Source organism: Neolamprologus brichardi, chromosome 7 (genome assembly GCF_056152115.1).
Source record: "Neolamprologus brichardi isolate AB-2024 chromosome 7, ASM5615211v1, whole genome shotgun sequence".
In the NCBI taxonomy this organism is placed as follows: Eukaryota; Metazoa; Chordata; class Actinopteri; order Cichliformes; family Cichlidae; genus Neolamprologus; species Neolamprologus brichardi.
Window position 1 is genome coordinate 26,662,714 of NC_142110.1, and position 127,273 is coordinate 26,789,986.

The following is a 127,273-nucleotide window of genomic DNA, read 5'->3' on the forward strand; positions in this document are numbered from 1 at the left end:
AGGCTTAGTTATAGGTGAGCTCTTATGTCAAACACTGTGTCTAATTGTAGGAGGGCCTTTGGGAATTTAGATTAAAACCTTTTTGAGTTTAACTAGGTCTAAGGACAGAGACATATTTTAGTTGGCTATACATTGTTTGAAAATTAATATCCAAAGGATTATTAAAATTATATTTCCCAATACTAAATATTATATATAAACACATTTAAGGAGTAAAAAAAACAACAACTTTTTTTATTTGGTATAAGGTACCAATCAGTGTAAACGAAATGAATGAGTAAATAAATAACATTACCATTAAAAAATAAAATGTAAAGAAAATGGCACATGTCTCAACAATCTTGAGCAAAATCAAAATCTAAGCAAAATATATATCCATGTTTGCAATGTGCTATAGTTTTAGTGCTGGAATGGTTTCCAAAATTAAACGGTGGGGCCCAAGGTGATATTTGTTTTCACGGGTCCCCAAATCCCTGCAGGCACCCGTGCTGGTCTGTATCAGAAAGGCGACACAACCCCTCACCGATGCTGCCTGCATCTGCAGCTTCAACCAAGTACAAGTCTCTAGTTTTGTAATTCATGTTCACGATTTCAATTCTGTCCAACCAGCAAACCGACACAACCTAACCTATAGCCATGCCCACAGAACAGGCCACGCCCCTGAGTGTCAGTTTTCGTTTGACAGTGAGTAAAGTTTGTTGGGAGTCGTTGAGTTGTCAGTGATTTTAACCTTTTTGCTTAATTTCGCCTGTTTTTTTTTTTTTTTCTTTTGGATTTTACTATAACGATGGAATAACAAATAAGAATGGTGGTGAATTCAGTCCACTGGTTTCGTAAATGTCTGCGGTTGCACGATAATCCTGCGCTGCAGGAGGCCCTGAATGGAGCGGACGCAGTGCGCTGTGTTTATATTCTAGACCCCTTTTTTGCTGGAGCTGCTAACGTGGGAATCAACCGATGGAGGTTTGTGACTTCATATTGTGAACGTTTGTGGTTATTAAAGGCTAACTTAACCCAGTGAAATACAGGAAGAGCATTCACTAGGTCAATATTTACACGATCCATTACTCTTGGGCCTCTGCTCCACGTCATTTAGCTAATGCTAGCATAGAATGGAAACCGATTAATGCTGAGCGCCATTGAAGAAATACATAACTTTAACTTATCGTCGTATATCAGCCAAATATGTCCACTTAAAAGGCGAAGTGTTTAACGTAAATTAAATACTGTACATTCTTGTTCGGCTTACACTCAAAATTACATAAAAAAAAAAAAACACTGGAGCTAATTCTTGATGGTGTCTGAAAGGCTTCTGCTAACCAAGTTAACTTACAACAGTTTGGTACAGAAACTATGGAGACAACGATGTCCATTTAACACGAGTAAAGAAAGGTTCGCATGAAATGGCAAAGCCCGGTTAATCACGCAAGCGGAGAGAGGTGCACTATGGCAGTTGGATGTCAATTTCGATTTGCTTAGTGAGTAGCTATGCGAAAATTATTACAAAATAATTCATTGTCACGCCTGCCAAGGAAACATAGAGGTTGCTATAGTAAATTAATTGATAATGACGCTCCAACACGGCATAGCTGGAATAACTGCATAAACGTCAACACTCCACCACGTTTCAGAAGAGAACGCTGTACTTTCTGTTTACTACAGGTATTTGGCAATATATAAACACATTTATCCAAAATTCCTCAAATGTCAGTGCTTCTCAAGCGCAACGGTTTGATACGTTATGTTAAAATTTATACCACTATAAAGTGTATTTTAAAATTCTATATATTTTCATAATTTTTGGTTATCGGTAATAATATTAAGGTTGTTGCATATTCATCAATTAAATTTTTTCTAGTTATAATATACTAGTGGCTTGGATATGGGTATTTGGTAATACAAATGTATTACTTATTACTTGGTTACTTGAGTATTTGGTAAATATTAAAAGGTAAAAGACAAAAAACTCCACAGGTCTTTTAAAACGAACTGCTCATTGGATTGGAATATAGAATTTATAAGGTTTTTAAGTTTAACTGCATAAATTTCTTATATGCAAAAAGTAAAACAATCTCAGGTACAGTCAAAGGTCAGTCAAATAAAATAAGGTACACACGCTAATTAAATTTTGCTTTATTAGGCTTTCTTACATTAATAGAAGGCAAAAATCATTCTGACGGTATTATATCACCTGGATGAGGTAGATTTTGTGTCTGTTTATATGTATGTGTTTGTGTGTGTGTGTGTGTGTGTGTGTTTAAGTCAATTAGTGTATATTTTGTGTCTGTAAGCCTTTAAAGGAGTATGTTGTGGCTGCAATAAACAAAAGCAACAAAATCAGCATTGGGAAGTTTGCCTTTTGTGTTGATGCAAAAGTTTGTGCTGCTGAAAACAGCAAGTTATAATGCTGTACATGTTAGTATGTAATTATTAAGAATTATCAATACTTATGGCAACTAATTTCCCAGTCTACTAAAAAAAAAGTTTCGTTTAGAGAAAAAAAATTGAATAACCAACTTGTCTAAAACTAAGAAACACTCAGATATTACGTTAAATTTGAGAACTGTTTAATGGACAGTGTCAAAACCAACAACAAAGATATTTGAACCCATTAATCCCATTCTTCAGTAATGAATCATGGAGCACCTCGCATCGTTTAGAGCAGGTCCCCTACTGATCGGAGGGTTAGTGGTTCAATCCTAGGCTCCTCCAGTCTGCATGCCAAGTATCCTTGGGCAAGATACTAACCCCAAGTTGCTCTCCGATGCATCCATCGGAATCTGAATGTGTATGAATGAAGTTAGGAAGCACTAAGTATAAAAAGAAAGTGCTTGTGTGAATGGGTGTGATTGGGTGAATGGGGCATGTTGTAGAAAAGTAGTTTGAAAAGAATCAGTCCATTAACCATTTACCATCCCACACACTGCTAATGCAACATTAACTCCCGGCCTCCCAACTGGAAAATCTTCTACCCGGCACGCTGTGCTGAGCATGTCTGTTTATATACTACTAGATAGGGGAAAAATATGGCGACAGCGGGAGTTTCAGATAAGTGAGAGAATGACACTTGCTGTCGTTTGGATTTCACTAGGAGGATGTTGAACAAAATGTGATAATTACCAGAACATGCCTTAAAGACATTGCTGCAAAAAGTAGCAGTAACACTAATTTATCCAACAAGCTGAAAAGTCATCCACTGCAAAATGAAGCCTGTTTTAAACACGGCATATCAATGTCTTCCCACACAGCAAAGAAAACGTTAAATAAACCAGCTCTGATATCTGCCACTGTTGTTTCTGAATGTTTCTGTAATTTGAGGTCAGCACATTTTTATTTTATGGTTTTTGTTATAAGCACAAGAGTACCTTTTTAAGGTCATTTAATTTTTATCTTATGTATTTTTTCTTGATGTAGTTTTTTGTTGTTGTTGTTGTTATGATATTTTGTTTGGTAAAGGTTTAGTGTTGACCACTGAAAGAGACTTTCTGTGGCAGTATTGTCATTTGTGAAAAACATCTGTGTGCAAATATTGAATGGTCGATTTGAATGAGTATACCAGTGCAATTTTAGGCACTATATGATTGATTTTTTTAGGATGCTATTGAAACGTATCACCCACAAAAAATTGCAAAATTTGATTTTCCTCATATCACCCAGCCCTAACTCCAAACAGACAAGAAGAAAAACACTTAAAATAAACTGATCTCAATTATGATATTTAAAAAAAAAATCTCTTACTATAAAAGATGTTCACATTTTAATATAATATGACAAATTAGCATCCAAAAAACTAAAAAGCTGCGACTGAAATGTGTGGCACGTTGTGCTGTGGATTATGAATGATCCACACTGTTCAAAGCTGATTGACAGCTACTTTAATAAAAGTTAAAACCTAAAATAATTGAACAATTGGGGGAAACCTCGAGCCTTTCCCTGCCCAGCCAATAGTAAGTAATCTCTCCAGTGTGTCCCGGGTCTACATCTGGACCTCCTCTCGGTAGGACATTATCAGCTGCAACACCTTAGCTGGCTCATTTCAATGTGGAGGAGTAGCGCCTCTACTCTCAGCCCCTCCCATATGACTAAACCCCCGGCCTATCGTCCACCTTGAACTTAAATGTCTCTAGGGCCAGATATCAGTACGTCCCACTGCAGCGGCGCATGGTCTGAGCACAGGGTGAACGGGTGTCTCAGGAGGTAATAAAAAAGGGTGTCTACCACTCACTGGATTACCAGACACTTTCTCTCCACTGTACTGTATCTGACCTCTCTCAGACAGTCTCCGGCTGACCTGCTGGGACAAAACGGTCGGAGTAGCCTACTACGCACAGTTTCTGTTGCCTAAACAGATAAGCAGCTACAGCTGTGGTTTGTATATTTTAGGCTCACTGTAGATTTCCTTGCTGTAAAACAAACAGTGCTGGATTGAAGCTGCTACAAAGTTCGTTTTTCTTCAAGTCAGACTTTGTTGATCAGCTGGTTTGATGAAGGATTCCCACCAGCTGATTCTAAGTAAAGGTTTTAATGGTGATTATAGAAACAGAATTGCTGTTTTGGATGCTAGGAAAAACAGTCTTCTCTGTAATGGCTCTGCTGCTTTGCTCTTCTGTGTGTGTGTGTGTGTGTGTGTGTGTGTGTGGATGGAATCCACTCCATATTAAACACAGTGTCTTCATCATCAGTCTTTTTGTTGAAAAATTGGGAGCTGTGTAATGTAGTCATACTTTTCATTCACAGGCATGCTCCCAAGTATGTTTCTATTGCAGATCTTTTTTTTCTTTTTTTTAAATCACAAATGTGGATAAAGCTCTCACGTCAACATGGTAAATGGACTGGTTCTTATATAGCACTTTTCTACTCTGAGCACTCAAAGCTCTTTATACAACTTGTTCATTCACACAAGCACTTTTCTAGGTTTTCAGTGCTACCTAACTAACATTCATACACATTCACACTCCGATGAATGCATCGGAGAGCAACCTGGAGTTAGTATCTTGCCCAAGGATATTTGGCATGCAGACTAGAGCAAACTGGGATCGCACCAGCAACCTTCCAGTTAGTAGGTGACCCGATTTACTACCTGAGCTCAGTCATCACATGATGATGACTGAGCATTAAATATTTTAAGTAAAGCATTGACCCCAAAAAATTGCTCAGGGTTTTTTATGTCATGTTATTTAATTTCAAATTCAAATTCAATGAATAGTTGCAGCCCGACTGAATAAGCTGCATTCCTCACTCTGAAAAAGAGTCTGAGAATCTTTCTTTTATGTTTAAGAAAAACATTGCTTTCTTGACTTTGTAAATAAAGACCACAATCACAAGAGCCAACCTTCACTCTCTACCTGCACAATGAGCCTGGGCCACCTTTTTTACTGGTTCATCGCTGTTCTTTCCTTGGACCGCTTTTCATAGATACGAACCATAGGTGCTGATCACTGCAAACTGGGAACACCCCACAAGGGAGTTTATGTTCACGTTTATGTCTGTGCAGGTTTCTCTTGGAAGCTCTGGAGGACCTGGACAGCAGTCTCAAGAAGCTCAACTCCAGGCTTTTTGTAGTCAGAGGGCAGCCTACAGATGTGTTCCCCAGGCTTTTCAAGGTCTGTATTCCTGTCAGTTGCCTCTCCTCTGTTATTCCTCATCTGCAAAGAATGTTCGGACAGTACAGATGCAGAATTTGCATGTGGGATATATTTATTTTTACATTTTTCTCACTGAAATTGCTGTTCTAATATTTTTCTGCTTCTAAAACTAGATTAAAGATCTAGAACTGAACAAGGTCACATTCATATGTCTATCATTTGCATACAAAAACCAAACCTTTCATCTATGTTTTCAATGCTTTTAGCTAATGCATTACAATTAATTTAGCTCTCTGTTAACCATTTATCTAGTTATAAGGTAGCATTTTATGCTACCTTATAACAAACCAAATCAGATAATTTTTCTTTTAAGCTAGCCATGTGTTTCACTGCTACCATCAGTGTGAACAGGAAACACAACAGATGAAGTGGCTGTCAAATACATTTCATTTTCTTTACTTCTTATTTCTGTTCAAACTGACCCATTTGGAGCAATCCAGTTTGGCATTATAAACCGAAGCTTGAATGCACAACTTGAATACAAAAGTTTGACTTGGTGGTCTGGGTTATAAGTAGGCACATGGTAGATCTATACAAGACTTACAAACTGTTAAAGCCAAAGATTTAATTAGTTCTTTGATCATTGTTACTATTTAACATCCTTTTTCGAATTCTTTTATTCTTTGCTGCAGGAGTGGAACGTGACCAGGCTGACCTTTGAATATGACCCAGAGCCTTACGGGAAAGAGAGGGATGGCGCAATCATTAAGTTGGCCCAAGAATTTGGAGTGGAGACCATTGTCAGAAACTCTCATACCCTCTACAACCTAGATAGGTTTGTGTTTTCCACACAATTAGTCTATTTCTAGTGGTATCCCCACCACAAACTATTATTATTATTATTATGCAACTCCATTTAGTCTCTTCCTTCCTGTATCAGCAGTCCATTCTTGTATAACGACAGGAGCTCTTTATTGACAAGTGTTTGAGAAGTCATTTTAAAAAGTAATTCTTTTACCTTAACAAAAGGTAATGAATAAGTCTTCATAGTCTGCTGTAACCAGTATTTGATAGCAAGCTTATGGACTTAGGTATCATTTTCCTTTTGTTTGTTTGTTTTTTTAACTTGTTAATCCAATTCTCAGTTACGTATAGTCAAGCTCATTTGGAAAATGACAATTTTGACCTCATACAACAACAACAGTGGCTTTAAAATTAAGCAGTTGTGAATTAAAGTGTCGACCTGCACCTTTAATACTGAAACTGATGACTGGGTTTCCTGCCTTGAGGTGATGTCCTAGATTTAGCTTCTGCTGTCTTTGGTTGATACTTGAATACCTTCCTTAGTTTTGTATTCAGGAAGTGAATCACATGCTCAGTCAAACTGAACTCAAGTGACTGACTAATCCTATAACAAATATGTGAAATTAATCAGCTAGCTGATTAAACACAGATGCTCTTGCAAACTTACATCTTAAGAACAGTTCATTAATAGTTTTGTGTATTAACTGTTGTAACATTACTCAGTGTTTTCCTTGGTTAATATCACTGCGTGGTTCACCTGAAAATAATTTCCTGATGGCTTTTTGGTACCAACAACTGGCAACTCACTTAATACAGTCTGTCCCTAATCATTAAAAAATGTGGTAATGTCAGTGTTACATCAGGGCGCACCAATTGACCATTGCTTTTAATCACTTGTTCAAAGGCTGAGCATAGTGTTGTCACGCCGTGTGGAGCCCCTTTACATATTGCCGACACACTGTATTTCCCAGACTTCTCTGCCAGAGAGGCCACTGGTAAACTGATACAGATATGTTGCTGTGTGTTACTCAAATTTTCTTCCTTTTCTGTTTTGCTACAGGATAATAGAGATGAACAACAACAGTCCTCCTCTGACGTTTAAGCGTTTTCAGACTATTGTGAGCAGACTGGAGTTGCCTAGGAGACCTCTGCCTCCCATCACTCAGCAACAAATGGACAAATGTCACACCAAAATAGGAGACAACCATGACCAGCTATACAGTATCCCTTCTTTAGAAGAATTAGGTATGCATAATTTATGTTTTCACGTAAAGTTTTTCTATAACATTTATGTTTTTAATCTGATTTTAAGAAAAATAATTAATGGTTTGCACACTACACAACTCTACTTTCCTTATTTATTGAATCTAAAGTTAACACATTGATCTGTATTTGTACTTATTTTGATGTGCCCAGGTTTCAGGACAGAGGGTTTACCTCCAGCTGTGTGGCATGGAGGAGAGTCTCAGGCATTGGACAGACTCGGTAAACATCTGGACAAAAAGGTAAAGCTAAAGTCAAAGTGCTTTAATTGGTCTAATCCAGAATCCAGGAGTTTATTTTGAATGCTAAGTTGCATTGGCTGATTTTTTTGTTTCTTTGTTTGTTTGTTTACTTTTGTCCTCCTTGTTCGTAAACTTTCAGTAAATTTCCACAGAATAGGGATAAATTAGTAATTTGACAGTGTTGCCTCCTTGCTCTGCTATTCATACCTACTTACCTGGTAATCTCCGGATGTAATGCAAGTTTTTCCGTGTACGATGGTTAAAATGGTTTTATCGTAACAATCGAGTATACAAGATGGCTGCTGTGTTTGCTTCGGATTACTCCTCACCCCCTACCCACCCCTGTTGCTTGTCACGTGCTCCATAATGTTGTGCTGTGGACATTTATGTGCTTTCTGTGTAGAGGAGGTTTTTTGTTTTCTGTTCTCATGCTGTCCTCCCATAGGAGCCCAGCATGAGTAGAGGTCTCTTTTTTTCCCTCTTGGACTTTCCCATTGTTGTGTATATTTCAGTGTTTTTCCGTAATACTACCGATCTCCGACCTGTCTCCTCATGTGATGTCTGTGTTGTGTATGTAAGGCCCCGCAGTGCCATTTCACTGCAGGGCAACTTGCATGTGACAAATAAAGTTTTCTCGAATCTTGAATCTTGTATAAGTTGCCATGGCAATGTTAAGCCTGTTTGCATGTAATTCACTGAGTTTTTTTTTCTTCTCACACGCACTGCGAATGCATCAAACATTTTTAAGTTCATTTGTTTAACTTTTGTCTCATGAATTCTTGCTTGATGTAGTTTTTTTTTGCTATGATCTTTTGTTTATTAAAGGTCTAGTGTTGACCACAGGAAGAGACTTACTGTGGCAGTATTGTCATTTATGAGAAACTTGTGTGTGCAACTGATGGTTTTTGTATTCAAAGTAGAAAAAAAACATTGAATGGTTGATTTGAATGAGTATGCCAGTGCAATTTCAGCCACTATATGGTTGAAAATAACATTTGTTTTTGTAGTTTATTTAAACATATGGTGATATATATCGTATATTGTGATATAGCCAAATAATATCATGATTGTGACTCCATGAGGCTTTCATTGATATACTTTTTTTTCCATTGTAATTTTGCGTTTGTGAATCACTCCCTACTTTCACTCCTTGAAAGCCTTAGTGTCTTTATTCGCTCTGTTTGTATCCAGTCATGCTGTTTACCTGTAGCAATTAATTTAGAGTTACTACACATATTTCTGTAAGCATTACACAGCTAGTCTTGTCTTGCTTCTTTTCAGTTTTTACCCCTCACACGTAAAAGGCTGATGAAATATTTGCGTGACCCCACTTGGGTTGGAGAGAATATATCATAAAATATAAAGTACTTTTTGGCATAGTGGTTGGACAGTCATAATTTAAGTGTTGTGGACAGCATGGATAGCTAAGTTTGTAAATGTGATAACTCAAGAATGAGGTGCAGTAGGAGCTTCAAATTCATATCATAGGTGTATCTGCTAGGAGGCTGAGGGGTCACACTGGTGGGGTCAAGCTTTTTTTTTTTTCTTTTTTTTTTTTCTTTCACATGATACAGCCACAGCTTGAAGATGATGATTCCTGATTGTGTCTGTCTCTTTAGGTGTGGGTAACCAGCTTGGAGCACTCCCGTGTTAACACCTGCTCTCTGTATGCCAGTCCTACCGGTCTCAGCCCCTACCTGCGTTTCGGGTGTCTGTCCTGCAGAGTTTTGTACTACAACCTGAGAGAGCTCTACATGAAGGTACTGTCACAGATAAAATGACTCAAAACAACCAAAGGGTGGTTTAAAATGTCTTCAATTAATATTCATCTAAAAAAGGCCTTAAAAATGTTACATTGACCTAAATCTGTATTGGATAGTTATTGCATGTTTCTCTTGACTACATCAGAACTTCCAGCAGACAGTGATTCAGTTTATTTTTTAAGGTATTTATTAGTTTAAAAAAAAATTATTTAATTTTTTTTAAATTACTTTTGCCAAGGAGTTCCCCTGTTTAAGAAGAGGCTCTGAGGGGTGTGCTCCTACAGCAGGGGGATTACACTCTCTCAGCCTCTGGGAAAGTCTATGCAAGGGTATTGGAGTGGAGAGTCCATCTGTTTGTAGATTCTTGGATTCTGGGGGAATAATCTGGATTTTGTCCTCCTTGCGGACCTCTGGACCAGCTCTAAATCCTTTCGAAGATATTCGAGGGTGTCTGGGAGTTTGTCCAACCAGTTAAAGAAATGATTTGTTGACATGGAAAAGACATTTGACTGAGTCCTTTGACGTATCCAGTGGGGGGTGCTTCGCAAGTATGGGATCTCTGGCCCATTGTTACTGTCCATTCGTTCCCTGTAAACAAGAGCTTTATTCCTATTGATGGTAGTAACTTTTCACTACTGATATACAGCAGTGACAGTGGAGTGTCATTCGGACTGGAGAGGTGTCGTCTGATGGTAACAAAGAGAGGGAAGGTAGTCAGAACTGAGGGGATTGAACTACCACAAGGCAACATTGCAGACAATGAGGACAGCTACAAGTACATGGGAATCCCGCAGGCAAATGGGAACCACGAAGAGGTCGCTAGGAAACGCGCAACCACTAAATACCTGTAGAGAATCAGGCAAGTCCTAAAAAGTCCGCTGAATGGGAAGTACAAGAGCTGGGTTATCAACACTTACACCATGCCTGTGGTCAAGTAATCAAGGAGGAGATGGAAGCCAGTGGTGTCAAGACAAGGAAGCTACTCACCATGCATGGAGGGTTTCACCCCTAATCCAGCACCCTGAAACTGTACACCAAGCGGAAGGAAGGAGGCCAGACACTAGTAAGTGTTAGTACCACGATCAAGGATGACACAACGAACATCCATAAGTACATCAGGAAGATGTCCATGTCCAACCGCATGCTTAATGAATACTTGAGGAAGCAGAAACCCAAAAAAGAGGAGCAAGAGGAAGAATCATCATGGAAGAACAGGCCCCTGCACGGTATGTACCACCGGCAGATAGGATTTCTGGATGTCAGCCACTTCCTCTATCAGTCGCTGGACAAAGCTGGACTGATAGACAGCACGGAGGCACTAATCATGGCAGCACAGGAACAAGCACTGAGCACAAGATCCATAGAGGCTGGGGTCTATTACACCAGGCAAGACCCCATGACAAAATGATAGTGGCTAACTAACCGGACATAGTGCTGGTAGACAAGTAGATGTAGTGATTCCGAATGACTGCAACATCAGGAAAAAGGAAAACGAGAAGTGCCAACTGCTCACAGAAGAGCTCAAGAAGATGTGGAAGGTGAAGGTAACAGTGGTCCCAGTGGTAGTTGGAGCACTTGGTGTGGTGACTCCCAAACTAGGTGAGTGGCTCCAGCAGATCCCAGGAACAACATTGGAGATCTCTGTCCAGAAGAGCGCAGTGCTAGAAACAGCTAAGAAACTGTGCAGAACCCTCAAGTTTCCAGGCTTCTGGTAGAGGACCCGACCTGGAGGATAGACCGCCCGCTGGGGCAAGAGGGGAATTTTTAAAAAAATAATGTTATGTATTAGATTTATCATCTTTTTTTTTTTTTATTATTATGTTTGTCTCCTTCTCCATGGCTCTGTACTTGCTCTTCAGCCTCTTTCCACTCAACTCAAGTCTTTCTACTGAAATCCTGGTCACTGTTGAAAGCATGGATGAACTGACAGCTCCCCAAAAACGAAGCCAAAATGTCTCTATCACCCTGTGGTGTCTGGCTGCAGATTAGGTCATAAACGCTGTCTCCTCGATGTTATCTGATGGGAGTGGGGTCAGCCTAAAAATTTTTTTTAAAAAGTTCTCCTCAGATAAATTTTTCACAAAGATGCTTTCTGCAACAGGCTGGGCTCTTCTTCAGATCGTTTCCAGGGCTGATTTTTAAATATGTGCAAACAGTAACATTCTGCTGTCTCTCTCCTCACATGTAAGGACAGTAACACGAATTGAGAAAAGCTTGCACTTCAATAACCCCTCATTAATGGAGTTTTAACACAGTGTTAACTGAAGATGAATTACTTTCTCATCCCAGTTTTTCTGTTCTTCCATCAGGTCCGCAAACGCTGTACTCCTCCTCTGTCCCTGTTCGGCCAGCTCTTATGGAGGGAATTCTTTTACACTGCAGCCACCAACAACCCAAACTTTGACCGTATGGATGGAAACCCCATCTGTGTCCAGGTGAACCTTTGCAGGGAGTGGATGTGTAAATAAGCATTACTGTAGGTAAAAGAGTTATTAGCACCTGTCTCTAGATAAAGTGGCACAAACTGACATTTTATAATAAGCCCCCCCCCCCCCCCCCCCCCCCCCCCCCCAAAAAAAATAAGATAAACAGCTGCATTATCAATTTTGGAACCAGGTGAGAGTGACTGAAAAGTTGATTTCTCAGCTTATAAGTACAGGTAACATGTTTATCAGCCTAAATATATGTCTAAACACAGTTACTTACTATGTAACATGTTTGTTTCCAGATCCCATGGGACCAGAACCCAGAAGCACTGGCCAAGTGGGCTGAGGGTCGGACTGGTTTCCCCTGGATCGACGCCATTATGACCCAGTTGAGACAAGAGGGCTGGATCCACCACCTGGCGCGGCACGCTGTGGCCTGCTTTCTCACCAGGGGAGACTTGTGGATCAGCTGGGAGAGCGGCATGAAAGTAGGACTGTCTGTTTTTTCATTCAATCTGAAACCTGTTGTCTCTCAGGTGATGAACAGGTAAATTGACCTTATAAGACACGGTAACAGTGCTCCCTGCAATCTGGTTCTGTGTTCCTGCAGGTGTTTGAGGAACTGCTGCTGGATGCAGACTGGAGTGTGAATGCTGGTAGCTGGATGTGGTTGTCCTGTAGTGCTTTCTTTCAGCAGTTCTTCCACTGCTACTGTCCTGTTGGCTTCGGAAGGAGAACTGACCCGACGGGAGACTACATCAGGTATCTCGTACCATCACATTCTGAACACATCATTACCTCTGAAGGGAGGTAGCATGTAATCAATTCTGTTTACTTGTTAGTCTGTTTTATGACAGTCTAGCATCCAAAGTTTTCAGGATATAATTTCCAAATTTTGTGTTATATTTTATACCAATAACAGCTCAAAACATTGTGCACATGAGGACCAAATTGCTTCTTTTTTTGTCCAATATAAGCTTGACGTCAGGGGCTTTTGAGCATGTAGATAACTGATGTCGTAATGCACTCATGTGAAAAGGGTTAAAATGTCTATAAATTCTGGAATGGATGATTAAGCTCTGCTATAGGCTGACTTAAAGTAATTTGAAGTGAAACACATGCCATATCAGATCAGTTCAGATTATATTCTTTTGAAATCTCTGCAGGCATTACATCCCCATTCTTAAGGACTACCCGAACCGGTATATCTATGAGCCATGGAACGCCCCTGAGTCACTACAGAAAGCAGCCAACTGTGTGGTGGGAGTGGATTACCCCAAACCTATGATCAACCATGCAGAGAGTAGTAGGCTCAACATTGAGAGGATGAAACAAGTTTACCAGCAGCTTTCCCACTACAGAGGACTCAGTAAGTCATCATACCAAAGGGCAAAGTGTGCCACTCCCTTCATGCTGAGATTGGTTTGGATTAGGGCAGTGCAATATGAGTAGAATCTCACTGGTCCTGGTATAAGAATTTGTTTCCCTGGATTACGACATATATCACATCACAGTGCATTTTCTGTACATATATTACATAGTTAATGTAATTATTACATCGAAAGCACTATTTCTGTTTTACATTTAAATAAATCAAAAATGAAATGAACTTGGGGGCTTATGTGGCGTTATCCCGTAGTGATACATGCTACATGACCCTATGCAGTCACGCAATTACTTCCCTGAGGTCTCTGCCTTTCATTACTGCTCCTGTATGTTTGTCAGGAATCTAGCTTGTGTACAAACACTGACTGCAGAGTGTCCAGTCTCGGTTGAAGTGCACCATTAAGCTAATACAGGGATGTGTTGGGTGTACAGACCATTCCACTCTAAAAACTGCACAATAATGCAACACAACAAAAATGTCCATTATGAAAACTCAAAATGGCATTATAACAGTTGCTCTCCTACTGCTATAAGAAGAATAGCACCTCAAGATCTTTTTAGGTGTGGGCCTAAACCCGCTGCAGGACATTGTTTCTTGAAAATTCCATCAGTAATTCATTGTAGGAATGTGCAATTCAAATAAGAGAGAGGCTTCTGTGGATTGACTTCTATTAATTATTCACTCACTATTCACTATAATCACTATTCTATATAATTTGTTTTTGCATTCATGCACCTCACAGATGGTAACAGTAGCAGCATGACATGACAGTTGTCTGTCGATAACCTGAACAGACTGACAAAACACAGACACCCCAAGTCAAAATATACAGACACCCCAGGCCCGATTTAACAATCCAAGAAGGCGTCAGTTAAACAGAAGAATCTGTACTGATACTGTTGTGTGCCTGTGACTTGCTAAATAAGCCATATGCAGAGCTGAATCCGATTGAGATGCTGTGGCATGACCTTAAAAAGGTGGTTCATGCTCGAAAAACCTCTAGTGTGGCTGAATTAAAACAATTCTCTAAAGATGAGTGGACCAAAATCTCTCCACAGTGCTGTGAATGACTACCAGTTATCACAAACGCTTGATTGCAGTTGCTGCTGTTAAGTGTGGCGCAACTAGTTATTAGGTTTAGGGGGCAATCACTTCACACAGGGCCATTTAAGTTTGGATTTTTTTCCCCTTAATAATAAACACCTTTGTGCATGGAGGGAGTGTCATGTCATTATCTACCAATGACAGTGCTACCACAGTATATCTCGGCATAACAAATAATTGGGACAATATAAGAAGATTTATCACTTTATCATTAGATAGGACATTAAATCAACATTGCACTTATAAAGTATGTATGTGTGTATGTTAGGTCTGCTAGCATCTGTACCAACAATCCAGGAAGAAGCAGAGCCACCGATGACTGATGAGTCCCAGACCAGCAGTGGCCCAGGTCGGAAGAAACAAAGAACCAAGATTAATTTTCTCCCTAAAAAGAATGTTCACAAATAAACTGTACGCAATTTGCTCATTATTGTTTTCTGTTTTCTTAGATTCTCCTCAAAGAGTTCCTGCAAACACAGAGGGAGCTGGCTGCTATGAAGCTCCTGATTCTTCGACAGTCTGTCCATCCTCCACATCAGCCCCACATCCAGACCAGGAGTACCAGGCTCCTTGCATCTCCTCAGGTTGCCACACTGATACCAGTCATCCTCCTTCCCTTTCCTCAATACAGGGACACAGCCCACCGTTAAAGTCCAAACCGTGCTCCCCTTCATCTTCTTGTTCATCTCAGTCATCCTCATTGGGAACAAAGAGAAAAGGCCTTAGCCGCAAGGTGCGACGTGGCCAGAGGCAGCGAGGGCGACAGTACTGCACTCTAACAGCTCGCGAGGAGGCTACAGGACAAGAGGAGACGATGGAGGAGGACATGGAGCAGGATGAGGAAAGAATGGAGGAGGAAGAGGAGACTTGTGCAGAAACTGCAGGACAGCTAGAGTGATAAAAGGTGAAACATTTGGTGTCTGCGTTTGTATTCAATACATAGAAACAAATAATTATTTACAAAATGTGGATTTTGTTGCCAGTGACTGATATTCAAGCTCAGCAAAGTCACCAAAAGAAATGAGAACAATCCTGAAAAGTTGAAGTTAAGATATCTGCTAAAAAAAAATCATGTCACACATTCTAATATGGCATTGCAGCACCTTTAGCTTTTATGTTGTATGCTATTGCATCACTTCAATAAGCTTGTGCATTGTCACATTTCTGGAGGGGAGTCAAGAACCGGTTGTCCCATTCCTTAGAAAATTGTTAGTCTGCTTGTTTGTCGATCTCACGTATCAATTCTAGTTGCACTTGCACTACAATCGGGTGATTTCAGTTTGTGTGTTGGAGGAGGATATTACCAGTGCAGTGAATATGGATATAACATTAAATTTTTATTGCACAAAAAGACAAGAGCACAGGGTAAGTTTAACCTGATCCAGGACAGAAACTGCTGCATTATACTGCTTCAGAATATCACGTTGCATAATCTACCAGACCTAATAGAAAACAATATCCCTGTGTGCTCTGGTGAAATGGCCTGATGAGGTTCGGGCCAGTCACTCAAACAGGACCTTAAGGTAGAAGGTCATTATTATATTCCATATGCCCTGTCATCGGGTTATAGTGAGCTGCCTGGAGCAGCTCCATCAGTGGGATGTGTCCCAAACTCCTGGCTTCCAACCCTTTCAACACTCCTGCCCCTACGTTCATGTTGCTCTCAGTGGGTGGGGCACAGTGTCCTTAGCTGCCAGGTCCTGGGGAAAAACAGCAAATGTGGCACTACATACAATATATTGTTTAGCTTGTGTTTGGGGCCTCTGAAGCAGCCGGTCATGATGGAGATGGACCCTAGAGCCTCCTCCTCTTGGCTGGGACTGACTGACTGCCTGCCACTGGTTGCGGCAGTCCCACTGGCCCTATGTGTATGCGTAGTGCTCTCTCGGCTGGGTGTTCCTCTGCCAGCGTCCCCACTGGGTCCAAGCCAGCTGGGCATTGGCAGTGGACCCATTCAGTGCCTGGTAGAAGTCCCTCCACGAACTGCTCCAACACAATCAAGTGAAACAGGTTATTTGTTATAGTTATTTATTATATACACGAGTAGTCAACTGACCTCATTTTTTGGGGCATATAATGACTTGAAGCTCAAAATAATCAAAATATTTGGTAATACAAATGCAAAACGGAAACACTTAGGCATCATCCTGAGAAGTTTTACTTACTGTACAAACATTAACATAAACAAGGTATCAATGCGACGCACTAACTTAACTGTCAAAAACTGGCCTGTTCAGAGTGGACGTTACAGCTCCAGGGTGCTGGCATTTTAAATGCTGACGCACTGCAATAGTGCTGTCATGGAGGGAAACCTTAGATTTGATTTCAGGAGATGACCTGACCTCTCCTTTTATTTTTCAGGGTATTTATCCTGGACTTTTTGTCTTTTATTACATGGATTATTTACCTAATAAATCCTAATAGTTCAGTACATGTATATTCTTTATGTATGAGCTGTTCAACTTGAGCCTGACTTTTCTTGTGCGTAAAATAACTGAGTCTCTTTCTCACAAAGAGGGTTATAGGTTATTAATTCTCTTTAGATTCTGCGTATCAAAATGCTCTTACCTTTACTACGCGGCAAAGACGTGAATTCTATTGCTGATTATTATTTTATTACTTTTTATAATTGTTTTTGTTTTACAATTTTAAAATCTTTCCTGCTGTTTTTTCTTCAGGTGGAATGTAAAAGAAGAATGAGGGAAGAAATGAATCCCGCACACCGGGACACGTAAAGACACACAAAGAACAATCTTCTGGACATGTGGATAAATACAAACAGAAGCATGTATACAACACTAGTGAAAGATGTACAAAAGCATTTAGATCCTACTTCAGTCAAGAGAAATGCTAAAAAGCTGTCTAGATGAGCATTTTAATAATATCATTAAAAGTAACTTGACTGAAACTGATTCCAGCATGTGGACGTTCATTTCCCTCAGAAATTCTTAAGTATGAGTAAACGTTTGTAGAATTCCACCTCTGAAGCACACGGTGAATAAGAAGCAATGTCAACTTCTTCACACTGAAGCCATACAACACACAGTGGCACTTGTTCTTCCCTTAGCACTCAATGTGTCTGTCATATTTCTGCACTCGACAATCTCTAAGGTGAAATGACGATTTTACATACAGTGACTTGTTACTATGCTTTACGAGGTTTAACGAGTGTTGATCTGAATCGCAAACTAAATGAAGATGAACAAGTAAAGCTAAGTATGCCGGAAACCATCTTGTGCTCTTTGATAGAAGAACTTCAACGTCACTTCAAGTTCAACCTGACATAGGCCGGCCATCTTGCGAGTTCACAATTATAATTTGTACAAGGAAGATTAGCAGTAGACAACTGTGCACTTGTCGTAGCATGGAGAACCGTTCCAGTTAAGAACTAGTACCACAGTCTTCGTCTTTAACTACAGCTGCAGGTATCAGCCCACCAAAAGCTTCCGGCAACTTTTACTGGGTTATACGCTAGGTTCAGATTTTGCAGCATCCCGATATTCCTTTTAATGGAAAGACCAAGGGTAGATTGGCTTTATTTTGTGCACTGTATAAGGCTGTATCTTCAACTTTTTGCCATCTTTTCTTAGCAAAGACTGAGCATTAGCCCATGTAACATGGATTTTCTTGTCAAAGAAACAGATTATAAAAAAGCGGGTGCTCTCGCCCAAGTTAAGTCTAGTTGTTAAAGCTCAAACACCTTAAGAACTGAAGTTGCTGTAACACATACAGCCAAATTCAAAAAAGTTTCGGGGGCTTTTTGGTTTTTGTAAATAGTTTTGATGAAGAAAAGCACCAAGACTTCTTTTTTTCTACACAGACGTGAAATGGTTTTATGCTCATGTTGAGCATTAAATCAGCTGGGTTTTTTTTCTTCTTCTCAGTCTGAATCTTGCATGTGGCTTCAGTGTGAAGACAGTTTTTAGGAGGCACTTGTTTACACAGTTGCTCCAAGCTCCAACTGTTTGTAAATACTGTAAATCCCCAATTTTGAATATATCTGATATTTTTTGTTACTAACTATGGTAACTAGGGAATTGGCTAATATTTGATTGTCTATGAATCCTTCGTGTATTTGGTGGTTTGTGGAAAAAATGGCAAATGGCTGACTGAATATGACAGTGGATCCTGTAGATATGGTGCAGGGGGATGGAAGGCATGAAAGAGGGTCATTTTCCTCTGTGGCAACTTAAGATCCTGCTTGTGTCACCTGAATATAGCAGAAACAAGTGTTGTGCTTTTCTTCTCACATTTATCTGTTTGTATATAAAATTAAATATCATAACCTGTCTATTTTGCTAGAAATAGTATGGAGGGGTTTTCATAAAGGCTCATGGCTGCCCAGAGTGTCCACTAGAGGGCAACACCAGATCCAGCAGTGAGTGTACTACAGTGATTCCACACCTTGTTTTTTCTCTTAGCCTGCAGGAATAATAATAATAACGATAATAATAATAATAAAGTTAAACTGACTATCATTCTCTTGTTTCCTTCAACCAACAATTTTAAAAAGAAAGTGTTTTACTTTTTGAATAAATAGGATTAGCCTAATCGCTTTCTTTCACCAGCAAAGTTCAAAGATCTTCAGGATCATGGCTCAACAGCTATGAATAAGTAAAGTGACACACATCGGTACAGCCTGAAATAATTTTGCACTTGATATATTATCTGCTGATTATTAGTAATTAAAAAAAATTCTAGGTGACAACTTTATATATCATTTTACAACTTTAGCATAAAATATTTTTAGGAATAATTAGTCACTTTGCCAAAACAAATTGCAGTAAATTGTATTTTTTTTTTTTAAGTCAGCTATCATAGACATCTCCAACTTATACTGATAGACAGAAATAAAAGACTACTTCAATAAAAGATGTACTTTTCCTTTGTGTCAAACAAATCTCCGTAAATATAATTATGAAGTCTATTTATATGCACATGTTTGTGTAAAACAAAAGAGGTAAATTTGACAACCATGCATAAGTGAAATTTGCCTGCAGGAGACTGGGCTGGAGAAAAAACAAGTGGAAACTGTACGCTGGCCAGAAAAGTTCAGTTCCAACTTTTCCTAGAAGCAACAGCAGTGCTGACATGCTGGTGTGCTCCTTCACATTCTACTTGCTGACAGCATAATGTGTTGCCTGAGTCCAGCATGAAATACTTGGATATTTATTTGTTTTGTATTCTAAACATAATGTTTATTTTCATTAAAACTGATGAAAAGTTGCCACTGGAATGTGTGTGGGTTTTTCTTTGTTTGTTTTTAATAATGTGCTCTCAGCTTGGTCCATAAAAGGATTCCTTGCTACAGAGAAATGCCTTTTCCAAGTCCAAAAAACACGTGTGGACTGCTTGGGTAAAATCGCATGCACCCAAAATATCCTTGAGACGATAAAAAGCTGGTCCAGATTGAGGAGTGTTCCTCTGCTGTGTCTGTAGAAAGCTCTGTATAAATAAACTTCAACTCAGTTTACTTACCCATTTGAAATCAGCAGCATCCCACCACCACTGTAAACAGTGTTCAGAATAACGCTTCTCCCTTTGTATGAATCACTGCCAGAGCCACAATCTGTTCCAATCCCAAGTTAACCCAACACTTACTGATGTCATTTGCTCTTACACTGTGTTTTGTAGAGACATGATTAGTCTTTCTATGCAAGTTTTTTCCTTTTTCTTTTTAATAAAAGACCCTAGTAATTAACCATTGGTGACTAAATCTGTGAAGTCCATCATACAGAAAAGGAATCTTGGTTTTAAACATAGTACTGTGGTGGTTTGCTTACCAAGGAGGCTCAACAATGAGTCGTCTCTTCCAGGGTGCCAGTCAGGTTTCTCTCCCTGACATATAAACCTAGTTTGTTTTGCAAACCATACACAAAGGAAGCTCGAGCACTTTAAGACCTGACACCTTAAACATCAAAAGAAAACCAGCCCAGTATACTTTGTGAACACCAAGCAATATATTAAACGCTGCAATTGCACATAACAATTCCCAAAACACCCATCTACCAAAATATGTAGTTAGTAATTCTTCTTCCAATTGATTAAACTCTTCATAATGATAACCTTTTTAATTTACCAGGTTTAGCTATAGGGAAGCCTTACAGGACCGAGCTGCAGACCATCTTCCTGGACTGTGCCTGGAAAATAATCCTGAAAACCGCAGCGGTTTTCTCCTTGGTGTTTTACAAACACAAGGTAAGCTAGCACGGGAACTCACTGAACGAGGTGGCCAAGTGTTGACCGTGATGCGTTGCAACAAACTGACCATTTCTACTCTGATCTCTCTCGCACTTCATTCTGTGTGTTGGTCCATATGAAAAGGAGTGATTGGCTGGTTTCATTTTTTGGGGGTTGGGCAGTTCAGACTCCTTGAATAGTGAATGTAAAAGAACACAGTTTTTAAAATCAGCTTTTTTCACTAGCCATCACTCAACAAATTATAGCTTTGTTACTTTGTGGGTTACATGATGCTCAAAATTATTATTAGTTCTTGTTTTTAGTACTTTGTACTATGTTTATTTGTTGTGTGTTGTGTCTGTATGGAGAGTGTGCATGTAAGGATGCATAACTCATGCCTGCAGAACAGGTGCAAATAGAGTAACCTGAACATGAACCAAATCTCCTTGTCCTCTTTTTCTCGTCCCGAACATGCACCAAACGCCTTCTTGGCACTTTCCCTCAGCACTATAGCTATATTTTCCCAGTCATCTGGTAATACTTCCTTACCACTGAGAATCTGGCTCAACTTCTGGAATTCTGTGTTACATTCGTCCCTCTTCATCTTCAACCATTCATTGCTGCCTAGTTATATTCTTCCCTGCCACCACCTTACAGCCTCCTGTTTCTTTTGCACCATCAGCATTAGATGTAGTTCACCTGTGTGCTCCTTCCTCTACTCTTATATTCTGTTTCCCCATCTGTTTGAAGTATGTGTTCACCTCAGCTTTAACACCATACCACTCGGTTTCCTTCACCTACATGTTAACCCCAATCACGCCAGGGGACACAATCTACCACTTCATCCAGCTTACTCCAGAATTCCTTTTTCATATCTGGCATCCAATCTATTAGGCATACTTATTGATAACAATTAACAATATCTCTTTTCCAGCTTCAAATTCATGATCCTGTCAGACACAACACTATTTAGATACTTCTTTTTCAAGAATACCCCTACTCCTTTTCTCTTCATAGAACAGTTGAATCCACCTCCAATGTTTCCAGCCTTGCTTTTCTTTCAACTGGTCTTCTGCACACACAGTATATCTACCTTGTGTCTACATTTAGAGTCCCTACTCTCACATCCACAATCTCACACCCCTCCTTCTCTCTTGCTGCCTCCTCCTTCCCTCTTCTTTTCCTTTGCTCCAGCCAACAGTACATGATTGGGCAAAATGGTAAATAAAACTTATTTGTCTAAGGATTAACATTCATCTGTCAATTTTTTTGGATCAGCATATGGGGTTGATGTGGATTATGGTAAAATCACCAAAAAGTAGTTATGGAGATGACTTTCCAAGTGTTTTATAATGAAATGAATGATCTGTATACTGTTATTTACATGATCCTTGCTCTGGCCTTGGTTTTAGTCACTGACTACTGTGAATAATGTGAAAAGGCTTGTTCGCGATGTTCACTGAATAACTAACTGATTTGTGGACTGTTGTTTTATTTAAAAAATTTATTTATTTTTTTAAATCTGTGTGTTTCACTAACTGGTTCTCAGTTTACTGGCTGATCTTTTCTTCAGCTGTGTTGTAGGCTGACTGTCTGGTTTGCTGACTGGGCTATTTCCTTTGTTTGAATTTTCATATTACTGTCTAATCTTATTTTACTGGGTCACAAGCACATATGCATGCTCACAACATCACAATGTCTATTAGCCTCAAATCAGAAAGCACCACAGGCAGATCAGTTGATGATGTCATGCTTTTCCCTGATTGGCTGGTACAGAACTCCCCCTCCTCCTTGCATCTCTGTTCTTTTCCTCCTCCTCTTTCAGTCCTCATTCACTCCATCACTACCCAACACCACCCACTTCTCTTTCTCCTTCTGTCTCCTCTCGTCTCCATTTCCACATCATCAGGAAGATAACTGTGATGATGATGATTATGATAATCTGACGCTGTGGATGCCGAATGATCACGCAAGAAAGGACTGAAAGAGATGTGCCCTGAGGCTGAGCTCAGCGCTGATCGATGCTGAGAAGACAAAAGGAAAATAACGGAAAGAGAGGGAGGTAGAGGTGGTTGGAGGGTGGGGTGGGGGGTGGGGGGTCTGTCTGAACAGCAGTGCGAACATTGGCTTAATAAAAGAGAAGAGGAGGGGGAGGGAGGGAGAAAGGAAGCTGTCATTTGTCAAGGGGGGATCCGTCTATGCTGTCATGGACAAATATCGACCAAAGAGACCAACTACCTTGGCCCTGTTCCCACAGCTGCCACAAGCCGGCACCCAGGTAGGAGGCCTGTTTTTAAAAGGAGCTGTGGGATGCTGTGGAAAGTGTGTGTCATGGTTGGATTGTGTATTTGGAATGAGACATCTGAGGCATCCAGCTGAATAACCGTATTTCTGTGCGTTTCCGGGGAGGATCCAGTCCTGAGGATGAGACAGCACTGGCTTGTTGTGTATCTGTGTATATTTTGTGTTTTTGCGTGTGCTGGCACATAGTCAAATGCTGTAGATTCCTGTTTATTTATTGTTGTTGTTTTTTTCACAAATCCTCCACAAATGCTTTTATTTAGACAGGCGGTCCTGATAAATCAATCTGTATCATGGCAGCTGAACGGCTAGGGGTTGGGTTAGCTGGGGGATTTGCTCAAGGACACTTGGAAAAGCAGTTTTGTTGTTGTTGTTTTTTTACCATCCTATTAAATATATACTTAATATAGGTCTACTGCACTGCCTTGCCAACCTTGAATACCTTAACTAACTTCTGGACATTTGATTAAAATTACACCAGAATAGTCTAGTCTATAGGATGGTAGCTAACACCCCTTCAGTGTTATCCCTTCTTTCTGTCATTGCATCTTCCTTAGCTTTGTTGAGTTACTTATGAGTCAACACATTCATATAGGTTATTTAAATTATATATATATAATGTCATGTACAATCAAGTAAATTTACAGGGGCTGCTTTCTCACTCTCCTTGTGTTTTTCTGAGCAAACTCTTTACAGTAGTGACCTGAGATTTTACACAATTCCTTTTGAAAAACATACCTTTACCTTCTCAGGTAAATCTGAAATGGTCTGGTGGAAAGTATTTAATAAATCGGTATAAAGTAATTCTTATGTGCTTAGATTGCCTTTAAATTGCATGCTTTCAGAAGTTATTAAACTATAGATACGTATATTTTGCTTGTAAACACTAACTTTCAGACAGCTTGTCTATTTGTAAGATTTCAAATTGTAAAATAAAACAGTTAAAAGCTAAATCAAGCTAAAACCACCTAACTAACATTTAACTAGTATGCTTTTTTTGTGTTCAACTAATACATTTTTACATTTTCCATTATTTTTTACATCTCCTGTGGGCTCACCACCCACAAAATGTGCCATAAGTGTCCAGTGCCAGTGAGTATGTCAGCAGTCAAAAATGTCCCTGGCAGTCCAATTCCTGACTACTAAAACTAGCTCTTGGTACATGAAACATCACCTCTTTGGTGGAAAAGAAGCCCCAGCTAGTGCCTGACATTGAGGAGATGGACCTCAATGCCTGGCATAAGCTCTGGAACCAGTCTTGCTGAGAGGAACTGAACTCTGTTCCAATCTGGAGTTACCCTCAGTGAATGGCGGTATGAAGGGGTAGGACAAGCAAGACAAGTTCTAGAAATTCTGTATATAAAAACTGTAAAAAGAATTAGTGAAAAGGGCAGCCCTGGTGGAGTCCAACAGCCATCTGAAAGAAGTTCAACAGGCTGCCATCATCAGGAACCAACCTCTCATTATGATTATACAGGGACTGAATTGCCTCGTCCAGTCCTCCACAACCAGGATGAAAACTGCATTGTTCATCCTGAATCTAAGGTTCAACTAAAAAAAAAAGGCCCCTCCTCTATAGTACCCTTGCCTAGAGTGCTGTGACAAAGTGTTTGCCCCCTTTCCCGATTTCCTATTTTTGTGTGTGTTTGTCACACTCAAATGTTTTGGAGCATTAAACAAATTTAAATATTAGACAAAGATAACACAAGTAAACAAAAAATGCAGTTTCTAAATGAAGGGATTCGCTATTAAGGAGGGAAAAAAATCCAAACCTATATGTGTGAAAAATGTTTTGGAAGGTGTGCGTCCCATTACATCTACCATACAAATAACATAGCATTTCAGAAAAGTAACATGATACCAACAGTAAAATATGGTGGTGGTAGTGTGATGGTCTGGAGCTGTTTTGCTGCCTCATGACCTGGAAGACCTGCTGTGGTAAATGGAACCATGAAATCTGCTGTCTACCAAAACATCCTGAAGAAGAATGTCCGGCCATCTGTTCTTGACCTCAAGCTGAAGAACACTTGGGTCCTGCAGCAGGATAATGATCCAAAACACACCAGAAAGTCAAACTCTGAATGGCTTAAGACAAACAAATTGAAGACTTTGGAGTTGCCCAGCCCAAGTTCTGACCTGAATCCGATTGAGATGGCTGTGTAATGACCTTAAATAGGCAAGTTCATACTCGAAAACCCTCCGGTGTGGCTGAATTACAACAATTCTGCAAAGATACATGGGTTAAAATTCCTCCACAGTGCAGTAAAAGACTGATTGCTAGTTTTTGCACATGCTTGATTGCAGTTGTTGCCACTAAGGGTTGTTCAACCAGTTATTAAGCCAATCCAGAGGTACTTCCCCAGACCTCCACACAATGTTGCAGAGATGTGTCAGCCAGGACAGCCCTACAATATCCAGGAACTCCAAGAACTCTCTGCGAATCTCGTCTACTTTAGGGGCCCTGCAACTGAGCGGTTGTCTAAGTAAATGAGTGACCTAACAGCTAGTGGTAGAACAGTCATTCCTCTCACCCCCAGAGTTTACCTCTATCACAGAAGATGTGACTGAGGGATTTAAGAGATCTGTGAAACTGTTCCTTCCACTGCCTGACTATAGTCTCAGTTGAGGTCAGCAGAGTCCCACTACAGCTGTGTGCAGTGTGAGTAGAGCACTGCTTCCCCCTCCAGTCACCTGATGGTTTGTCAGAATTGCTTTGAGGCTGGCCAAAAGTATTTTTCCATGGTCTCACTGAACTCCTCCCACAACCAGTTTTTGCATCAGCCACTGACAGAGCCACACTTTGCTTGGCCTGCAAAATGTAGAAATATTTGATGGTGCAGTTTCTACATGTTATGATTTTCCAGACCTTCACTTCAAGAAATTTTCTCTAACTGCATAGATCGATGCTATTGATCAAAAACAAAACATAAACATTTGAGCTGCCAAATACACATTCTCCTTTCCATTACTGCATGTTTGCATATAGCAGTAGAAAGGAACGTCCATACATGTTTGCATACATGATTCCATGTTTGTTCATCTGCAGTAATTTGCAGGTTATCAAATCATGACTGAGGAGGAGATGTCTGGGTGGAAGCCCTTAGTCAGAAGTGTCTCTCTGCTCTTTGCAGATGATGTGGTTCTGTTTGCGTCATCAGGAGGTCACCTGATGACACAAACAGTCTTGTTAATGTTAGGGTCATTTGTGTCACTTTGTGTCACTTACTGGTAATTGAGTGTCTGTGGTTGTCTTTTAATATCTATGGTCATTTTTTTTTCTATTTTGGGAATTATTTTCGGTGTCTGTCATTATCTTATACAATTGTGGTTGTTTTGTATCTCTTTTTGTTTGGTACCTCACTGACAGGGTAGTGTATTTCAATGCTATACATGAAAATAACATGTATATAATGTATATTGTAGTCTGGTACAATGCCCTTATAGTATATTCTTCACTAGACTTTGTATTTGTTATTGATAAAGGGTTTACAGTGTAGGTTTGTAAGCTCCTCAGTCTGAAACACCAAAATCTTGAGTCTCTAAAGCCGTTTTGTGCTGTTTTGTTATTAATGTGCTGAGAACAGTATATTCTGCACCACAAATGCACAATAATAAAAAACACCTCTTGTCCCAACTATATTAAATATGAGTGATATAGATTCTCTATGGACAGAATATATCACATGTGCAAATGTCAGGGTTCTGGGTCTTTGTCCCAGCCTTTTGAGTTTATTTTGCATTTAATTCTTTCTTTGTATTGTAATGATTTAAGTTTCATACAATTTACACTTGAGTTTAGTCCTTTTCATCTCTCTGAGTTTATTATAATTTCTGGTTGTCTATTAGGTACCCTTTGTGCCTTTGCCCTCGCCCTCTGTGTTTCTTAGTCATGTCGCTGTGTTTTGTCGCCTGAGCCTGTTTTGTTCACATGTCTGTTTCTTCCCTGTGTTTTTGTTTGTTTCTCAGTGTGTTTCCTGTCTTATTTTGACAGTTTCTCGTCCTGTGTTCAGTGTGTTTGGTTTTGCCTCCCCTGTCATGTCACGTCTAATTTATTTCTGCTGTGTTCCCATGCGTTTCCACTTCCCTTGTCACCTTTCTGTATATATATTGTCTCCGTCTTATTCAGCCCTTTGTCAGAAAATCTGTTAATCCTCTTTCCTATCTTCATGTTTCCAAGTCATCGAGGTCTCACTTTTTTCCCCTCTTATGTTGAACTCCCCTACTTTTTTGTTCAGTTTGAAAATTTAGTAGTTGTATCTTGTACTGCCAGGATTTTGTACCTGGGTTTAAATTGAGTCACGGTCATTTTCATAGACATATAGAGGTGCTCATTGTTGATCCTTGAACATTATTTAGTTTTGATTTTGTTCATTGGGCATCACAGTTGTGCGTGGACCCAAACAATGTCAAGATCAGACCTAAGAAATCTTTCCCAGGGACCATTTGAGGCCAGGAAGTGGAAGAATCTGTTCTTTCAGGGCCACGTCTGCTTGGAGATAAACCAAATGCATCTGGAAAGGCCCAGCATTTACTCATGCATTTTTGCTTTCCACTTTTTTTTTTAAAAAAAAGAAAAGAGTTTTTAAACAATTTTTTCCTTATTATTTTTTCACTTTCTCCATCTTACCTGTCTTTTTCTCAGCTTTCTCTGGTCGAGTCATCTGTATCTCTCCCTTTTTTTCTACATGTATCACTATCTTTCTTTTACTTTTCTGCCATTTTTTCATGTGTAACTTGCCTATCATCTGTCTGCATTGACTGGCTTAGTGGTGTTTTGTGGGCTTGCTTAACTCACATCCAGTTGGTCTGTGCATTCCCTTATCCACTAAACCACTACCGTAAAGACTACAAAAGCACCACCAGTTAAAATAAATGCGCCTCGTCAGGTTTTAAATCATAACCTTCAGTTTTGGCTCTAGATCCAAGTCCATATGTGACAGTTTCTAAACCCAGACCCAGACCGCAGTCTGCCTGTTGGTGACCTCTGATCCAGGGACTCCACTGTGTTATTTGCAGTGCGTACTGCCTGGAATGCACAGACTTGATTAGCTCAGTGATAACTTGTGGGATTGCTTAACTCACGTCCACTTAGACCATTCATTGACGACCAGTTAAAATTGAAGCTTCACGTCTGCTTTTAAATAATAAACTTCTGTTTTGGCTGTGGCTCCAGGTCCATATGGGACAGCTTCTGGGTCCGGATACAGACCCCGGTCCACCTGTTGGTGACCTCTGCTGTATATTATAAAAAATAAAGACAAGTTAGGAGTGTGGATCAGAGGTTACCCTGATTACCCTCTCAAGGTGACCTGGCATTGCTCTGTCCTCTGGAGCAGATTCGAAGCACCTTTGAGTGTGAGGTCATTTAGAGGGCTGGTCAGTGAGGGATTGGCAAACCTTTTCGTGATGATGAGGCTAGATTGCCACACACTTCCTCATCAGTCCTCCTACCTCTTCCTGGCATTGCTGTCATTAGACACTTTGGGCCTAGTTATATACCTAATGTGATAGAAATAAGATTTCACACTTTTTGTGTTAGTAATCCAGTCATTTGTTGATTGTTGGTCTTATTCTGCTGCTCTGTTTCATACTTTCTTTTCAGGACTCCATCAACAACAATTCTTTAGGCAAGGCCAGCTGGAAAGACTCCCACTCTTCCTCCCCACATATCACAGGTATGAAAACTCAACACAGGTTCAAAATACAAACTTATAGTAGTTCTTAAGATCCCTCAGATTGTTACAGTATAATGCAAAATAGTTTAATTTGATGATTTAGAACAGAGCAGGATAAATCACACAGTGCTCTCATATACAAATCTTAAACCGTAACTAACATAGATTTCGTGGCCGATAACTTTTTACAACTAGTGGGTGACTGCAATATTTTACTTTCATTTGGCTATTTCTAGGTTTAGGGCAGGGCATAGGTCAGCAAACTTTATTTTATTTCTTTATTTTCTAATTCACTATCTAATTCAAACCCAGGAAGCAGACTGTGGGTGGTTTCGTGCTTAGTTTGTCTTTTTACAGTTAATACAGAGAATTCCAGAGATTGAGCTGCTGGCCGTTAGCACGTGATTAATCAACCACTAGCAGTGATGTCTGTGAAAATCTAGTTGGAGGAGGCCTGTGAAAGGCTGAGGGGCTGCTTCGAGACCACAGACTGGGATGTACTCTGCAGTCCACATGGGGAAGACACTGATGGTCTGACGCAGCTAGTGTTGGGAAGGTTACTTTTAAAATGTATTCCATTACAGAATACAGAATACATGCCCCAAAATGTATTCTGTAACGTATTCCGTTACGTTACTCAATGAGAGTAACGTATTCTGAATACTTTGGATTACTTAACATATTATCATGCTGTTTACAACTACATGAATGTACTATTGCTGTGATTTATTACTGTTACTGAAGTTCCGCGGCTCCGAACCGTAGTAAAGGGACCTCTGGCTAATACGGTGGGTTCTGTGTCAGCTCGTAGCCGAAAACTAGCTTTACTTTGTTGTCTGGGTCAACTTTGCTAGCGAGAGACAGAGAGAGGCGTTGAAAGGCTGCTCCAACGGAACTTATTGTTTCGGAGGAAAACACGAACACGGTGTACAGTCGAGTCTTAATAGCTTACTTACAACTGGGCTCGTCAGGCACTCTTCTTGGCTGCAGTGGTTATTATTATATTTACATGCTTCCAGCTCCCGTTTTTGCTCGATGACAACTCGTACTTTTCCTTTTTCTCCCTCCCTCGCTCACAGACACATAACGGGTATGGCAGTCCATTCTCCCTGCAGCACGGACTACACTGCCTATGATGCTACATTCTTCAGAGCTATACCTGTAGCATTCTGCCTATTAGCTTAGCACAACAACAACAAAAAGGCCTCTCTCACCCAGGAAACACGCAGAGAGAAAGCGTCACCCTGTAACCATGGCAACCGTAATGCTGCCGCCTGGAACAACAGAACATAGCTGTCAAACAAAACCCAAACAGTCCTGACCCGTGACAATATGAAACAGGAAAGTACCGCCGTGCAATCCATTTATTTCAACAAAGTAACTGTATTCTAAATACCACCTTTTTAAACGGTAACTGTAACGGAATACAGTTACTCATATTTTGTATTTTAAATACGTAACGGCGGTACATGTATTCCGTTACTCCCCAACACTGGACGCAGCGCATCACGGATTACATCAGTTTCTGTGTGGAGAGCATAGTACCCTCCAAGAAAATATGGGGGGTTTCCAACAATAAACCATAGGTGACCCCTGAGTAGTGATGTGCAGATCGATACTGAAATATCGATTCCTCCGATACCAGTCATTTATGTTCTAGAATCGATTCTCATATTAAAATATCGATATTTTAGTAATGTAGGGTAAATTTGTAGTTTATCATTTACAGGAACAGAGTGGAAAGAAAATATATCATTTGGATTGTCTACATTGGAAGGAACTACTTCCTCTTCTGCCATTAATAGTCATGTGCGAAATATGGCTGTATAAATGTGTCGCAGCCCCTTGGCGTGCGCACTCACAACAATGGCTGGGAGTAATGTGCTGACGTATTTTACCTCCACAAACAGCCAAGATGCGGTTTGTGATACATCTGGCAAGAAAGTGAGGTGTTGTGGCAACACCATTTACCTCGTCAAACACCTCAGATTAAATCATATCACAGAATATGACGAGCGTATGTTGAGGCGAACTGAAGACGAGGAGAGGGACAGGTGCTGCTAGGGCGAGACAGACGTCTCTCGAGGAGTCCTTTAGTGCGGCAGGCAGGCAACATGCTGAAATGGCACACAACTTCAGTTTTCTGTATAATAATTCTGCATTATTAAGTAATAAGAACAAGTAATCTGACGTCCTGTAATAATTATGAAGCTATAATTTGAGATACAATAAAAGATACAGTAAAAAAAAAAGTTTTTGTACAAAGTATCGGTATCGGATCAGTATCGCCAATACCACCCTGAATTTTACTTGGTATTGGATCGGAAAGCAAATCAGTGGTATCGCACATCACTACCCCTGAGCTACAAGCCTTGCTAAATGAGAAGAAGATGCCTTTTAGCCCAGGGGACAAAGACAATCTCGAGCGAATCCAAAAGGAACTACAATGCAAATTAGGCAGGACAAGAACAGCTACAGGAGGAAACTGGAACAGCAACTGGAGCAAAACAACAATAGGAGTTTTGGACAGGGCTGAAGAAAATTTTAGGTCATAGAAATAATGGGGGTACTACACAGGACAATGGCAGTAAGGAGTGAACAGATTATTATTTCAACAGGTTATCAAAGAAGCTTTGAAAGAAAAGTGACTGGCATTCTCAAAAGAGTGACCTTTATCCTAGATGGAGATGTAAAGTTGAGTCTTGTCCTGTCGAGGTAGCGCTTCAACATTGTCATCCCACAGCACGTTTATCAGAGACAGATGCCGATGTTGACATTTTGGACAGAGGAGACAGATGGTTTGAAAGAGGAGTGAAAGAAGCCATCTATGTCCACTGTGAACAGCCATCTTTGAACAGAGGAGGTGGTTTATGAAACCAATAGGGGTGCAACGATACACAAAATTCACGGTTCGGTTCGGTTCAATACTTTGGTGTCACGGTTCGATATTTTTTCGATACAAAAAAAATGTTCATGCCTTTTTATTAATTTGTCATTTATTAAATTTTCACGGCACATTCTGCACCACATCTCTGTGCGTTCATCATTTGTTTGAAGCCAGCTCACCTCCTGCAACCACTTTTCCGAGAATACGTGCTTCTTTTGTGGTTCGGACTCCTTCTGACATTTCTTTGGAGGTGGAGGAACATCACAGTAATTGCTTAAAGGAGCTTCTTCGACATCTTTAAGAGTTCTAAACAAATGTCTGTCCTCCTCCTGAAAATCTTATGTACGCAAACATGCGTTGCAACTTCTCATCTTGTGCGCGTTTTTTATTTTGACAGCGAATGCGCACCTGCGGACCACTTATGTGCAGCCCTGGTTATTTAGCTCGTCATATTGCAGCCACAGAAATTCTTTTGTCCATGAAACCATAAAGCTGCACTTTCTTTTTGCCTCATAGTCTGATTTGTCGTAACTTTTCCGTTTTGTGGTAAGCTTTTCTTTGGCTGTCACTTCTTCACCCTGACCTGTCTTATTTGGCTCAGCAGAACTAAAATATATATCCTGCTGCTTTTACACACGCACTCACATAACGCTCAGCAATTCTCTGCGCGATCAACCTCTCACATGTTTAAGCTGCAGGAGATTTCACTTGTCATGTTTGCATAGTAAGCTAACGATTGATAAGACGATGTCAGAGGAATTGGTGCGCAAATTATCATCACTCACCAATCAGTGCTGTCGCTCTCTATACACAGTTCACGCGATTGCAAAGTGAAAGCAAAAAACAAGCGCAAATTCAAACGCGATTTCAATATGTCACATATTGACAGTGGCTCACCGATGCCAATGACATAATTACCCAGCTACATTTCCGAAAGAATGCAAAAGCATTGACATATATTTTTCCTTCCTATGACAGCCCGACGGGCAGGGCAGAGATAGATTTTGGTAGCCCGACTGGAAAAATCGCTAGCCTCGGGAGGTCGGGCAGGCGATTTTGCGAGCCCTGTATCTGATTGAGGAATCACTCATCTTTGAAAAGAGAGTTTATTACAAAGAAATGGCTCTTTCCAAAATAAAAGCTATACTATACGCTTCTTCTGGGCTATATTCTCAGCAGCATATTAAACATATCAGGTCCCCATAAGGAGAATCATGTGCTAACGGCTGTCTAAATTACTCGGGTAAAGTTTGTAGCATGCGTGCTTGTTGTTTTTGTCTGCTTCCACTTGTCTTTGCACTAGGATGATGTTGGCGTAAATGTGCTGTCATATTCATTGTGTTCCCACTAGTGCTGTCAGCGTTAATCTCGTTGAAATGACGTTAACGCCACAACACGGCAAATCTCCGTTAACGAGCTACCGCGGATCGCCCCGTGCGTGGGGCTGGACGGCCAACATGTTAACGAGCTAACTGCGCTAACACACTAGTTCCCACCAATGTAATTGAGCATTGCTGGCACATCCAACATACTGTTTTACTTTAGTCCATGACGCGCTTACCTTCAGGGTCATACGTCACATGAAAACCAAAATAGTTCCAAACGCCAGATCTGAATGAGGGTGGGGGAGGTTCAATTTGCCATGTTGCAAGGAGAGCTTAACTTCTGTCTCGCTAGCTTGCCCTGCGCTCAGTGAATCTGCGTTCGACTACTCCACCTAGGCCGCACTGTCGAGCGCAGATCCACTGAGCGCTCAACACAGACAGCACCGTCAGAAGGAAAGTTGATAAAATAAATTAAAAATTTTGTATTGTTCGATACATATGCGTACTGAACCGAAAGCACTGTATCGAACGGTTCAATATCGATACGAGCACCCCTAGAAACCAACTATCAGCCACCTACAATGCAGTTTTGAGATCCCTTCCCAGGCACCTGATCGCCCACTAACATTTTGAGTTAGGTGATCTCAATGGGTGTGGTAAGGTCTCACAATGGTTTCACCTGAAACCTCTGCATATAATGACTGACACCCTTTTTCTCACCTCGGCTCATGCAAAGAGGCACATGATCAACAGTAGGTCAGCGACCCTGTTAAGGGACAGCTCCCAATAGGGTTTTAATACCTGGGCTGAAGAAGCTTCTAGGATGAGAGATGAACCATCTTCAAGAAAATTAAAGAAGTCCAGTTGCTTTTCTTTCCAAGCTCCTTAGATTACCATGACCTGGATGAGTGAGAACCTATAAAGACATATTCAGCAGGTTTGATTCAGACCATAGCCCCCCACCCACCCACATCTGCCACTGTGCCCCCTCTTCACATCACCCACGGCTGCCAGACACTATCCCCAGATTTGATAAACTGTAAATTTAAAGGTTGCATGTAAGTCCTCATGTGTTTAAATCAAATATTGGGTCTGTACATGTGACACTGTTTTTCATATGGTGAAACATGTTGCTAAACAAACTGGCAAGGCAGACTAACTGTGTTATTTAAAGACTGCAAGAAAATACATTGCAGGTTAGTGCAGGATAAACGGGTTAGTCTGCTGTACTGTGATGGATTTGAAGTAAACAACAGTGTGTGACTGGTGCACAGTGGCTGTGGTGCTCGTGGTCTGCTAGATCAAGAGTAGCAGAGATGAATATGACTGTTAGCTGATGATGCTTAGATCTAGAAAAAAGACAGCATCAACAGTGTACTGTCAGTGCAGAGGATAGAAATCAGCCAGGACAACTCATGGAACACCTGCTTAGATCTTGTTGAGTTCAGCTGTGTAAATCTACAAAAAGCAGGGAACCTCAGAGTGCCAGTAGCCCAAATCAACTGATCACAGCCTGTACACAAAGAAAATCTACTGGAGCTCTCAATAGAAGTTATTGTGACTTCACTTGTGATTTTTCCCCCACACTGATCACTACAACTGATTTTTGGGCTCCCCCACCTGCTAGATCACACTTTAACCCCTGACTGTACACATTTTCATGGATAGAGGCAAAGTCAAGCTAAGTACAATTAGAATTAAAAATTGGATATATATATATATATCTTATATACTAATATTATTTTATTATTACATTATGTAAAAAGCTTTGCACTAAATATAGAAGTCTAAAAGCTTTAAAAAAATAGTAAAAGTAAAAAACTGATAGTTAAGGTTAAATTTTATCTAAGGTCAGATTCAAGCTGCAGATCAAGCATACCAGTAAGCAACTAATGGCATAATAAGTCTGTCCATGCACTGTTAAAGTCTCTGTTTTCCTTAGTTCTTTTTTTTCTTGTTTTTTCTTTGGAATCCGCGGCTGTCATCCTTTTGTCTAATGTAACAGTGGAATTATTTGTGTGGCAAGCAATGATGACGTAACACAACAACAACTCCTTCAGTCAGGAAATCATCATGTATGTTTTTTTCTTCTTCTGTTGCTGTAACAGGATTAACAGCTTACCATAGGCTACTTTGAATATCCTTCTGTATACCGTATATCTGATTGCCTAATACATAATCTGCTGCTTTTGTTGTTTGTGTGTATGTATTAAGGGGATCTCGCTCCACCAGATGTCCAACCAAAAGCTGAGGACAAAGTCCAGCACAGCACTCAGCGCCGGCCAGCACCCAAACCTCCAACAGCCAATGTATCCAACAGCAGAGCCAATGGTCAGGCTGCTGCCACTGGCTCAGACACACGAGCTCGACCACGGGAACAATCAATGCCTGGAGCTATGCATACACAGTCTTCCCGCACACTAAGGAACCAGAGGAGAGCAGGAAGTGGAGGAGGAAGAGGGGGAGGAAAAGGAGCAACAGTGATGAGAGACAGGGGCCTGGGCGACCTCAGAGGAAAAGATGGAGTGATAGATAGAAGAGGAGGACGACCATGTGAAGAGTCAAAAGCAAAAGACAAGAATGGACATCAGAGGCCAAGGGAAGAAAACGGACTGAAAGGCCGAGCAGCTGATGGGAGAGGAAAAGGAGGCGCTAAAGGAGGCAACAGAGGAAGCGCCTTAAAGTCGAATAAAACTCTGTCTAATAAGGAAGTCTATCTGCCTGCTATGGTGGTGCCACGCACACCCATAGTACAGAGAAACCTGGAGACAACACACCAAGGTATTGAACCAAGGTTCACACCATTTGTTTTTAATAACCGTTTCCTGTTTGGCAGTTTTAGCAAACAGAATCATGGTTTTGTCTGTGAAACACATTATGCTCTCTGCAGGCTCCTCTTTTTATTTATTTTTTCATTGATTTTATTTTATTATTGACCTTAATGTCTGCGTGGATATTGGACAGGGGGTGAAGACCAGGTTGGTAAAAGGAGAAGAAGTTGGAGGAACAGAAAAAGAAAAGGGACAGAAAGAAAGAGAGAAACATACCTGAAAATGAGAGTGAGAAAATCTCTTAACGAACGCTCGTACTATCAGGAGGAATGTTATTATTAGCATTGAAAACTAAAGTCAGAGAGATGTCTGTGTTGAGATAGATATCTTTTTTAAATTTCTTTAAGTCATTAAATTTGAAATGAGCTACTTATATTTCTGAAATCAATTAAAAAATATTAAGTAATTAAAAATACATTACTAGAGTCGACTAATGAAGGATTTCTGTGCCTGATATTGCTTTTGAGACAAAGCTATTAAAAAAAATCTGAGATCCAGGGTTACGCTTGATTTAAAATCTTGCATTAAATATATGTTATAGTCATGGTATACCCTTAAACCCTACAAATGAATGCACCTTTTAATAAAGTTAAGTATAGTTGTGATGCAATCTATAGTACAGCATAGGCTCTACTGAGGTCCAGCGCAGTACTATAAATGTAGCTTCCTAGAAATTTCTCCTCTTTTTTTTCCTCTCTTTTTTTGTTTCTTATGTAGCCCCCAATGGTCACCCCTATGAAAAAATTCTGAAAAAGCTCACCCTGCATAAGAAACTACTTTAGAGAAAGAAAATATTTGCAGGTTTAATAACTGTTGCAGTGAACAGGAAGCCTATAGTTGTGTTGTGCGAGGCGGCACCAGAATGCTAATATCAACCTGCTAACCTACATTTTGAAAGCTTCCTATAAATTTCTAAAGGCAAATAGTCCACACAATTTTATTTATATTGGTTGGTTCACCTGTATTAATTAGACTGAACCCCCACTTTACTAATTAGAATTGTTTTAGTATTAGCAGTTGCCAGCTTTCACCATTCATATCTCACTGAGCTCAGGCAAATGTTCCATTTATAGCTACAGGTAGAGATATAAATGGGCTATCTATAAATAATTCCCCGTGTTTGTGCAGTACACTACAATATTTGATGTTTGAAAAATATTCCCCTGGGATTTGATAAATACCCAAGTATACTGTGGGACTAGTGTAAATTCTATTGTCTAAACCAGCAAACGTATTCTGGAACCTTTGTTAACCAATTGTTAGAATTCCCTTGATATCAGCTATAAAGAATATTGCAAAATAAAACTATCTTAGAGTATAACCATATGTGTGCAGTTCATCTGTGTTACCTAAAAGTTTACAAACTGGAAACATTTGACAATGATGCTCTGTGTTTTGTATTCTTAGACCAGAACCATGACAGGACCCAGGACAACCCCTCTGTCCTTTCCCGGTCCAGCAGTGAGGGAGGGTCCAACAAGATGTCCCTTAGCTCAGACACAGAAGGACCCCCATCAGGACCTCTGCATCCCTCTCTGACCTACCGAACTAACCCTGACATCAGTGAAGAAGAGGGGGAGGGAGTTCCAACTCCATGCCTAAACTTACAGAATGATCTAACGTGCTCTCCCACAGGTAACAGCAAAACGAACTGTACCACTGAAACAGGGGTAGACCCCAAGAAAGAAAAGGGTGACAATACCATGGCCTCTGTGGCTAATCAGACTGTACCAATCCGTGAAACTTCAACAGGGTTAAATTATGACTCTGTTAAATATACTCTGGTGGTGGATGAACATGCTCAACTGGAGCTGGTGAACCTCAAGTACTGCTTGAATGGTTACAATGAGCACAATGATGACAGTGATGCAGAAACGGTCTATCAGTCAGCCAATGAGGATGAAGACCCACAGTATGTGGAGGAGAAGAAGAAAAATGAGGAAGCAAAAAAGAAAGGTAAATACTTCTGCTAATTTTTAACATGCCCCTTGCACATTTCTGTTTTTAGAAAAGAAATAAGCATATTTTATGGCTACAAAGTGTAGTAAAGTATATATATATATATATATATATATATATATATATATATATATATATATATATGTATATATATATATGTATATATATATATATATATATACACACACACACATATATATATATATATATATATGTATATATATATATGTATATATATATATATATATATATATATATGTGTGTGTGTGTATATATATATATATATATGTATATATATATATATATATATACACACACACACACACATATATATATATATATATGAGTAATAGCAACTCCCATTTCTTCTGGGATTAAAACACTTTTTCCCTTTTAAAAAAATATAATTTTTATAAAATTTAACTCCAACACACACACACACACACACACACACACACACACACACACACACACACACACACACACACACACACACACACACACACACACACACACACTGTCAAAGCCAGATGGACAATATGCAAAAAAGCACCCAAAAGCAGACTCAGTCAACTGTTTCTTTCTTATTAACAAAACTTTATTGAACACATGAATCATTATGGTCAAGGCAAGGCACAGTGAGACCTTAACCTTAACTCTGTAATAGAGTGAGAGATTAGTTATTTATTGATATTTATAGAGATTAGTTACTGACGGAGGAGGTGAGTATATTTCCAGAGGGGAGGGAGGAAAACAGGAAGACCAATTTGCCACCATAAGGTAGCTGGTGATCTGGCAGAAAGTAAAGGTCTGAGCTTAAATACTGCCACTGCTGCTGATGACCTGGTTGCAGCGGATGGTGGTCTTGGGGCAGTCTCGAGTTGCTGGTTGAGTCTGGTTGAGTCTCTCTCTATCAATTTGTCTGAGGATGAAAACCAGAACTTAAACATTGCTCGTACATCAGGGGTACAATAAGTCTCCCAGACTTGGGAGATGAACTGATGCCCCTTGTCAGCCACGACTTGTACTGTGATTCCGGGTAACGTGAAAACATGGGAAACACAGTTTGGCCATCTCAGGTGGACAGTTCAGAGGGCAAGGTATCTGTCAGTGATTGAAAGGATGACTGTCTTACTGTTTGAGGCAGGTAAACTGATGAGTTTAATGTGTGATGATGGCACAGTCATAGGGTCTGTGCGGGGGCAGACATAGAGCCTTGTCTTTGCTAAACATTTCTTGTAGGTCACGGTATTCCTCCAGCACATCTGATAGATTAAGAGGAGGTGTGTGTACTGAATCTGGGCTGGTGGGACCACAGGGTTTTGGAAAGTCTAGAACACTATTTCTGAAGACTACTTAAGAAATTTTGCTTAAGAGCTTTAAGATTGTGTTGATGAATAAAGATGGTCATCTCAAAAAGCTTGTTATAATTGTACAAACTCTCTTTTACCTTTTGCACACATTTCAGTAAATCACTGCACCTATGTCTGATTTTAATAGCAAAGACTTTTGAACAGAGATAAGTATCTTCTGAATATCAGCAAACATTGAAAGCATGCCATGCTCTTATTGAATTACAGAACAGGTAGATAACTTAGTACAAAACCTTGTGTAACACCACTGACCAGATTAAATTATGACAATTTAAAAAGAGAGAATACTGGCGAAGTTGAAATCAAACCTACACCACCTGCTCGTTCCTCTCTGCTCTCAGTATAACCTGTCTTTTCTACTGCTCCAAGAGAGGAGGGAAGTGGCGGAAAAAAGAAGAAATGAGGAAGACGTGAAGAAGAGGAGGGAGGAGGAGGTGAAGAGGAGCAGGGAAGTCATGCCAAGATCCTGCAAGCTGTCCAAGGTAACATCATCCACAACGTCAGAGGAAGAAGAGTCGAATGGGGGAAGAGCTTGTGCTCCCATAAGCAGAAAGTTCCTCAACCTGTTTGCCAAGAACGACAGCCAGAACAGTGCCACAGGTGTGTATTTCCAAACATTTAAACATTCATAACTAATGTGGTAGAATTAACTGATCTTTGGCTAGGAAAATTGGAAATAATTGGTACCCCACCAACCCACCCACCACCACCCTCCACACACACACACACACACACACACACACACACACACACACACACACACACACACACACACACACACTTTTTTTTCATACACATCAATACATGCCATTGCCAAAAGATTTGCTGTTTCCCAGAATAGTAAGAAGGAGATTCCAGAAGACAAGTAGTTACTTTAGGGGAAGGTCTTTAACCCATCAGCAAGACTGGATCAGCAAGAGCAATGATATGCTGCAGTATTGACAAGTATTTTGGTTTAATTTAAGCCTTCCAGTACTACATTATTAGAAAACGATGCAGGGTAGCCATAATTTTACATAAAAAATGAAGCTTTCCTAAATAAATGTCAGTGGATGCTTTTTTTTGTTTGTTTGTTTTATTTTGATTCATTGCTTTTCTTTTCTTTCCTTGTTTCCCATTAGATGTTGAGGATGGCAAATATACAAACTTTAAGTAGCTGATTGTGAGTATAATGCCAGTGATGTGTTGTTCAGGTGCTGGCTCGTTTGGTGTGTTCTCCTGTGTTCTGGATGGAGTGGAGAGGCAACAGAGTCACAGAGCTGTCTACAGGTCAGCACACATGAACTTACACAAATTAACTGTGCAATGTGCAAAGAGTCACATGAATCTGAAATCCTGTACTTTTTCTCTCTATGGTTTTAGGTTTGTTCCTCGTCATGCAGATGAGCTGGACCTTGAAGCGGATGACCCTATCTTAATGTTGAACCAGTCTAAGGACCTGTGGTGTCAGGGTTACAACATGAGGACTGGGGCTATAGGCATTTTTCCCGCCTTCTATGCTGTCAGGGTGCCCAAAGAAATTGAGCAAGGTGCGTTGCAGCACACTGGATTATGTAAAGAGAATTTCATCAGCTGCAACTATGATTAAAAGCATGTTTTCTTCTTTCTTCTTGCAGTTCAAAAAGATGATTGGATTGAGAAGTTCCTGGTGCAATATCTGGGTTCCGTTCCGGTTCCCATCTACACAGGCAAAGATGTGCTGTGTGCTGCAATGCAGAAGGTACAAAAATAAACTGTTTAATTAAAGCTCACAGCTGAAGTATGGACTAAACAAATTCATTAACATAAATTATCAAAATCCCCCAAGAATCAGATAAAATATTTTTTATAATAAAAAACGAATGAGATAAAGGCAGCTCTTCACACTGATATAGAAAAGGAAAGTTTTAAGCCTAATCTTAAAAGTAGAGATAGTGTCTGTCTCCCAAATCCAAACTGGGAGCTGTTTCGCCAGAGGAGGGGACTGAAAATTGAAGGCTTTGCCTCCAATTTTACTTTTAAATACCCAAGAAACCACAAGTAGGGCTGCAGTCTGAGAGCAAAGTGGGTGATGCAGTACTATGAGGTCTTTCCGATAAGATAGGGCCTGATTATTTAAGACCTTGTATGTGATGAGAAAGATTTTAAATTCAATTATGGATTTAACAGGGAGCCAATGAAGGCAAGCCATTATAGGAGATATGTGCTCTCTCTTTCTAGTCCCTGTCAGTACTCTTGCTGCAGCATTTTGGATCAACTGAAGGCTTTTCAGGGAGTTTTTAGGACATCCTGATAATAATGAATTACAGTAGTTCAGTCTAGAAGTAATAAATGCATGAACTAGTTTTTCAGCGTCACTCTGAGACAGGATGTTTCAAATTTTAAAGATATTGCACAAATGGAAGAAAGCAGTCTTACATATTTGTTTAATATGTGCATTGAAGCACATATTCTGGTCAAAAATGACTCCAAGGTTCCTCACAGTGTTACTGCAGGCCAAGGTAATGCCATCCAGAGTAAGAATCTGGTTAGATACCATATTTCTTAGATTTTTAGAGCTGAGTACAATAATAACTTCAGTTTTATCTGAATTTAGAACCAATGTCAAATTATGACTTTTTAAGTAACAGTTTAACGACTGCCAGCTTGAAGGCCTGTGGTACATAAACGATTAATAGAGATGGGTTAATCATATTTAAGATTGAAGCATTAATTAATGGCAGAACCTGCGCATTTGAAAGTAATACAAGAGAGTCAAATACTTCTGATTTGAGGCTTTTTTTTTAAAGGAGTTACAGTGGTATTGTTGTAACAAAAGAGAGTTTTCAGGAAACACTGTTAAATGTAAATGTTAAATGATTTATTTCAACTAACATCATCCTGCTGTAACCAGGTTTCTGTAAGTCAGAGTAAATCAGTGTGTTGATCAGTTATTAATTCATGAAGTAACAGGGACATGTTAAAGAGACCTAATGTTTAATAATCCATTTTTGACTGCTTTACTATATACAGTACTGTGCAAAAGTTTTCAGAAGGTGTGAAAAAAAATGCTGTAAACAAAAAATGCTTTCAGAAATATAAATGATTGTTTACTGGCCCCAGATGTATTCTGCAGCAGGACAATGACCCCAAACATACAGCCAAAGTCATTAAGAACTAGCTTCAGCGTAACGAAAAACAAGAAGTACTGGAAGTGATGGTATGGCCCCCACGGAGCCCTGATCTTAAGATCATCGAGTGTGTCTGGGATAACATGAAGAGACAGGAAGATGTGAGGATGCCTACATCCACAGAAGATCTGTGGTTAGTTCCCCGAGATGTTTGGGACAACCTACCAGCCAAGTTCCTTCAAAAACTGATGCTATTTTAAAGGCAAAGGGTGGTCACACCAAATATTGATTTGATTAAGATTTCTCTTTTGTTCATTCGCTGCATTTTGTTGATTGATGAAAATAAATGGTTAACACTTCCATTTTTGAAAGCATTCTTTGTTTACAGCATTTTTTCTCACCTGCCTAAAACCTTTGCACAGTACTGTATACTGTTTGATACTTTTTATTTGTTTATCACAGTTTCTCTTTCTTTCTTTTTTTGTACATAAAATAAAAGTTAAATTGAATGGGGTTGCATATATTTCTATTGTGCTTTTGGCATAATGACAATAAAGATTTTGATTCTGAAAAAAGCTTTTGAAGAGATGGTTAAAGAACATTTTCCGATGCCACTTTCATACTTGATTCATGCGGGATTAGTCCTGTTAGAGTCAAAGCAAATCTCGCCTGGCATGATTACTAACTAACTGTGTGTTTGTGTTAACAGGTAGCATACAACAGGCGGTCAGTGGGTCAGCCTCCATCAGCCTGTGCGCTGGAAGTCAGTGTGAAAGGGGTGAAGATGAGTGTCCAGGATCAGTGTCACTCTGCTCACAGGGTACAGCACTATTCTCTCTCTTCACACTTTTCTTTACTCACAGAATAAAAATGGAGCACTCTGATTTATAGAAGGAATTTTTAAAATGTATGTATTTTACAATAAAGTAGTATTTGTTTAAACAGAGAGTACATTTGAATATTAAAATGGTGCTAAAACCATTAAAACAAATAGTGTTTCATATGTACAATAAACAATAATAATAAACAATAATATACCAATGTTAAATCTCGCGACACCGCACGTGATTTAATCTCGCGTGCTTTGGATCGTGGTTTAAGGAAGGCATCCATCTCAGTCAAGTCGAGCAGTCCCACATGCACTTGAACACCCTTGAACGGCTAAAGAATTGGTCCAGCGTTTCATGATGAGAAGGAAATCCGCATTGTTTCTCCAGAATCCAAGGTTTGACTAACGGACCTCTCATTCAATAAATTTCAGGGTTTTTTTATTAGCAAATCACAACAGTATTCATTAAAAGTTCCTTTATATACAATAATAAAGAGAAAACCCCAACAATCAGACAGCCCCTTATAAACAAGCACTTGGCAACAGTGGGAAGAAACCTCCAGCAGATCCAGGCTCAGGGAAGGGAGCCATCTGCCATGACCTGTTGGGGTCAAGGGGAGGAAGACAGGAAAGCATAGACCTTCCTAAAGAGACTGAGTGGTGTAATCCTCCTATAGTTGGAATAGACGCGTCAGTCCCCCTTCTTGATGATGGGAATTATGAACCCAGTCTTCCAATCCAGAGGCACAACCCCACATCTTGAATGAACATTGCAGAGGCTGTCAAGCAAAACATCTCTACAGCATCCAGGGTTTTTAGGAACTCAGGGTGAATCTCATCCACCCCTCTGGCCTCTGCCAGACTCCTCTACGTGCCTTTCGTAAAAGAAGCAGAGTCTGGGAACAAGGATTAAGAAGATCCTCAAAGTATTTCTTCTTATACATTTTCTATTCAGCAGCTTTAATTTAGCATTTTCTATTCACGTTTCCCATTTTGCTTTATATGTATTTCCATTTTCCATCCTAATATTTGGTCTCTACGGAGCCCCTCTGATGACATGATTCAAAAAATAAATAAATTGTGGCCACGTGGCACGAGATGGGTATAATGTGTGCACGAAATGCTAATTTGTGGGCACGAAACACTTGACCGATAACCGTGATCCTTCCCAGACCCTTGCAGTTGGTTGACAATAAAATCTATCCCGGCGTCCAAGTCGTACTTACGTCTGTAAAGCAACTGGGCTCTCAATAATAATTGCTATATAACTTTTGCACTGTCCACTTCCTGCTGTGACAAAACAAATTTCCCACATGTGGGACTAATAAAGGTTATCTTATCTTATCTTATCTTATCTTATCTTAATATCCTGTTTAAATGTCTCTCTGTAATAATGGTTCCTTGCATTGCAGGCTTTTCAAAATGCATTTGTAGCTCATTCCCAGCCTAAAATAAAACTCAATCATACTGTCTCTGTCCATGGTGTATAGGTTTAGCCTACTCTTATGCTTATGTCTCTACGCAGCTGTCCAGGAATTGTATCAATATGGTGTGTGCACGTTATCTATTTCGTTGCCACAAATGCGTAATTTGTTGCCATGCTATACCCAATTCATGCCCACAAATTAGCATTTCGTGCACACGTTATACCTATTTTGTGCCCTCAAAATAGTATTTCGTGGCCACAAATAAGTATTTCGTGGGCACGTTATACTATTTCGAGGACACAAAGTAGTATTTTGTGGCCACAATTTATTTATTTTGTGGACCATGTCATCAGAGGCGCTCCGTAGGTCTCATATCTCTTCTTGGATAAATAATTAAAACAAGGATAGATTTTCCTCCTGGTATTTTTTGTTCACCATTTCACATATGTCATTTTAATTTTTAAAATTCCCATCTTCATTTATTTATTATTAATTTTTATTCAAAAAAATTTTTTCTGTTGTTTTAGTCTTCAGAAAAAAAGCCGTTTTCATCCACATTTATATGCTGTTTCTGTTTTCTGTGTGTGGTTTGTGGCTTAGCATAGGAGGGGTCGAGCAGTGAGTTCAGGGTGTGGTGTGTCAGAGGTTGACCCACACAGCTGTTCTCCATTACAGGGTCATGCCTTCCCTATTTCAGGAGGATGCTGGGATCTAACGAGAGAGCAGTGTGGTGTGCTGAGCAGGAGATGGAAGTGTGTCAAAAACTCTTTTTAATAAATCACTTGTCAACGTGCAACACCGTGTGCGTGAGTCCTTATTCCTGTCACAGTGTTGCCAAAAGTGTCTCTGAGCGTGGAGCAGCTTTGTGGATGTCTGCCATTTGCCAGGCGACAGTGGAACATTTGAGCCTTGAGTCAGAGGACTATTGCAGGTGTTTCCAGGAGGAATAAATGGGTCTGGAGGGCCAACCTTTCGCCTATGCTAGGGGGCTCTGTGACGTGGTGGCGGTGGCTGCAACCAACCCCTGCTGAAAGGGACGCTTGCATTGTGGAGCTGGTGATGACAAAGCAGTTCATAGTTGGGCTCACCGCAGAGACCTCAAGGTGGGTCCGTCGCCAACAGCCAGCCAGCTTGGACACTCCCATGACCCTGGCTGAGTGCAGTGGCTCTATTACATGAAGGATGGTAACGCCAGATCACCTGGTGGTATCTGGCTCTCTTGCTTTTTAAGTTCAAGCTAGTCTAAGGTGGTCCATCACTGGGTCATGCTTTTCCTATTTCAGGAAAAGGCAGTTAAAAAGCTGCGCGAACAAAGTGTGTCAAAAACCCTTATCAATAAAACACCTCTCAACGTGCAACACCCTGTGGGTGGGTCCTTATTGTGGTCACACTGTGATACTATGTCAATTGAATACATTGAGATGGGTTAAATTTCTAAATACAACAAACCCAATACTAAATATTGCATTTTCTTGTGTACTTACAACCTAGCATAACCTAACATATTCACATGGTTCACGATTTAAAGCTTGTCATCTTCTAATCAGAGGCCTCCAGCCCATTTGTCAAAGTGTCATTAGGCAAGCTACAAATCCTCAAATTGCTCAGAATGAAGGCACAGATAGAAGCAACGTATTAATGGCTGAATGTGGTTGCATTCTTAGTTAGAAAAGTCCTGCATAAGTTCAAATTTAAGAAGTTATATTCACTATCCATCCATCTTCTTCCACTTTATCCGGGGCCGGGTCACGGGGGCAGCAGCTTAAGCAGAGTAGCCCAGACCTCCCTCAGGCGTTCCCAGGCCAGCCAAGAGATATAATCTCTCCAGCGTGTCCTGGGTCTGCCCCGGGGCCTCCTCCCGGTGGGACATGCCAGGAACACCTCGCCCAGGAGGCATCCTTGTCAGATGCCCGAACCATCTCAACTGGCTCCTTTCGATGTGGAGGAGCAGCGGCTCTACTCTGAGCCCCTCCCAGATGGCTGAACTTCTCACCCTATCCTTAAGGGAGAGACCAGCCACCCTTTGGAGGAAGCTCATTTTCGCCGCTTGTATCCGCAATCTCGTTCTTTCGGTCACCACCCACAGCTCGTGACCATAGGTGAGGATAGGGACGTAGATCGACCGGTAAATTGAGAGCTTCGCTTTTACGCTCTGCTCTCTCTTCAGCACGACGGACCGGTGCAGCATCAATCCGTCTGTCGATCTCCTGCTCCCTTCTCGCTTCACTCGCGAACAAGACTCCGAGATACTTGAACTCCTCCACTTGGAGCAGGAACTTGTCCCCGACCCGGAGTGGGCACTCCACCCTTTTCTGGCTGAGAACTTTTCAACTGTCAGTGGCATCATAGCCCCTGTAGCCTAGGTAGAAGATAATCAACTCTTAATGATGTACTCATAAAGTTATCTTAAATATAATTGTTGACTGCTACCCGGTGACTTTGCTATGGGACTTTAGTTCCAATAGGTCTATTGGTAGTTGATTTATCCAGTTGTAAGTTACCATTTAACAACATTTTCTAATGTTATTCACTGTAATGAATTAATTTAAATTCTAGCTTAACAAAAGTTTCTAACTATGATGTTAATTTAGAGTAATATTCCAGAATTACATGTTTACATGGCTCTTTGTCTTTGTTGTCATCAGGGGGACCAGTGCTTCCATTTCTTCCAGTTGAAAAATATTTCATTCTGTGGTTGTCATCCAAAATACAGCAGGTGAGTCAAATGCTTTAGATGGCTTGTATTACAATTCCCTCACCTCGCGAGAGATTAGTTCACTTTTATGAACATGAGTCTTTTCTGTGTGCTGCTTGCTCTGTTGATTTTTGTCCTGCAACAGGCTTAATTAAACCTTGGGAAATAATTGTTTTATTTGCACTGCAGGTACTTTGGCTTCATCACCAAGCACCCTGACCAGCAGCGCTTTGCTTGTCATGTCCTGATGTCACAAACAACTTTACATCCTTTAGCAGAATCTGTCGGGTAAGTCCTACTCTACTGTGTTCTGCTCTGCATTTAATTCAATCATATTTAAGATTCAATGCATATGACTGTCCTATCTATGGACATGCTGCAGAGGGATTATTACTTCTGTAGACAGTAGTTTATAGTGTGTTACGATTTCTATCAGGGTTTCAAACTCTGACAGATGAAAGCTCTGAGAAAGTAGTGTCTTTTTAATTGTTTTATGGGGGAAAAAATACATCACCGAGGTTAAGTACAATTCACTATGGTCACTATGGTGTCCAGTAAGTAACAGGACAAGGCTGATGTTGGGAGGCTTTTATTAGCTACAGTTTTGTTTTCATGGAGATATAACCTGTTTCCAAAAAAATATGTTAGGCTGTGTAAAAGATAAATAAGAAAAAATATAATTACATTTTTTATTAAAAGAACAGTGGAATATTTTCCAATGTTACATTACAACCTTATCAACAACAAAAGTGCTGGAAGCCCAGGAGGCTAGTTGTAGTTTTAAAAGCTAAATGTTTTCATGCTAGATATGAGATTTTAAATACCCAATTAATACCTATACAGCATTTATACAGCAGCATTTCTGGATTCCTTTTATGTCTCATTATTTCTTTACCATGTAGAGTTTTAACTTGCATTATTGGCTGATGGGAATGGTCTTCACTGGCACCGATTTTCATGAATTGGCCTGTGAAATGATTTCTACAACAGAACTGTGTCAAATGCAGAAACCTGCGGACCTTGACTACTTGGTTAGGTTCAGGAAATAAAAACATTAGACAATAAAAACTATTTTGTTAGGTTTATAAAAGGATCGTGTTTTGGGTTCAAATATAACAGCTGCCATGTCATTCAAAGAGCTTTTTTCTTGACGAGTTCCCTTTGAGGATTCTCAGCAGCACATTCACACACATAAACACTCTTCTGTTGAAATATATTAGGTTTAAAGATGATTTTAAAACAATTTTTGTTTATGTACACAAAATAAGTACAATAGGGTCTTTCACATTTTGCCATAACACTGGCTGGACCATTAAAACAAGTCAGTCTGGCTTGTAGCTTGTAAATCAACCATTTCCAGTGACCTGGTCTGCTTGGTTATGGAATCTTTTGTGCTATTTTTCCCAACAGGAGGGCATTCCAGCAGTATTACAAGGAGCACGTCGGCTACTCCTGTCCCACTGAAGACATCTTCATTGAATAATGCCTCCTGTCCATCCATTCTATGAATTTAATATTCACTATGTGCATGTAAGCCTGGTCTTATATACCACCAACTGGATTACCAATATATCTTCTTTGCATGGTGGGTTATTTCTTTTCTAAGCTGCATCCACTAATACAGCAAGCTTCTCCTTCTTTTGGCCATATCACAATATGAATAATTCTATGGATTGATAGGGACATGTGGGATTTCTCACGCCACAGAAAGTTACCAATAGTTAAACAGAGATATTGAATATTAATGCATTTTATTTGCAAAAATTATCTTAATTAACTATGCATGGATATTGCATATATACAGACTACCTTCAGAGCTACTCTAGCCCACAAAGCCAAATCTCAGCAACTACAAATGTTGTTAGAAAAAATCTGAATCATCTTTCTGATATTAGCAGTTACCATACAAACAATCTGGCACCATAGAAACATGTCAATATCTGTCAATGATTGTAAGCAATCTAATGAGACAATGTTTAAATAACAGTGTTAGTTGTTCAATCACATAACATTATAGGAGCTCAAATAAAACACATGAGTAAAATCTCATAAGATTTAAAGTAGTGGTCCTAAAAACTAGCTGGAAGTGCAGCTTCTGATTTTATTTGATTAAACTACCTTTGAAGTACATATTTAAATGTTCAGAGATACATATATTTAACTTTAGCTCATAAGTTCTGGGCAACAAAGCTTTAAGCGGAATAAAAATTAAATTATATAACTTAAATATTTGTTAGATTATTTAAGAGCCTTAAAACTTAAGAGCCAGGTCGCTGTGGTTCAGGTAGGAGAGCAGGTGTCGACCAATTTGGTTGGTAGATCGAGCCCTGGCTCCTCCAGTCCACATGTCAAAGTATCCTTGGACGAGACACTCAACCCCAAGTTGCCCCTGATGCATCTAGAAGCACTAGATAAAAGTGGTGTGAATGTGTGATTGGGTGAAAAAGACTTGTGGTAGAAAGTCCTTTGAGTGCTCATATTGAGTAGAAAAGAGCTATATAAGTACCAGTCCATTTAACATTTAAGTGCTGTTTGCATAGGTAATCATGTATGACTTTTAGGGTTAGTATGGAGTTCAATGAAAACAAAAATTTTAAATAAATTCTTCCTGAACTTGCAAAGAGTGCGCAAAAGAAAATAATCACTTTGATGATTGATCAAACAACCACAAATAACAGCAAAATCACCCAAAAGAGACTTCAAATAGTCACAAAACAACTACCAAGAGATGCAAGACGCAGGTGAGAGAACGTTTAAGTGTATTTAGGGGTTTAGTCTCAGGATGAATCTATGGTCACCAGCCATTAGGATTCATGTTGTGGAAAGCATGATCATTTGTTTAAACTCACATGGCAGTCTGTCCACTATTTGTATAGTCTATGAAACTGATGAGTGACACTACACCATTCAACAAATGGAAAAACAAAAAAATCTGGTTCTTCTAGTTAAACAAATCTAGAGATGTTACTGCTTTTCTCTTTTAGAGTGGGGGAAAAATTATCTGATGCCCTGCTGAATTTGTAAAGTTTACTCACTTATAAAGAAATGAACACTCTCAGATGTTTATGGTAGTTTCATTTTAATGGAGAAAGAATGACACACAAAAATCCAGAATAAAAACATAAAAGTTCTAAATGTATTTGGACGCCATTGAGTGAAATATGTATTGGATTTCCAAGTCGTTTTCTAGTTACCTGAAATGTTGGATATTGGGAATGTCATTACTCCAGAGTTGAGTGCATTCTTATAGTAAAGTCAGAAACACAAGGAAAAACTTTTTTTCGTCTTAGGACGATTGAGCCATTCATGTATCGTTACCAATACAATACAGTACTTTTTTTGCACTTTAAAACCCGACTGCTGCAACACTGGCTGTGAAAGATTTTACAGTTTTTCTAATGTTTGATGTTCACTGCCATCATCTTGGACTGTTAACTTGGGGTTAATGGGGCTGCGCTGATGAGAAAAGTTGAAAATTTCACAAATTCAACTTCTGACTTGTGGACATGAAAAACTACATGTATAAAGGCTAATTTACACTGCTTGTAGCCCTGCTCTCAAAAACTGACATAGATGTATCTCTGTATGTGTGGCTGGTTTTAAGAAAGAAATGCTTAAAGTTCAAGTTTTTAGAATATGTGTGGCGCCATCTTGTATCAGTTACAGAACATTACATCATCAGGTTGGTTGGAGTCAACAGACATTGCATTAGTTTATGTTAGCTAACTAGTAACACAACCAATAACTCAGTGGAAAATAAGGACTGTAAAACTTTTGTGCTGCTTTTCCTCACCAGGCCTGAACTGTGCAGTCAGCTGTTAAAACAGTTTCTCACAAGGTGTGATCAGCACTATTTTATGTAATAATATTCTCTTTTCCCAAGCACATCCAAACAGGGTTTTTTTTTGTCACACCACAAACATAACTATGTTTTTTTTTACCAAAACACGATTGAAAATCTTAACATCCATCAGCATGTCCACAGGAAAAATCTTTTTTAAATCTCCACTAGTGCTGTCAGCGTTAATCTCTTTAAAATGACGTTAACGCCATAACCGCATTAACGCGGCAAATCTCGGTTAGCGAGTAAGCGCAGGTCGCCCGGTGCGTGGGGCTGCAAGGCATCAACGCATTGGTTCATTAACGCATTAGCGCTGTGCAACCCCACACACAAGGCGATCCGCGCTTACTCGCTAACGGCAATTTGCCACATTAGTGCGGTTTTGGTGTTAACGTCATTCTAACGAGGTTAACGCTGACAGCACTGATCTCCACATTATGCTCCCCCTCACTAACGTTTGGGCTTCACTTTTCTTCAGTTCAGTTCATTTTTATTTCAAACATATACATTCACCAACATTTCATAAAATCTTTCCATGCAGTTGTTCTGAGTAGGCAGAAGTATATACTTATTTAGCCCAACCCCCTCAGGTTTACATCCTCATCATCTAAATTTGAACAACAAATCGTATACAATGCCTTCAACTTAGAACATAACATCACAAAAAAATATTTCTCATGTTCAACTAAAACTATATTTAGATTTGCTAATTTGCAGAAAAAAATAAACATCACTTTGACTGCTGTCTTGGGTTAATTGCATTTTCTTCATTCTTATACTTATTTAAAATTTCTTTTTTGAGTTTTATTTTAAACTGGTTTATATCACATTCTTCACTTCTAATATGAAGAAATCCAGTCACTGAAATGATGTGAGGAGATTAAAAAAAAAAAAAAAGGTCTCCAAAAAGTGTGGCATTTCTTCCTTGGAGCCTCCATTTTTTGTTTGTTTGATTTTTGTTTTTTGTCCATCACACACATCGACATATTTTTCCTGCCGTTCATGGGATTCCCAATCGTGCTTTGGTAAGAAACATAGTTATGCTTGTGGTAATCAGTTATGCTGTAAACTGTCTGGATGTGCTTGGGAAAAACAGAGACTCTTTTATTGCATAAAATAGTGCTGATCGCATCAGCTGATTGCGCGATTCTGTACAGCCAGCCAGAGGAGGAAAAATCTGAGTTTCTTACTCCAGCTTGTCCGTCCAGTGAATCATCTGTCACCTGACTCAAAAACAGACTCTCCTCCACACTGTCCTCATTCAAAAAGTGCTTTGCAAACCCGAACATTACGCCTAACAGTTCTATTTTCCTGTTTTAGTGTAGCTAGCCCTACATCGAAGAGCCAGTTACTGCTAAAGAGACAGACAGTGAAAGTGGACAGTATATGCTTATATAGCAGAAAAGTGATCCCCTCAAACTGATTTTTAGCTTTAGTGCTTTTAGTGCATTTATTATCCCCTCAGTTATTGGTTGTGTTACTAGTTAGTTAACATAAACTAATGTAATGTCTATTGACTCCAACCAACCGATGATGTCTTGTTCTGTAATGGCACAAATGGCACTAAAAATGTTCTTTAAACTTTAACGTTGAACATTATTTCTTCAATAAATAACTCCAGATACCCAGACAGAGTTACATCTATGTCAGTGTTTTGAGTTCTGGGCTTGATGGTGTAAATTAGCCTTTATACATGTAGTGTTTCATGTCCACTTTAAACTAAAATGCACTTTTAGTACTTGGTAGATAACCCCTTATTGGCAAGAACAGCAGTAAGATGTTTCTTGTAGTTGGTCACCATTTTTTCACACATCTCAGCAGGGATTTTGCGCCCACTCCTCTTTACAGAAATTTTCCAAATCCTTTAATTTTCTTGGCTGCCTGTTGGCAACTTCAAGCTTCAGTGCTGATTCTCTCTACAGATCAGATTTATAGGATAGAGGTCTACAGACCTACAGAGGTCTTGTTTGTATTTAGATCATTTTCACGCTTTAAGACCCATGTACAACCGATCTTCAGTGTTCGAACTCAGAGAAGAAGGTTCTAATCCAAGATCTTACAGTACAGCCCTGTCCACTGGCCCACTCAATGTGATGAAGTGATCCTGTACCCTTAACAGAGAAACAACACCAATGCATAATGCTCCCATTTTCATTGCTTGACTGTAGGTGTGGTTTTCTTTGGGTCATACTCTGTATTTCTCTTCCAGCAAACACAGTGCGTTTAACTGTCACTAAACACCTCAATATTGGTTTCATCTGACCACAGTATTTTCTCCCAATCCTTCTCTGAATCATTTAGATGTTTGCTGACAATCCTACGATGGATCTGTACACGTGCCTTCTTAAGCAGAGGGCCTTTGCAGATGTAGAAGATTTACAGTGTAGTGTGTTACCAGTGGTGTTCTGAGCCCCAGACCAAGGGCCATTAATAGTCATTTTATATTTCTTCCATTTTCAAAAAATTGTACAAATAGTTGTCACCTTCTTACCAAGCTTCTTGCTGGTCTTGTAGCATATTCAAGCTTTATGCAGGTCTACTGTTAGTGGAGAGGCTGGAATTGAAGAAATTGTTTTGGTGGACATGATTAATGTATAAACACAGCAGGTTGAGACCAGGAGTATCTCCAGTGTACTGAATGATTGATTTATTGTGGTTTGTGTGCCATGTGGGCACTCAGAAATCTGTGGGACCCAGAATTCTTGCTGGGTTGTAGGGGATCAAATATATTTTTCACTCAGGGACATGCAAATCAATTTAGGACTGTTTTTCTTCCTGGATTTTTGGTTGACATTCTGTTGCTCTCCATTTGAATGAAACTGACATAGAAATTCAAAACTGTTCATTTCTCTGTAAGTGAGAAAATGCACATGTTCAGTAGGGATTCAATTAAATATTTGTATGCCACTGAACACTTAGACCACACTTTGAGCTCCAGGAACATAGTCATTCATTTTAAAACAAACTGAATAGTTAGTAAAACAAGAAACTAGTGCATGAATGCTCTTTCTTATTATTAACATTTGATGTAACTGGGTGATACAGGCACTTGAGTTCAAATGATAATGCTTTATTTTACAAGTTTTATATTTTCCAGCTAACGTGGTAAAAACAAAAGACTATAAATTACAAGGATATTTTTTAAACCCCTCATAAAGCCCCTTTTAAACACTTTCTACTTTCCCCCCATTCTTTCTTATTTTCTCTGTAGTCATTCACAACTTAAAGTAGGATTTAAAAAATATCTGATCTATTCTACCTGCTTAAATGATTAAGTGCAATGATGATCATCTCAGTGACGTAACTACATTCTTCTGATCAAACGAAATTCTTTTGACAATCTTTGATTCAAGTTTATTTTAAAGGTTGCCTCTGCAGTTTCCAAGACAGTATTTTAAGGGACAATAAAAACAAAAAACATTTCTAAAACTATAAACTGTGTATTTTCTGAACCCCAGACATGACAGTCTGCTGTTGATGATCTTTGGAGTTCTTGTAAAGATGTCTCATTTGTCTTTTTTTGCTGCTTTCCTTTTTCTTCCAAATGTGGCTCAACTTCAACTCTTCATGCAGCTTTCTTTGACTGCGCACTGATGTACTTGATGCAGACTAATGGGAAGGACCGCATTATTTTAAGCTGAGACATTTTCTGTATTGCTTAAAGCATACATACCTTGCTAACAGTTGGAGCTTTAAGTTGTCAAAAAGGAGGTAGAAAGTGGCACATGTGGTTTCACAAATGGAAGCCACATGTGCAGGTCACGCTAGGTGGTTGGGTGGTGTGGACACCCAAGTTTATGAATGTGATAACTTGAGCACAAGGTGACGTAGGATTTTGAAATTCATGCCATAGGAGCACGTACTAAAAATCTCAGATGAGTTAGAATCTCAGTGAATCTTCGGTCAGAAGTAAAGTTTTCTGAAAATTCTGTGAATGCAACAACTTAAGAACAAGGGTGATGGAGGATTTTCACAAACCACTAAATATCTTGGACAAGAATGAATCTCAGTGACCTCGACCTCAAGGTGAAGGCCAGAGGTCAACTTTTCTGAAAATCTTTCTGAATGCAATAATGCAAGAAGGAATTCACCCAGGATTTTGAAATTGATACGATAGGTGCATCTTCTAAAACTCTCGGACGAATTTGAATCATGGTGACTAGACCTTAAGGTCAGAAGTCATTGTTTCTGAAAATTCAAACTTATACAATAGGGGGCTCTACTAGGAGGCTGAGGTGGTAGCAGTGGCAGGTGCCAGCATTTTCTGTTCTAGGTGATGTTTCACCTTCATACTGGGGTAAATCACCATGATACTTGCTGACCTCATATCACTTTTGCAATGGTGACTAAGCCTATTTATAAATTATGTTTTATTACTAATTCTTACTCTCTGACCCCTAAACAATGTTTATGTTTTATAAGTGCAAGTTTTTAAGCTGTAGTTCATCTTTAATTGTTAATCTTGTGGTTTTGCACAAAGAACAAAACACAAAGTGAATGACATTTTGTTGCAGATTAAAATTACATGCAGCAATATTTAATATTGTTTCCAAATCACCAAACTAATACACGAACGTGCCTGTGGCAATGTGACTCGCAGTTTTGATTCTTCGAGCTGTAGACCCTGCTTAAGGATTTGAGAGAAAGCATTAAATCTAAAACCAGAATTCAAAGGTAGTCTACTTACAAATTTCATATGAGGTCAGCAAGTACAGTGTAGGTGTCCTGTTTTAGGATCAGATATCAATGCCAGTAAAACAATAAAATTCTTTGTTACAGTGAGAAAAAAAAAAATCAAGGAATAAGTTTTCATCTAAAAGTTATTTTTTATTACTTATGCTCATTAAGGAAACAAAGACTGTTTATGCTAGTAAAAATCTTCCTCTTTTTAGTGCACAGAGGTCTTAGTGACCTTGCAGGCATGGTAATGCTATTTTCTGTAGAACTGATTTGTCAGTAGGCAGTGATTTTATACCTCTCGATCACCAATCAGGATTTTAACCTACAGGTTAGATTCACATCATAAGTTACCATGGCGATTTACCCCAGTAAGAAATGCACCGCCTTCATAGTGCAAAACACCCAGGGTGAAACCTGAAGTTCCCTGGATAAGCTGAAATCCTGCTTCCTAGTTTAGGCCTCTGGTCATATAAAATGTAGACAGCTGTTCTGCTACCCAGATGTGGCAAAAATCTACTTACTGCAGTTATAAGTTCAGGAATTTGAATCTTTGGTCTTCTACTAAATGTATATGGAATAAAACGATTTGAGCAGATTAAGCCAGTGGAAATAAAGGTGGAAAAGTTTTACACTATATCAGAGCAACAGTGCCTTTTTTTCTATTTTATTTTCTGGTGTAATGATGATGGCTTTCCTCTTTGTCACAGAATCGAAATAGAAATAACAGCCAGTTACAGACAAGCAGTCTTGTAGCTGGACAGGACTTTAGAAGAGGGACAGAGAGGGTGGAGCTCTTATTAAGGAAGGCATATAACTGTGTGGACGATCCCCGACCAAAAACAGACATTAAAAGCAAAAATTCTGGGGACTGAAAATAGGCAGTGTGTTTTGCCCAAATATTAGAAAAAGACAATCAGTGCTTCATCTTGGACTCCTCATGCTGTCACTCTTCTTGTATGGGCACTTCTGCAACTTGCCCGTGAGATTCACTAGTAGGAGCATTGCAGCTGCTGTCCTAACACAGTAATCTCAGTGATCTATATGGTCCTCTTTGCATAAAGCCTGAATTTTTCAGGACAACCAAAACAAAGTGGCCTGCATCAAACACACTGTGTCACACCATTCTTGGCTTACATGTTTGTTTCAAGAATTACATTTGCATTACACACAATATATAAGATAGCAAACTTTGTTTGTTGGTTAAGTCAAATATGTACGACTATGGCTGTCATCTTAGCTGCATCATGGTGAGCGGCTGTACCAGAAAGTGCCCTATGTATTCCACTTCTGTGATTCTAACGCCATGGAGATCAAGTGCACATAACTCAATATAGATATATCCTGTATAGATGTTTGTATAGAAGTTATTATTGTATGCTGCTGGTTTGACAAAAATCTGGGTGTGACACTGCATAATATCAGTGTTGTAAAACAAAGTCAAGATGATGCTGGTGGTGGTTCTTGTCAATAAATCATGTTTACAACTTAATTTCAAAGCAAGACATGTTTTTTTCATAAAATATGTTCAATTTCTAGAAATATTTATTGCACGAAGTTTGTGTGCTACTTTCAGACCTGATACTTTTGATATGTATGTTGCAATAACACAGTTGAATTATTCAGCTATGACATACACTTTTTTTCTGGTTTCCCAGATAGAAAGATAACATCGAATAATGTTTAGTTTTCATCAGTAATGACACTGAAATAACAGATTCAAAGTTGACCTGTTATAATTGATTAATGATCTATTTACAGTTGACCAGGTGACAACAGTGATGCTCAAATGTCATGGATTTATAGTTGACCAGAAAATTAAAGCTATTATCAGATGGACTGTTCCATCGCACCCCTCTCAAAGTGGTACATCCCATCTCTCCACCATTGAAACATCATGGATTTATGGTTGACTGGGAGACATTACTACACCCCAGAGATATCCTCTGTAATACATCAGGTAATCATTCACTTATTTTCTTCTATTTGAATTGCACCAAATATATTTTTAACCAACTATATTTCATATATGTTGTCGAACACTCAGTACAGTGATACATATTGTAGATGTGTAATTTAGGCATATTATGTTAGCTAGGGTGAGTTAGAGAAAGGCAGAACTATATATTAAGTAGAAAAACTTAAATCTGAACAAAGTATGCTCTTTCCTTATTTTTTCATATTAGTTTTTTTTATTTTGTTTTCGTTTTGCAGATAGGGGTGACTCATCAAATGGAGGCAGTGACAGTTCTGAGTTCTCCTTTACCTACAGGCAGTTGACAGTTAGGATCCAGACCAGGTGGAGGCAGGACATCAGTGTTTGATGAATTCACCAAAAATTATTAAATTATTAAACTATTAAATGACAGCTGGCGCGGAAGCCCCTGGCTGGAGACAGGCTGGGCTGGAGACAGGCAGGGCTGGAGACAGGCAGGGCCAGCGGGCGCGGAAGCCCCTGGCTGAAGAGCAGGAGAGCTCACAGCTGGCTCTGGGTGCTGTGGCTGCAGGTCCGGGAACTGAACAGGATGGTGGATGAGTGACTGGACCAGAGACTGATCAGGAGATTGGGCAATGGGACTACAGGGTACTGGATGACAGACTGGACAACAAACTGGACAGACTGGACGGAAGGCGACTGGGGAACAGGACACTGGGCTACAGGGGACAACTGGACTGACTGAACTACAGGGGGGGACTGGAGGGCAGGAGGAGACTGAACCAGGGGGGGACTGGAGGGCAGGAGGAGACTGAACCAGGGGGGGACTGGAGGGCAGGAGGAGACTGAACCACGGGGGGACTGGAGGGCAGGAGGAGACTGAACCAAGGGGGGACTGGAGGGCAGGCTGAACAGCAGATGAGTGAACGGACTGGAGTGGAGATGCCAAGGGATGAACAGACGTAGGTGAGGCTGACGACGGAGCTGAGGTTGGTGTGGCTAATGGCTGAGCTACAGACTGAGCTAGTGAAGGAGATAAAGCTACCGCCTGGGCTAGTAAGGCTAGTGCCTGAGCAGGGGACAGGTCAGCTAGCCTAATTAGGGATAGTGCGAGGGCGTGAAAAGCTGGATCAGGAGGTGGATGAAGAGGTAAAGTAGCAGGTGGACCGGTTAGCTCGTCCAAGCCTCTGGGGGGGGGGTCAGGCTGGGTTCTGGCTGCCCTCAGCCTGGATGCTGGGACAGGCACGGGAGGTGGCTGGACACCAGTCACCCCCACCCGAGAAACAGGAGTGGATGTGGAGGTAGACTGGGTTGCAGCTGCCCTCCTCCTGGGAGCTGGCACTGGTGTGGGTGTAGGCCAGGCCCTAGTCATCTGAATGAGGTGAAATGGCTAAATAGGAAGGCCGAATCTGGGCCGCCGTGCTGGTAGGAAATGGCTGAGTGATGGGTGTGGAAATAGTGACTGGGTGTGTGATACTTGCAGGTTTATTGGGGATTGGTCTGGTCTTTCTGCCACCACTATTTACAGTCTTTGGGGGAGCAGAGCAGAACAAATCTTCCCAGTCCACAGAATCCTCCAGGAGAGAAACATCCCATGAATCAGAGATGGGTTTATTATTGGTTTTAAGTGAAGAATCAAATGAGGGTGGAAAACAGTCACTGGAACTCACCACCGGGAATTGCTGGAAATAGTCCATGTTATGGCGGCGTGTGCGCCGCTTTGTCTGGGAAGAGGAAGCGGGCGGGGTACACATCCGAGCCTCTGGCGCGGGAGCCTCTGTTGAGCCGAGGTGGGAGGCGGAGCCGCTGTGCCGTGGCGAGGTTGAAGGTCCGGTGAATGAGGCAGGTGGCGTGTGAGCGAGGAGCGGACCCGCGAGAGAGGGAGCCCACTCTCCGCGGCAGATGCTCCGGTGCAGGTGAGGCAGCAGGTAGGAGAACGCGGTGTCTCCGAGGTCCGCCCAGAGCCAGGCGAATTCCCTCGAAAACGTGCTCTCGCTCCGCGAAGAGCCGCTGTCTCTCCTTAAGCTGCTCCGCCCAAATGGAGAGCGCTGCCTCCTGCCGCTCGAACAGATCTGAGCAGGGCCGTGCAGAGAGGTTTAAAGGGGCGGGTGTTCAAAGTTAAAAAGGGGCACATTGAACCAGGCTGAATAACAACAACACACATTCATCAAGAATCTAATATGGGCAACAAGGCAAAGGAAACGTAGCCGATGTTTTACCTGATGGGTACAATGTTGCTGTAGAGGGGTTGCTGTGGATAGTGCTGGAGGGCAGGGCTGTGTTGATCTGAGACTGTAGACATTAAAAAGTCCATAGGAGAGATGGTAGCTGATTAAACAAGTGTCATGAGATAATAACAAAATGCAAAGATTGGTGACAGCGCTTGGAACCATAAGGTAACAAAAAACTGTGAGAAATAATTTAGGCTCTGCCTGTGAATCACTCTTTGCTTCTCTTCTTCCTTCCATCCCATCATTTCATATATCACTCTCCACTTGCTGTCTATCTGAGAACAAGGCACAACTTGCTATTGCAATAAACTATAATTTAATTATCCACACCCAACAACTCTTGCACTTAATCTATAATAAAATGATGAGAGAAAAATGTTATAGCACTGCCTTTAGTAGCCTCACACAGCTCCTACTGTTCCCTCCTCATGTCCTTACCAGCCATGTCTGGACATTGTTATATCATGAGTAATAATTTTAAAAAAATCCATATACATAAAACACACACATGCACGCACACACAGTGACATTTTAGACCTTCTTCAGAATACTGTATACACTATGGGCATCACGGTGCTGATCCAGAATCCTTACATTATTATTTATTACTAGAGCTACAATAATAAAGCAATGAGGAGGGGGAAGTAATAAATATGAAATAATGTCATTATGATGATTCCATTTCTTTCACTATCCACTCTGTGCAGGGGCAAAGCTTATTACATGTTTAAACTGTAGAGATACAATAATTTTACTGCTGTAAAATCCAAATTTTGTCTTATTTAAAATATAAATCTAATATAATCTGCATCTTAATGTATGTTCTTTAAAATACAGCGTGTGTTTTTTAATATATTATAATTATAATAATGCATAATTATGTGGACATGCATATTAGATCGTTTTTTAGTGAAATATAATCCCTCCAGAAAGGCAGGAAAAGCCCGGAAACTTACTTTAAAACTAAATATGTTCCCTAAAACGGTGACAGAGCTACAGACCCATGACAGCCTTACACAGGTAGCCAGCAGCTATGACCAGCACTACTTGTGCAGTTAATAAAAGGACAGGTAATGTTTGTCGCGCTGTTGCACACGCAGCACGCTCGTTTGTTTCAACTTACCAACGTGTACATAATAAGCTAATACTCCTGTGTGCTACACACTACAGTGTACGCTGTACACCTACTTACTGGTTTTGTCGCATCAGTCTGTATGGAAGAAATATAGTAAGTCTGTGTCTCTGAGTTAACTTGTGTTTCTCCTACAGCTCCGGACCGCAAAAAATGCGCGTGCTCTTTGTGAGCTCGTTCCCGGCTCGTAACCAGCGCGTTCTGCCGTCAAGGGCGATCATTGGTTAAATGTGATCATGTGACTGATGCAAGCCAGATCCTTTTATTTAGCAAAACTGTAATTAATAGTTAAATATTATTGTTGAGGGGCACAGACAGGACTCCGCACGCACACACACATTAAAAAAAATAAATACATTTTTTTTTTTTAAAAGTTGCCTGAACAAAAGGGCCCTTTGGGCACCCATCAGGAAAGGGGCGGGTGCTCAAGCCCCTCTAGCCGCCCCCCTCTGCACGTGCCTGGATCTGAGTCCGCTGGGCCGAAAACGTGTCTTCGTGGCACGGGTCGTGTCATTCTGTCAGGAGTAGTGTGCGGAGGCGAGGAAGAGATGACCCACACGCAGGACTCTTGGTGCAGAATGAGGTTTATTGGAAACGGAGACAAAAGATGACAGGATGGCTGGCTGGACTTAATGGACTGGTAGACTAACTGGCTGACAGGAACACCATCAATGACATGACAGTGAATGAGTGGAAACAGGACTTAAATACACAGACTGATGAGGATGATAATGAGAGACCGGTGAGTACACAGCTGAACATAATCTGGCTAATAACACAAGAGACAAGCTGACACAGGAAAAGCAGAAAGTGTCCTGCTTTTCCTGTGTCATTGATGTGGCAACATAACCTAAATGTGACAAAACTGAAAACACTGGGTCATCGACCCAGGAACCCTGACAACCTCATAGGAATCGGGCCTTGTTTAGGCACTTATGATGAACTGATATACTGTTTCTAAGATAATTTGGTTGCAGTGGTACCAATTATTTCCTTGGGGAAACACTTAGTGCATGTAATAAGTGTTCCCATGTGATCGTATTTATTTGGGGTTTGTTTGTTTGTTTGTTTGTTTGTCAAAGAAACACACCTATAAGTTTCCTGCTGGTCAGAGCTAACAGCCACAGTTTGCTTTTTACAGTTCTGTAACAGCTTCATGGGTGGGACACATTGTCCAAGAGTGATACTATCTTCTGTCTCCTACCACCTGCACTGGCTCGAGGGGGCATCCTAGGATAGAACTGGCCTTCCTGATGAGTTTATCCAACTGCTTCCTCTCAGCTGTAGATAAGCTGCTGTTCCAACCAATGACAGTAGAAAACAGACAACACCATTTTTGAGAGAGTTAAAAAAATTTTTTAAAAAAAAGGTCTTCAGGAGCGCCCCTACACTGCAGAAGATCCGAGTCTCCTCAGCAGGTAGAGTCTGCTCTGACTGTTCCTGTAAAGAGCATCAGTGCTGTGACTGCAGTCCAATTTATTGTTCAGGTGAAAACCCAGGTACTTATGTAGTGATCAGAAATACACAATAAACATTGAGGCCTTGAGCCTACTCAGCCAAATTATATCTGATTTATTTATTTAAAGGGTTTACAACAAAATTAGACCATCTGAATCCTTAATTACAATAATTAGAATACATTGTTTACATCCCTGCTTTTAATTGCAGTTTTTCCAGTTTCTGTAAAAAGCACAAATATACAGCACGTTTTGTACATTTTTATTAATTATCCTACTCTGTTGCACAGAGGGGTTTTGAATCTGAGTATGCTATTTAAAGTGTAAATATGCCCTCTACAGTCTTATTTATTGTCTGTTTGTTTTTTATTTCATCTTTCTTCTTTGCATGCTCTATCTGCCGGTCACTTTGCTACCTGGATTTCCCCAGTGAGGGACAATAAAGGATATTTCTATTCTTTTTTTGATCATTCTTCCAGAAGCACATTCGTGAGGTCAGACACTGATGCTGGACAACAAGGCCTGGCTCACAGTTCTATCGAGTTGAGGCCAGAACTCTGTGCAGGCCAGTCAAGTTCTTCCACACCAAACTTGCTTGTCCATGCCCTTATGGACTTTGCTTTCTACATTGGTGCACAGTTGAGGTGGAATGGGACGTGGCTGTCATCAAACTATTCCCACAAATTTGGGAGTATTTGTCCAAAATGTCTTGGTATGCTGTAGTAATAAGAGTTTATTTCACTGGAGCTAAGTGGTCGTGCCCAGCTTGTCAATATGCAGAACCATCACCCCAATAGTCTTTCTGTTTAAAAGGTACAGTCTCTGATCCTATGATAATATCAGTTAGGCGTGCAGAGCTTGGATGGAGGTGATAGGTGATGGGAATCGTACCAACCAAACACACCTGTTGCAGCAGCTCTCCTCTCAGTGCCCTTGGAATATAACTAGGTTTAATTAAGTGGTCTGGAGAGCAGTCCCAGGGGATCTGTTGTTTTTAAATTTGGAGTAACCTGTAAGAGCTATTTATAAGATGTAAACTAATAGTCAGATTTTGACCTTTCCTGTTTAGAATGGGAACATTTTGGAGTAAAGCAAGTAAAACAAACACAATCTTTCATTCTTGCTCATAATGACGAAACAAGAAAGCAGTATCCCCTGGAAATTCAACTCCTCTGGAACGCTTTTACCTTCTCCACAGATGTAATGAGAGGTACACCAGGGCAGCTTGAAACTCTTCCAATTCTGGCCTTTTCAGCAGAAACTCCTTAAGAACAACCCCTGGACTGTACAGCAGTAGAGATGTGTTCTCTGAAGTGACGCTTCTCCATCTGCCAATCCAGTGCAATTCATGGTTCAGGGGTGGCTGTAGCTCAGGAGGTTGGTGGTTTGATCGCTGGCTGTTCCAATCAACATAGCAAATATCACAATATACACTTTCCCATTCAATTGTATTTATACACTGCAAGTTCACAGCAACGTCAAGGTGCTTCATATACTAAGGTAAACAACCTACAGAATTAGAGAGAACCCCAACAACAGCACTTGGAGTAAGAGACCTCCAGCAAAACCATGTTCAAGAAGTGGGAGTCATCTGCCTCGACAGGTTGGAGGGTGACGGGAAAGAGCAACAAGAAAAGTAAAAGTATGTCGTTTTGTATCTTTCAAAGTTGCAAGGCCTTGTTGCTTAACAAGGTCACAGAATTTTATTCTGTATACAGTTTTGTGTTTACAGTAAGTTTGTAGATGTATTTTTTTCCACATTGCTCTTGTGATAAACAGCCTCATACAAACATGGTTACATATATAATGCTTTCTGCTTTTCTAGCCTTATTGACTAAAAGCATGCTACAAGACAGGTTTGTATTATATATTTGCTATTTTTGGATGCAGATGTGTGTGTATTGATGTTTGGAACTCATCTGGTTCCTTGTTTTTTGCATTCTGCACAGTTTGAGCCACAAACAGATTCATCAATAAATTATAGTGCAGTAGTGATTGGTGAGAGCTTAATGCTGTATGTTTTCTAATGCATGTTAGACACATCCTGCTTTCTTTAACATTATTTGCATTATTTACAATGGTAAAAGTTAGAAGGACGTCGTCTTCTTCTTCAGTCCTGACACACTGTTGATTTTCAATAGGCGTTCCTTTAAGATGGCAGGCAACAGGTCACTAAGTTGTCAGAGATCAGTTTTCAGATGAATCGGTCTCTTCAGTGGAGCCGTCACTCTCCACCTCCATCCTCCTCCTGTGGTGAATGTTCCTCCTGGGTGATGCCTTCTTCTGCACTTCTTTTAGCCCCCCCACAGCACTACTGCTACTGTTACTGCTAGGACTCACTACGATTTGAGCAATCCTGGAAATCAAGAGAACAAAAGATTACAATTAAAAGAAAAAAAGAGCAAAATGGGAAAAAAGCAAAGTGAAAGTATGTAGAGATTGTACTGGAGCTCTATTACATTTGAACACGAGAGTAGCAGCAGAGTAACTGTTTTCATGCCAGTGAACAGAAGTCTGACAATATCAGAATCAGCAGCTTGGACATTAATTAGATTTTGACCTTTGAAACCCACAAATTTACATATAAAAGATAAACCAGGAACTTTGAGCAATCAAGAGAACATCACTGCTGTGATTTTTCAAAAATTGATAAGTGTTAGCTATTATTGACATAAATGTATAAAAAATTATAAATTATATTATTCAAGGGAGTTCATTTTTCTTGTTTTATAGACTTGTGCTGCTGAGGGGTTTAATTTCAGATTACTTCGATGCTCTTTGCTATCAATCCAATCTACCTTACTACAATCTATACTAACTTTATACTGTCTAGGGCAGCGGTCCCCAACCTTTTTTGCGCCACGGACCGGTTTATGCCCGACAATATTTTCATGGACCGGCCTTTAAGGTGTCGCGGATAAATCCAACAAAATAAAACTAGTACCGGTACCGAAAAAAAGAAAATTTATTCATAACACACGTGAAAAGACCCAGGAAAACCGAGTAAACGATAAAAACGATAACAAAATAACGCTGAAAACCGATAAAAACCCTGAAAACCATACATTTCACACCTGAGCCTCAACTCTCGCGGCCCGGTACCAAACGACTTATGGACCGGTACCGGCCCGGGGGTTGGGGACCGCTGGTCTAGGGTTTGAAAAGCAGCTCTGAAAACTCTTGTAGCATCTGCTTCTAAAATGTAGAATTCAGTTCGCTTAATCCTTAATAAGAGTAAAACAGAAACAACACAATTCAGCTGAAAATAGTACAAATCTATTTTTTTCTGTTGTAAGCCTCCAGCAGATCTGAGGAATCCCTCACTTGTCATATAACACATTAACACCTGGTTACAGCTACCTAATATATGGAGTAATGTTCCTGTTGTTGATATGTTTATTACTATGTGCATAGATGTGCAGTCTCACAGTTTGTCCAGTTCCTGGTCCATCTCTGGGTCAATGAGCAGCTCTGCCTTACTGGGTAACACTCCTGCAGAATCAGGGAAACAAAAAGGTTCAAAATTCAAACATTTGAAAGCATCACTAATGTAATACAAACCAAATGCACATTTTTTGACTGATGTAATGCTTATGCACTGTGTCAATAAGACCCAGTGTCTCATTGACACACAGTGGTGGTTGAACCCACCAATAGTTTGGTTGATGGCCTCTTGTTTAGCCAGACTCATAAGGAAGCTGTAGTAAGAAATTCTGTCAGTCTGCTTCAGGATTTCCCTCATACATGACCTGGGCGGATGACTGCACACACACACACACACACACACACACACACACAAATAATGACAAATCAGTGCTACAACTGGTACTGAAATTGTTGTGTGGTGAGGTGGGAATATTTTTGCAAATATTTAGTGTATACGCACAAAAACGCAGTGATTTATCAACATTTTTGCGCCACAATTTTTTCGTACTGTACAAAATACAGCCTTACTGTCTTAGGAAATCATCATTAAAATGAATACTTTTTTTAAAAATTCATCATTATTATTGCTTTTTGGTCATTATTTATTAGTTTATATATTTTTTTATTTACAGATTACAATTAAAATTTAAAAAATGAAGCACCTAAATACTGGCCTAGACGCACTAGATGCAGTGTGAAAATCCTAAGTTACTTCCTTAAGTCATCGCATTCACAAGATTTTAAGTAAATTCTGACATTGACCTTGAAGTCTAATGGTAGGAATTAGAAAATATTACATCAGCTACATCACCTTTGAGAGTTATCGCCTTCACAAGATGTCTACATGAAACTAAAAGAATATAGTGGTGAGTGAGAAATGAAGTGTTTACCTATGTTTGGACCTGTCGCACAGAGCGTCTATACACTGAACCAAAGTGGAAGGCTCCACTCCATTTTGTGGCCGCTCTTCTTTGTTGTTCTCCTCTGTAGACACAGATGGGATCTGCTCGATGGAGGTGGATGTGGGGACGATGACAGTGTTGGGACTCTTACCTGCTAGCAGATCTTGGTAGATTACCAGCACACAGTCCAGAAACTCTACAAACACAATGGATGAATTTAATGGATGTTTCCTTTAACTTCTACAAAAACAAATCACATTATTAACATTATTACATACTTTTTATTCATTTTGTATTTATTGTTATTACTACATTTTTATTATTATTGGTTTGTTTATTCCCTCAGGTGAAATAACTGAGAGAATGGGTTAATAAAACCTATTTTCTCAGTTATTGTATCCTTTATTATCCAATTTAATCAAATCTTTACATTCTTATCTGTTACCCAAGTTAAATATTTTCTTTTTCTAGGCTACTTGTTTTTTCAGTTAGTGGTGAATTCTTTACACCCCCCCCCCCCCCCCCCCCCCCCCCCCCCTAGTTTATTACACAGTCGTTATGAATGAGTCCCTTTATTTTATTAACTCATATTACCATCCGGTTCCCTGGATTAACATTAATCCACTCCCCCACATCCCTCCCTAAGTTCATTAATTTGCTCTCTTTAATTATTCTTTTCATCACTTGGTTTAATACCTTGGTAGTAAAACTGCAGCTGGAAAGCATAAAGAAAATCAGAGAAAGACATCAGACAATCGATGGTGTCGTCCATCACAGCAATTCTAGAGGAGGAGAGAACAGCAATCATTACCCAGAAACTTTCAGCCTGTTAAGATCTGTTGTGTTCAAAATGTGCTACATGTGCTCAAATGAATTACATAGGATTATATATTCTGCAAAGCACTCAGGTTTCATCTTGATGTGAAATAATCAAGATGAAACCTTGGGAAGTTACTCTTTTGCTGACCTGGCAGCACTCTGAACTAACACCACTGGAAAATCTGGACACAGTAACTGCAGCAGGGACCTGTATTCCAGCATGGAGAGCAAGTCTGGAACACAAGACACAAAACATATGTTGGCTACAAATTACACAATGACTAACCACCAGTTTTAAACAGAAAACTCATGACAGCACAAAACTGTAACACATAAAACTGTCAGTGACAACTAAAACAATAATGTAACACTTATGACATAAACATAGTTTTATATCTAATTTTTTTTATTGATTACAAATACACTGACATCAAACACTTTGTCTCTTTGATCTGCAAGGATTTGTAAATTCACTGATTTTGAAAAAGCATGTTGTTTGAGGTCACTGCAACCACATCAAGAAGAAACTATATAAGAACCAGTCCATTTACCATTACTCATTAAGAGATACCCTCCAGCTCGGAGGATTCCAGAGTTTGATTCAAAGCTAAGTGTTAAGTGCCTTGAATGAGAATTAGGACCACAAACTGTGAGGCCAGAGTTCTCAGTCTTAACCCAGAGTGCACATTCTGGGTTAAGAAAAAGTTGCTGTCCCAAGTGGTTAGGTCTTAGTATCTCAGGAGAGTGACAGATGGGTAGGTCTGTCATCAGCAGTACTGTACATCAGCAGTAGCACTGTACCTCATAGCAATAACATCTTGAGAGTGAATCCAGGCTGGGATATTTCTGTCTGTAGTTTCCATGTTCTTTACTATGACTACATGGGTTCTCCCCAGAGGTACTCCAGCTTCATTTCACAGTCCAAAGACATTATTGTGTTCTCACCTCCACTTTTGCCGATCTGTCTGTAGCATTTCCAGAATACTCGAATGAAGGATGCTCTGTTATGTGGAGTGGCCTGGATGTAGTTAAACTCTCTGAAGAGGACGTGGTTACTGTTCTTTACACTGCTGAAACTACAGAGACATTACAAACCCAGATATATTATATATTTCTCTCACACACACACAGACACACAAATTTACTCAATTGCTCTCTGCGATTAATGAAGTCTCTCTGACTCTGATATGTCTTTATAAATAACTTTCTGTCAGGACAAGGAAGGCAAGCAGTGCTTGCATTGTTAAAGCTCCCCGCCTGTCTATTAGCATGTGCATCCATCCTTTACATTACTGCCACCTTGTGACCACACGGAGCTAGAATTGCTGCAGCTCTCTCTGGTTTGAGGGCGTGTCCATCTCCCATACTTGACTTGAGCTGGGCAAGCTGAGAGGTCAGCAGCTTTTTTCTGGTTGTTTTGCGCATGTGCACTGTGGATAAACTGCTAGTCTTTAACGGTAAACTGATGGGAGACCAGTGTGCGAAACAAGCTGCCACTGGCTCAGCTTTCACTGCTCTGACACCAGTAATAAACTGTGCTTTGTCTGGAAACACAGCCACCATTACCCTGTAAAATAGCTTCAGTCAGATTCATCATAACAGATGAGTTTCTTCTTGGTAACCACCTTGGCCAACATGTGTAATGTAGAGAATATGGTGTCTCCATCTCCAGCTCGTGCAAATGCATGTAAGTATCAGTATGATCTTCAGACAACAATGAAGTAGTATTGATACGTATAGCCTATGCATTTGCACGAGCTGGAGATGATAATCCTTTTAAACCGTATAAAACACTGGCAAACAGTGACAACCCTTCCTTGAACATGACGATGTAACACCAAGTACACGGAGAGTGGAATTCGTAAATAAATCTAACTAGTTAACGTAAAAACCTGTTAACCTGAAGCACCGGAGCTATAGTCTCACTGTTTCAACAACTGTGTGGAACCTACTATTCAGCGAAGTAGCGGATCACTCCGAACTGGTTGTATTCCTCTTTGTGTTCTAGCAGCTGGATCACAGCATCATTCAGGTAGAACAGCACATTGCTGTCCGCTGGAACACAGACACACACAGAGATTATAAAGTTAGCCTAGGAGCTAACTGACACAGCTAACAACACACGACCTACCGAGATACTGATCAGCGGGAACCGTGGGGTTCAAACGGTTCATTCTGCTCTTCCTACAGAAACCCACTGAAACAAGACTTAATAAATACGCAGCTATAATCGGTGAACAGTGCAGCTATTTACTGTACGTACACTGTGTTCTTATTACTCTGAATTTTGTTAGCTAGCTGTCCTAACATGGTGAGCTGGTGGACTTCCATGGAAACCGCCGGATGTTGTGAGTTACATTAATCAGAGCCCCTCGAACAATACTACTTACAAAGATTCCGCTTTGAAAGCAAATGTTCACAGAATTTAAGAGCTTTAAAAACTGAGAAAAATTGAAACTTGTATTTTGAAATCTCACGTGTACAGATTCTTTTTAACACACTTGTGTTTTTAATTTACAGTTACAGAAAAATATTCACAGATGTGTAGAATGATATTTTCACAAATAGAATAGAATAGAATAGATTTTTATTGTCACTGTTACAAGAACAATGAAACACAGTTTGCATCTCTCCGTTGAAGACATTCAGATTCTTTTAGGATGGACACAAGGAATGTGTTGTAATACACAATAATAATAATAATAATAGTATGTACACAGCAACATAAGAACACACACACACACACACATATATGAGTGATCAGTGTGCAGTATAAGGTGCAATGTGATCAGTGGTATTCCGCATTGAGTAAGGGATAGGAATGCTGGTTACTACTATAATAAATACGGTTCATAAATACGTTGTAAATGTCCATGGATTTTAACAGCACAGTTAACCTTCAATCAGTAAAGCGCTTTGGGGTCCCTAGGGGGGACTAGTAAAAGCGCTATACAAATACAGGCCATTTGCCATTTACCATTACCACCATCGCTTCAGATGCTGAACTCTGTAGGCTGAATCATTGATGTTCTCAATCAGTCCTATGTAGGTGGTGTGTCACGGACCCGGCTCTGGGGACTCGGGGTCCGTGGGCAGTGGGGACTATGACTGTTGTTGTTATTATTATTATTGTCATTATTATTATCATTTGGTGTGTTGTCTGCACTGCCTCTTATCTCTGTCCACATCTGTATGTAGGCAGGTATGTGTGTGTGTTGCCTTTTTTCTGTGGCCATGTTACAGGCACCTTCAGGCCTGAGGGACGTGGCCTAGCTTGAGGACTGGCCACACCTTAAGTCCTTGCTACACACCTGCTCCTCATCTGGGCTCGTCGGGGGAGCTTTTTAGAAGAGCGATGGAGCTTCCACCGGCGCGGGATTATTGCGTTTGACTTCACGTCAGTCTTCAAGCACAGTCAAGTGTGAGTGTATGCCTGCTGGGATAAGTGTGTAACGGCTGCCTCTATTGTTTTCCCTCAGGAGGAGTGTGGGACGAGAAGGAGCAGTGAGCACGGGGAGTGCAGGGACACTGGAGCAGAGAGCACAACACTGGGACTTTTCTGGGAAGAAGGCACAACACGGGAGTCTGGGACACTGGGGAATTTATTGTTGTTTACTTCACCACTCTGTAAATAAACACTGTTGCACGGAAGAGTCCGGCGTTTGGGTCCTGTTTCCCCACCTCCCCTCGGTCTGCTAGCCAGACCGTGACATGGTGTCATCAGCAAATACACTGTGAGCTGCAAACTTCTCATTTAAATTTTACAGAATTTTTTTTACTGCTTACAACCACAACTCTGTGATTACAACCTCTTATATCAGTGAATACAAGCACTCGACTGCGCCCTCTAGCATTTCAAAACTTGCACTTATAGCTGAAGGGGGATAAAAAACAGAGGTGTTGGTGGTGGAGGGAAGATACGAGGGGGGCTGGGACGGAGGTAACGACAGTAGAGGTCAGCCAATCAGAAGGCCTCTGTCCTCTTTTCACCATGTTGGATTCGCAACTACAAAGCACAGAGCCTGGTTTCCTTCAAAACTTTGTTTAGTACATTAGCACTGTGGTTGATCAGGAAATGAACACAGACACAGCAGTCCCCCATTCCTCATTAGGAGCAGCAGCAAAAACCAGAGTGAATGATCATTTTAGCTAACGGTACTAGCTTACTAGCTACCCAGCGTACACTGATCAGTAATACACTCTTATAACTGTTCTAATCCTTGTTAACAGACCTGAATGTTGCAGCTGCATAAAACACTGTTGATGACGACTGTGATCTGTTATCTTTGTACCAGAATAAAGAGGGAACCCAGAGTATGAGCAAGTCCAGTGTCTCAGTGCCATCCTTTCTGCAAAGGCTTATGAAGTCACATCCACCATAGACTCTCAGGACCACAACAGCTACACCAGCAGTATCTTCTCTCTCAGTTTATCCCACTGTTGGCAGACTTATTTAATCTCTGAGCCCTCACTCTGAACCACAGCACTTTCTGCAGGGACATCACACTTTAAATCACACTAAACTAGTCTTCCTCGGTACTTTCATGCTGACTTACCCATGTTTATTATGCTAATAGGAGACCAAGTTCATACCAACACTTACAAGTTTACAAGTTCATAATAAATCCTTGAACTCAACAGATAAAGCTGCCTCTGCTGTCCTTTTTTTGTTCTTTTGATTGATTGGTCATTTTGTTTTGGTTAGTCTGTCTGTCCGTAAAGGCCGTTATGAATGATTGAGAATGAGTCTTGTTAAAGACCCCGGATTGCAGTTCATACATAGCGCTGATTCCCAGCTACGCTGTTTGCAGTGCGTGCCCACAGGTAAATTTATTGCAATTTCTCTAAAACTGGGTGTGACGGTTTGCAGTGTAGTGCTATTTGCCTGCTCCTTTGGTTTGATAGGGCTCATGTGCAGCTGGGATATTAGTAGAATTTATTTCTTTGGCATTTAATTCGACACCTTAGTGCTCGGTTACATAAATGTTTAAAGTATCTTTAGTTATTTTGATTCAGAAACAACACAGAATTATAAGTCAAATGTCTCCTATGTGTGTTGTCCGTTATCCGTGACTGTACTATCCAAGTACAGTCTATCCAAGTCCTCTCTATACTTAAATGTTTCATAAATATTCTTTAACCTCCTAAGACCCGAACTCTTCCACAGCATGCATTTTTAATTTCTCTTTGATATTTGAGCATATTGGGGCCCGATGAATGTAAAAAGAAAGAATTACCAGATTTTTTTTTACCTTATTTTTGTTTTTATGAAAAATAAGAGCCACATATGAGGATATTTGTTTAAAATTTTGATAGAACAGTAGCAGTATAGTGTCCTTGTAAGTGGATATCAGGCCCATGTAGAGCAAAATTTAGTATTTTGGTCTAAATAACCCAAAATGTGATGTCCACATACGTGGACACCAGGTCCTAGGAGATTAAGATTCAAATTAGAGAGGCTGGGATTTGGTGACTTCGTATAGCCAACAACAATATTAGAGCACTTTTCAGCCCAAATTGATTTTGGGCAGTCAGTTTTGTCTTATCAAGCAGCTCATACCTGGAATACAATACCCTCAGAAATAAAGACTATATAACATTCTTTATTTCTTTTTCTAAATTTGTAAAACAGTGATTATTGGATAATCAAACATGACATAATGCCCTTGAAAGTCCTTGATTCTAATGTTGTTGTTGTTGTTTTTTGTTTTGTTTTTTTTTTGGGGGGGGGGGGGGGGGGTGTAAGTGATTATAGGGTTTGATCTTTAATAATGGTATATGGACATGTGTTTATGTCACACGTTTTATGTTCACACGCTTCTAAATGTTTGGTTTGTTGATTTATTTAATATGCCATTAACCTGCCAGGGATTGCAGATGAAATAGTCTGTGGGTAAATCTGGCATATTTACATGATGAGCTTAAGTGCTCATGTTAATTAATAAGTATTTTCCCTTTTAAATAAACACAAACATTTACAAATTGTATTGATAATCACAGCCATCACTAAAAAAAATAAACTGTGAATGGCCCTTGGTGTGCTATGTCCAGCTGATATTGAAATGTGTGTACTCATGTAATTAAAACATGAACAAATGAAATGAAATGATCTCTACTCTTTACCTTGGCAGAGGGCAGTAGGAATGACAGAAATAACAGGACTATGTGTCTATTGTATATTTTTGCGTTATTTTACATTTTTGTCACAAAAACTCGCCAAGGTTGATTCCTAGTGAGTGCAGGCCACTGTCTGCTGTTTTACCCCCGCTGTTAAAATGTCAAGTGCCCACATCTGTCTAACTGTGGAGGGAGCTGTAAAACCTTGTGTAACATTTTGATAGAGATCAATAGTCACCTAAGCTAACTGCTGTCTGTTGACAGCAATACTCTGGTGAGTTTTCTGTAAGTGATATTTTACTGCTGTTAGTTGCTGGTCTGCATTACTGCATTACTTCTTTGAAGTATAAAAAATATAAATTGTATAAGTATAAATTGTCATCTGGTGTGAGAATTTAATCAAACTGTTTATCAGAGTGAAAATACGATACTTTTTGGACAGTAGCGGGCATAATGTTAGCTTAATTGTCAGCTGTTATTGTTGTCAACAACAGCAACAACCCACAGTGAACGGGTGTGTTGCCAAGGTAGGGATCCCGACAGTTTCCCCTGTGTCGGGAGCATGCGCTGGGCTGTCCAAATCACGGACAAACAGTATCCGTCATTCTTGATTTTTAGTTCGCAAACACTTCTTATAATGACTTATTACTACTGAAATTTTGGAGGTTTTAGCTCTTTATACAATCAAGTTACAGGAGGATACATATTACCAGGCAAAATGTCGTCGGTTTGTTGAAATAATCCAGTCCGATAATACCTGAGAACAATAAATGTATCATTTCTGTTGTAATCCACAAACTGAACGGTAATTTAACGACACTCATCTTTTACTTTCTCACTGAACTAAAACGTCACGACTTCCACGTGTGGTTAGTTGGAATGGAGGCGGAGTCAACTGGATCCGCTTTCCCTGCCCAGCGCGTGCTCCACATGCAGGGGAACCTAATTCCTTCAGAGATACCTACCTTTACCTACCTTGACACGACACAATCATTTTATGGTGGCCATCAAATTCTGCACTGAGCTTTGGAGAGACTTTTATATATCCTTTATTTACCCGGATAAAAAGTGTCGTTGACATTAAAAATGTGTTTTTGGAAAGAGATCAAGCCAAGAGGGTAGCAGAAATTGTAACAAACATAACACCACAGTTCTATAAACTTACTTAAAGTGACCAAAAAGGACTGCATTGATGACAATGTGGGTACAAATACGCAGAGTTATAAAGATACTTCAACAACAGGTTATTTCTTTCTTCTATATATAACCCAATCATAAATCATGTTCACTACTGTCTATTTACTAATATGAGTAAAAATATTCGACCGCAAAATACACATAAAAACATCGGAAATCGGTTTTTGGCATAACATAGTTCATCACTAAAGTTTAAAGGGCGTGCACGAAACAAACAAGTAGTGTTTACATAGACATTAGTAGTTTTGAGATAGACTTAATTTCAGAGTAGCCAATGAAATCTCTTCTGAGAAAGCAATGCACGCGTTGTTCCAATCAGCTAAGGAATTTCACACATTGAAGGCGGAGCATATTTCAAACGCAACCAATCTCTCTCCACATCTGTCTCCGTCTAGTGAAAAACAAGGAAGCCCATTAGATGAATAAGTAGTCACATAAGTAAAATGTCACTGTATAAAGGTAGCATTTTGTTTGTGTGCTGCTTCTCCACTGTCCATGACAGGTTGCTTATGCAGTCGGACTAAATATTAAAAGTGATTCAGCACTGGAGTGACGTCGTCGGGGTGGTGTCCCGCTCTCCGCTCCGCCTCCGTCTGTCCGGCTCTGGAGAAATTTGAAAAAGCTGAAAGAAGTTGGACGTATTTAGCAAAATCGGAAGTGGGCGTTCATTTGTGTTTAAAATAAGAGTTCAACACACGAATATTCCACAGACAGACAAACAAATATTTTCATATCCCAGCCCAGAAATACTTTTCCGAAGTTTTTCTTTTAGCGAATACGCAATTTCTGTAAATTATATTTATAATTTGAATTCGATAAGAAACAGCGCAACTGTCTGTTTTATTCTGTACCGGAAATAGTGTTGAATCTCCTTCGAGGCAGGGAAGCACTTGTATAAAACTCGGCTGGACCCCGCTTCAGTGATCTTTATCATCCTCATCGAATTGGGGAAGCAGCATCGTATTTTTTAAAAGACGCAAACAGGTATCATGTTGAAGATTTTAAATATTATTATTATTTTAAGCAACTACAAATCACGTTTGAATCGGAGCTAGTTGTGATGTAATGTGTGTAGCTGCGAACTGCGCTGTTAGGCCTGGTTATGTTGGCGGGGATGGAAGGTTAGCTTGTAGCCTTGTTTCTAACCAGCTAACAGCTATTACCAACCGACAATAAATTAACGGCGAGGTTTGACTTTGAAAATAACTTATGCATAATACAATTTTGCACGACATGTTTAACAATGTTTATTTGTCATTAGCGATAGCCGTGTGTGTTGATGCGGGTTGGACCTGAATGAGCGGTTAACGGGGTAACGTAGCAACTGTCACTGTTGTTGCTAAGTTAGCTAGTTAATGGCCCTCAGTAACTAACGTTAGCAGCTAGACCGCTAGTTATGTTGTGCTGGCCACTCCCAGTCAAACCGGGAAAGCAAACAATCGGTGATATGGTTAATTGACGGCACGGTTGATAACCAAAGTGATAATGACTGGTTGGGTGTATTTAAGGGGGAGTCTAGTTGATAAAGGTTAGCTGTGCTCATTTGGTTGTATTTTAGTTTGCATTCTGTAATACTGAGAGCTAGAGGTGTAGTGCTGCTTTTTTTTTTTTTTTTTTTTTTTTTTTTGAGTAGGAGAGCTCATTGATCACATGTGTTGAGTTGTAATTTGTTTCTAAGGCTATTTCACTAAAGTCACAAATTTACATTACTCTGACCTGAGAAAAGCAATCAAATTTGAGACTGAATTTAAGAACTTCATCAGTTTTTACATGCTGTTTACAGCTGTTTCCTTCGTGGATGTCTTCTCTTTTTCAATTCTTTCCTGTTGGGTAGTTGTCAATTCTTTCTCTAACTCATCTCTCTCCCTCACCTGTTCTCTGTGTTTTGGATCTTCTACCTTTCACAGTGTTAAGCTCGTTTTCCATTAGTACCAACTTGGATCGACTCGCCACTGTTTTTAGGGTTTTCCATTAGGTCATAGTACCTGCTTGGCTGCGGTTCCAAGTGATTTGAGCAGGTACTAAAATGTGATGGCAGACTGCATGCCACTGATTGGCTGGTCAGTGGCGTCACTCGAGTCATGAGAGCGTCTCATTCACGAAAATCAAAACTGCAGTCTTTGAAACCCGACAACAAGGGAAATGGCTACAAAAAACAATGCCATGGTCCCAGAGTCCGATGAAAAGCTACAGACTGAGCAGCAGGTATGTTCTTGCCTTGAACTCAATCTTTGCTGTAGTGTTCGTGTCGCATATTAATTACATCACTGGACACTCTGCAGCATGGCTATGACGACAACCACGGACATTCGATGGTACTTGATTGCAAACCAGTTGATCTGAGTCAAGTCGATCCGAGTAGGTACTAAAGTTAAAGGAGCTTTAAAGCCAGATTTATAGATTTATCCAACAGCTTAATTGATTCATCCAGAGGACACCTGCTTTATATCAAGCGCTTCAACTGTTTAAACCTAGAATCTCTTACACCTGACTTGTACGATGTGCATAACACAAAACGTTATTTACCGTCAGATCCTGACACATCCCTGTATTGAATTTAGAAGGTAACTGTGTCACATGCTCAAGTGTGCCATTGCCCTTGTTTTTTCTTGTATGCCAATGTGTGGTATATTAAAGTCAGCATGAATATTGCAACTCCATTAAAGTGGTTTGTGGTTTTCATCAGCCAGCTTGTGCTACAGTAAAGCTCTCTTTCTGCATTAAAAAGCTACTGTCAGGATATAAGAAAGTGGTGCAAAGTGGTTTGGACTGAAAAGTGTGGAAATGGTAGATATCCTTGTTGCATATGTATTTATATGAATTTCCCTTTAACAGGACACATTTTTCAGAGAACAGTTATTAAATAGATCCTACAAACATGATTAATTAGGATTTTTGCATTCAGTTCCATTGTAAATGTAACAGTGATATTTTGGTGGTGGAATTTGTGATGGTTTGAATCAGAGGAGGAAATGTTGTCAGAGAGTGCCCAAGTGTCACCAGTGGATGCCTCAAAGCTAGCAAAGGTTTTAGTCATATACTTACATTGTTAAAACTTTGGCTATATACTGTACAGAATATGATTTTGTGTCATGGCAAAGGCTGTGAATTTAGAGAGGGAGCAGTCCGAATTGAAGCGACTGTACTACCAGAAGGAAATGGCTACAGCATTAGAGACATTGAGGGCAGCTACAATGACCTCTGAATCCCACAGCCAAATAGGAATTGTGAAGAGGCTGCTAGGAAAGCCACAATCACCAAATACCTGCGGAGAGTAAAGCAAGTCCTAAGGAGTCAGCTGAATGGGAAGAACAAGATCTAGGCAATCAACACCTACGCTCTGCCAGTGATTAGACACCCTGCTGGGATAATAAGCTGGTCAAAGGAGGAGATAGATGCCACTGAGATCAAGACAATGAAGCTCATTACACTGCATGGAGGGTTTCACCCCAAATTCAGTAGCCTGAAGGCCTTTTCACATAGGCTCTGAAACCCATTAATTTCTATTGCATGTGTCGCACAATAACGGTTTCCTGCTGAATTAAGCAAAGTACAGCGTAATCGTGCCAGCAAGGAGTTCTTGCACAGCATCTGTGCTGTGACGTGCCTTTGCATCACCAATAGAAATGAAGCCAACAGCCATGCTAAGTTCAACCACTTGATGAACAAAAACATTCAGTGCATATCAGAGTTCGGTGAACTTTTTGACAGAACTTTATGTGTGTATGTAGAGACCTCCACAACCTTTGAATAAGCCATTCCTTTCAACAGTTCTGGGGACCTCGGGAGAAAAGCAGTGTTGTGGAAACGACTGTGTCGAGTATGGCCTGGAAGTCGTGATGTTAAACTGGGACATGCTCTTTAGGGTTGTCGAGAATGACCGAGCTAAGGTCCTGTGGGACTTCCAAATACAGACAAACTGATGTTGGCTAACCAACCGGACATAATATTTGTGGATAAACCGAGGAACGCAACTGTAATTGATGTCGCTATACTAAGTGGAAGCAACAAAGGATCATGAGAAGCTTGAAAAAAGTACCACAGGCTGAGAGAAGAGCTTGAGAAGATGTGAAGGCAACAGTGCTCGCATTGGTAATCAGCGCAGTGACCCCAAGCTGGACAAGTGTCTCCAGCAGATCCCAGAAACAACACCCAAGATCTCTGTCCAGAGGAGCGCAGTCCTAGGAACAGCAATGATGCTACGCGGGACAAGATTCCAGGACTTGGGTAGAGGACCCGAGCTTGAAAGGGGACATGAAATGCTACACATATTAAGCCTAACTTGCATCATAGAGCCCTGCTCTCAAAAACGGACAAATCTAACACTGTCTGTGAAGCTGGATTTAAGAAATAAGTGCTTAAAGTTTTAAAAACATGTTTAGCGCCATCTTCTCTCAGTGTAGAACATTACGTCACCAGGTTGGTTGTTTGGTGTAGGCTTGCATTAGTTAGTTATTAGTTCTGTCATTAGTTGGATAACAGTGGAAAGCAAGGGGACTAAAACTAAAAATCTGTTTAATGGGATCACTTTTGTGCTGCCCCTGGATATAACAATGTTAAAACAAAGGATATACTGTCCACTTTCACTGTCTGGCTGTCTTGGCTTTCCAAACTCTGCTTTTCAAAAATTTACATTGGTTCAAGTGTGTTCAGGGATCAGTCAAAGTCAGTTTGCAAATGTTGGCACAAAGGTGAGATGCGCCCTCCAGTTTATAGTGCTCCCAGAGTATTTTAATTTATTCAATAAAATATTCATATTTGGTGTCCCTGTATTGACATATCGCCCCACAAAATATCAGTATTTTTAATATTGTAATAATTTAATATTTATTTTGTGTGTGTGTGTTTTCTCCTCTCTCTCTTTCAAACCCTAGTATTTACCTGGATAATAGGGCTGCCACGATTAGTCGACTAGTCACGATTACGTCGACTATCAAAATCGTCGACGACTGATTTAATACTTGACGCATCGTTTGAAGCTTTGTAAGATCACAAAAGACGCAGGAATAAGTAGTAGGATTTAAGAGTGTAATAACGGACTGAAACAGAAGATGGCAGCACTGCATGTACAAGGATGCCAGCTGCCGTTAAACCCCGAAGAAGAAGCAGCTCTGTCCCAGAATTCATAGCGCAGCCCAGCTCAGTTTCCAACAATGGCGGCAGCTAGTTAGTTTTAATATTACTCCTTATTCTTTCTGGGTCACAAAATAAACGTTTAACATATTTTCAAGCGAGAATGTAACTATGTAAACTTCAAATATCTGCTCAGTTTATCAAGACACCACATATTTTCAAAAGCACTCCGTTTTCGGAGACGTCTGTTACCCACTAGCTCGATAGCTAGCTGGGGGCAAGGCTCACTAGAGCCGGTTAGACCACCGGACTCCCGGCAAATCGTTTTCAAACCCACCGCCGTCTTTCGCTACTCAGGTTAAACAAATACAAATCACTTAGATAACTTAAAAATGTTGTCTGGCTTTTTTCTTTTTTTTTTTTTTTTTTTTTTTTTTTTTTTTTTTTTGTATTTTATTTGTTCCTGAGTAAATCAGTTTGGCTGAGATTAAAGTTACAGTTTTCACACAGCTGAATAAACGTCAAGCAGACAACTGATTATCAGAAGTGTGAGATGCTCCAGAATATACTCCGGTGTCCCGTTATATTTTAGATAGCAAGGAGTTTATTAAACTTCACTGAAACAATCTGCAAATTTCATTAAAATTTAAGAAACTATCATCTTGTCTTTATTTTTAGTTAGCAAATACCTTAAACACTTGAAGATGTAAGCTAATGATAGTTATACAAGAGCAGATGCATGCTGGTGCAATAAGCTGTACGCTGTACATCCAATGGATGCATGATCTGATTAGTCGACTAATCGCAAAAATAATCGGTGACTAGTCGACTATCAAAATAATCGTTTGTGGCAGCCCTACTGGATAAGCCAAAATCCTGCTTGGTAGTCCTGGGCTAAGGCCTTAAAAAACCAATGAGTGATGCCATGGTAGCTAAGCCAAGTTAACAAAAAGTCAGAGCTCTGAGCCATCATTCTTTTAACCTTAGCTAGTAATGACTTCATGAATTTCTTAACTTACAACGTCCCTGCTGTTAACTTTGAGAATCCTTTAATGGAAAATGTCAATAACTAATAAAAGCATTTTGAACCATTTTATCGTATTGTTCAATAATGGATCATGCAGCTTAACTGTGCATGCATCACGCATTATCAACATTAAACATTATAATCTAGAGAGAGCCAATCTACCTTTCAGAGAAAGCTAATTTCCAACCTTCCTTTTTATCTAAAAAAAATTCTTGAAAGTGTTGTTGCAAAACGGCTAACTGATCACTTGCAGGGGAATGGTTTATTTGAAGAGTTTCAGTCAGGTTTCAGAGCTCATCACACTACAGAAACCATATTAGTGAAGGTTCCAAATTATTTTCTTTTTGCATGTGACAGTGGGCTCATCTCTGTGCTTGTCCTGCTAGACCTCAGTGCAGCATTTCATACGGTTGACTGTTATTTTATTGCAGTAATTAGAGCATGCTATAGGTATTAAAGATACTGCACTGTAGTGGTTTGAATCACATCTACCTAATAGACTCCAATTTGTTCATGTAAATGGAGAGTCCTCTTCCACACTTAGGTTATTGAAGGAGTTCCACAAGATTCTGTGTTAGGACTAATTAAACTTAAATTATGCATGCTTCCCCTTAGCATTAGATGGCATAGCATACATTTTCCATCATTTGGTACTATATAAATAAAATTGCATTGAAATTAAATTGAATCTCTGGGCGTTTCCCAGTGGAGTTTGGTGCTTCATCTAGCCAAAGAAATAACTACACTATGTACATTCACTTCTTAACCCAAAACCAAGTACCTCAACTGATCTGGACCATGATAATGGTGTCTGTTTGGGCGTGACCTCAATTGCTAAATTAATTATCAATGGGCAAATGTAGTGTAAGTATCTTTTTCCCAACTTTAGTAGCTATGAAATGACACTTACCATTAGCTGTCATTAGCATAGAACACTACGCTGTACTTACTCCTCCTCCTTTCCTTTTTGTTTTTCTTTCTCAGAATCCTGCTACATCTATTTCTGTTGACTGTACAGTGGGAAGATGAGGCGATCGAACTGTAGGACATTATCCACTCTAGATACATTAGCAGATGGTCATAATACATTTTTAACCAGTTGCTTAAAGCCTCACTTTCCCACTATGTACCACATTGTTTCTGAACCACTGTTTGTTTTTTCTGTCATATGGACTTCATCTAAGATGTATGGTTGAGTCATTTGTTTACTTTTTGCTTTTTAGAGGTTGCTAAAATAGGCCCTGCCCCACCCCACCTCATTTTTTTAAAAATATATTCATTTTTTAATAAAGGTATTAAATTGTAATTTGAGGCTGACTGACTTGTCAGACATGCCCAGGCTTGTCTTGTGTATGTGCAAAGGAATGTAAACAGATGGCATTGGTAGAGTATAGATTGCTATGATATTTTTGTCACATAAAAAATTTATACCAGGATTACTGGTATTAGGAGAGATCTGGCTGATGTAATGGGAAGATGGATGAATTGTGTGTGTGTGCAGGAGACCAGGTTGAAGACAAGCAAGGCCAGATGCATCGGAGGTGGATTCAAGCTATTCTTGATGTGATATATTATGTGATGAGAGATAAGAGTAGGTATAATCTTAACAGAAGTGTGTGAGAATACTGTTGTGGATCTGGATTGTCAGGTAGGGTCATGATTTTGAAGCTGGAAGTCGAAGGTGTGACGTTGAATATTGTGCTTATACCCTACAGGTTGGGTGCCAGTTAGAAGAGAGAGTAATTCTAGACTAAGGATGTTTTTACACTTATAGTTTGTTTACTCTGGTCCAGATATATTGAATTTATAAACTTCTAGCTTTCTTCTGGGTTTGCCCCCACCCCCTCACCACATAGCTGACTTTTTTTTTTTTTAAATTAAGCATTGCCATAATCAACTGGTCAGTGATGTGCTTTACCATCATGATGCTCTAAGCTTGTAAATTTGAGTTAAAACTGAGGGGTTTCCTCCAATGTATACATTGTATAAAAACTTCAGCAAGAATTTGAGCTCTCACTTAAGAAAAATCTAAGAGAAATTAGTTTAGATTTGAGAAAAAGAGTTAATGCTCACAAAGCAGAACATGTATCTACAAGGTTATCACAGCATTTCCAAGTGTGAACAACTGGAGTGTGAAGTATTATCAAGAAATTCAAAGAGCCAGCCAAGAGTCTTCAGATGATGGCGCAAGTAAACCGCTTTAGGCTTCCAGTGTGCACAAGAAACTCTTATATGTATTATTATAACTGGTGCACTTTGGTGTTGGTTTGATGTTGATGGTGTAAAAGTCCCACTTATCATAACTGCTGGTTAGCTTACAAAGTTGGAGGCTTCCCAGATTAATTAAGATATCCAGATAACAAGGACTTAAATTTTTTTTTTTTTTTTTTTCTTTGGACATGCCGTGTAAATGATATGTGTGTGTCCCACACCTCAGCAGTGTACCTTTGGGGAAGCTGAGTCCCCAGGCAGCCACCATGGGGGACGAGAGCGAGTGGATGAAGCTCCCCATTGACCAGAAATGTGAACACAAGGTGAGCCTCTCATTTATGCTTGTCCTCTGTTAATGTATTTATTTTTTCCTTCAAAAATATTTGTAAATGTTTCTACACAGCTCTTTTACTTGATATTTGATTTTTAATAAAAGTTATTTCACAATTTGTCTTGATCCATGTAAGGAAATTATAAAAAGTTTACTGTTCATCTGGAATTAACGTTTTCAGCGGGAGAAACGTTTTGTCACTCAAGATGAAACGCATTTGCTCAGTGCTGAGAGTGGTCTTGTTGCTGAGGTTGGAGTCATCCTGTAATCTCTTATGAACTACCTCCACTCTGCTGAAACTTCTGTCCACAGTTGCTCTGCTTCTACATCTGCAATGTTGTTGTTTCGAATTCAGGATGGGTTGACACACGCAGCTTAGAGGAGCTGTTTGGGGTACTGCAGCTGTACGCCCCAGTACTTTAGCAATGGGAATATGTGAAGGGTGTTTTGTTTTTTTAAGTGGGTTTTTTTTGTATTAATAGCTACTATAGCCCGTTTTACAATAGTACCTACTTGAATGGACTCCGTATGGTTCAACAGTTTTCTCATTAGGTTATTGTACCTGGTACCAGGTACTTATTTTAGTACCTGCTTGCCCGGGGTTCCAAGTGATCCAAGCAGGTACTAAAATCTGATGTCGTCAGATTGGATGCCACCGATTGGCTGGTCAGTAGCGTCACACGATGAGTCATGAGAACATCTTGTTCATGAAAATCAAAACGCTCACTTTGGTAACCCAGCAACGGGGAAATTACTACAAAAAACCCCCAAACAATAATAGGGTCCTTGAGTCTGACAAAAAGTCACAGACCAAGCAGCAGCTATATTCTTGCCTCGAAGTCCACCTTTGTTGTAGCATTCGTGTCGCATATTAATTATGTCGCAGGACATTCAGACACGTTGCTATGTCGACAGTCACGTACTCAAGGCAGTATTATTTTGTACTGGAAAACCTGTCGAGTTGTGGTGATGTGTGGTTCGATCCGAGTAGCTACTAATGTTAAAGGGGCTTTTATTTTATTTATTTCCAATGAACCATGGACATGGTTAGCATAATCAGCTGGAATATGTTTTATATAGATATAGAAGTCTCCCCCCCCCACCTCCCCCTCCTGAGCATGAGAGCCACAATTTTTCTTTTTTATTTTGTTTGGGGGTTTTTCTATACCAAACAAAAGGCTTTAAATGAACCACACCCTGAACTCAATGTGATTAGTGCTTTTGTGTTTAACATGGGCGGGAATGCCATTGTGTTGTTATGGACTGTACAGAGAATGTGAGCAATCCAACTTTCTAAAGCTAAAATGAAACTGCACCCTTTTCCTTTTTATTCTCTTTTAGCTCACAAATAAGCTTGACTGAAAAGCCAGCAATCACTTTGCCTACAGTAGATTTAATAGGCATATGGAGCATACAAGGATATACACTTTCTAACTCATGTCTGAGATTTTTCTTAAGGCAGTTCACCTGCGCAGAAGCTTGAAACACTGTGTATGTCCATTTAGTTTCTTGTTTGTGAAAGCATGACTGAATAGGAATATTTGAATGGTTTTTTTAATCATGATTTTATACCATATCACTACATCAACAGGGCTCGCAAAATTTCAAAATCTCTGGTAGCCCTTCGGGCAGACACTTTTAGGTTTTGGTAGCCCAAAATAAATTTAAGTAGCCTGAAAAAAAAGGACAATTTTTTGATTGACTTAAAAAAACTGTTAAAACACAAATTACAACAACTGTAAAAAGAAAATCACAATCATCAACTCAAATACTTGGTTCTAATTGAACAGAAATGTCTATGAACTTGTAAGAACTGTGTAGAACATGAATCAGTCTGTGTCAGATCCTGAATCCTGAAAGGTAAGTGGAATCAAGATCTAGGCCATTTGCTTTGTTTGCAAAGGCTGCTAAATTTTGTCAAAGGTAGTTCACTCTTTGCAACATCACGCTGTTCTAAACAGCTTTTTCTTCTGCGTTTCTTCTGGACTTCTTGTTGTGCTTGGTTTATTTTTAGTAGTTTTTTTTGCAATTGCTGTTTGCTCTGGGAAAGCTATTGCAGACTGAGCAATAATGCATTTCTTGCATTTCTCATGGGGTCTTTCTTAAAATTACTGGTCCCAGTAACAAAGGTGCTTGTCGACTCAGAAATTGAGGGAAACTCAAGACACACCCGGCAGAACATCATGTTATTTAGCTTGTCATATTCCAGCCACCGAAATTCTTTTGTCCATGAAACCAAAAAAAGCTGTGCTTTTGTTTTTGCCTCCTAGCCTGATTTGTCATATCTTTTCCGTTTTGTGATCGGCTTTTCTTTTGCTGTCCCTTCTTCACCCTGACCTGTCTTATTTGGCTCTGCAGAACTAAAATATATATCCTGCTGCTTTTACACACGCACTTGCATAATGATCAGTGATTCTCTGCGCGATCAACCTGTATCACATGTTTAAGCTTGCTGTGGGAGATTTCACTTGTCACGTTTGAATAGTAAGCTAATGAGTGATAAGACGATGTCAGAGGAATTGGTGTGCAATTAATCTGTCACTCACCACCAGTCAGTAGCTGCGCTCTCTATTCACAGTTTGCGCGATCGGAAAGTGAAAGTGAAGCAAAAAACAAGCGGAAATTCAAACACGATTTCAATATGTCACATACTGACAGCTACTTTTGCCAAAGAATGCAAAAGCATTGACGTATTTTTTTCTTCCTATGACAGCCCAACGGGCAGGGCTGAGATGGATTTTGGTAGCCCAACCAGAAAAATTGCTAGCCCCGGGACGTCGGGCTAGCGATTTTGCGAGCCCTGATCAACACAAGCTGTACTTTCTTGCTCTTTTCCCCCCTTTACAAGAGTGAATTGACAAAAACCAAGCAGTAGTAGCAAATATGGATGGAGCCACTTTGCATCACACACTGCTTAGTGAAGCCCTCTTATGAAGCCTCAAGCTAAGCATTGGCATCACCATTCCTTCATCTCCCAGCATAATGGAATTCATGCTGAGTTAGATGAAGTCTTGTGATGCATGAGACTGAAGAAGTCAGTCGAATGAGTGACAAATGTTTCTCCCACTGAAAACGCTGCATAAGAATCAACTTTTTGGGATTCTGGAGAATCCTGTCTGCCTCTTAGAATTACTATCATATAGAATGTTTTATCATTTAAATTGATAAGACATGTCAGACTTCAAGGATTCATGTTGTATTTTTAGTTTTAGGCTGACTGGTGATACATGATTTATCTAATTTGGCTTTTTTTTTTCTTCTTTTTTTTTTACCAAAAGCAACATGTGAGATCAATGTGTGATGCTTTAAGACTATTTGATCTTGGGATTGCAAAACAAATGTTTTTTCAATATAAGTTGTCTTGAGAAAGAATTTATCCTTTTGCATCATTTAGCATTATTGTCCAAACAATGTATGAAAGTTGGAAGTAAAATATGGTGACAACACTAATTCTCAGAGTGTTTAATTCAGATTTGGAAAGCCCGCCTGAATGGTTATGAAGAAGCACTGAAATTGTTCCAGAAGATAGAAGATGAAAAGAGTGCAGAATGGGGGAAGTACCTGGGACTGATTAAGAAGTTTGTCACAGACTCGAATGCAGTGGCTCAGCTCAAAGGTCTGGAGGCAGCCCTTGCCTTCATTGAGAATGCCCACTTTGCTGGAAAGTAAGTAACAGTAACAACAAGAGTTTCTTCTGCAATTTCTTTTAAAAGTCGGGAAAAACCTGCTACTGTGCCTCTAAACAAAGAACAGGCTTTCTTGGTTTTACATAATCTGTTGCGTGTTGAGTTGCACTGCAACAACAGTGGTTTGCCTTGTGAGTCAATTAATGTATAAAGGTAAACTGGACTCAAAGATGATGCCAGTTAAATTGGTGGTGCTTAATGGTTATTAGTTTTTCCCTTGCTAACACCAGCTTTGGACCTAGTCTGTAGAGTTTCTGTTAATCTGATGAAAATACAATTGTTCATCAGAATGCAGACTTAAATGCAGGCTAATGGCAACAAATTATCTTGAACTGCAGAAACAGTACAAGGTTTTTACTTTTGTTTTGCCAGAAAAACTGTGTTTGTGACCACAGAACAGAGTACATTAATGCTGAAATTCAATACAGAAATCTGCTGGGTATTAGTTTGAGGGTCAGATTTTTACAGCATTGATTTAAGGCATTAATATGATTTGAGGGCAACAGTCTGTATTGTGGTGCGCTAATGACTATTAATAGTTGTTTTTAAGAAACTGGATTGCTGGTGTTGATTAGTAAAGTGTCATTGTTTGTTTGGCTAATCCCTCATATCGCTAACTGCAGTCCTATCTGTAGTGAGTGATATAGCCCTGGAAATTGTACCACATGATTTTGTGAAAATTTCTGATGATGAAAAGGTGTAAGTACATTTGTAGTCAGATGTTTATATACATTCATCATAGTCATGAATGTCAGGATAAAATGAGGCTTTTAACAATTTCATTGAACATGTACAGCATGCATGTTTAATTATTTTTATTTTATTTAACCAGGAAGATCCTATTGAGATTAAAAAACCCTTTTTTTAAGGGAGACCTGGCCAGGAGAGGCGGCAGCAAGTGTGACACAGTTACAAAAATTACAAAGTTAAACACAGGCAACACACACACACACACACACACACACACACACACACACACACACACACACACACACACACACACTTGCTGAAGGATGAAATAAAAAAACACTGCAATTTATAAAATAGAAAACAATGAGCAATTATTTAGATTTTTTTCTCTTTTGAATAGTTATTATTTCTCATTAATATGACACGTATTTTTCTTTTTATTGGATTACTCAATTATTATTATTATTATTATTATTATTATTATTGATTAAAATAATCAACAGCTGCAGTACTACTCATTTCCTTATGGTGTTCAGGGGACATAGTTTTATGTTCCTGCTATATCATTATAATTTTGAGCACCTGGTGAAAAAATGTGTTTTTTAAAAACAAACAAAACAAAAACGTAACCTACGTGGAAGCTGAGGGGTAGCACTGGCGGCTGCGGAGATCCTTTTTTGGTATTCAAAAGTTTTGGAGTCAAGTTATTAAAGAATAACAAAGGTAGCAGTAAAGCAGGGAAACTCTTTATTAAGCAGTAGTAACACTGATGAAAGCGTGCTATTTTGTGTTTGGGCCACACACTACTCCTTATGAAGAGGTAATTATGGCCACAAGTCACTTGTGAATTTATTTATTTTTCCCCTTTTTAAGCTGGTTGTGTTAAGTGTGGACACAGTTTAACTTCTGTCTTTTTTAATTCTGCTAGCATGCTATCATGTACTTGTATATCTATGTATATGCCTATATCATTTTTTGTCTTTGTCACTCTATAGGACGACAGGTGAGGTAGTGTCTGGTGTGGTGACCAAAGTGTTCAACCAGCCAAAAGCACGGGCCAAAGAGCTGGGTATGGACATCTGTTTTATGTACATTGAGATAGAGAAGGCTGAAGTGGTTCAGGACGAGCTGCTCAAAGGACTGGACAACAAGAACCCCAAGATAGTGGTGGCGTGCATCGAGACTTTAAGAAAGGCTCTCAGGTTAGTGTGAGAATCCTTTAATGTATAGACACAGCAAATGTAGTATGTCATGTCAGGATAAAGCTCTAGCTGCCACACAAGACCAAATAAACAAACAAATTGCTCATTTCTGACCACTGGAATCAAATTGCTGTAAGTCAGTCTATGTAAGTGTCAGTTCTGTAAATGACAATAATCAAATGTCATGTAATTGTCTTTTCACAGTGAATTTGGGTCTAAAATAGTAACATTGAAGCCAGTAGTGAAGGTTTTACCCAAACAGTTTGAGTCTAGAGAGAAAGCTGTGAGAGATGAAGCCAAGCTGCTTGCAGTAGAGATCTACAAGTGGATCAGAGATGCTTTGAGACCTTCACTTCAGAACATTAATTCTGTACAGGTGGGGCCCATTATTACACACATTTCGCACACGTTTCATTCATTTTCGTTCGTTTCAAGTCATGATAAACTGAATCAACCTGTCTTTTTTTTTTCTTTTCTGCAGCTCAAAGAGCTAGAGGAGGAATGGGTGAAGTTACCATCATCTCCTCCCAAACAGACGCGCTTCCTGCGCTCCCAGCAGGACCTGAAAGCAAAGTTTCAGGAGCAACAGGCTCAAGGAGGAGAACAGTCAGATGGTAGGTTTATAGAGTAGAGAATTGCTTCTTTGACGTGTTGTTAGATAAAGAGGAAATAGTCATAGTGTGGTATTGACTTTTTCTCCCTCCCCCCCCCCCCAATCAGGAGATGATGGGGAGGAATTGGTGGTGGCAGTGGATCCTTATGAGCTGCTGGAGCCTGTGGAAATTCTATCAAAGATGCCCAAAGACTTCTATGAGAAAATTGTAAGTTTACGCAGCGTTCCAGTTCAAAAACCTTCCCAAACATCAAAATAAGGTAATGGGCATGGTCAGCAATAATACTCAGGTAGGCTGTAGCATTTAAATTATCTTCTTTTGGTCCTACAGAGCCCAAAGACAGTATCCCCCACATCAATACAGCTATACCACCAGCAACCTGAATTGTACAATCAGTGGCGGTCCTAGCCTGTTTGGCGCCCTGGGCGAACACTCCCTCTGGCGCCCCCCCCACACACACACACACACAAAACATATTAAGGATTGTACATTAACATAAAACTGTTGTACACACACATATACACTAGGGGTGCAACAATACACAAAATTCACGGTTCGGTTCGGTTCGATACTTTGGTGTCACGGTTCGATATTTTTTCGATACACAAAAAAATGTTCATGCCTTTTTATTAATTTGTCATTTATTAAATTTTCACGGCACATTCTGCACCACATCTCTGTGCGTTCATCATTTGTTTGAAGCCAGCTCACCTCCTGCAACCACTTTTCCGAGAATACGTGCTTCTTTTGTGGTTCGGACTCCTGACATTTCTTTGGAGGTGGAGGAAAACCAAAGTAATTGCTTAAAGGAGCTTCTTCGACATCTTTAAGAGTTCTAAACAAATGTCTGTCCTCCTCCTGAAAATCTTATGTATGCAAACACGCGTTGCAACTTCTTATCTTGTGCGCGTTTTTTATTTTGACAGCGAATGCGCACCTGCGGACCACTTATGTGCAGCCCTGGTTATTTAGCTCGTCATATTGCAGCCACAGAAATTCTTTTGTCCATGAAACCATAAAGCTGCACGTTCTTTTTGCCTTATAGTCTGATTTGTCATAACTTTTCCGTTTTGTGGTAAGCTTTTCTTTGGCTGTCACGTCTTCACCCTGACCTGTCTTATTTGGCTCAGCAGAACTAAAATATATATCCTGCTGCTTTTACACACGCACTCACTTAACGCTCAGCAATTCTCTGCGCGATCAACCTCTCACATGTTTAAGCTTGCTGCGGGAGATTTCACTTGTCATGTTTGCATAGTAAGCTAACGATTGATAAGACGATGTCAGAGGAATTGGTGCGCAAATTATCATCACTCACCAATCAGTGCTGTCGCTCTCTATACACAGTTCGCGCGATTGCAAAGTGAAAGCAAAAAACAAGCGCAAATTCAAACGCGATTTCAATATGTCACATATTGACAGTGGCTCACCGATGCCAATGACATAATTACCCAGCTACATTTCCGAAAGAATGCAAAAGCATTGACATATATTTTTCCTTCTTATGATAGGCCGACGAGCAGAGCAGGGCAGCCCGACTGGAAAAATCGCTAGCCCCGGGACGTCGGGCTAGTGATTTTGCGAGCCCTGTATCTGATTGAGGAATCACCCATCTTTGGAAAAGAGTTTATTACAGAGAAATGGCTCTTTCCAAAATAAAAGCTATACTATACGCTTCTTCTGGGCTATATTCTCAGCAGCATATTAAACATATCAGGTCCCCATAAGGAGAATCATGTGCTAACGGCTGTCTAAATGACTCCGGTAAAGTTTGTATGCGTGCTTGTTGTTTTTGTCTGCTTCCACTTGTCTTTGCACTAGGATGCTATCGGGTAAATGTGCAGTCATATTCATTGTGTTCCCACTAGTGCTGTCAGCCTTAATCTGAAATGAGGTTAAGGCCACAACACGGCAAATCTCCGTTAACGAGCTACCGCGGATTGCCCCGTGCGTGGGGCTGGACAGCGTCAACACGTTAACGAGCTAACTGCGCTAACACACTAGTTCCCACTCATGTAATTGAGCATTGCGTGGCACATCTGACATACTGTTTTACTTTAGTCCATGACACGCTTACCTTCAGGGTCATACGTCACATGAAGACCAAAATAGTTCCAGACGCCAGATCTGCTCAACACAGACAGCACCGTCAGAAGGAAAGTTGATAAAATAAATTAAAAATGTTGTATTGTTCGATACATATGCGTACCGAACCGAAAGCACTGTATCGAACGGTTCAATATCGATACGAGTATCGTTGCACCCCTAATATACACATATGAAGAGAGACAGAGTATGCATAGTATCCAAACAGCTACCAAACAGCCATCATAATTCGTCATACAATGAGAACAGGACAAATCAACAATTGACTATGACTAATTAATATTAAAATCTGTAACATAATGTATTGTTTGGAGTTTAGTCTGCTACTTTTGCTATTTTTACCATTTCTTCTTGGAGCAACTGTAACGCACATAATTTCCTTAGGGATTAATAAAGTATTTTGATTCTGATTGTTTCAGGATGACCTGCCATTATCCAATCACACATCTGCTTACCTGTATCTTTTGCTTGTTTCTCCTCCTCTTCTTTTCTCTTTTTTCTAAACTGAAGACATGATGGCTTTGAACTTTTCTTGTCCATCTTCCATTGGTTTTAATTTTGCACTCCAGTATGAACATCCATCCCCCAACTCGAGGATCACCACAACATAACCTAACAGACCTACACCTTAATTCACAGATTCACTTTGTCTAAGGTTTATTTTTGGGATTTCAAACAACCCAGGATTCAAATCATGAATACATGATGGACTTGGATTTACAACAGTATGAATGAAATGTGCTCTATTTGGAAGCAGCAGGGGCCTCCTGCTTTTGACGGGTTGTGTGTTAGACTTTAAATCATCAAACTGTAAATTTTAAATTGTTATTGATCCCTTTACCCCGAGTCCTAAAGTGTATATTTATTTTCTTACTCTTCTTATATTTATTGTTTGTTTATTTGCACTGCTTAACTGGAGCCTCGTCGTCTCGTCTCTCTATATACTGGACTGTAGCGGAGATGACAAAGTTTACTTTGACTTCAGCAGCGAGCATGCGCACCGAGGGCTCTCGCGCTCACTTTTCGTGTACAGAATTTCGAAAAAACATCGGTGCAAATTATAAGTCTGTATCATGATGTCTGGTGTTTTCGTGTTTATTGGTTTGTTTTTATTTTGTTTTACTTTGCGAGTTGGTTATTAGATGCTGCTCCAGCCGGTCAGAGAATCCCCCGCCGCCCCGCCCTCTCCTCTCTGCGCCGCAAGCAGCAGGCGCACCTCGCAAATGAAGGGCGCCCTTACTCCCATCAAATGGGCGATAGAAAGCCGATCGGTGCCTGTGACATTCCCAATATGCGCTGGCATGACGTCGGGGCAGCATGAGTACGAGCATTTTTAATTTTTTTTGCCGATGCCCGTGATGCCGCCCCCCACCGAGATGCCGCCCTGGGCAACCGCCCGTGTCGCCCGTATCTAAAACCGCTACTGTGTACAATGAATGGATCAGTCATTCATGTTGATAATGCCAAAATTTGACCCTACCATTTGCTTTCAACTGCTCCAAGCTGGAAAAGAGTAGCTGGACCTCTGGAAGAGTTCCCAATATGTTTTATACTCCACCTAGGGGGGTGTTTATATACAACATGGAAAAGAGCCACAGTAACAACTAGGGCTGTGCAATATGACCAAAATCTCATATTCCGATATAAGACATTTATTGTCCCCGACAACAATATATATCACAAAAATTTTACATTTTCTGTTAATTCTTTGAATCTCCGGTCACTTGACTTGCGTGAAGTGTTTTCAGCTGGGCGTCGTGTACCTGGAGTCCAGTGTTACATAAGTTGAAACAGCCACAAATTTCTTTTAGTATTTATTACATGGCGTGATGCGGGGAAAACTCTGTTTTAAGGTTTATTTTTTTAGCACCTGACGGCTCTTTTTAGCTCCTCGTCCGTAAACACTCTACATACCTTTTCACATGATTCGGTTTATTTTGAAAAATCTCAACAGGATCTTCAGCTTTATTGTGAAAGGTTTATGTGGAAAATAAACAAGCGGACGGCGGAGCCACGCGATGGTTTTACCGTCGTTGTTGCTTACGACAACTCATAAAAACAGCCGCTTGTCCGTCCGTAGTGTGGTTATACTAAATATAAGAGAAAGAGAGAATTCTACAGTGACCATCAAAACGATGAAAAAATATTGCCGTAAACAGTTTATTTTGCGACACCACGAAACAAACGATAGTGTAATATGAAAAGATAGATGTTGTCATATCGTCATCTGATATATATTGTTATATTGAACAGCCCTAGGAACAACTTGTTAAAACTGTTTTTATATGACAAGGTTACAAGCTGCAGTAGTTGAAATGGGGCATTTTCTAAAGAATATAACCAAGACAACCCAGTAAGAAGAAAGACAAATACAACTTGCTTCTCTAGCATAAACAGAAGTGACGTAATTGACCTTCAAATGCATCCTTTGAAGGACACAGCTCATAAATTTGGACACAGTTATTGAGCTCCCCCGTCTGCCTTGGTTTTTCTGTTTTTGTGTACCAACAGGCCTGTTTTTGTTAGTTGTAATTATTAGCATATTAAAATAAACATTCAGTTCAGGTGATGGTACAATGGTGGAGTTTAAATGCTTTTTAATAACGTGTGTTTGTTCTGTCTATTGTAGGAAGCTAAGAAGTGGCAGGAACGAAAAGAGGCATTGGAGGCTGTCGAGGCTTTGACCAAGAACCCCAAACTAGAGAACGGAGACTATGGAGACCTTGTCAGAGCCCTAAAGAAGGTAAAGGTTCAAAGTACTCTTGAGTGGCTTCAAAAAGCTTTTTTTTTTCTCACAGGTTTGGGTTTTGCAATTGTCTCTTGACAAGTTTACTGTGTTCTAGGTCGTAGGGAAAGATGCTAACGTGATGCTGGTTTCCATGGCAGCTAAATGTCTGGCAGGATTGGCTACTGGACTGAGGAAGAAATTTGGAACATATGCAGGACAAGTAAGTTGAAGTGCCTTTTCTTGATCTAAATAACAGCACATTTTTGAGAAGAGAAAATGTTCTCTTTAACCTTGAAACACTAAACGTATGCTGTAGGCTGAAATGATCAGCATAGCAACTTTAGCAAATAAAACAAAAAACAAACGTGTTTTATTTTAATTTTTTTTTTAAATTCCTTTTATTTATTAGGAATAAAAACAAACAAACATGATGCAAAGCTGTATAACAGATTGAGGTATCATAGTTTTCTCTAGTGTTGGATGCTGCACAGCAGTCATAAGTTTTGCACTTTTAAACTGATCTGTTTGTCTGCATCTTATATCACCTGTTTGTATATGTCATCGAATAGGCTGGCCCAGTTTGTTACTTTCTAATGTGAGATCTGTCTTTTAAGGTGGTTCCAACCATTCTAGAGAAGTTCAAGGAAAAAAAGCCACAGGTTGTCCAATCCCTGCAGGAGGCAATTGATGCCATCTTTCTCACTGTGAGTAAATTCTTTACATCTCATTGACAACAGACTTCAGCATGTAAATCTGACTGAAAAACCTCTAGTCCTTGTTATGTGTACTTTCACTTAACAGCATAGATCAGCATGTTCAGTTTTTAGCCCTCGGCCATAAAAGGCTGTTTGGTTATTGTCACCACCCCCACTAGGCCGATGCTGTGAACAACTAAGTTTGTGAATGCAAGAACGAGGTGACGTAGGAGCTTCAAATTGATGCCCAAGTGCATCCACTAAGAATGTCTGTGAAGGTTCTCAGTCATCCAGGTCATCGTAGTCAAAGGAGCTTGCAAAGAAAAGCGTCTGGACTTCTTTAAGTTGCTTGAAGACATTTCACCTCTCATCCGAGAAGCTTCTTCAGTTCTAAGGTCAAATGGTGGGGAGTCAAAGATTTAAACCCACTAGGTTTAAATCTGGGACTCCCCACTATTTGGTGAAACGTTTTCAAGCAACTTAAAGAAGTCCAGACGCTTTTCTTTGCAAGCTCCTTTATCCACTAAGAATCTTGGATGAGTTTGAATCTCAGTGATCTTCTGAGGTCAAGTTTTCATAAAAACTTGTGAATTCCATAACTTGAGATCAAGACGGCATAAGATTTTGAAATTGATACCTTAAGTGTGTTGACTTATAGCTGAGAGGTAGCACTGGCAGTTGATGGTATTCTTAATATTATATGCACTTTCCCAGTTGTTATAAACTTAGAACTTAAACTCCTGTCAATTGTAGAGAATTTCACTGACTGTGCAGACTTCTCCCCCCTCCAGACAACTTTCCAGAACCTGTCAGAGGAAATTCTGGCTGTGATGGACAATAAGAACCCTTCAATCAAGCAGCAGGCCTCTCTTTTTCTCGCCCGCTCCTTCAGACACTGCACACAAGCCACACTGCCCAAGAGCATCCTCAAGCCTTTCTGTGCTGCTCTCATCAAGGTGACTTAAGAGTACAATTTATAATTTACAACTGCAACATTACAGTGTAATGCCATTTAGGATGAACCTATAATTAACCCTTTCATGCATGAATTACAACCTCAATCAGGATTTCTCCAAAACCTTGAGATTTCTTTTTTTTTTTTTTTTTTTTTTTTTTTTAATATTTCAAAAAAAACTTTTTTTGGGGGGCGGTTAATGTCAGTTTAATGTCAAATTGCACTCTGAAAAAAAAATCATGGTACAAGTAAGCAATTGGAGTGAAAAAATAAATTGTGAAATCAATTTATAGACCAAAATGTATTCTAAACTTTTGACTCAAAATAGCACCTTTGGCATATATAACAGCTGAACATACCCGTGGCATTCTTTCTACAATAGAAATCAAATATTCTTCAGAAAGTTCTTCCCATATCTGTTGGAGAAGTTCCCAAAAATGTGTGACACTTGCAGGTTGCTTTGCTTTCACTGTTCTGTCCAGTTCATCCCAAACAAGCTTCAAGTCTGAACCCCTGACCAACTAGGCACATATCAGAGGGTATTGGAATGCTGTGGTAGCCATTTTGGTTCAGGGAGCCTCCCACTCTGTACAAGTCAGTGACCCTGGATCCAGCAAAACAGCCCCAGACTGTCACACTTCCTCCTCCATGTTTGAGTTGATGCCACACACTGTGGAACCATCCTCTCGCCTACTTAGCGGCATACAAAGATCCTGCGTGATGAACCAAAGATTTCAGATTTTGATTCATCAGTCCGTAATACCTTCTTCCAGACTTCAGTAGTCCAATGATGGTGTTCATGGCCCAGGAAAGCCTCTTTGTCTTATTCTGACATCTTAGCAATGCCTTTATTGCTGCAACTCATCCTGTCAAATCTGCAGCTCAAAGTCTTGTCTTTGAAACTGAGACTTGCTAACTACCACCACTATTAAGCTGTGCTTGAAGCTGTTGTCCTCTGAGCAGCGTATCACACAGAAACTTGTCCTCTGGTTCAGTTGTGGCTTTGGGTCTGCCAGACCTTTTCCTGTCAGCGTTTGCCCCAGTTTCTGAGTGCTTTTTGATGCTGAGGGAAACTGGAATCACTGACACCTTGACTTTCTTTGCAATTTCTCTTTAGGAAAGACCTACATTTTTAAGTGTTATAATGGTCTGTTTCTCTTCAATCAATTCTATTGTTAATTGCCTTTTTCTCACCATTTTTGTAGCAGTACACTACTCCTGCAGCACAATACTGCTCCACTGATGCTCACTGATGGGTATGGTACCACAGTGTTTTCCAGCACTGCTTTTATGCAGACAGAGGGGGTTGTAAGTAATCCCGAAAGTTGGAACACCTGTAGGAATTAGTAGCACCAGCTTTCAAGACTTGATCAACCTCCATTGCTGCAGAACTGCTTTACATTAATGACACCCCCCCCCCCCCCCCCTTGTTTCCTTTTCCTTTCTTTTTTTAAAAAAAACCAAAAACCTGGCAGTTCTCCACTTTTGTATCATTTCAGTCTATTCTTTGGACTTGAATGACTTGAATTGCAACATTCTTCTTTGTTAGTACTGAGTGCAATCTTGGCAGACAATATAGGTGAAACTGCCCCCATAGTTTCCTGAAGTGTATTGCTGTTACAAAAATACATGTACATGGTATTAGTATATGACAATAAAATTCGATGAATTTGTATAGTCGACGTCATCGATAATGTTGAGGATCGTTGCAGCCCTGTTTGTGTACATCTGTATGAACTCGGACACCTCCTTAACAAATGTTTGCTGTAACATTAACAGATACAGTGATGTTAAGTTCTATGTTTGCATTTGTTTTATGTTCAATATATTTCACCTGTATGTAACTTAACAGACACCAAAATTTGTATCGCCTATTGAATTTTGATCTAGTCACCACTAAATATGGAATGAAAAATTTGAAAAGGCACGTCAGGTCTAGCTAACTAATTCTAAGTATACCTATGTTTTCCTCACAGCAAGTAAATGACTCTGCCCCAGAGGTCCGTGATGCTGCCTTTGAAGCTCTGGGGACTGCCATGAAAGTGGTGGGAGAGAAAGCTGTGAACCCTTTCCTGGCTGACTTGGATAAACTTAAATTGGATAAGGTGAGGATCAGGAAGATGTGAATTCAGACCTTAAAAGTTAAAAAAAAATTTCGTTGTCATGAACTGCTCACTTTGTTTTTGTTGCAGATTAAGGAGTGTGCTGATAATGTGGAGCTCTCAGGAGGTAGGAAGGGTGCAGGAGGAGGCGGCACAGTTGAGAAGAAATGTGCAGCTAAAGCCGTCGTCCCTGCTGAATCTGTATCCAAATCCTCTGTTCCATCGAAGAGCCAGACTTCTGCTAATAAGGTGTGCTGGGAGCAATGCATGTACAGAAAAGTCAAATTAGTCGAAAGAGAAATATTGTTGCCTTATTGTATATCAGCTTTGTTAGTGATAAATAGGATGGTTGGCGTCTTTACCAGTCTATAGTTCTACTTGAAACTTTATCCAGGTGTCAGCAGTGCCACCTAAGAAAGGGAAGCCAACCTCTGCAGCTGGTGCCAAATCCAAGAAGTCCTCCGACAGTAAAGAATTCACTGAGTCTGAACTTTCAGTAAGTCATTACTTGACTGCATGCTGGTCCTCTGCAACAAATGTCTGGCATATCAATACATGCCATTGCTAGAACATTTGCTGTCTCCCAGTCCAGTGTGAAACTCATTGAAAAGAGAGGCAGCTATTCTAAGAAAGCTGGACAGAGCTGTAGAAAGTCTTTAAGCCATCAGCAGGGGGAAAAAATGTGTATATACTTGTACTATCCTACTACAGTGCACAGTTGACGGTGCCCAATGAAATGTACACACAACGCAAGACTTTACATTCCCACATACTTTATTTCTTGCCAGGCTTTACAACTTAAAAACAAAGACAATGATATGAATGCAACAGCCTACTGTACTGTAAAACATGCTAGTAAGCACAGTTGAAAATAACAGATTTAAACAGCTGATGATTAAAGTAACTAAAACAACTCCATGTTTTCACTTGGGATTATATGAATATTGTCTTAAAGTTGGTTATCTTAGTTAATCCTTTCAGTATCCAGTCCTCACTACTGACAAAGAGTGCCCAGCAGCATTAACTCATGTTATCATAGTAATATTTTATCCCTGTGGGATACAACATTATCAGGCTATTGCTTTGGAATTTCTTATTGTGTGCTTGTGTGTTGTTATATCAGGCTGAGGTGTGTCAGGACTTGGCTGCAGGTGTACTTCCTGCCTCCTGTCTTGAACAGCTGGACTCGGCCAACTGGAAGGACAGACTGGCCAGTATGGAGGAGTTCCAGAGGGTAAAGTCTTCCTGTTCTGTCCTCATCAGCTGTGTCATAAACAACTTCATCACAGAACAAAAGCTGATTGACTCATACTATCCAACAGTGATTGCAAATAACTGGCATTTTTCATTAAATTTGTGTATCCTTCTAGGCTGTTGAGACAATGGATAAAGCTGCAATGCCCTGCCAGGCCTTAGTCAGGATGTTGGCCAAGAAACCAGGGTGGAAGGAGACGAACTTCCAGGTAATCATTGACAAGATGATGTTAATGAAACATCATTAACACCTGCTCAACAATCAACAACTACATTGCACAATTAACTAATGGGAGTGTCTCTTCCAGTTGACAGTGCTCCTATACAAATTTTACTGAATGATTTGATGAAAAAGAAAATGTCAATGAAAAGCTGCTGTAGAGGGAACCAAAGTTTTGGCACTGCACTTAAAACCATTGGCATTCTTTGAAAGCCAGTGTGTAAATGGCAAAATAAAGCAACTGTTATAGGACAGGTCAGCCATGTCTGATTACTTACCCTTTTCTTGTTCAGGTGATGCAGTTGAAACTGCGGATTGTGGCTCTCATTGCTCAAAGGGGACAATTTTCCAAGACCTCAGCCTCTGTTGTTTTGGATGGCTTGGTGGACAAGGTTGGAGATGTCAAGTGTGGTGGAAATGCTAAAGAAGGACTGACTGCTATTGGAGAGGCCTGCTCACTGCCATGGACTGCAGAACAGGTAAGGATCAATTTTTCTGGATTGTTAAAGATTGAAAAGGTCTTTTTATATGTGCAGAAAATGACAGAAACATCAACAGATACTACTGTAGCAACAGCGCCTTGATACAACTGTTGTTAATAAAATTGAACTGAGAATGCACAGTATTAATGACTTATGATTTTTCTTTGTCAGGTTGTTTCTATGGCTTTTTCCCAGAAAAATCCCAAAAACCAGGCAGAGACTCTGAACTGGCTGTCTAATGCTATGAAGGAGTTTGGCTTTGCAGGGTAACTTCCTGTCCATCACACATCACTTTATTTGTAACATAATTTCCAACTGATTTTGATTTGGGGGGCGGCGGGGCTTCTTTAAAACATCTTCATTTAACATTTTGCCAGGGAGGTTATGTTTTTGTTCCCAACTGCCACAGGACGAGAGGCAGGGTAAATCCTGGGGAGGTCCATTCACACTTATATTCACATCTATAGACAATTTTAAAATCATGAACTAACCTAACCGTACTAACTGCATGTCTTTGGTGGTGTTAGGAGGAGGAATACCTGGAGAAATCCCGCCTATTCCTGTTAGGCAACAATAACACCAGTAAATAAATAAAAGGAAAAACAATTCTACAAAAACAGAGTGGGCCAAAGTTTTTCTACAGCAAAGACTCCTTGTCAGTTATTATAAATGCCTGATTGCAGTTCTTGCTTTTTCATATTGCAGCTAGATCGCATATAGAAGATTAAGATGGGCACCATGACATCAGTTGTTTTCCTGGCCTCATGTATCTATGCCATTTTTCACCCTGGAATTTGTCCTAAAGACCTCTGTTAACATTTGACCTCCCTACTCTCCAGTATCAATGTGAAGGGTTTCATCAACAATGTGAAGACAGCTCTGGGAGCAACCAACCCCGCTGTTAGGACAGCAGCCATCACTTTGCTGGGAGTCATGTACCTCTACATGGGAGCTCCACTACGCATGTTCTTTGAAGATGAGAAGCCGGCTCTCCTTGCACAGATAGATGCAGAGTTCGAGAAGGTAGCACTTCCAGAGATTTCTCTAAATTTAACTATGTGCTCAGTTTAGCAAGTGTGACCGGTTTAATTATTGTAGTAGTTTAATAACAACAACGGGAAAAATAATCACAACTAGTGTCTCTTTATCCTGTCTCCTGTTTTAGATGCAAGGTCAATCTCCACCACCCCCTATCAGGTTCACCAAAAAAGTGGCGGCAGAGGAGGAGGGTGCTGAAGTTGAGGAGCAAGATGAAGATGCTGGAGGTGGAGGACAAAATATCATGGACCTGCTGCCCCGAACAGATGTCAGGTAACCTGATTGTTTCCTTGAAATTTATTTAACCATGCATCCATGTGTGGCAGCTGGAGCATGGCTTCTCCGATGGCGACATTTTCAAATTCTTAGGCCCACACAGGGTTGTTACCCATCTTAAGAGCTAGACTGTTGCCGTTTAGGCATTTATCTGGCTAGTTAAGCCATCAGTAGGATGTTGGGCCTTAAATCTGTAATATGTCATGTTTGCTATCCCCCTTCTTTATTTAATGTAGCTCTTTTTCCTTCTGTCTCTAAGTGACAAGATCACGACTGATCTTGTGTCTAAAATTGGAGATAAGAACTGGAAGATCAGAAAGGAAGGTCTGGATGAGGTTGCAGCCATCATTTCAGAGGCCAAGTTCATCATGGCCAACATTGGAGAGCTGCCTTTGGCCCTGAAGGGCCGTCTCAGTGACTCCAACAAGATCCTGGTGCGTAAGACGGTGCTCTTCACCTGACCTACAGGTCTCGTGTGCGTGCGTGAGTTGAGGGGGAAAAAAAATCACCTGTACTGTATTTATCTACTTAACCTATTTGGTTCTTATCTTTGGTGAGGAAAGTATGGAGATGGGAAGAGAATCCAGGCCTAAAAATGATCGCTTTGTGTTCAAGCATTAGTGCTCCTGCCTTCATTTAAAATCATGCATATCGATGGTCTGGTGAAAAAAAACATTCAGTCATCTTTACTACTCACATTTCTCCTTCTAACATATTGGTCAAACTTATATTTCGATTCATCTTTGATTAAGAATTGGATAAGTTTTACTCACACAAGGCTGGATGTTAAGATCCTTTAACCCCTTCCCAGCTATGACAACAAGGAGCGGCCAAGGGGCACTATGCAGGGTAAAAGTCACTTTTTTTTAGGATGCCAATTTTCACATTTTGAAATGAAAAGGCAGATGTTCAACTGTCATTGAACAGAGCGGGTAGCTTACGACACTGACTATTAGCCACCTACAATGCAGATTTGAGATCCCTTCCATGGCGCCTCAACCGCCACTCACATCTGTAAGGTGACCTCAATAGGTGAGATGATGGGGTGAGGCAAGCTCTTAGTGGTTTCATCCGAAACATCTGGTGATAATGATCCATTCCTTTATTCATGACGTGATGAGGCACATTAACACCCACTAGGGTTTAAATACCCGGAACTCAATTTGGATTTTGAACTGAAGGAGCCTCTTGGATGACAGGTAAAATGTCTCTGTGAAACTTAAAGAAGTCCAGTTGATTTCCTTAGATGAAATCACAACGTGTTTGTGTCTGTCTCAAAAATTAAAAACTGTAACAGTTTAGTGTGGAGCGATATTATGTGAGGTAACTATGTAGTAATACTTAAAATAAATAGGCAGTAAATGTTAATAAGGGTTTTACTTTGTGTTTTTCAGGTGCAGCAGACTCTTTCTATTCTGCAGCAACTGGCTACAGCCTTGGGACCTGGACTTAAGCAGCACGTCAAAGCTCTGGGAATTCCCATAATAACCGTTCTAGGAGACAGCAAGGTACTCAGACCACCAATGATAGTATTCATGTTCATCTTGTTACAAACGCATTTTTATTTTTTTAAACCCTCCATTCCAGAGCTTTCCTGCTTTTGAGATTTTTACAGGAAAATTTCATATTTCTATGAAATTTTCATGTAAAAATCTCAAAAGTGCCATGAAGGAAACATGTTAATGAAAACAATAGTAAGATTTATAGACCTAGATTGAATCGTGCTGGCAATTATTTCTGCAGCCAAATGTGAGGGCGACTGCCATGACCACACTTCAGGCCTGGGTGGAGCAGACTGGGATGAAGGACTGGCTGGAGGGAGAAGATCTTTCTGAGGAACTGAAGAGAGAGAATCCCTTTCTGCGACAAGAGGTACACACACACACACACCTATTCTTTTTGCTGTGTGGTCTCACAGAACATAACTTTGACTGTTCTGTTTTCTAGAGATGGATTGAAATTTTAGTTGTTGGTGTTCCTTATTGCATGAATTGCAGCACAGCGGGATGAAAGTAAGAGACTCATGTTTTGCTGGAAACCTCTCTGCATTCCCCAGGTGCTCGGCTGGTTAGCAGAGAAGTTGCCCACACAGAGGACTGTTCCAGGGGATCTGATGCTGTGCATTCCTCAGCTTTACGCCTGTCTGGAGGACAGAAATGGAGATGTGCGGAAAAAGGCTCAGGATGCCCTTCCTACCTTTATGATGCATCTTGGCTACGACAAGATGAACAAAGCAACAGGCAAACTCAAAGTATGAACCTACGGGATATTTTTGCTTCTTGACCACAAATAGTGAGTAGGGATTAATGTCATCTTATTCTCATCTCCCCTCAGCCTGCCTCTAAGGATCAGGTGGTATCCATGTTGGAAAAGGCCAGAGCAGTGATGCCAGCTAAACCTGCGGCTCCAGCCAAAACGGGGGGAGGGAAAGGATCTGCAGAGCCAAATAGAGCTGCTTCAGGTATTTTTAATATTTTAGCATAGTCCCAAGTACGTGTTCAGAAGATTTCGATGGTACTCAAATTTATCTAAACAATGGATTGCATTTAATATTACAGGAATGGTTAAAAAAATGAAATGCCACCAATATAGCCAGTCTTTATCCTGATGATAAAGGTGAAGCTTGGCGGTTGAAGGTTGCTGTTGTTAAGACTGTATTGGACTTTTTCTCATGTGTAACTAAATCATGATGGAACCCTTTTTAGCTTTTAAATCCCCCGTTTTGTTTTAAGTGTACTTGTTCATGTTTAAGAGTGATGCCTGTTTTTTTTGATCTCCTCTCCTTCACAATGAACCCTCTTAAACTGGTCTAACAATAGAACTCCTGTTAGGCTTGCAGGTATGAGCTAAAATGGCCAGACCATTCTATTAATTTGAATCTGTCCTCTGCAGCCTCCAGGTCTCAACTACCAAGTGAAGACGTCGCTGATAGTAAACCAGAAGTTAAGAAAGTCCGAGGTGGAATGGCTGCTAAGAAGGTATTTATGCTTCTCACGTGTGTGTGAGTGAACATTATTCATTTTGTGTACCGCACTCAGCAGATACAAGGTGCTTTATAAATTAAGTCAGTACAGTATGGTTTGCCATGCCATACACATTTGCGACTGGGGTTTTTGTTTGTTTGTTTTTTTCTTTTACACTATTTTCTTATCAGTTAATTCAGGACTAAGAAGTTGTAAATACAATATGGTTTTTCTACTCACCCAGCCTCCCTCCCCACCTGAGGAACCCATCCCTCCCCCTTCTTCCAAGGACAAGGACAATAATGGTAGTAAAAAGCCTTCCAGCAAAGGGAAGGCTGCTGGTGGCAATCAACAGGTAGATGTTCAAGTGGTGTTTAGTGATGAAACTCGGCTCAGAACTTCATTTGAACTGTCCCTACTCTCTCCCAGTACATCAGGAGCAGTTTCTCACTGGGCTCTTTTAAACTCCTTTTAGCCTCTCTCTCTCGCCTTGGTTGTGTCAAAAATGCACTAACTTGGTTGCAAAAACAAAAGGATTCAGGTTTCACTTAACTGCATGAATGTGTGTGTCAGACTTCAGCGTTGCAACCTGCCTCGCATAACACCTCTTATATTTCTTCTTTCTGCAGTGTGTTACTTACAAGCTCTTCCTCTCTTCATTTGATGTTAGAAAACATTACCATGCTCACACATCCACAGGCAGAACAATGTTTAATTCAGCTGTTCTCACTATGAATTTGCTGTTGCTTCCCTCAGGGTGCTGCTGGTAAGAAGCCTGTGTCTAAAGGTCTGAAGGATGATGAAGATAAGTCTGGGCCACTCTTCATCCTCATCGCCAATGCGAAGGAACAGAGGATCAAAGAGGAGAAGCAATTGAAGGTACCAGTAGCTGGAAAAACAGCAATAGGGCATGTCTTTGTGGACTTTCTAATTGTAGGTGTATCCTTTGGGCTGCTGGACTTTGAAGTTTTGGACTCGTGAAGTCTAAAAACATGAAATTTAAGAACTAAGGTGATTATTATTATTATTATTTTTATTTTTTTATTATTTTTTTAAGCTAAAATTTAAATTGAAAACGTTAGATATTGTTCTGTGTGCAGTGCGCTAAACACCACAATGAAGCACAGAACCAACCTAACATTAAGTGACAGGAAGCTAACATACTCAACAACACATCAAAAGAATAGAAGTCCTATAAAAGAACACAAGTTTTATTGGCACAGACAAAGGCTTTGACTTTGAAATGAAACCTACACAATCTGGTGATCAAAATATGCTGGCTGTACAGCTGAAGTCAAAGTTTAATAGACAAAGACCAGTGTGTTGTCTCTATAGATGATGTACATGTGAATATAATTTTGGCACAAATGGAACTTCCATAGGAGCCGTCATAGGGCAATAGGCGGCGTGCACTCTGGGCAGGTCACCAGTCCATTGCAGGGTCCATACAAAGACAGGCAAGCACATACTCATATCCTCATGTATAGCTAATTTAGACACTCCAATTTAACCAAATTGGAGAAATGGAAGAAAACCATCACAGATAAGAAATCTCCATGCAGCATAAGATCAGGTTTGTACCCAAACTTTTATTACTTTGAGGAGAAAGTACAGGAGAGAAGAAGACTTGAGAATTAAAAGCAGCTCTAAAAATATATAGAAATACTTTTGTCTTATTAATGGGCAATAATGAATATTAGAGAGAAAAATACGTCTTTCAAATTGAACTGCTCATTGGTTTCCATTTTAGAATGTTTTTTTTTTTTCCCCCATTTGTTTCATTTTTCCAAAAAACAACCTTTAATTATGAATAACTGAGTTTGTCTGTAAGCCTTTAAAGGAGAATGTGGTGAGAAGCAATAATAACAGCATTCTGAAGTTTCTGTGCTGCTGAAAACAAGATGTTATGAAGGTGTAGCTATGAATTAATATTAATTCACTGTTCGGTGTAATAACCCTCAGGTCAGTGGCTCAGTTTTACTGGCTCAGTTTTACTGGCTCAGTTTTACTGGCTCACACCTACCCAGTAGTCATACAAGGTGGTTACAGGAACAGCGCCGCTGTGTTGGATACTACAAACACGTTTTTGTTTTTTGTTTTTATTCATTCTGCCTGAGCTCAGTCTGTCTGTAACTGCTCGGCCTCTTTGCTCTTCGCGGTGCGTAAACAGACTCTGGCTCCATGTTAAACTGCGCCAGCGTCATCATCACTGCTGCTGTTGTCTTATCAGGGTTTCTGTTTAAAACTGGGGCCTGTGCGGCCTTAATGGTCACACCTTTTATTTACACAATGCTCCTAAATAAGTTTGTATTACAGCCCCGTTTTTAGTCCCAAATGTGGGTAAAACACTTGAGTTCCCATTTCCATCATGACAGCGGCACGCTGCAGAGCCGCCCTTTATTCGAAGTTTTTATAATCAGATACTTCAAAATACTTGATGAATCATTGCAGCTATATTTTTCATGTATGTCCAAAATCATTTGCACCTTTTGTTTTATGTTCCCTATTAATTACCACCAGTACCACTTTAAATGCTACAGATTGTGGTTAACTTATAATACAGAAACCCATTTGCTGCACACGTATATAGCTCTTAAATGGAATAATAAAGAGCTGTTGTAACGTATTGTACTGAAAAAAGCAGCATCAGCTCTAATTACAGTATCTTAATTACGAGATAATATAATTAAGATGCTGTGTAAACTACACACTTGTAGTTAAGAATTTGTTACTCCTGTTTGTTTGGGGTTTTTTTGTGAACAGAACGCCTCCAGTTGAATGTATGTCAGAGAAAGGGAGATTGTAATCATTCTCATCATCATGATGCAAAATGAATGAAATGGTAGAATACATGTAGCCTCTGTAGGACTGTTGAATACTAGTTAAACCATTTAAAGGCATTTTCATAGTGTTGCATTGTGATAAAATTAGATGTGCAAAATTTATTTTATTTTTTGGTGAAATATAACATGTCTGCTTAAGTAAAAAGAAAACGTTTTTGTTGTAGATTCTGAAGTGGAACTTCATCACCCCTCGAGATGAATATGTGGAGCAGTTGAAAACTCAAATGTCCACCTGTTTTGCAAAGTGGCTACAAGATGAGCTGTTTCACTTCGACTTCCAAAGACATGTCAAGGCCATTGGAGTCATGATTGAGGTATTGGCTGGTACTCTTCCTACTGCAGAGCGTTTTGTTTGCGTTTCACTAATGAAGTCTGTTTAACAGAGGTTGGAGAGTGAGAGTGAAGCCACCATCAGCTGTCTGGACCTGATTCTGAAGTGGTTCACCCTGCGTTTTTTTGATACCAACACCACAGTCCTGATGAAGGTGCTTGAGTATCTAAAATTGCTGTTTGCCATGCTGAATAGAGAGAACTACCACCTGACGGAGTATGAAGCCAACTCCTTCGTCCCCTACCTCATACTTAAGGTGAGTACATACCCGAATGGGACCTCTTCATTTATTTTCTTCCTCACTCCATCTGCTGAGCATCTTCCCTCATATTTAGGTTGGAGAATCAAAAGATGTGGTTCGCAAAGATGTTCGGGCTATCCTGGCCATGCTATGCAAGGTTTATCCAGCATCCAAGGTCTTCCCTTTCCTCATGGATGGAACCAAATCCAAAAACTCCAAACAGAGAGCTGGTAGGTTTTCTTTGGTTACAGTCTTTGCTGCACCACATGACTATCAGTCCTTTTCTGTTTGTGCCATTTTTTTTTTTTTATAGATATAAAACAGAAATTGCATTAGAAATGAAAGCTGTGTGGCAGGATTTTGATTTGGGGAAGGAAAAATGTTCTTTTCAAGCTCTGTCAGCTCCAGCAATTCAGGAAGACATCTGTAGCGATAGGTTGGGTGTGAGGAGAAAGACGAGGGCAAGCAGAAACAGGACCGAAGACTCACTATGGGAGAAAGGGCCAGAGTTTACTAATTAAATGTAGTAGTGGTGTATAAACCTACAGGGAGGAAAAAGAAATGCTCAGTGCATTATGGGAAGCCTAAGCCTATTGTAACATAAGCATATAAGCTTTATCAGAAAGGAAAGTTTTAGGCCTAATCTTAAAGGTAGAGCATGTATGTCTCCTAAATCCAAACTAGGAACTAGTTCCTTAGTAAATAGCTGAAGATTTTGCCTCCCATTCTACTTCTATGAAACACAAGTAAGTCTGCAGTCCAAGAGCAAAATTGCTGTTAGGTTAATAAGGTACTATAAGGTACTGAGGAGGCCACTAGACTGGAACATGGGGGGGAAATTCAAGTGAGAATGGACAACTGAAACGCCAAATGGCTTAGGGAAACCACAGAAGACATTTAAGTGGGTGATTGCAGGAAGAAGAGAGAGAAATAGACAATTTATCGACTATATGGCCTTCACATTTATTTTCTTTTTTAAAACTACAACCAGAGAAGCTGTATGTAGAGAAATGCAGGGGAAATACTGTAACACATTGTAATTGTGTTGTGTTTTTGTTTTTCTCAGAATGTCTGGAGGAGTTAGGTTGTTTGATAGAGGGCTATGGGATGAATGTATGCCAGCCTACTCCAGCTAAGTCTCTGAAAGAAATTGCTGTGCACATTGGTGACAGAGACACATCTGTACGCAATGCTGCCCTCAACACTGTGGTGGCTGTCTACAATGTCTGCGGGGATCAGGTCTACAAACTCATAGGAAATGTAAGATGAGCACTGGTCCTGGTCATGTTTTGGTAAGGCTTCACATGAAATTGTACTCTGCACTCTTTGACACGCTTCTATCCCTGTGCCTCCAGTTGTCGGAGAAGGACATGAGTATGCTAGAAGAGAGAATAAAGCGATCAGCAAAGAAGGCACCCACAGCTGTGGCCAAACAGACTGCAACAGATCGGTCTCAGAAGGAGCACCCAACAAACTCCAATGCCACCTTCCTCCGCAAGCCTGCACAGGAAGACCCTAATAAGCTCAAGTATGTCCCCTCTGATTATGAGTTTGTCTCAACTAAATAAAAAATAAAAAGGACCCTCACCATAAGATAAGAATATTGATGAGGGAGAAAAAATCATTGTGTGATTACTGCTTGGTGACAGTGCACTGCAGGCCTTTGAAACGGCTATTCTTCAAGTTTAGCGACTGGTTACAGTAGGGCAGAAATACTAGAAGTTTTCACGTATAGTTTAAAGCATGATACAAATCACTCAAGGCACTGGTCTTGTAAAAATGACTCGTTGTAATGAGGTTGATGGTTTCTTGGTTGTGCCTGCACGAATCCCAACACATTAACAACTCGATGCTGAAACTTTACCGACTCTTCAGTGTAAAAGTAAGCTTCATGTCAGCTGATACAGTTATAATGCCCCAGAAAAAATATTAGTAAATCGGTTTAATAAAGCTGTCATAGTTTGAGAGTTACTGTCTCAACATTGACCCTTTCATTATGCACAGTGAATTATTGTAGCATGTAATTTTGTGGACCAGTGCACAAGGGAGCAGCTTCAGCTTCACAGTAAACTAAATGGAAGACCAGTATGACTATAACTTACAACATTAACCTCCTAAGACCCGAACTCTTCCACGGCTTGCATTTTTAATTTGTCTTTGATATTTGGGCATTTTGGGGCCCGATGAATGTAAAAACAAAGAATTACCAGATTAAATTTATTTTATTTTATTTTTTTATTACCTGATTTTTGTTTCTAAGAAAAATGAGAGCCACATATGAGGATATTCGTTTAAAATTTCGATAGAACAGTAGCTGTATAATGTCCTCGGAAGTGGATATCAGGCCCATGTAGAGCAAAATTGAGTATTTTGGTCTAAATAACCCAAAATGTGATGTCCACATATGTGGACGCCAGGTCCTAGGAGGTTAAGCTAAAAAAAAAAAACATTCAATATGGTTTCTACAGTAGCCAAGTTAATCATCGTGGCTTATGTTAAAAAAAATGAATAAATAAAAATATTAGATGGATTTAGATTGTTGCAATATCTGCCGTAAGAAGTTTGCATTATGAATTGCCTTGAAATGCCATGTTACAATCTATTCCAAATGTTTCCTGTGAGCATGTTAAACATTTGGTCCATTGTGTTTTGGTTGGGATGAATCTAATGCAGTCATACATCAGTTTGAATGTTTACTCACAACTTTGTCTGTCCCCTTCTTGCCTTGATATTCTGAGTCATTGCATGTTGGGTTCCTCTCATAAGGTTACTTGTCTAGTCTTCAACTTAGTTCAACTAAAATCACCTTTCACTGGCCGACTGCCTGCCTTTCTCTTAACCCTTCATCTTTCTTCCTCTGTGATTTCCTCCTTTTTTCTGCCTGCCTTCCTTTCTGGAGCAGAATAATGTATCGCACATATAGGATGTGAGTACCAACTCCTCCTCCTCCTCCTTCCCCTTTTCTGTCTGTAGCCATTGTAAGAACTCATCTCACTGTATTCTTGTTCAGTGTGTTCAATGTAAACTTGTTGTTTCTGTTCTTTCTCTCTCATTTCTCTACTTTTAGAGGGTTATTTTTGCCAAATATTGTGGTTGCTGTTTCTTCAAACAGAAGCATAAAAATGTATCTTTTCCCCTCCACTGTATTATGGTCATCTGAATTTTTAATTTTTGACCCAGAGGTGTGAATCACTCTTGCTGCCTTCTCGCTGATGTACATCACCCACCGTAGTACACTGGTTAAGCCAATGAGCTTTTCTGACATGTTTTTCTTTTTAGTTTTTTCACTGTCCACTTGCACTTATTTATCCCAGACACATTTATCACTTTTGTCATTGGATTATGGTAAATTTTCAGTGTGTGCTATTCTTTATTTTTCACTAAAAGAAGGGCCACTGTTTAAAGAATATTGTGATGGGGGTGTTGCACCGGCACTTAACAATATGTTATTGCAGCCTAACCTAAATTTTCAGGGTCTTTGGACTGCTGTGAAAATAGATTTCACCAAATTATGGGGTTACTTCAAAGTTCATGACATGAGTTTTAGAGGTTCCTGGGTACTTTCTAATTTTATAGCATGCTGTCTGCCCACCACAGTTGCACGTTGGTGCGTTCCTAAATAAGTCGTAATGAGTTCCTAGTTGGAAATCTTTATTTATTTATTTATTTTTATTTATTTTTTTTTGTGGAACTCCACCCTTAACTCAGATTTCCCACTCGGAAAATCAGAGCACACCAACATACCCTGAGTCAGTAATCCAAGATAACTGAACATAAACAGTAAAAAGCAAAACTGTAAATGTTTCATCTGTACTACCACTGCTGTATTTGTATTGATCAGGCTCTATCCATCTATAGCAAAAAAAAAAAAAAGTAATATGCTAATAATAAAAGCATTATACTGCATTGCTAGTGATGCCTGAATGGCTCCAACTTACTAAATCCTGTTTTTCCTCATTCTGTCTGGAATGTGCTAACTCAAGAGGGACATTACACCTTTCTGAGGTATCTGGATTCGCGGCATTTGTTCCCTCATTCTGGCCAAAACAAAAAGTTCCTTAAAATTTCAGTCTTGTTATACAAGTACAAAGTTTTTCTTTTTACAAAATTAATATCATAGGTCCTTTATGCAAAAAGCTGAGGCTATGCTGCTGAAATACGTTACCAGCTGGATAAATCACTTTCATCAACCTGTTATTTGTTATTAATGTAATGAACTGTAGCCTTTTATCTGGTTGTCCACATGACTTTTTCCCCATCTCGCTGAAGGATACAAACTCAATGTCTTTAAAATCAGTGCTGCTTGGTTTCTGTTCAGACAGTCCCAGTGAAATTTGGTTGATCAGACAATTTTCACACATACAAGTCCTGTTTTGGAATACAGTGATTCATAGAAATGTGACATTTGAGAGTTTCAGACTCATTTATTAATCATATTAAATTGGATAAACCCTTCTTTAGGCTGAGGATATTCACTTATATCCACATTATCTCTCAAAGCTTGAAGTTGTGTGAGGACTGGAGCTAAGCAGCACTGATGGATTATTATGCTCAACTAAATTTAGTGTCTTGTCTTCTTTTTCCACCACCTGTCTTCCAATCCCTCCCTCAATCTATCTAGCCAAGCCCGTCAGAATGCACAGCACACAGAGTCCCTGCATCCATCCATCCCCAAGGAGTTCCAGCTAGACCTGGATATGATTGAGATGGACCAGGGTAGAGTGTGCGAGCTGCCGGACCTTGTCCAACACAAGCTGGATGAGCTGCTGGAGCCCATCATGATCCCTGAACCCAAGTAAACAACCTCAGTCCTGATAATTAAGCGCGCACACACAAGCAACACAAACAAGAAGAAAGAAGTGAACATTTGTTGAGGTTTAATGCTCCTTTGCAATTTTGTGTTCAAAGGATGCGTTCGGTCTCGCCACACTTTGATGAACTGCACAACAGCACGGCTTCCACCATCAACTTTGTCATCTCTCAGGTTGCGAGTGGTGACATCAACACCAGCATCCAGGCGCTGGCACAGGTAAACAAACATATTTTGCACAGAGCACATTTTCAACTGATTGGATATGAAATATTTAGTAAACTGTCAACCACCACTCGCAATAATCATTAATGAAGCAGAAGAGTTTCTTTAAAAAATTCGGTGACTTTGCACTGCTAGGAAAACATGGCACAGGTCTTTCTTTTTTCCCCCCTTTTCAGGAATGGATATTTTCACATGATAGTCAGGATTTATTTATTTGTTTATTGGCACAAACACAAGCACTACAAAGATACTCCTATCACAACTTGATGCATAAATGTTGGTGAATAAAAGTATAATGGTATCCCTGAACCCATGCTCAGTGTTCCCAAATAGCATTTCTCTCTAAATCTGAAGGATTTTCCTTTCCTCTGCAGATTGATGAGGTACTGCGACAGGAGGACAAAGCGGAAGTGATGTCGGGACACATTGATCAGTTTCTTATTGCAACCATCATGCAGCTGAGGCTCATCAACAGCACGCACATGGCTGACGATCGGGTGGATAAGAAGGATATCATAAAGTTGTATAGCTGCATCATAGGAAACATGCTGTCTGTGAGTTGTGCCTACACAGTAATCACATCTGTTAGCTTGATTTGAGAGGAGGACACTGATGCATTTATGCACCTCCTCTTGTTCCTTTCTACTAGCTGTTCTCTATGGAGTCCCTGGCCAGAGAGGCATCTATGGGTGTGTTGAAGGACCTGATGCATGGTCTGATAACGTTGATGCTGGACAGCAGAGTGGAGGATGTAGAAGATGGAACACAGGTCATCAGGTCTGTCAACCTGCTTGTAATCAGAGTCCTGGAGAAGTCTGACCAGACCAACATGATCAGGTCAGTAAGAAGAAACTCCTCACTGATAACTTCAGCTAACTTCTGTGTGTGTATCTGTATTATCATTTCATTCTTCCTTTTGCGGCTTTAAGTCCAGAGAGGTCAGTTTTGTGTTACTAAGGTGGGCGGCTGAATCACCATAATAAACTATTCTGAACACACAACCTGGTTGGGAGCCAGTTACATTCAGTGTTTCAGTTTACAATCAGCAGAAAGCGCCACAGTCTTCCATTTTATTTACATAAATAATTCATCATCAACATGTTTCCCTTTATCTTGCAGTTTTTCAGCAGGACCCTGCTGGAAAACCAGCTGCACTTTTTTTAGTTTCAAAGAGACAGATTTTGGGGTATTACCCAAAGTCTAAACTGCATCGATCCACAAGCTCAGTGTCCATGGTTACCATGGTTACTGCAGAAGCTGCTGTGAATTAAACAGCTGGCACTACGATAACTTGTGGGTGGGATGAGTGTTTGTTTTTCATTACAACAGAATTGTCTGACTTGGTTGACTGAAGTTAACTTGTAGTTTAGGAGTATCATAGATAACGCCCACGTGAGTGTGTCCTCAGAAATCTGGACTCGTGTGGACTGAGTAAACATTTCTTTAAAAACAGATGATGTAATAATTTCTGGACAGGCTGGAGTCTTCAGTATCCACGAACAACGTGTTGGTTCAGATGCTTCTCTGCTTGTGATTTGAAATGCATTCTGGGATACCTGGCTGTCCCAAGTCTACAGTACCACCAGTTCATAGCAATCGATTATCTCGGCTCAACCTGTCTTGACTTAATTTAATATTTAATATTTGATTCTTTGGACTTCAACATGTAAAACCTTTGTCTTGTTCCTGTTTCTTTCATTTAAGGAACATTTTTAAATTGCTACAAATGGTCTCCTTATTCAATGCATTTATGTCATTCATTTAGATTATTTTAGTGCTGGACTATTAACACATTCTAGCATCACTTTCTCCTGAGATTTTTTTTTTTTATTGAATTACTATTTGCTTGTTTTTAAACTACCAGTTGATATTGTGTTTACTAGCTGTTATAGTCCTTAATGTTCCTGTTTATTTTACTTGTTTTGTGTACGGGTTCTTTGTGACTGTTTTTCTGTGAAATTGACTTGACAAATAAACTTTACTTCTTTCCTTCCCGTCCCTTGGCAGTGCTCTGCTGGTGTTGCTTCAGGACACACTGGTCTCAACAGCTGGTTCCCCCATGGTCTCAGAGCTGGTCATGAAAGTAAGGGAACCTGATGTTAGTGCCAAACCTGCTGTCCACTAAAAATGCTTTAAACTGGACTTCTAACTCATGTTTATTTACATTCAGTGTTTGTGGAGGGTTATCCGCTTCCTCCCAGAGACCATCAACAACATAAACCTGGATCGGATCCTGCTGGATGTCCACAACTTCATGAAAGTTTTTCCCAAAGAGAAACTTAAGCAGCTCAAGAGCGACGTCCCACACAGGACCCTCAAGACGCTGCTACACACACTGTGCAAGCTCACCGGGGCAAAGGTAACACACACAGTAGCTGAGTGGTTAATACTAGCGCTTCACAGCAAAAATAAAAGTTCCTGTTTTGAATCCCTTGGTTGGCTTGGGTTCCATTTGTGGAGTTTGCATGCTCCCTTTAGAGTGCCATCTAAATGTATGGTTCAGTGCAACTTGTTGTCTAAAGAGCTTTGAATGGACACTAAAACAAGAAAAGCTCTTATAAAAGTTATATAAGAAAACTGCAATACCTGTTTAGTAACCCATACATAGGTCCAGGTCACATTATTTTACCATTCATTCAAGCTTAATGCTTTTGAAGTTTTGAATTGGACTCTTTTTTTAAATGAGTATTTAAAATGTTCATTTATTGATGACTCTTTCCTATTGCTTTGTATTAATGATGATCAGATCCTTGACCACCTGTCGATGATTGAGAATCGTAACGAGTCTGAGTTGGAGGCCCATCTGAGGCGGGTAGTCAAACACTCTGGAAACCTGGCGGGACTCAAGAGTGACCGAAGCAACGAGAAGGGGGGACTGCGTATAGTAAGTAACGCATAAGACTCGGCAATGATTCTATAAATGGAGAATTTTCCATCACAGTTCCATCAGAGTTGTGAGCTTATGTTGAGCAGAATGCTGATGTACAAGTTAAATAAAATTCTACTTTTTCTTGTGTGCATATGTGTTTCATTCCTCCGGGGTTTTTCTCTCTTCTCCTCCCCAGTGCTTTTCTTAGCCGATTTTACCATTTCTTCCTGCACTAAATGTGACGGCAGTATTCAGGAAAAAGCATGATGTAGCAAATCCATTGAGCCCAGAGGGTTAAATAATTGAACTGTCAACTACTACTGAGTTACACTATCCTGATGTTTCTTTTGCAGGACGATCGGATGTCAAAGGCAAAGGTCAGTGACATTCTGTCTGAAATCTTCAAGAAGATCGGCTCCAAGGAGAACACTAAAGAGGTCAGCATCGCTCCTGTTTGAAAATCAAAGCAGCAGTGTAATTAATTTTGAAACATGTTTTATGATACTTTTCACCCTGGACAACAAAGTGAAGCATGAACACTCTCCTTTTCAGGGTTTGACAGAGTTATACGAGTACAAACAGAAGTACTCAGATGCAGACCTGGAACCGTTCCTCAAAAACACATCCCAGTTCTTTCAGAGTTATGTGGAGCGAGGCCTTCGCATGATTGAGTCTGAGAGAGAGGGGAAGACTCGAATCCAGACCACAGCAGGTACAGCTGTACCCCATGTTGTCATGGTGCTCTTTGGTTATTATCAATCAGGAATGTGTAGTAACATCTGTGTGTATGCTTCTCTGTAGTGATCCCTCAGCATGGTGTTGACTCCAGTCTGAGCAGCAACGAGGAGCTGAAGCCAGCTGTTTACTATGAAAGACTGAAGATTCTCAGACAAAGACAAGGCCTGGAAAACACTTCCAGGGTCAGTTGGTATTATTCATTTAGTAAAGTCACAATGCACTGATGAGCTACAGCTGCTTATCAAAGCCATAGCAATATAATTCCAGGTAGGACTTTTTGATATAACGATATATATCGGATGACGATATAAAAACGTCTATAGTTTCATTTTACGCTATCGTCTGTTTTGTGGTGTCGCAAAATAAACTGTTTACGGCAATATTTTTTTTCATTGTTTTGATGGTCACTGTAGTGGCTATATTAATTTCTTAAAGTTCTCTCTTTTATACAAGAGAACTACGGATGGACAAGCGGCTGTTTTTATGCGTTGTCATTAGCAACAACGACGGTAAAACCATCGCTTGTCCGCTTGTTTATTTTCCACATAAACCTTTCACAATAAAGCTCAAGATCCTGTTGAGACGTTTCAAAATAAACTGAATCACGTGAAAGAGCAGATTATTTACGGATGAAAAGCAAAAAAGAGCCGTCAGGTGCTAAAAAATGAACCTTAGACTCAAACGTTAGAACAAGCTTTTCCCCCGCAGCACGTCGTGTAATAAATACTCACAAAGAAAATGGCGGCTGTTACAACTTATGTCTAGAAATGTATAGTTTCATGCATCGACTCCAGGTACACGACGCCCAGCTGGAAACACTTCACGCAGGTTGAGCTGCCCGAGATTCACAGAATTTACAGAAAATGTTACATTTCTGTGATTTATATCGTTATCGGGACGATAGATGTCTTATATCAGGATATGAGATTTTGGTCATATCGCACAGCCCTAATTCCAGGATGAGTGTTTGTTAGTAGTCGTTAGCCAAAGCTAACGTGTCTTTTGGCCCTCTGTCTGCCTCCACCAGCAACAGAGTGTTGGGGGAAGTGAGGACGAGGCTCAGCAGCGACCCACCATCTCCTCCCTGCTGTCCTCAAAGCCGTCAGTGGCATCGTCCACCGACATGCTGCAAAGCAAGCTGTCACAGCTGAAAGAGTCACGGGAGCTGTACATGCAGGAGCACAACGTTCACTCCCCGACACACACCAACACCCGCTCAGCTTCACCAGCTGCCAACCTGGATGACCTGAAGAAACGCCTAGAGAGGATAAAGAGTAAACGGCAGTGAAGCAGGAGCAACATCATCTCATCCATTAACCTTGTGGAGTCCTCTAGTAAGAAATGGACCATCCACCTTTTTAACTCATGCTGTCTTTATATTGATGTTCTGCCGGAGGGAAAGAGAAAGACACAGGACCCCGCCTCAGATTTGAACCTGACTCCACCCACTGTGCCTGTATGTTGTTAGAAATAAAACGCACCCTGTAGAAACCATACAGGTGTTTTCAGCTACTGTTATCAGAATGTGAGTTATTGTTCATCAGAGTGAAAAGCTGAAGCCCTTCAGCAATATGAGAGGAGGGGCACTGGTGGTGTTGTAGTTGTTAGAGAATTAGGATCATGTACTTTGTTCTGTCTTTGCCCTCTATGTACACTCTGTATTATGAAGCTTCCTCAGCCACTTGTCTGCTCGTTTTTTTTGTTTTGTATATATTGAACAGTTCAACACTTCTGTTGGCTGCAGGGGAAAATGTCAAGGACACAACAGTAGCAATATTCAGGTAGACACCCAAAATGAGGTGCGTGACATGAGGTGAGTGCCCCCTATTGGTCATACATAGTTTCTGTGATTTCAGCTTTGCATCAGTTCAGTATGATTTTAAAGGATGTGTTCTACACACTGAATTAAATTTACCTCAGCAGGAAATCTGAGAAGATGCTCTTAAATTTTATTTGCAAAAGCCTTCAGTTTTTCCCCTTTTCTGGTGTAGTAACACTTTTATATTCTGATGTGAATCCAGTTGTCAGGTTTCATTCTCCACCTCTGAATAGGAGATGTCATTATTGGGAGAGTGAAATTTGCTGGGACAGGCTGATTTACTGCTGCACTGCTCAAGAGTTTAGCTTCAGTAATGAGTCCAGGTCATATTAATTATAAATAGGAATTAATGTTATATTCTGCTGAAAGGATAACCTTCAAAAAATTAATGTACTTAAAACCATTGTTTCACATTAACAGTCATTAACTAAATTTCAACTGTATAGCTGCATGAAGTCAAAAAAGTAATAATAATAAAGGCTTTCTGTCCTCTGGCCCATGGTTGGCATCTCTAAGTGACACTGTAAAACTCCAGCACCTACTTTAATTAACGTGTCTAAAGTTTTGTTTTGTTTTTTGGTTGGTTTTTTTTTTTGTCAATTTCAGACTTGAAAATATTGTAAGTTGAGTTGCATTTATTCAGATTCTGGTGGATTATTTGCATCTTCTTTAACCAGATATTCAGATGATGGGCTTTCAGGAAGTATCTGGTTTGTTTTGTGGCTTTTTCTTGAGCTTTGTTATCACAGGAAGAGCAAAAGTGTAACCAAAAACATTGGCTGGTCCACACTTCGGTATAGGGTTTTAACTACTAGATGTTCTCTATTAATCTGCAGGTTATTTTCTCATTTTAGTGTTTGCAATGGTTGACCCATCAGAAAACAGTGGGAAAATGTTTCAAACTCTCATCAGCTTGCACTGAAGGACGGGCTGATCTCATAACGGTCTCCTTTTGTCTGGATCTCTAAAGTAGACTTCTCCAGTCCACTTATTAGTGGTTTTGTAAACTAAATGAATCAGATCCATTGCTTTAGTAACTCCATCCGTTTTTGTAGTCTTGCTTCAGAGTCTAGAAGCTACTGTTTTCCCCTGAAATGGGTTGGAGCTGGTGTACAATTAATGGTGCAGTTTAAAAAAACAAAAAAGGCTTATTTTGTTGAAGGAAGGAAGTGACCGCTGAGAATTTTTTTTTTTTTTACATGTGTGCAGTTGTGTTGCGCTGTGCTGTGGGTTTACTCAGCTGTAAATAATGTATGTAAAACTCTCCATTAACCTTCACTTAACAAACCGCAGCCATGAAGCCAGACTGCAGGGTGAACGTGGTTGCCACTGTAAAGTGCATTGTCCAAACTGTTGTTCAGCAGAAGGAAGCACTCTGTGTTTGTAGGCTGTAGGAGCATGGCATGAGCCTGTGATTTTTATGTTATTCTGTAAATAAAGTTTACATCAATTAAACTGCTTATTACATCTCTTATTTCCAGCTCTCAGCCAATGAAGATAACTAAGGCTGTCAAGTCATCTGTTCCGTAGTTAATATTAAATACTTACATACAAAAAATAGATGCTGAGTAATTCCTTAGCCATGCTTGTATAATATGTTGTGGAATATTTTTTTCTGCCCTTAAAGGAGAAAATTTGTTGTTTTAGAACTTCTGTATTTGTAGGAGTGAAAAGACTCATCAATGGTTCTTCTGGGTTTTTCCAAAATTCATTATTATTTGGTTTATAAAATATTACTACCCTCCCTTTGGGAGGGGAAAAATGGTTAAAATACTATATGATATATAGTGACCACCAAATAACTGATTTTACAATGATGAACTAACACAAATTATTTTTCTTCACTTCTTTTTTGGAGACATGAAATGTAAACTTAAACTATAAATAAAGTAGACCTGACAGTCAACACAAAGATTGAGACATTCCAGGATCTGGACACAGACACACAGCAGGACAAAACAAGTGTAATGAGGAATTAAATCCAAATTTGGCAGCACTGAAAGTGAGTGAGAGAGAGAGAGAGAGAGAGAGACCTTTTAACTTGCCCCTCAATATGATGTGAAACAAGAATCCCAAAAGTATCCAGTGGCAGTGCTGGAAAAAATTTTTTCCCTGCCTACACGGAATGGGATGACGCTTTGATTTCTGTATGTAATAATTTCACACTTCTGCAGCCATATCATGTGAAAATGATCACAGATGTACGCAAAAACATTTTTAAGAAGAATATGGCGGTGTTTGCATGAAACAAGTAAAAAAAAATTTTTATGAATTTTTAAGTATGTGTTGATTTAGCAGTGAATGTGGGAATTCTTGTGATTTCTAGGATGTAATGTCGAAATGTTGCAACCATAAAACTTGAAAATGATCAATGATCCACCCTAAGACAGCTTTAACAACCATAGGGTTGATATTTGATGACGGTTGATAACAGCTTGGTTGTTATATTCTTTGAAATGTGTAAATATAACCATTTACCAGTTTGTATTTTGTGTGTATTATTTATATGAGTGTGATTTTAGCACTGAATTATATGACACCTGGCATCGACAAGAACAACAAAGTGATTACAGATATACAGCATTTTTCTTATCCCAACAAAGGAAAATTAAACAACCTTGTGTCTTTGGGAGTATAAATTGCAGAATTTACGAGGTGCAAAGGCACCATGAAAAGCGAACCCACAATGATTCGTACATAGTGATGTATGTGCGCAAATTATTGCGTAAATTTTCAAATGTGGACGGCGGTCTGCAGTTGCCAGTAAAAGCTGTTATGATGAGTTTGCACCCCGGTTTTACAGCATTATGGTAGTAATTACAATCAAACTTATGAGAAAGGAGACCCCTTGAACACAAATCAGCATGATGAGTACTAATAATGGGAGAAAGCATATTTGCAAAAAAAATTATTTGTAAAGAACTTGTTTTAGCGACCCCAGTCCCATTCACTAACATGGAGGAGTCAGGATTTATGACCTATACTGCAGCCAGACACCAGGGGGCGACAGAAACGGTTTTGCTTCATTTTGGGAGAGCTGTTAGGTCGTCCATGTTTTCTACAGTGATTGGTCTTATCACAACAGGTCAATAATTTCTTCTATTTTAAAAGATCTCCTATGTATTTTGAATCAAAGTGATCCAATTTATCCACATAGTCATTTTCTGAAAACTGTATTAAATATTTTACCTCAAACTAAGTTAATCACTAAGAGAATAGCTGCCATGTTTGCAGTATGCGGTGTTAACATAATTTCTTTGTTTCCAGTATTCCTGCTGGTGAGCTACAGCAGGAATATAGCAATAAAATGTAAGGCTGAATAGAAGTTTTGCATTAGTTAAAACTTTTTGTTTATAAAGATTTGTTTATATTTCTGATTCAGGTACCTGGCAGCTGTTTACAGAAAACACATAAACCCATTCTATAAGCAGTTTTATACTTATTTTATACTTAAGTACTTTACTAGTATTTTACTTGTAATTAATAAATTTTACGGTAATGCCACACTGTAAGTAAAATAATGTAATTTTTACATAAGTGACTGCAAAAAATTGATACCTTGAAAATAAAAAACCCCTGTAAGGCGTGGTAATATTATCAGCATCAGAAAATGTATGCACTCCTCTAACAGATGGCAACATTGATGTTATTAGTTGTAAAGGTTCTGTGACCATTAAACACGTAATAAGTTCCATTCAGTTCAAAATCATATACTATAATATATTTTTTGTAATATGACAGTAAAAATAACACACAAAGATGGCTCCCATTGGGAGCGTTCCAAAAGTTCATTTTGCTTCGGAAGATTCCTGACTGAGAGATGTGACCCGACAGTATCTGCACGGTGGTAAGAGTTGTTCAGTTCTCCAAATATTTAGGGGAAAAAAGGAAGCACTTCAACGCTTCTTTTATTGCTTCCGTTAGCATATGATACACTGAACCATCGTTTATAAAAAGGGAGGAGAAAATGCCGTCCCAAAATTCATTGTGATGGACCATTTGACCATTCGTGAAACCACTGACACAGTTGCACAGATCATGCAAATGTTCACTGTAACTGAATATTTCATTTCATCCATAACTTCCAAATAATTTTATAGTTTTTAACAACAGTTCTGTATGATGCAGGAATAATCTGTTTTGAGTCAACATTACAGGATTTTCTTTGGCTGGGACAATAAAAGGGGGCTGTTTGTAACTTTTTACACACAGTGGGGCAGGACCGAGTGCAGCTGGGTCATGGGAAGAGTTTTGCTGCTGTGAGCTTCCACACAATTATGGAAAATCTTTTGGTGTTGCATTGTAATCCATCGGAGCCATCCAAACCTCCAGAGTTCCTTTAATAGCAGATTCACAGCTCAAAGCAGGTTCATTTCACACTTAAATTGTGGCTCCAAGGAAAAGACTTTGTTGGTACACTGATGTGAGCAGATCAGAGCTCCAATCCTGCCAAACATGTGAGCGAGGCTGTAAAGTAGCACTTGAGGAGCTCGACCACACACCCTGCCCTCTCTTAGCAACCACAATTGAAATCTGTAAACACCTCACAAAGCTGCTTTTCTTATATTTCTCAGACCAATTTTCAGGGTTTTTTCTAATCTCCTAATCAGATGTACCAAAGGATTCCCAAAGACTCCAAGCAGCTGAAATTTAACATCAAAAGAATGGCATTGTGAAGAAGGTTTGATTTGTAGTGGAGCTATATTGTTTGACATGGTGAATGTCTTCTTCAAGCATTTGAAAAGACAAATACAATTGTAGCTTGCATAGAAAAATAAAAGCGCTCAAGTGTTATTGCAAAAGATTAATGGCACTACTTCAAGATGGAACAAAGGGAAGCAACACCCTGAGGCCTACTGGGAAAGTCTGGCACCACTTAGGAGGGATGATCTGGCTGATAACCAGAGCAGGAAGCAGCAAGCTATTTTTACTGCCATGTTTTTTCAACAAAACCCACACTGATGGTGTTTTACCTCCAAGTTGAAAAATTTGACAACATTTTTAGTAAGTACAAGGAATAATTCTTGGGTTTATAGAGATGTGGAGACATTAGAGGCCAGATGATGAAAGTTTTGAAGGAACTTGTGCGTCAGCTTGCATTATCCTGCTGAATGAGACTACAGTCCTCAGGGCATACTGTTTCCAACTTCACTGGCACGACTGAAATTCTGACTATGACTGATGTAGTGCTCACATAAACACCTGCTGATCTTATAGTGAACAAGACTGAGAGAGACTCTTCCTAAGTTCGCCATAAGGCGCTAAAGCTCCTGGCAGAGTTCATCTTTGCACAAGGTGGCATTTTGCATGCAGTTATGCTGCCATAGACTAAGCTTACTGAGGTACCTTCCTGTGATGCAAAGAACAGCTCAACTATTGCTTAACCTCATTACCCTCCAATCAAGCAGTGCTCTACTATTACATGCCATTTTTTTCTTCTCTCATAGTTTGAGTTTTGTGCTTGTATCTCTAATTTTTGGGGTTTTGTCTCTAATATTCTAGAGTCTTTACCTTAACATATAAAGTGCTTTGAGGAAACTGCTGTTGTGAATTGGTACTATACAAATAAATCCTAATTGAAGTGAACTGATTTGAAATTAATCAGTTATCCAGTTTGGGGTCATCCTGGGACTGGAGTCTATCTATGGTGTTGAAATGAAATTGTTGAGATGAAAGTGAGTGGATCAACCATGCCTAAGGATAATTACTCATACACTTTTCAGTCCCTATCCACAGCAGTCATTATCCACAACAGCCAATTAGTTTACTCGGCTTATTTACTTATTACACCCACAATTTCGTTGCTCTAACACACTGGGACGGATCACACACCGCCTCTTTGTCTACTGCAGCAAATTGACACTGAGTATTCGATCAACTTAGCAAACAGACAATTTAGATAGACAATATGCACACTTTGATTAACAGGTGCTGCTTACCTTTATTTTAAAATGACCCGGGTCTCTGTTCGCCTTGCTGATCAAGCCCCCAGACCACCCAATCTGTCTTCCTTAGCCTCCTATTAGAATCCCGGACGAGCCCCCAATTGTTAAATATCAACACTTCACTGAGTTCTTTTGATTCCTCATAGGCATCTGATGGAAGCCTTTTTTTCCAGGGCCGTGTCAACTTAATACTGCACTATATGGTTATATGGCATTTTAGTATATATATATTTTAGTAAATAATTTCATTTCAACAATGGTCATAGAGCATAAGGCAGGTGCATTCTGCCAGTCCATTAGAAGGCTTAATAACAACCATTGTTAAATAAAATACATTCATAGCTAAATTAAATGTAGTTTAGTAAAATGATGATAGCTTTTCTAGCCTTACTGACCACTCAAAACACTTCACACAAAACAATATATAATATTAAATAATCATATAAATATAAAAAATAATATTAGCAATAATTTATATACATTTTATCATTTCATTGTTGTTAACAGAAAGAAAAACAATATTTACTGAAGTTTAATTAAATGTTAATGTACCATTTTCTTTAAATAATACTTTTTATAATTATTTTATGCAGCAGATGGCCGCCCCTCCCTCAGCCTGGTTCTGCCAGAGGTTTCTTACTGTTACTGTTGCTCATACGAGGGGTTATCTGATTGTTGGGGTTTCTGTTTTCCTTTTATTGTTGTAGGTACAGTCTAAAGGGCCATGTGGCAACTGCTGTTGTGATTTGGCGTTTATAAATTAAACTGAATTGAACTAAAGTGAATTGAATAGGCTTGAATAACTATATATTAAAGTCTTGTAAAGTTAATATTGCTAATGATTTTTCTTTTTACTTATGTGATAGACACAGAGCAGTGTCACCATTTATGTTTGTACTGGTGTTTGTGTACACATAAACACATGGAAAAAGTAACGAGCTCTTTCAGGGGGAGGTTGGAAGATGTTTTTATTAATTCTAAAACAACAAAACACCTGCTTATTTGTACTTATAAATTACCATTAAGTCTGAAAGCTAGTGAAAGCCACTCTGAAAACTGGTAATTGTGCTCCTCATGATGCCTTGTTTTAGCTGGTGACCAACTTCAATTAACAAGCATAACTTGGTGACGTGTTTTTCATCTGCCTTTAGTTAGGCTTTGCTAAGCCTAACAACTGATAACTGTTTTGATTATAGTTATTATATAATTATATCTACGTGTCTCACAATAAGGCAAATCATAATTCTAATTTGGGGAATATAAAAAGCCAAAGGCAACAAAATGTTCTGTCATATTCCCTCGGTCTGGACCCAGATTTTTCAGTTTAGGGAATGTTTAGTTTGTTTAGTGCCATCTTGCCAGGGCCTTTCTGTGTGGCGTTTGCATTAGGGGTGGCCGATATATCAAATATACTCCATATATCAGTTTTTCCATTTATGATGGTTAAAATGGCTTTATCTTAACCATCGAGTATAATTTGCCATGGCAATATTAATCTGTCTGCCTGTAATTTACTGAGTTTTTTTGTTTTCTTCTTCTACATGCTGCAAATGCAACATGAATGACACTGTTGTGGTGGACGGTCATCCATCCTTCCAATATCATCTTCCTCTTTCCTCACTTTCTATGTGATGAATAACCACTAAAAGTAAATCAGATCATAATAACCCTGGAACATCCATACAAAACCTGATTAGACATGCTACTCTTTTCCTAATGAGCTGAAAACTATTGGACGAGTGTGTTTCTGTGTCCGTTGTCTGTAGTTTGCTCCCTCTGTAACACCTTTGTGCCATATTTTGCAACCTAGTTTCCAAAAAAGTTGGAATGCTGTGTAGAAAGCAAATAAAAATAAAATGCAATGATGTATAACTCCTATAAACACACACAAGCAAAACAGCAACTATGTGTTGCTGCATGTTGGTTTACAATCTAACTATGTGTGAACACAAACTATTATGAACAATTCTAACAGATTCTCTTCTCTATCCTAGCAAGACACATAAGTCTTATCAATTTTACAAACTAGATGGCCAAGCTACCCCCAAATATGGCTCATCAAATTGTGATGGTTGAGGCAGAAAAACAGAAACATGACCATTCATTTGGAATTGTGTTTTCATTGAGCAGCCATCCAGCAACAGTGAAGCTGAAGCAAATATCACCCAGTACCACAAGAGGGACCCCTTAGTATTTTCTGATCACCTAGAAAATAATGAGCTTTGTGTACACTTTATATTATATATTATCGTCTATAGTTGCTATTTAAAAAACAACAACAAACAAACAAACAAAAACGTAAGAAAAATGCAGAAATAAAATTGCCATAGGGATAACACTGTGCAGGACACTGGGTTAACTGTTTACTGGCTTTAATCCAACTTTGAAAATTGCTTCTGAAAAAGTAGTCTTTTTAATTTAGCCTTTAAGACACTATTTCATGATTAAAACAAATAATTATATTAAATCTGCCAGCAGATAAATTGATGGAAATCTGGCAATCTGCCCTAAATATTATACTATGAACATGATGCACAAACATAACACACAAATCAACTTGCATTTGTTTGAAAAGCAGCAATGTGATGCATTACTGTCTAAATTCAATAATCACTTTACGGTTAGTAAGCAGATTTTAATTTATGCTACTAATCAGTTGTGTGGCAATAAAGGGTTAAATAACCCAAGACAAAAATGTTTATGCTTTCCTTTTGAGAATAAGAATTTATGCTTGATATGTTGGCATAATGTAAGGTTTGTTTTTGTACACTATATAGCCAAAAGTATTCATGGTAGCACTTTCTATTACGCCTCGGTAATAAAGGGGTTATAGTACGGTAACAACGGGGAAACAAAAATGATTCTTTTTGATCCTATTTGGGGTTTTTCTGTTCTTAATAATTTCATGTGGCTAGCACC

At 39.8% G+C, this 127,273-nt stretch overlaps 4 protein-coding genes and 1 pseudogene across 10 annotated transcripts; 4 read left to right on the forward strand and 1 right to left on the reverse strand.

Moving 5' to 3' along the window:
- The first annotated feature begins 672 nt into the window (after window positions 1-672).
- On the forward strand, window positions 673-19,800 carry cry2 (cryptochrome circadian regulator 2). The gene is made up of 13 exons (XM_087843387.1): window positions 673-963; window positions 5,495-5,603; window positions 6,278-6,420; window positions 7,450-7,634; window positions 7,806-7,894; window positions 9,514-9,654; window positions 11,967-12,092; window positions 12,386-12,571; window positions 12,694-12,845; window positions 13,250-13,452; window positions 14,843-14,923; window positions 15,024-15,478; window positions 17,253-19,800. The coding sequence occupies exons 1-12, from the start codon at window positions 806-808 to the stop codon at window positions 15,470-15,472; spliced, it is 2,022 nt and encodes a 673-aa protein (XP_087699513.1). The 5' UTR covers window positions 673-805; the 3' UTR covers window positions 15,473-15,478; window positions 17,253-19,800.
- Window positions 9,979-11,410, forward strand: LOC148102034 (uncharacterized; annotated as a pseudogene).
- Window positions 19,801-22,817: 3,017 nt separating the features above from the next.
- Window positions 22,818-51,158, forward strand: LOC102788481 (C-Jun-amino-terminal kinase-interacting protein 1-like). Its single transcript, XM_006782238.2, has 12 exons — window positions 22,818-23,032; window positions 28,658-28,730; window positions 35,157-35,723; window positions 37,181-37,729; window positions 39,475-39,705; window positions 40,299-40,374; window positions 40,468-40,634; window positions 40,722-40,825; window positions 42,904-43,014; window positions 47,096-47,166; window positions 47,335-47,433; window positions 48,556-51,158. Exons 1-12 carry the CDS (start codon window positions 22,961-22,963, stop codon window positions 48,626-48,628), a joined length of 2,193 nt encoding a protein of 730 aa, XP_006782301.2. The 5' UTR covers window positions 22,818-22,960; the 3' UTR covers window positions 48,629-51,158.
- Window positions 51,159-64,066: 12,908 nt separating this feature from the next.
- Window positions 64,067-69,913, reverse strand: cstpp1 (centriolar satellite-associated tubulin polyglutamylase complex regulator 1). Of its 3 annotated transcripts, none has more exons than XM_006782237.2 (10): window positions 69,698-69,913; window positions 69,519-69,621; window positions 68,512-68,642; window positions 67,715-67,799; window positions 67,444-67,529; window positions 66,899-66,943; window positions 66,736-66,829; window positions 66,071-66,180; window positions 65,848-65,911; window positions 64,067-64,775 (listed from the first exon to the last, which is right to left on the reverse strand). In XM_006782237.2, exons 1-10 carry the CDS (start codon window positions 69,738-69,740, stop codon window positions 64,607-64,609), a joined length of 930 nt encoding a protein of 309 aa, XP_006782300.1. In that variant the 5' UTR covers window positions 69,741-69,913; the 3' UTR covers window positions 64,067-64,606. The 3 variants fall into 3 exon arrangements, with proteins under 3 accessions (XP_006782300.1, XP_087699514.1, XP_006782299.1); XM_087843388.1 differs by having other exon boundaries at window positions 66,736-66,943; window positions 69,698-69,763; window positions 69,830-69,903; XM_006782236.2 differs by having other exon boundaries at window positions 66,736-66,943.
- Window positions 69,914-75,588: 5,675 nt separating this feature from the next.
- Window positions 75,589-119,864, forward strand: ckap5 (cytoskeleton associated protein 5). 5 transcript variants are annotated; one of them, XM_087843389.1, is made up of 45 exons: window positions 75,589-75,864; window positions 83,418-83,514; window positions 86,994-87,187; window positions 88,894-89,100; window positions 89,305-89,476; window positions 89,582-89,714; window positions 89,821-89,921; window positions 94,450-94,563; window positions 94,664-94,768; window positions 95,163-95,252; window positions 96,035-96,199; window positions 98,175-98,303; window positions 98,391-98,549; window positions 98,695-98,796; window positions 99,424-99,534; window positions 99,671-99,763; window positions 100,068-100,253; window positions 100,428-100,522; window positions 101,096-101,279; window positions 101,422-101,567; window positions 101,830-102,004; window positions 102,965-103,078; window positions 103,314-103,442; window positions 103,627-103,821; window positions 103,905-104,031; window positions 104,463-104,548; window positions 104,778-104,888; window positions 105,290-105,412; window positions 107,541-107,690; window positions 107,760-107,963; window positions 108,043-108,178; window positions 109,015-109,208; window positions 109,304-109,476; window positions 110,851-110,874; window positions 112,570-112,743; window positions 112,857-112,977; window positions 113,358-113,537; window positions 113,633-113,820; window positions 114,991-115,066; window positions 115,154-115,342; window positions 115,730-115,867; window positions 116,206-116,289; window positions 116,405-116,564; window positions 116,654-116,772; window positions 117,618-119,864. In XM_087843389.1, exons 2-45 carry the CDS (start codon window positions 83,458-83,460, stop codon window positions 117,876-117,878), a joined length of 6,174 nt encoding a protein of 2,057 aa, XP_087699515.1. In that variant the 5' UTR covers window positions 75,589-75,864; window positions 83,418-83,457; the 3' UTR covers window positions 117,879-119,864. The 5 variants fall into 5 exon arrangements, with proteins under 5 accessions (XP_087699515.1, XP_087699516.1, XP_087699518.1 ...); XM_087843390.1 differs by having other exon boundaries at window positions 83,421-83,514; XM_087843392.1 differs by lacking the exon at window positions 104,778-104,888.
- Window positions 119,865-127,273: the final 7,409 nt, after the last annotated feature.

Excerpts from the sequence above, each read along its gene's own strand:
- cry2 (XM_087843387.1), top strand. The coding sequence starts at position 806 with ATGGTGGTGAATTCAGTCCACTGGTTTCGTAAATGTCTGCGGTTGCAC. Across the intron at positions 12,572-12,693 it reads GCTGGGAGAGCGGCATGAAA|GTGTTTGAGGAACTGCTGCT; the intron begins GTAGGACTGTCT and ends GTGTTCCTGCAG. Across the intron at positions 12,846-13,249 it reads CCGACGGGAGACTACATCAG|GCATTACATCCCCATTCTTA; the intron begins GTATCTCGTACC and ends AAATCTCTGCAG.
- LOC102788481 (XM_006782238.2), top strand. The coding sequence starts at position 22,961 with ATGGACAAATATCGACCAAAGAGACCAACTACCTTGGCCCTGTTCCCA. Across the intron at positions 23,033-28,657 it reads TGCCACAAGCCGGCACCCAG|GACTCCATCAACAACAATTC; the intron begins GTAGGAGGCCTG and ends CTTTCTTTTCAG. Across the intron at positions 40,375-40,467 it reads AGTCACAGAGCTGTCTACAG|GTTTGTTCCTCGTCATGCAG; the intron begins GTCAGCACACAT and ends CTATGGTTTTAG.
- cstpp1 (XM_006782236.2), bottom strand. The coding sequence starts at position 69,740 with ATGAACCGTTTGAACCCCACGGTTCCCGCTGATCAGTATCTCG. Across the intron at positions 66,944-67,443 it reads GCTGCAGTTTTACTACCAAG|AGTTTCTGGACTGTGTGCTG; the intron begins GTATTAAACCAA and ends TTGTGTTTGTAG. Across the intron at positions 66,181-66,735 it reads TGCGACAGGTCCAAACATAG|TCATCCGCCCAGGTCATGTA; the intron begins GTAAACACTTCA and ends GTGTGTGTGCAG.
- ckap5 (XM_087843389.1), top strand. The coding sequence starts at position 83,458 with ATGGGGGACGAGAGCGAGTGGATGAAGCTCCCCATTGACCAGAAATGT. Across the intron at positions 83,515-86,993 it reads ACCAGAAATGTGAACACAAG|ATTTGGAAAGCCCGCCTGAA; the intron begins GTGAGCCTCTCA and ends TGTTTAATTCAG. Across the intron at positions 100,523-101,095 it reads AAGGAGTTTGGCTTTGCAGG|TATCAATGTGAAGGGTTTCA; the intron begins GTAACTTCCTGT and ends CCTACTCTCCAG.